Source organism: Eriocheir sinensis, chromosome 62 (genome assembly GCF_024679095.1).
Source record: "Eriocheir sinensis breed Jianghai 21 chromosome 62, ASM2467909v1, whole genome shotgun sequence".
In the NCBI taxonomy this organism is placed as follows: Eukaryota; Metazoa; Arthropoda; class Malacostraca; order Decapoda; family Varunidae; genus Eriocheir; species Eriocheir sinensis.
Window position 1 is genome coordinate 10176218 of NC_066570.1, and position 144179 is coordinate 10320396.

The following is a 144179-nucleotide window of genomic DNA, read 5'->3' on the forward strand; positions in this document are numbered from 1 at the left end:
ATTGTGGAGCAAATGAAAGCACATCGATAATGAGGAGCAGATGAAAGCACCTCGATATTGAGGAGCGGATGAAAGCATATCGATATTGAGGAGCAGATGATAGCACCTCGATACTGATGAGCAGATGAGAGCACCTCGATATTGAGGAGCAGATGAAAGCACCTCGATATTGATAAGCAGATGAAAGCACATCGATATTTGGGAGCAGATGATAGCACCTCGATATTGATAAGCAGATGAAAGCACATCGATATTGAGGAGCAGATGAAAACACATCGATATTGAGGAGCAGATGAAAGCACCTCGATATTGAGGAGCAGGTGAAAGCACATCGATATTGGGGAGCAGTTGAAACCACCTCGATATTGAGGAGCAGATGAAATCACCTCGATATTGAGGAGGAGATGATAGAACCTCGATATTGACGAGCAGATGAAAGCACTTCGATATTGAGGAGCAGGTGATGGCTCCTCCATACTGAGGAGCAGATGAAAGCACCTTGATATTGAGAAGCATATGAAAGCACATAGATATTGAGGAGCAGATGAAAGCACCTTGATATTGAGGGGAGCAGATGAAAGCACCTCGATATTGAGGAGCAGATGAAAACACATCGATATTGAGGAGCAGATGAAAGCACATCGATATTGAGGAGCAGATGAAATCACCTCGATATTGAGGAGCAGTTGAAAGCACATTGATATTGAGGAGCAGATAAAAGCACCTCGATATTGAGGAGCAGATGAAATCACCTCGATGTTGAGGAACAGATGAAAGCAACTCGATATTGAGGAGCAGGTGAAAGCACATCGATATTGGGGAGCAGGTGAAAGCACATCGATATAGAGGAGCAGGTGAAAGCACCTTGATATTGAGGAGCAGGTGAAAGCACCTTGATATTGAGGAGCAGGTGAAAGCACCTCGATATTGAGGAGCAGATGAAAGCACCTCGATATTAAGGAGCAGATGAAAGCATATCGATAATGAGGAGCAGATGAAAGCATATCGATATTGAGGAGCAGATGATAGCACCTCGATATTGATGAGCAGATGAAAGCACATCGATAATGAGGAGCAGATGAAACCATATGACACCCTGCTGGATGCTGATGGGGTGGTGGGGAAGGGCGAAAAGGAGGCCACTGGCAGGAGGCGTCAGACTCTCATCATCACAATCCACTTGGTGAAGAGAGAGAAGGTCCACAAGCCAGTGGATGATACAACAGTCGCACAAAAAGACTGCACGCAGTTGGAGAGCCATGGCAAGAGGGTTCACACTCTCGTAATTACTCTGCACATGGTCAAGAGAGAGAAAATAAAGGAGGTATACGATGAGCTCCCCTCCGGGCACTAAGGCACGGCTGGGGACGCTCCTTCCAGCAGGAGCAAGGCCGTTACCGGCCCACCGGAAAAGATGCCCCTTATCAGCAGCTTCAAACAGCGGGATGCATCTCAAACCCCGGTCAAGAAAACTATCAGGTTCAACTTCCAAAACCTGAACACTTTCGTCAAAATTCGTGAGCTGTACTGTGCCTACGACTACTGCAAGTATGGCTTCCCTCTCTCCAGCATTCGTCCTGAGCTGAAAAGCCTAAAGGAGAGAGCAGTGGAGCCACAGGAAGAGCCACCAAAGGAAGCAGTAAACAAACTGCCAGAGGCTCAGAAAACAGTAACAGAGGAAGCAACAGATTCAGCCAACAAAATCAATGAGCCACAACACCTCACAGGGATCCTCAAGAAAGGAAAGACGGCCAGCACCGCTCATAAATGTGTGCGCTTTAACTTCCAGAACCTGAACACTTTCGTCAAGGATCGTGAACTGTACTGTGGCTACGACTACTTCAGGTATGGCTTCCGTCTCTCCAGCATTCGTCCTGAGCTGGAAAGGCGAAAGGAGAGAACAGTGAAGCCACAGAATGGGTCAGCAAAGGACGCGGTAAAGAAACACAACACACTACACCAGCAAACAGTTGGAGCAGCTCGCTGTGCACAAATGAATACCACTACTGAAGGGAAGTCTCCTAAAGGTATCCTGAAGAAAGAAAAGATGCCACGGTCCACCTGTCCAAGACATGTGCCCTTCAACCTTGGTAACCTCCGCGCCCCCGTCAAGGAACGTGAGCTGTACCGTGGCCACGACACCTTCAGATACGCCGCGCCGCTCCAAGTCACTCAGCCTCCCAACTTTACCTCGAGGCCTCACCAGCAGCCCGTTAGATCCGCCTCTAACTCGCTGCGTGGCGCACCTCGGCACCTCGAGAGGCCGACACAGCGGAGCAACGACTCCTTCCAGCAAAACAGTGGCTGGTATGCTGCACACAACTACACCAACAGCCGCCACTCACAGCACCGCCAGCACAACGCCAGCAGCCACGTCCCGCCAAGATACGAAACAAGGCATTTCTACGGAAGGCAGACACATCGGGGCACCAACTCCCGCAGCAGAAGTCGTGCCAAGAGAGGCGCAAAGCCGAGTGGTGGCGAGTTTCTGTGAGCACCGGGCGAGTACACAGCGTCGTGATCAAACTCAAATGTTCAGCGACGTACAGGTGACGTACACTCCGGGTGCATTTCTCAACACCCGCTGAACAGTAACTGTCGCTGACTGGTGATAACAGAGACTGAGGAGTGCCAGGAAGCACCACAAACACACTGAGAGGAACGGCTCGCCAGCTGACTAAAATCACCATGCAGAGGAACGCATCCCATGGAACGGTGCCACTTCTACGGAACAAATTGTTCAAGAGTGTCGCATCTGTGGGGAGTGTTTGGACGCATGTGTGTGCTTACATTTCTTATCTTATATTTCAAATGAAAAAATAGAAAATATTTTCTTACAAAAAACCTTAGGCAGGGATAGCGGGGTCGTGTTGCACCTCAGAACAAGAAACGTTATGTAAGGAGTTGTCTGAACGACCACCTGTTTTAAAACTATATTTAAATGAAAGGTATTAGAATGCTCTTGCCATTATGCTTCAGCTCAGTGTGATGACCTGAGTTTTATTTTCGTTCTCTTTCTCTGCGGAATGATTATAGCTTCCAGGTCTGAGACGCGTGCCCAGAGCGTGACGGAGGTGAGATCGGGATGGAGCCACACATTCCGCGGTATTCTTGTATCATGGCAAATCTCCGTGGTTCAGTCACGCTTGTTCGCGTGCTCGCGACGATTGAGGGAGCTCACCGACGGTGCCGGAGCCTGAGAACTTGTGCTAATAATGGTCGTCACATTTATGCCAAGAATCGTGCCAAATCTGTTCTCCGACTTGCCAATAACTCCTTCATCAATAAATCAAAATATTGAAATTTTGCTAACAAAATTGTTTCCATAAACCTGAAAATCGCTCCCACAAAACTCTCTCTCTCTCTCTCTCTCTCTCTCTCTCATCTTTTTGTCTAGTCTGCTTTTATTCCGCTCAACCATCTTCTAATATACTCCTGCTTATGATCATTCTCTCCCAGTTTTAATTCAACGTGTTCATCTTTTTTTTTTTAAAGTTTCATCTTCCACTCTTTTCTATTCATCGTTTTTTTTTTCTCCAATTTTTCCCTTTTTTCCTCTTTCCTTTTTTATTATGTTTTTTTTCATTTTTTTTCTGACGGTCTTTGCAATACATTCTGCTCAAATTAAACTGTTTCCCATTGATTTTCCTTTTTTGATTCTCCTTTTTCCTTCTTCCTTTTCCTCTTCTACTTTTTTCCAGTCCTCACTCTGTTCTACTTCCTCATTACCCTACTCCAAATTTTCCTTTTAATCTTGTTCTTTTTTTCTTCCTTTCATTTCTTTTTTTATTTTCCTTTAACACTTTTTCTCTCCCACGTCAACCTTCTCAATCTCCTCTTTCAATCACTTCCTCTTCCTCTTCTACTTCCTTGTAATCCTGACTCTCCTCTTCTTCCTCATTATCCTACTCCAACTTTGCTTTTTATCTCATATCTTTTTTTCCTTCCATCTCAATCTCCTCTTTCTCCTCATCTTTCAATCACTTCCTCTTTCTCGTCTACTTCCAGACCTCACGCTCTTCCTTCTCATTATCGTACTCCAAATTTTGCTTTGAATCTTTTTTTTCATCCCTTTAATTTTTTTTTATGTTTCCTTTACACATTTTTTTCTCGCACGTCAATCTTCTCAATCTCCTCTTTCTCCTCCTCTTTCAATCACTTCCTCTTCCTCTTTTTCTTCTACTTTCTTCCAGTCGTCACGCTCTTCTGCTACCTCATTATCTTACTTCAAATTTTTCTTCTAATCTTTTTTTTTTCCTGCCTACCCTCTCATTATTAATTTGGATCACATCTTTTCTCCTGCGCGGCCATTCTCCAACCCTCTTTTAGTTCCTCATTATCTCAATATAAGTTTTTTCATCCATTTTGTTTTCTTTCCTTTCATCTCTTCCTCTTCTCCTCCCCATCCGTGTTTTTACTTATCCTTCCTTTTATTTTGTTTTTTCAGCCTTATTCGTATATTTTTTTATCCTTCTTCTTTTCTGTTTGTATCGTCTGTTTTGTCTTTTTTGTCTTTCCATTTTATTGTTCTTGCCTTTCATCTTCCTCCTTCCTCCTATTTCAATTTTGTATGTTATTTTTGTTTTTACTAGTACTTCCTCGTTTTGCTTTTCTGCGTTTTACATTCTCATAATATTAATCTTCCCAATTTCTACTCTTCCCATCCGTGTTTAGTTTCTCCTTTTATTGTTTTCTTCCAACTTTTCTATTTCTTTTCATATCCTCTTACTTTTCATATATTCTAAGTCTTATTTCGACTCATATCCATTCTCCCTACACTGCCTTGCTTAAATTCTTACATCGCCTTCCTCTTAACTTCCTTTTGTATCCTCTACGTTCTTTGAGTTCTAATTCCTTGACATTTTTTCTTCCGCGTCCTTCTCCCGTTTTCTTGTTCATCTTCTTGTTTCGTGGTTGCATATTTTGTTTTCACCTCATCTAATATTTTTTCCTTTACTTTTCTTCTCCGTTCCTCTTCTTTTCCTTCTTTTCTTCCTCTTATTCCTTCAAAACTCTCACTTACTCATACTTATTATTTCCATATTTCTCCTTCTCTTCTTTTTTTCTACTCAAAAACTTTCCTTCGATATTTGGGTTCCCCTGTTATCATTTTCCTCCTATTCTCTTCCTCTTTGCAGTGGTGGTGATGGACTGGTGGGGGGCGGCTGTATGGTAGTTCTGGCGGTTGAAGAGCCTGCCATGATGGTATTAATGGTAGTTATCCAAGTGGTGGGTGATTAGTAGTGGTGGTAGCGGCGGTGTTCGTTATAATGTTGTTGGTAGGTATGCCTATTTTGAATTTGAATCTGCGGGTTTGATGTACCATGTTTCACTGACTATTCTTCCAGTGTGTGTGTGTGTGTGTGTGTGTGTGTGTGTGTGATCGCGTATTCCCGTTCTGTGTCACATTTTTGCACAGCTCTCCTCCGCCCCGCCCTTCTCGTGGCCTGACAGCCAATCACACAGCAGAGCCGCGTGTGGGATTTGGATGGGGCAGTGTCAAAGTTGCGTCCCGCAAGGGTCGGTGCTGGGTCCTCTGCTTTATATTATTTTCATCAATGACTTGGACAGAGGAATTAGTAGTGATGTCAGTAAGTTCGCAGATGATACCAAGATCGGTAGAGTAATCCAATCAGACAGGGCCGCTAGGGTTCTCCAGGATGAGCTAGACAGACTATATGATTGGGCGGGGAAGTGGCAGATGGAATTCAATGTCGGGAAGTGTAGCATTTTGAGTGTAGGTAGGAATAACTCCTCACACAATTACTCCTTAAATGACACTCCCCTAAACAGGTCCGGGCGTGAGAGAGACTTAAGCTACGGTCACACTTGCTATTGTTAACGCAAGCCTGGCTTTTGTTTTCGCTGGCTTGCCAGCGATACGCGCGGCAGTCTGGTCACACCACATGCAAAGTCCGCTAGCTAGCTAGCTAGCGGATCATATCATAACAACACTAGCCGCTATGGAGGAAGCACTTCTTGGATTCGCTCTGTCCACAATTACTCTTGCCACTTGTTTTGTAGCCAGTGAGGACTTAAAGAAAAAAACAAAGTGAAACGAAAGTGGATAAGACCATGGCTGGCAAGTGTGTTCGCTCTTGCTCTTGCTGTACAGGTGACCCGTTAGAAAGTCACCGAGGTCAAATAAGAAATGAATATTATATTTCCATAAAAGAAAAAAAAATACATTTGGAAATTTTCTTGTATTGTCGTTTAGCTTTTATATTACGCATTTAAAGTCCCTCCCCAAAAAAGAAATGGAATATTTTTTGATTGCATGTATGCTGAATAAACGATAGTTTCTTATTCCCTTCCATTCGGCTACCGCTGCCGCCAGCAGTACGGCCAGTGAAAACGGTCCGTATCGATAGCTCAAAGCAGCCGATATCATTAGCTCGTGCAGCGCAAATGGCTGGCCGATCAAGCCGTACCGCTGGATCCAGCGATATCAGTAGCTAGTGTGACCGCACCTTTAGGAGTCCTAGTGAGCGATGACCTCCGTCCTAGGGCTCAAGGCATTCAGGCTAAAAATCGGGCCATCAGAGTACTTGGTTTCATCTCAAGGAGCGTAAGCAATAGGAGCGCTGAAGTCATCCTCAAACTTTACTTAGCACTAGTTAGACCTCATCTCGATTATGCAGTTCAGTTCTGGTCCCCCACTATAGAATGGATATCAAGATGTTAGAATCTGTACAGAGGAGGATGACAAAGATGATTCAGGGGGTGAGAAACTTGCCTTATGAAGACAGGCTGAAGCACTTAAATCTACACTTTCTAGAAAGGCGAAAGTTGCTAGGAGACTTGATCGAAGTCTACAAATGGATGAAGGGCTTTAATAGAGGGGATGTCAATAAGATTTTGATAGTAAAAGAGCCAGGCAGGACGCGTAGCAATGGTTTTAAGTTAGACAAATTCAGATTCAACAAAGACATAGGCAAGAATTGGTTCACCAATAGAGTGGTGGACGAATGGAACAGGCTTGGGAGCCATGTTGTGGGTGTCAAAAATTTATTTGACAGGGAATAAGAAAAAATAAAACTACAAAAAAATGGGGGGAGTAATTATAAGAAAAATGCTACTCCTACTTAGAGGAGAGGACTAGATTACACAGCTAACGGCAACAACAAAAATGCTACTCCTACTTACGAGGAGAGGACTAGATTGCACAGCTAACAACAACAACAAAAATGCTACTCCTACTTACGAGGAGAGGACTATATTACACAAGTAACAAATAAAAAATAAGTTAACCAGCAAACTAACTTAAATAAAACGATGCTTCAAAGAGCTGCTTCGAATAGCGCTTCAGAGTGCGAGGGAAGGCAGCGAGAGAGGAAGCGAGCCTGTCAGAGGCAGCAGCTTATAGCTATTGAAAGAAGACGGGTCGGCGCTGGTTGTGATCCACCGTCGGGCTCGATATTTACTTAGACACGGCAAGCAGTCGACGCCCTGGATTTCTACTACTTACTGCCGGGATACGTCAAACTACAATACTGCTCCCGCATCACCAGCCTTACCAGATACGGCGAGCAGACACGACGCCCGGACTACTATACTACTAACAACTAGGATTTGTCGATCAACAATACTGCTGCCTGTCATTAACACCCTGATGGTTACAGCTAAGTACCTTTCTAGCATTAATCCTAATTTGGCCAAATAGGGGAGGTGTTAGGAGGGGAAAGAAATACGCACGACTCAAGAGAATCGGAGACGTTGCGTATGAAGCAGTACTGTACGTGTGGTGCGTCATAACGTCCACGCGACAGAAGGGCAGTAAAGTGTTCGGCACCACGAATAAGCGGTGTCGTTACGGAGCATGAAAACAACAAACCTCAGGTAAATTATATTAATAGTTCAGAATCACCTGAGGTTGTCATGCTAAAATAAATTAACTTTCACAACAATTCACTAAATCATTACGTTTCGCCCTTTTCAGTGGTTTGTTCAGTGTACGAGGACAACATTCAAATAACTGGAATCCATCTCCCTTTTATGTGAGTAGAAACCTGAACACCTTTTTATAAACCCAGCATTTAACTGTGAGCCACACCTACGAAGGTGAGGGGATTTCAGAGGGTTTACCCCAATAAGTGGCTACATATTTTCCACAGCTAAAATTAATGGTCCTTCGAACCGGATTTCCAGTTGTTTGAATTGTAATGAGTTACAGGGTTGTTATTGGAGATCATTCGCAGGTTCCTAACTTTATACCAGCCCTACAAGATACAGAAATTGAAATCTGTAAAGTAAATGGCGGAAAACTAAAGATTTTTGGGAGCATTCACGATTCCATGTAATGCGGGAAGATGAACACGACTTAGCCATTCTGTTCTTGGGCGGCAATGACGTTTATGATGGCTGCAGTCCTCGGGAACTAGTTAATGAGATACTTCGAATCACTGACCACCTTCAACAACTTAATAAACGAGTGGCTGTCACATTACTGGAGCCTCGACATTACAGTAATGGTAATAGATTTGGAGTTAGTCCTACAACTTATAATAAGGTTTCAAAAGCAATTAATAAAGGTTTGTGGAAAAGTTTAAAGAACAAGAACATTCGAACCATCAACTTGGGAGCGAAACCCTTTGCAGCAGGACACACAGCTGATGGTGTGCACTTTGAGCCACTAACAAAATTCTACATTGCTTCAAAATACAGGAATTGTGTTGAGCACCACCTTAATAAAGCAACTTAGATTTAATATAACAACAATGACTTATATCGAACAGTGTAAAAGATCCTTGCAAGCCTTTAAAGGCCACATAACAAGAGCCATCAACAACTGCAATTCGATTATCTCAAGTGAAACTATAGATATAGATAAATTGGAAACATCAATTTCTTTCCTCGAGAGAAAGTGGCCTGGGTATGAAGAAGCTTACATGAGTTTAGAAGCAACAATGATAGCTTCTGATGTGGGATCTGACACGAGTTCGGAGCAAGAAGAATACTATACAGTTTGGGAGAACTATCAAGACAATTTGGCGAAATTTAAATCTCGCTTACGAAACCTTGGTGAGAACCCAAAGAATGAAGCTCCCAGAGTAGGCACTATGGCAATAGCAAAGCTGCCCATAATTAAATTGCCAACGTTTTCAGGCGACTACACTGAATGTGAATCCTTTTTTGATCAGTTTCAGGCCCAAATCGGGAAACGAAGTGACTTAGAGCCAGTAACCAAATTACAGTATTTAAAGTCTCAATTAAAAGGCAGTGCACTAGACTTAATTAAGAATATTCCATCTCTTGATGTTAACTACCAGCACGCTGTTGATGCTTTAAAGGAAGTTTATGGAGATGGGGAAAGGATTAAAAGAGGCATCTTGAGTAAAATTCTAGATCTTGCATCTCCTACAGTAACTAACAGTAGGAATGATCTTGAGTCCTTTAGAATATCTTTAATAAACTTAACAAGGGCACTGAAAGACAAAACAGACTACTCGGACTGCGAGTGGATAATAGCCTTCATGTTCCAACGTAAGCTTCCTAAAGCAGCTATTCATCAACTCTACCTAAAATATGGTAAGAACTATTTTTCTATAGAGGAGATGACAGATGGCCTAAAGCATCTAGTATCTCACATGGACATAGAAGATGGACAGGTGAGCAAGAAGTCAAAGGATAATAATACTTCAACGAATGGGAAACAAAATGCAAAAATTGATATTGGAACGTATTCCTATCACAAAGGAACTGATCAAGCTAAACCTAAATCAAAAGTAAACCTTCAGAACAAAGGAAAATTTGTATGTATGTACTGCAGCGGTCAACACTATACAAGTGAATGTGAAAATTATGCTACAGTGGCAACGAGACAATCTCGCTTGATGGAATTAAACCGATGCAGTAGATGTGTTAGTACACAACACAATGCAGACAATTGCAACATGGTGTTACTAGACTACAAAAGATGTCATAAAGGTAAACATCATACCGCACTGTGTGTTTCCAAGGTTAAAGGCAGGAGTAGTAGTGTTCAAGAAGAACGTCCACAAACCACACAGCAAGCTGTCATGTCAGTTAAAGGCAAAGTGAAGTCTAGATCAACAGCACTTCCCACAGCAACCATAGAAGTTCGCAATGAACATAGCAAACAAAAACTATATACCAGAGCGTTCTTTGACCAAGGATCTCAGTGTACTTTTATCAAAGAAGACTTGGTTAAGAAGCTACAGTTGAAGATAAGTGGGAAAGTTAGATTGGCTATGTCTGGGTTTTTGCATTCAAAGGATTATGAAGAGTATAACTTGGTACGCCCGGTTGTTCGTCTTGGTAACAGGCTTAAAAGAATAACTGCCTTAGTAGTTGAGCGGCTCCCAGGAAAAATCAGTGTGCCAGGACTAACCAGAGTTGCAAAGATGTTGAAGGAGGCTGGGCTAGAACTTGCGGACAAACATTTGACTAGTGATGTAATAGATGGAATAGAACTTGTCATAGGTGGAGACTTCTACGGAGAATTTATCACAGGTCTCGCAACTTACTCTCAAACTCGACTGAGTGGAAGCCCTGGAGGGTATTTAATATATGGACAGATTCCTAATAACGAAACTGAATCTTCAGAAAATTCACAGAATGCACTGGTGGCCAGATTGTGTATCCAACCAGATCCTACGGAGATCAAACAGCTGATGGAAGAAACTGAGGTGGAAATCCATAAACTGTGGGATTTAGACACCATAGGAATTGATACCCAGAAACCTCCACCAGATGACTGTTTGGCATACCAAGATTATCTAGATTCTGTACAGTTCAAAGGAAATAAGTACTTCGTCAGGCTGCCATGGAAATTGAATTGCCCTAAACTTCCCAGCAATTTTTCTATGGCGTTAGGACAGCTGAAGAGTTTAGCAAATACCTGGCGGCACGAAATGAAGTTGAAGTTTATCATGATCTGATTCAGACTCAATTAGAGAATGATTTCATTGAGATAGTTCCAGCAGCATCTCCGACAGATCAGTGCCACTATCTCCTCATCACGGGATTAAGAAAGATAGTGCTACAACTCCCTTGCGTATTGTATTCAACTGCAGTGCCAAGAGGAGCGGCCAACCGTCTCTAAACGACTGCCTAATGAAAGGACCCTCCTTAACTGAAAAACTAGGCGACGTATTGCTAAGATTCAGAACTAACAAGTACGCATTCAGTGCAGATATAAGTAAAGCCTTTCTGAGAGTAGGATTACAAGAGTGTGATAGAGATTTCACAAGATTTCTGTGGTATGAAAATCCGCAGAATCTTAGTTTTCCTCCAGTTACATATCGGTTCAAGTCGGTGTTATTTGGAGCAACCTGTAGTCCATTCCTCTTGCAAGCTACCATAGATTACCATCTAAGGAACTCTGACAATATTTACAAAACTCTAATAAGCCAGAACCTCTACGTGGACAACTTTCAAGGGACAGTTGATTGCCAACAACAACTATTTTATGTCTACGAAAATGCAAACATGGAATTAGCCAGGGCTAATCTTCCCCTGAGGGTGTGGGTCTCTAATAATGCGGCCCTTAATAGTAGAATTGCGGAGGATTTTGAAGATTATACAGTTCCTTCTTCTACTAGCGTATTGGGTCTGTACTGGGATGTTCAGAATGACGAGCTAAGTATCAAACCACCTGCTCTTGTGGACCACAGTTCCCTTAGCAAGAGGAAATTATTGTCTCTGATATCTTCAGTATTTGACCCGCTTGGGTTACTAGCACCAATTACCATCAGGGAAAATTACTAAAAGAAGCCTGGCAAATGAAGCGTGGTTGGGACGAGCCTTTGCCTCCCTCCTTTACAGAGGAATGGCTGAAATTAAAAGCTGATTTCTTGAAAGCAGATACCATCCTTTTCCCCCGAAATATAGGGCAAGATAATAAGTCATGTACGCTTCACGTATTTTGTGATGCCTCAGCGAAGGCGTATGGAGCAGTAGCCTACCTTGTGTCAGACGACAAGAGCAACATATTAACTGCCAAAGCTAGAGTAACACCAATGAAAGTTCGCTCACTCCCACAATTGGAACTAACAGCTATACAAGTGGGAACGCAACTAGCAAAGTATGTTACAAACACTCTTAAGACTTTGAACATAGAAAATGTCTTCATATGGTCGGATAATGAAGCTGATCTTCAATGGATAAAAAACAATAACAGCAATATAGTTTATGTCAAAAACAGAGTAGCAAGTATAAGAGAACTCGCTTCTAACTTCAACTTTAACTACGTACCATCCAGCAGCAACCCGGCGGATCTTCTGTCAAAAGGAAACGCTCTGGATGCATGGGCCCTTTTGGATAGACCGTCCAGACAAGTGGCCAGCACAGAAAGAAAACGTGGTTAGCGTAAACACCGTAGTAGAGGCAGTTACTTGTGACCCCATATTCAAGGCTTCAGATATGTCTTCTCTTACAAAGATTATTAATGTAACCAATAATGTCTTCAAATTCATCAAGGCAGTTAAGCCTTCGGTGCAACTACCGAGTGCAATGACATACTGGTTGCAAGGCATACAACAGTATCATTATCAAGAAGAATACGAATATCTCACTTCTAAGAATTACTTCACTAAAGGAAAACTAAGTTTAGTAAGACTATCAAACAGTGATATAGGAATTCCGGCAAAATTTCCCATAGTACTTCCTCGTCGATCTTGGCTTACCTCACTTATTGTGAGAAGAGCGCATGAACAAACATTGCATGGAGGGGTAGCCGAGAATCTGAGTTTAGTGCGGGAACAGTACTGGATACCAAAAGGAAGACAGATAGTAAAAATGAGGTCAGCAAATGCCTTGTGTCGAATCATGAACGGAAGAAAGATGACGCTGCCAGGTCCCCTGCATTACCTAAAGAAAGGGTAATTCATGCAGAACCTTTTCATACGGTTGGGATAGACTACACGGGAAGCATAACTATCAGTAACCCTACCAACAATGGGTTTGATAAGTATTACATTTGCTTGTTCACGTGTGCCACTACACGTGCTGTTCACTTGGAATTAGCAAAGGACTTAACAGCGCAAACATTTATCAATTTGTTAAGAAGGTTCATCGCGCGGCGATCCTCTCCTAAAGTAATAATATCCGACAACGCCAGTAACTTCAAAGGCAGAAAAATTCCTACAAAATTTACATGAAGAGCCACTTGTTAAAGCTCACCTGAATAAACATCTGATTGAATGGAGGTTCATACCCCCGAGCCCCATGGATGGGAGGATTTTGAACGGCTAATTGGTGTAGTAAAGAGCTGCATTAGGAAAGTTCTTTTCAAAAGGAAAATTTCTGAGGATGAATTACGAACCATCTTGACAGAAGTAGAAATGCGGATAAACAACCGCCCATTAACCTACATAGATGATGACGTCAGTCATCCGCAACCCTTGACCCCTGCACATTTGATATATGGGAGACGTTTACAGCCCATGCCTGTTGATATAGAAGATAAATCCACGGACCCAGACTACCTCAGCGTGGATGAATTGCATAACAGATACACATTTATTTGTGAGAGAATTAAACACTGGGAAAGGGTGGAAGAAAGAATACCTAATGTCATTACGCGAAAGGTTCTATGGAGCCCAACCACCGAGTGATAAAGACACCTTAAACGTGGGCGATATAGTGATCGTTGAAACTGAAGGAAACTGAGATTCTTGGCCTCTAGGAAGAATTACAGCCAAGCATCCTGACAAGTCTGGCACCACAAGTGTAGTGGAGGTGGTTTCTAAAGGAACAAAAGGTTTAAAGACCATTAACAAACTCATTCCCTTAGAGTTACACTGTGATCCTGAAGCGACTAAGACACAAAGGAACACAAAGGAAGAACAAACAACAGCAGACCTGCTGGTCCTTACGAGGCTGTTTGTGACAAGCTACACTAACTATCTAATCAAAGGTGGAAGATGAAGGACAGCAAAGGCGAAGGCTCCTCGCCACCCATCCCTCCAGCCAAAGCTGGCAGGAAAAAGAACCATGCAGCATGGAAAAACTGCATGGAATTTATGTAGGAAAGACGAAAGAACTACCATTACTGCTACCACTAACCGGGCAATAAAAGCGGACAAGGACACCAGTATTCGAAAGAACTTAACGTTATTACGACAATGAGTAATATCTTAGTTGCTGGTTGGATTCAAAACACTTGTCTAATCTATTCTTGAAGGCCGTAACTGTTGTACTATCAACGACATCACAAGGTAGAGAGTTCCAAACATTAACAACTCGATTGAAGAAGAAGTGTTTAGCTTCGTGCGACGAGAATCTTTTACCACTTATCTTCAAATTGTGATTTCTTCTTCTTCTATTTGATCGATCAATTGTAAAGTAATCTTCCGCATTAATATCACTGAATCCTTTAAACATTTTAAACACTTCTATTAGATCGCCTCGCATTCTTCGTTTTGATAGGCTGAATAAATTTACTTCTTTAAGCCTTTGTTCATATGACAAATTTCTCAACCTAGGAATCATCTTTGTTATTCTTCGTTGGACCCGTTCCAACTTTTCTATGTCTTTTCTGTAGTAGGGAGACCAAAACTGTACACAGTACTCTAGACGGGGTCGAACCAACGAATTATACAGTTTTAATATTACTTTTTCCGATTTATTATTAAAGACTCGTCCGATGAAGCCAACCAATTTGTTTGCAGTTTTAACTACCTCTGAACAATGCTGACCGGGCTTTAAATCGCTTGATATAGTGATTCCAAGATCCTTTTCTTTACTTACTGCAGAAAGTTGTTGGCCATTCATTACGTACCGAACGCGATTGTTATTTTTTCCGATGTGCAACACTTTACATTTCTCAACGTTAAATTTCATTTGCCATTGATTGGCCCAACGTGCAAGTCGATCTATATCTGATTGTAAAGCTTCTTCGTCGAGTATCGCAGTTACTTTACTAGCAATTTTTGTGTCATCAGCAAATTTTGATACTTTGCAAATGAGCCCATCATCGATATCATTAACATAAATTAAGAAGAGCATGGGGCCAGGCACTGATCCTTGAGGTACGCCGCTTTTGACATCGAGCCAGTTAGATGTAACACCGTTTAGAACTACTCTCTGTTTCCGCTCAGAGAGCCAGTCCACAAGCCAATTGTGAATGTTACCCGAGATACCGTGCGCCAGTAGTTTGCTGAGCAATCGTTGGTGGGGGACCTTATCAAATGCCTTTTGAAATTCCAGATATATGATATCTACTGATCTGCTTTCATCGAACACCTCAAAAATATAGTGAAAAAAATCAAGTAAGTTAGTCAAACACGAACGTTTACTACGGAAGCCATGTTGCGAATTATTGTCAATGAAATTCAAGCCAGGGCTCCAACAGGAATGAAGTTCAACATCCTTTTGGTAGAGAAGGAAAAGGAAACAACTTTGGAAGAAATTCTGCACCGTAGGGGAAGAGTTGGAACGACACAACCTACAAGAAGAAAAATTAGTATCATAACTCAGGAGGAATGTAGAAAGGAAACTACAGGGCAGGAGGGGACACAGAAAAAAGAGAAGTGTAACAAAGTTCCAGGAAAGAAAAGGAAGGAACCTGAACCACTTTCTGATACCACAACTGAAGATGAGATGGAAGTAATAGAAAGTGATTCTGCTGATGAGGTCAGTTTCACTTTAAACCAAGATGAAAGTGAAACTGAATGTGAGGAAGAAATACAGGCACCAAAGGCAACCCCAGCAGACACTCCAGTAATAACAGATGATTCTGTTGGAAAGTACTACGCAGTGTATTATACTGAGCCACGTATGATTTACTTCTGGGGGAAAATAGTTAAAACATTTGCTGATGATGATGATGGCGGTACTGTGAACAAAGTAGAAATTGATTGCCTTCAGAAAAAAAACATTTCGAGTGACCCAAAGGAGTGGACATGGACTGAGCGGAACACAAACAAAGACATTGGCATAGTAGACCAAGAATACATATGCTATGGACCAGAGGTTCCCATGATAAAGAAAAACATTTTTAGATTCCCAGATGAAATGGCATGTGCTTCTCTGAAGGTTATTGAAAAGAAATTGAAGGCAAATACATAAATATTTCATAATTCTAGTGAAGAAATTGTGACATATTCCCAGGAAAGAAAAACTTTGTGAAACTTATTTATTTTATAAGGAACCAATTATATATTTACATGAATTTATGTAACAATGAAGAATATGTGTTTGAATTTAAGTTGGTGATATACCACTTAGAAATATAAAGATTTTTCATGATACAACAGTACCAGGATTCATTGGTTAACATTATTATTGCAAGGATAAAAATTAAGAGGCATTTTATGTAATGTATAATGAAGAGTATATATACAATTCCCAGATGATGCACAAATATGAAATATCAATCATTTTTCATGAAAGAAATGTATGGGTATTCATTGTAAAACTTTTTTTTTAGCAAAATATAGCTGATTTTTTCTTGCCCCATCATGATTTTTTTTTACCCCTTTTCCGGGGAAGAAAAAATTACCCAAAAATATTCATAATAAAAAAGCTATGGGACCCTGGCGCAAGATCAGCTGAAATATGATGTAATAATGACAAATGAATAAAACAGACCAGGTATTGTGAAAATGCTGAACCATATTTCTGCGAAAAACAAAGTTCTCCATTTTGAGTTTTTCTTACCCCATTTTACTAGTAAAGTGGGGGAAGAAAAAATCCAGGGGTTAGTGGGGTAAAAAAAAATCATTCCATTTATTGTACTCTGTCAAAGCATTTGATGTGTTTATGTCCTGTATTTATAGTGCACTCTTGTGCAATTGATTTCATATATGCGTTAGCAATATTGTATTATAAATGTATTTTCTGAACATATTTTAAGAAAAAAGCATGAAAAAAGTTTCGCAAAACTTTTTGTGGTATGTGAAAACTTTGGTTTTATCTTCCCCAAGAACTGTGACGATCTTAGTTTGGGGTAAGAAATAATCAGGAGGGCCATACTATACTCCAGATAGGGTCCCCTGCTCCTACCCTCCCCCAAGAGAAGGGGGTGATTTTTACCCCATAGGGTAGTTTACATGGGGTAAGAAAAGATCACATAAACTGATTTTTTCTTACCCCATACATGATTTTTTACCCAAAGCTGATTTTTTTTACCCTGTCTTGGTTTTATATTACCCCATGTTTAAACATGTTCGTGATGTGTGGTGTGTGATTGACAGTCGGTCTGTCTTGTTGAAACCTGTTACTCATATGACTCGGTCCACTGTTCACAGGAGTGTGCATGATCATTAGCCAGTAAGAAGCAGCAGGGTTAAGTGCCACAATGCCGAGGACATATAAAAGGTTGAAAGGCCATATACGAAAGCCACAATTCAACTTGCTGTGCAGGAAGTTAAAGATGGTTCCTCCATTAGAGCAGCCAGTGCCAAGCATCACATGTCATATTCTCTTTTGAGAAAGCATGTCAAGAGAAGTGAAAGTGAAGAATCTTTCAAGGATGATATGAGGGTGAGTTATTGTTTTTTTTTTATGCGTGTATGTACCATATAATAATGATCCTCTTACATATTATATACTCGTACATACTATATGTAATAAAACCTGTTCTGATATATACATATTCTGTTTGCATTACAGGGAAAGAGGACGGTACTTGCAACTGAAGTGGAAGAGAAGATTGCAGATACAATCAAGAGAATGGAGAAAATGGGACTAAGGCCAACACTGTTAGAGTTTCGTGAGATTGTCAAAGATTTCTTGCTTGCCAATGGACTAGAGACAGTGTTTAAAGATGGCATGCCTGGTTATGAATGGGCAACTGCCTTCATGCACAGGCACAACATGACTCTGAAGACCGGTGGTATGATGCAACTGGCAAGGAAGAGTGTAACTAGTGATCCATTCGTCATTCATGGCTTCTATGAGCTTCTGAGACAAGAAATGGCACGACTTGAGATCATGGAACGCCCAGAGTGTATCTGGAATCTCGACGAAACTGGTTTCCCACTAGACCCATCAAAAGCAAAAACTATAGGCACAAAAGGAGCTAAGACAGTGAGAATAACTAGTGGCTCAAACCGTGAAAACATCAGTGTTTTGGCAACATGCTGTGCAGATGGCACATCACTGGATCCTTTAATCATATTTAAAGGTAAGAACATGCAGTCTTCATGTGTTGGAACTGATGCACTACCTGAAACTCAGTATGCTGTATCCGAGTCAGGGTGGATGACCCGTGTAATTTTTGAGGATTTTTTCAAAAGTTTTGTAGAAAAAACTAAAGATATTCGTCCTATCCTCCTGATATTGGATGGCCATCTTAGTCATACATCACTAGCAACAGTAGAACTAGCAAAATAAGAAAATATCTCCATAATTAAGCTACCTGCTCATTGCACAGATCTGTTACAACCTTTAGATGTTGCTTGTTTTGCCCCTCTAAAATCTTACTATGATTCAGCATTGATGAGGTATGTGCATCAAACAGGAGCACGAGCACCATTGCAAAAGAGAGGTTTCGTGAATATGTTGTGTCAGGTCTGGAAGGAAGGACTTTCCCCGGAGAATATAAAGGCCGGGTTTTATGCAACAGGAATACATCCACTAAACCCAGAAAAGTACAAGAGTGATCGCCTTTGTCCTTTGAAAATGAAAACATACAAGGCTTGGATTGAGAGAGGAAGCCCCAGGGATGATAAAAATAATCATGTACTGCATGATGCTACAACTGATAACACAGACAACAGAGATTCACAATCATCACCGCAAAATCCACAGAACCCTTCACAACCTTCTGATGCCAATACCACAAATGTTCCCACTTCTCCAATACCTGAACCACGAATAGAAAAAGATCTCTCAGATACAACCCTTACACTTGTTCAGGAACAAGTATTACCTGGTTGTAGTCACTGGCATGAAACTCCCTCTAACAACAAAGCTGAACTTCAAGATGAGATCAAGAAAGATATAGAAAAGCGAAGTGCTTTATATGCCAAACAGTTAAGCTGGAGGACTCTTGTCAATGAAATTCAAGCCAGGGCTCCTACAGGAATGAAGTTCAACATCCTTTTGGTAGAGAAGGAAAAGGAAACAACTTTGGAAGAAATTCTGCACCGTAGGGGAAGAGTTGGAACGACACAACCTACAAGAAGAAAATTAGTATGCACAGTCAAATCATAACTCAGGAGGAATGTAGAAAGGAAACTACAGGGCAGGAGGGACACAGAAAAAGAGAAGTGTAACAAAGTTCCAGGAAAGAAAAGGAAGGAACCTGAACCACTTTCTGATACCACAACTGAAGATGAGATGGAAGTAATGGAAAGTGATTCTGTTGATGAGGTCAGTTTCACTTTAAACCAAGATGAAAGTGAAACTGAATGTGAGGAAGAAATACAGGCACCAAAGGCAACCCCAGCAGACACTCCAGTAATAACAGATGATTCTGTTGGAAAGTACTACGCAGTGTATTATACTGAGCCACGTATGATTTACTTCTTGGGGAAAATAGTTAAAACATTTGCTGATGATGATGATGGCGGTACTGTGAACAAAGTAGAAATTGATTGCCTTCAGAAAAAAAACATTTCGAGTGACCCAAAGGAGTGGACATGGACTGAGCGGAACACAAACAAAGACATTGGCATAGTAGACCAAGAATACATATTCTATGGACCAGAGGTTCCCATGATAAAGAAAAACATTTTTAGATTCCCAGATGAAATGGCATGTGCTTCTCTGAAGGTTATTGAAAAGAAATTGAAGGCAAATACATAAATATTTCATAATTCTAGTGAAGAAATTGTGACATATTCCCAGGAAAGAAAAACTTTGTGAAACTTATTTATTTTATAAGGAACCAATTATATATTTACATGAATTTATGTAACAATGAAGAATATGTGTTTGAATTTAAGTTGGTGATATACCACTTAGAAATATAAAGATTTTTTCATGATACAACAGTACCAGGATTCATTGGTTAACATTATTATTGCAAGGATAAAAATTAAGAGGCATTTTATGTAATGTATAATGAAAAGTATATATACAATTCCCAGATGATGCACAAATATGAAATATCAATCATTTTTCATGAAAGAAATGTTTGGGTATTCATTGTAAAACTTTTTTTTTAGCAAAATATAGCTGATTTTTTCTTGCCCCATCATGATTTTTTACCCCTTTCCGGGGAAGAAAAATTACCCAAAAATATTCATAATAAAAAAGCTATGGGACCCTGGCTCAAGATCAGCTGAAATATGATGTAATAATGACAAATGAATAAAACAGACCAGGTATTGTGAAAATGCTGAACCATATTTCTGCGAAAAACAAAGTTCTCCATTTTGAGTTTTTCTTACCCCATTTTACTAGTAAAGTGGGGGAAGAAAAAATCCAGGGGTTAGTGGGGTAAAAAAAAATCATTCCATTTATTGTACTCTGTCAAAGCATTTGATGTGTTTATGTCCTGTATTTATAGTGCACTCTTGTGCAATTGATTTCATATATGCGTTAGCAATATTGTATTATAAATGTATTTTCTGAACATATTTTAAGAAAAAAGCATTAAAAAAGTTTCGCAAAACTTTTTTGTGGTATGTGAAAACTTTGGTTTTATCTTTCCCCAAGAACTGTGACGAGCTTAGTTTGGGGTAAGAAATAATCAGGAGGGCCATACTATCCTCCCGATAGGGTCCCCCTGCTCCTACCCCCCTCCCCCAAGAGAAGGGGGGTGATTTTTTTTTACCCCATAGGGGTAAGCCTACATGGGGTAAGAAAAGATCACATAACCTGATTTTTTCTTACCCCATACATGATTTTTTTTTACCCCGTCTTGGTTTTATATTACCCCATGTTTAAACATGTTCGTGATGTGTGGTGTGTGATTGACAGTCGGTCTGTCTTGTTGAAACCTGTTACTCATATGACTCGGTCCACTGTTCACAGGAGTGTGCATGATCATTAGCCAGTAAGAAGCAGCAGGGTTAAGTGCCACAATGCCGAGGACATATAAAAAGGTTGAAAGGCCATATACGAAAGCCACAATTCAACTTGCTGTGCAGGAAGTTAAAGATGGTTCCTCCATTAGAGCAGCCAGTGCCAAGCATCACATGTCATATTCTCTTTTGAGAAAGCATGTCAAGAGAAGTGAAAGTGAAGAATCTTTCAAGGATGATATGAGGGTGAGTTATTGTTTTTTTTTTATGCGTGTATGTACCATATAATAATGATCCTCTTACATATTATATACTCGTACATACTATATGTAATAAAACCTGTTCTGATATATACATATTCTGTTTGCATTACAGGGAAAGAAGACGGTACTTGCAACTGAAGTGGAAGAGAAGATTGCAGATACAATCAAGAGAATGGAGAAAATGGGACTAGGGCCAACACTGTTAGAGTTTCGTGAGATTGTCAAAGATTTCTTGCTTGCCAATGGACTAGAGACAGTGTTTAAAGATGGCATGCCTGGTTATGAATGGGCAACTGCCTTCATGCACAGGCACAACATGACTCTGAAGACCGGTGGTATGATGCAACTGGCAAGGAAGAGTGTAACTAGTGATCCATTCGTCATTCATGGCTTCTATGAGCTTCTGAGACAAGAAATGGCACGACTTGAGATCATGGAACGCCCAGAGTGTATCTGGAATCTCGACGAAACTGGTTTCCCACTAGACCAATCAAAAGCAAAAACTATAGGCACAAAAGGAGCTAAGACAGTGAGAATAACTAGTGGCTCAAACCGTGAAAACATCAGTGTTTTGGCAACATGCTGTGCAGATGGCACATCACTGGATCCTTTAATCATATTTAAAGGTAAGAACATGCAGTCTTCATGTGTTGGAACTGATGCACTACCTGAAACTCAGTATGCTGTATCCGAGTCAGGGTGGATGACCCGTGTAATTTTTGAGGATTTTTTCAAAAGTTTTGTAGAAAAAACTAAAGATATTCGTCCTATCCTCCTGATATTGGATGGCCATCCTAGTCATACATCACTAGCAACAGTAGAACTAGCAAAACAAGAAAATATCTCCATAATTAAGCTACCTGCTCATTGCACAGATCTTTTACAACCTTTAGATGTTGCTTGTTTTGCCCCTCTAAAATCTTACTATGATTCAGCATTGATGAGGTATGTGCATCAAACAGGAGCACGAGCACCATTGCAAAAGAGAGGTTTCGTGAATATGTTGTGTCAGGTCTGGAAGGAAGGACTTTCCCCGGAGAATATAAAGGCCGGGTTTTATGCAACAGGAATACATCCACTAAACCCAGAAAAGTACAAGAGTGATCGCCTTTGTCCTTTGAAAATGAAAACATACAAGGCTTGGATTGAGAGAGGAAGCCCCAGGGATGATGAAAATAATCATGTACTGCATGATGCTACAACTGATAACACAGACAACAGAGATTCACAATCATCACCGCAAAATCCACAGAACCCTTCACAACCTTCTGATGCCAATACCACAAATGTTCCCACTTCTTAAATACCTGAACCAGGAATATAAAAAGATCTCTCAGATACAACCCTTACACTTGTTCAGGAACAAGTATTACCTGGTTGTAGTCACTGGCATGAAACTCCCTCTAACAACAAAGCTGAACTTCAAGATGAGATCAAGAAAGATATAGAAAAGCGAAGTGCTTTATATGCCAAACAGTTAAGCTGGAGGACTCTTGTCAATGAAATTCAAGCCAGGGCTCCTACAGGAATGAAGTTCAACATCCTTTTGGTAGAGAAGGAAAAGGAAACAACTTTGGAAGAAATTCTGCACCGTAGGGGAAGAGTTGGAACGACACAACCTACAAGAAGAAAAATTAGTATGCACAGTCAAATCATAACTCAGGAGGAATGTAGAAAGGAAACTACAGGGCAGGAGGGACACAGAAAAAGAAGTGTAACAAAGTTCCAGGAAAGAAAAGGAAGGAACCTGAACCACTTTCTGATACCACAACTGAAGATGAGATGGAAGTAATGGAAAGTGATTCTGTTGATGAGGTCAGTTTCACTTTAAACCAAGATGAAAGTGAAACTGAATGTGAGGAAGAAATACAGGCACCAAAGGCAACCCCAGCAGACACTCCAGTAATAACAGATGATTCTGTTGGAAAGTACTACGCAGTGTATTATACTGAGCCACGTATGATTTACTTCTGGGGGAAAATAGTTAAAACATTTGCTGATGATGATGATGGCGGTACTGTGAACAAAGTAGAAATTGATTGCCTTCAGAAAAAAACATTTCGAGTGACCCAAAGGAGTGGACATGGACTGAGCGGAACACAAACAAAGACATTGGCATAGTAGACCAAGAATACATATTCTATGGACCAGAGGTTCCCATGATAAAGAAAAACATTTTTAGATTCCCAGATGAAATGGCATGTGCTTCTCTGAAGGTTATTGAAAAGAAATTGAAGGCAAATACATAAATATTTCATAATTCTAGTGAAGAAATTGTGACATATTCCCAGGAAAGAAAAACTTTGTGAAACTTATTTATTTTATAAGGAACCAATTATATATTTACATGAATTTATGTAACAATGAAGAATATGTGTTTGAATTTAAGTTGGTGATATACCACTTAGAAATATAAAGATTTTTTCATGATACAACAGTACCAGGATTCATTGGTTAACATTATTATTGCAAGGATAAAAATTAAGAGACATTTTATGTAATGTATAATGAAGAGTATATATACAATTCCCAGATGATGCACAAATATGAAATATCAATCATTTTTCATGAAAGAAATGTATGGGTATTCATTATAAAACTTTTTTTTTTAGCAAAATATAGCTGATTTTTTCTTGCCCCATCATGATTTTTTTTTACCCCTTTTCCGGGGAAGAAAAAATTACCCAAAAATATTCATAATAAAAAAGCTATGGGACCCTGGCTCAAGATCAGCTGAAATATGATGTAATAATGACAAATGAATAAAACAGACCAGGTATTGTGAAAATGCTGAACCATATTTCTGCGAAAAACAAAGTTCTCCATTTTGAGTTTTTCTTACCCCATTTTACTAGTAAAGTGGGGGAAGAAAAAATCCAGGGGTTAGTGGGGTAAAAAAAAAATCATTCCATTTATTGTACTCTGTCAAAGCATTTGATGTGTTTATGTCCTGTATTTATAGTGCACTCTTGTGCAATTGATTTCATATATGCGTTAGCAATATTGTATTATAAATGTATTTTCTGAACATATTTTAAGAAAAAAGCATGAAAAAAGTTTCGCAAAACTTTTTTGTGGTATGTGAAAACTTTGGTTTTATCTTCCCCCAAGAACTGTGACGAGCTTAGTTTGGGGTAAGAAATAATCAGGAGGGCCATACTATCCTCCTGATAGGGTCCCTGTTCTACCCCTCCCCCAAGAGAAGGGGGTGATTTTTACCCCATAGGGTAGCCTACATGGGGTAAGAAAAGATCACATAACCTGATTTTTTCTTACCCCATACATGATTTTTTTTTACCCAAAGCTGATTTTTTTTTACCCCGTCTTGGTTTTATATTACCCCATGTTTAAACATGTTCGTGATGTGTAGTGTGTGATTGACAGTCGGTCTGTCTTGTTGAAACCTGTTACTCATATGACTCGGTCCACTGTTCACAGGAGTGTGCATGATCATTAGCCAGTAAGAAGCAGCAGGGTTATGCCACAATGCCGAGGACATAAAAAGTTTGAAAGGCCATATACGAAAGCCACAATTCAACTTGCTGTGCAGGAAGTTAAAGATGGTTCCTCCATTAGAGCAGCCAGCGCCAAGCATCACATGTCATATTTTCTTTTGAGAAAGCATGTCAAGAGAAGTGAAAGTGAAGAATCTTTCAAGGATGATATGAGGGTGAGTTATTGTTTTTTTTTTATGCGTGTATGTACCATATAATAATGATCCTCTTACATATTATATACTCGTACATACTATATGTAATAAAACCTGTTCTGATATATACATATTCTGTTTGCATTACAGGGAAAGAAGACGGTACTTGCAACTGAAGTGGAAGAGAAGATTGCAGATACAATCAAGAGAATGGAGAAAATGGGACTAGGGCCTACACTGTTAGAGTTTCGTGAGATTGTCAAAGATTTCTTGCTTGCCAATGGACTAGAGACAGTGTTTAAAGATGGCATGCCTGGTTATGAATGGGCAACTGCCTTCATGCACAGGCACAACATGACTCTGAAGACCGGTGGTATGATGCAACTGGCAAGGAAGAGTGTAACTAGTGATCCATTCGTCATTTATGGCTTCTATGAGCTTCTGAGACAAGAAATGGCACGACTTGAGATCATGGAACGCCCAGAGTGTATCTGGAATCTCGACGAAACTGGTTTCCCACTAGACCCATCAAAAGCAAAAACTATAGGCACAAAAGGAGCTAAGACAGTGAGAATAACTAGTGGCTCAAACCGTGAAAACATCAGTGTTTTGGCAACATGCTGTGCAGATGGCACATCACTGGATCCTTTAATCATATTTAAAGGTAAGAACATGCAGTCTTCATGGGTTGGAACTGATGCACTACCTGAAACTCAGTATGCTGTATCCGAGTCAGGGTGGATGACCCGTGTAATTTTTGAGGATTTTTTCAAAAGTTTTGTAGAAAAAACTAAAGATATTCGTCCTATCCTCCTGATATTGGATGGCCATCTTAGTCATACATCACTAGCAACAGTAGAACTAGCAAAACAAGAAAATATCTCCATAATTAAGCTACCTGCTCATTGCACAGATCTGTTACAACCTTTAGATGTTGCTTGTTTTGCCCCTCTAAAATCTTACTATGATTCAGCATTGATGAGGTATGTGCATCAAACAGGAGCACGAGCACCATTGCAAAAGAGAGGTTTCGTGAATATGTTGTGTCAGGTCTGGAAGGAAGGACTTTCCCCGGAGAATATAAAGGCCGGGTTTTATGCAACAGGAATACATCCACTAAACCCAGAAAAGTACAAGAGTGATCGCCTTTGTCCTTTGAAAATGAAAACATACAAGGCTTGGATTGAGAGAGGAAGCCCCAGGGATGATGAAAATAATCCTGTACTGCATGATGCTACAACTGATAACACAGACAACAGAGATTCACAATCATCACCGCAAAATCCACAGAACCCTTCACAACCTTCTGATGCCAATACCACAAATGTTCCCACTTCTCCAATACCTGAACCAGGAATAGAAAAAGATCTCTCAGATACAACCCTTACACTTGTTCAGGAACAAGTATTACCTGGTTGTAGTCACTGGCATGAAACTCCTCTAACAACAAAGCTGAACTTCAAGATGAGATCAAGAAAGATATAGAAAAGCGAAGTGCTTTATATGCCAAACAGTTAAGCTGGAGGACTCTTGTCAATGAAATTCAAGCCAGGGCTCCTACAGGAATGAAGTTCAACATCCTTTTGGTAGAGAAGGAAAAGGAAACAACTTTGGAAGAAATTCTGCACCGTAGGGGAAGAGTTGGAACGACACAACCTACAAGAAGAAAAATTAGTATGCACAGTCAAATCATAACTCAGGAGGAATGTAGAAAGGAAACTACAGGGCAGGAGGACACAGAAAAAGAGAAGTGTAACAAAGTTCCAGGAAAGAAAAGGAAGGAACCTGAACCACTTTCTGATACCACAACTGAAGATGAGATGGAAGTAATGGAAAGTGATTCTGTTGATGAGGTCAGTTTCACTTTAAACCAAGATGAAAGTGAAACTGAATGTGAGGAAGAAATACAGGCACCAAAGGCAACCCCAGCAGACACTCCAGTAATAACAGATGATTCTGTTGGAAAGTACTACGCAGTGTATTATACTGAGCCACGTATGATTTACTTCTGGGGGAAAATAGTTAAAACATTTGCTGATGATGATGATGGCGGTACTGTGAACAAAGTAGAAATTGATTGCCTTCAGAAAAAAACATTTCGAGTGACCCAAAGGAGTGGACATGGACTGAGCGGAACACAAACAAAGACATTGGCATAGTAGACCAAGAATACATATTCTATGGACCAGAGGTTCCCATGATAAAGAAAACATTTTTAGATTCCCAGATGAAATGGCATGTGCTTCTCTGAAGGTTATTGAAAAGAAATTGAAGGCAAATACATAAATATTTCATAATTCTAGTGAAGAAATTGTGACATATTCCCAGGAAAGAAAAACTTTGTGAAACTTATTTATTTTATAAGGAACCAATTATATATTTACATGAATTTATGTAACAATGAAGAATATGTGTTTGAATTTAAGTTGGTGATATACCACTTAGAAATATAAAGATTTTTTCATGATACAACAGTACCAGGATTCATTGGTTAACATTATTATTGCAAGGATAAAAATTAAGAGGCATTTTATGTAATGTATAATGAAGAGTATATATACAATTCCCAGATGATGCACAAATATGAAATATCAATCATTTTTCATGAAAGAAATGTATGGGTATTCATTGTAAAACTTTTTTTTTGCAAAATATAGCTGATTTTTTCTTGCCCCATCATTATATTTTTTTACCCCTTTTACGGGGAAGAAAAATTACCCAAAATATTCATAATACAAAAGCTATGGGACCCTGGCTCAAGATCAGCTGAAATATGATGTAATAATGACAAATGAATAAAACAGACCAGGTATTGTGAAAATGCTGAACCATATTTCTGCGAAAAACAAAGTTCTCCATTTTGAGTTTTTCTTACCCCATTTTACAGTAGGTTAGCCTTGGTAGGGGTAGGACGTGTGTGTGGGTCGCTCCGTGTTTATATGCTGTTTTTTCCTGGTGCAAACACCTTGAGGCTGTAAAAATAGACTTGGTGATTAAGGAAGTGAATATCGGTGCAGCAAGGAAAGCAGCAAGGAAAGCTCGATGGACGTGTAGGTTCGTGTCTAGTGTTGTGTGATTTAGAAATATCGTAAACACACGGGTTGGGCATCTTAAGATAGAACGGCGGGAGGCGACCGTCGATGCCCCGCCCTGACCTCTGACCGAGCAGTTAATGGGCTGGGACGGAGGGTTGCCAGCGACAAGAGAGGCTCGCCTCACACCTCCCAAACTGGCGGTTCTGTAGCAACGTATATTTAATCTATTACTTGTATTTAGTTCAATTTTGCCTTGAAAGAGAGTGAAAAACCGGTGTTGGCAGTCGACCCGCAGACAACTGCGTGTTGTTGGTTATGGTCGAATCGATGTTATCAATATTTTCATTTATATTTCATGTCCACCAGAAAAAAGCAAATATATACTTAGCGTAATGAAATGATTGATATGGAAACATATGTTAACGTAAAGGAAAGAAACGGAGCCAGCCACAGCGCCTTTGCAGCTTAAATTTTATTATATAAATCAATTAATCATTTCATACACCTTGATATAGGCTACAACGTTTATTTAGTGACACTATTATTATTATTATAATTATTATTATTATTTTTTGTCATTGTTACTATTATTAGCGTTGCCATTGTTGTTATTGCTATTATAATTAGTATCAGTATAATATTCTTGTCATTATTATTATTCATATTACTTGTGTTCATACTTTCAAAACTACTGCTTACATTATTATGGACGTTAGTGTCATTAATATAATTTTAATACTTTGTTTACTTCTGTTCTGATGCAATTACAATTACTCTCTCTCTCTCTCTCCTTCACCCCGACCTCTCCTGTCTCTTCCCCACTCACCCTCTCTTCACACTATACGCCCATACCCCCGGCCCCCTCGCTCCCCACACCGCACCAACCGCCCCTTGGTTACGCTAACCTCTGTAACCTCGATGCCATGCTGACACTAACAAATCTCTCCACATCGCACTGATAATATCTCCAGCCCAACACTCTCTCTCTCCTTCATCCTTTGAAAACAATGTGTCAGCCTATTATATTGATTATAATCCTATCTATATATCTGTCAATGTCGCTAAACTAATAGGAATATTAATATTAGTGTCATTCCACAGTAGATATCACTACTACTTTCAATTATAATCAATAATCAGTCATTATTACTACATGTACTACCAATATTCCTGTTGTCATTAATATCAATATCTATAATTTTATAAATGCTTGACCCTCCAAGCCAAAGAAGATGCTGCGTTTGTACAAAAGAAGATCACAGATGTATAAACTGTGCATGTGTTAAGGAGAAAAGACGCTGTACGAACTGTAAAAGAGCGACAGGTGCCAAAATCCCTGGGCAGGGATCAGAGCAGGAGGATCACGATGAAGCGCGACACCGCGGGGACAATGAGGGCCGCCGGGGAAGGAGTGAGCGGGGGGAGGGGGTGTCAGAGGGAGCTGCTGCACAACCGCCACCTCTATATCCCCCTCAACCGGTACCACCCCTTCCATTGGCACCTCCAATGTTGCCACTACCAACACCACTACAACCACCCCTCATCACTCTTAATCTTCGACTGGACAGGGCGCGGCGGAGGTCGGTGCAAGCTTTGCTTGGAAGGGGCTAGCGGAGGGGGAAGCAACGAGGTGGGTGGATGACACATACCTTGAAGTTGTTGGGTGGTCTGCAAGAAATCTTTTTGAACCACCCAGATGTGCAGCCACGACATTTATCATCAAAGAAATTGTCACCCTGTTAAATAACTACATCCAGAACACACCACTGGCGCCCCTATCCTTGAAAATTGTATTCACTCTCCCCCATCTCTTCCTCCAAAAAGCACACCCAAAGACCAAACAAGCCGAAAATATCGAGGCATTAAGAAGACGAGTTGCCTTGTGGCAAACTAACGAGTTAGATGCCCTCCTTGGAGAAGCCAGAGCCATACAGGAGAGGCTCCTGGACCCCAACAAAACAACACCTCCACAGAAGACAGGGCCCGGAAGTTTGCAGACAAAATGCGACAAGGCAACGTTGCGTCTGCAACACGAGCCTTGTCAGAAAATTCCACACGGGGTGTGCTTCCACTCACCAGGGACACGATCAATCAACTCACGGAACCAACTCCTCCACCGAGTGACCGGACGGGCCTGAGACTGGCAGGATGTCACCAACTACCGAATCCAGTTATATACGAAAGGATAACAGGAGAGATGGTGTGGAAGGCCCTCCAGACTCGTGGCAGCGCGGGGCCCTCAGGACTTGATGCACGGGATGGCGAAGCTTGCTGAGCAGCGCCAACTTTGGCAATGCAGCTGGCGACTTGCGCAACACCATTGCAGCACTGGCAAGAAAACTCGCCTCCTCCAGCTGCCACTATGTGGACGCCCTGACGGCGTGCCGCCTCATTCCCCTGGACAAGAGGCCGGGATGCAGGCCTATAGGAGTCGGAGAAGTCCTGCGGCGCATCGTAGGCAAATGCATCATGGCTGTCGTCAAAGAAGATGTGAGAATGGCAGCAGGGAACCTCCAAGTTTGTGCGGGGCAGCAGGCAGGAGGAGAAGCAGCAGTCCATGCCATGCGGGAGATATTCGACCACGTGGAGTGCGAAGTGCTTCTTGTTGACGCCAAAAATGCCTTCAACACAATAAATAGAAAGACTATGATACATAACATTAAAACCAAGTGCCCTAGCTTAGCTATGTATGTCGAAAATACCTATACATACCCGACTGACTTATACATAAATAGCCACAGTGGAAAAGTGAAAGTGTTAAAATCATCTGAGGGAACAACACAAGGTGACCCAATAGCCATGGCTATGTACGCCCTGGGCCTATCAGTCCTCCAAAATGAAATCGCGTTCGCAGAAACACGGGTGAAACAGGTGGCTTATGCGGATGACCTCTCAGGTGCTGGTAAAATCTCAGACTTAAAAGGGTGGTGGGACACTGTGAACACCGCCGGCCCTGAGATAGGATACATCCCTAACGCCACCAAGTCTGTCCTTATTGTCAAACCTGAACATTATGACCATGCCGCAGAACCTTTTAGAGGAAGTGGCGTCATTGTGACACAAGACGGACAACGACACTTAGGTGCAGTGATCGGGACAGAGGTATATAAGAAGGAGTACGTGGGAGACAAAGTAGCTGAATGGGTGAAGGAAATAGAAGCTTTGTCTGCCATTGCCAAGACTGAGCCACACGCTGCCTATTCAGCGTACACCCACGGCATCCAACATCGGTGGACGTTCCTGATGCGCACCATCCCGGCATCAGTCCACTCCTCCGACCACTGGAAAATGCCGTCAAGAATGTATTCTTGCCGGCGCTGGTGAAATTTCATGCTTTGGGGGAGGAGGAGAGGGATATGCTAGCACTCCCCCCAAGACTGGGTGGGATGGGGATCACCAACGCTGAGAAGCTGGCAGATAAGGAGAACCAAAACTCCATCAGCCTTACCAGGTCACTCATCAACAGGATCATCGCTCAGGAGGCAGAGGGCGAGATAGACCAAACAGAAATAAGAGATATTAAAAGAAAAATCTCAGAAGAAAGGCAACAGGACCAAAAAGACGAGCTGGACCGTCTTACACACCACCTGTCCACAGAAATGGGTAGAAAAATACACACAGCACAGGAGGCAGGCGCCTCTAACTGGCTAACGTCATTACCAATCAGAGCAAAGGGCTTCAGCCTCAACAAACAAGAATTTGTCGACGCCATTGCTCTGAGATATGGCTGGCCGATTGAGGGACTGCCTGATCTCTGTGCATGTGGATCACCAAATGATGTCACCCACACCATGACATGTAAAAAAGGAGGCTTCGTCTGTATTCGACACGATGAAGTGAGGGATCTGACAGCCAGCATGCTCGGGGAGGTATGCCAAGACGTCACTACCGAGCCGGCACTGCTTCCCCTGGACGGCGAACACCTTCGGTACAGGACAGCCAATACCTCACAGGAGGCACGGGTTGATGTAAGTGCCCGCGGATTCTGGGTGCGCGGACAGCGGGCGTTCATGGACATCCGCATATTCGACCCGATGGCTGCCTGTCACCGTGAGCTGCCCCTGCAGGCCGCCCACCACAGGAACGAGCAGGAGAAGACAAGGGCATACGGTGAAAGAATCCAACATGTGGATCAGGGCGGTTTCACCCCCCTCGTCTTCACCACATCCGGCGGGATGGGTCCCAGGGCCCAATGCTTCTACGCACGCCTCGCGGAACTAATCTCAGAAAAGAAGCATCAGCCAAGGAACCACGTTGTCGCCTGGATGAGGTGTCGCCTCGTTCTCCCTGCTCAGGTCGGCCATACTATGTCTCAGGGGCACCAGACACTCTGGCCCAAAAGCCACCACCATCTCCAATATGGACTATGAAGCCACAGTGGTGGAGAGTGACATTAGGGTGGGTCGGGAGTGACTTGAGTAGGGAAGGAAAGGGGGATCTAGACGTAATAGACGATAGGTGATTTAGTGTCAGGTAGTATTAGCGATATGGTTGGATGTCACAGTCATTAGCGAACATAGTTGGGGCTAATGACCTCCAAACTATGGAGCCCTCCATGATTATGTGTCGGGAAAATAAACATGGGTGGAGGTATCATTTATGTTGTAGAAAAAAAGTAGTAGTAGTAGTAGTAGTAGTAGTAGTAGTAGTAGTAGTAGTAGTAGTAGTAGTAGTAGTAGTAGTAGTAGTAGTAGTAGTAGTAGTAGTAAGGTAGCAGAAGTAGTAGGAGTAAGGTAGTAGTAGTAGTAGTAGTAGTAGTAGTATTGTAGTAGTAATAGTAGTAAGGTAGTAGTAGTAGTAGTAGCAGTAGTAGTAGTAGTAGTAGCAGTAGTAGTAGTAGTAGTAGTAGTAGTAGTAGTAGTAGTAGTAGCAGCAGAAGCAGCAGAAGTAGTAGTAGTAATAATAGTGGTAGTAGTAGTAGTAGCTGCAGCAGTAGTAGTAGTAGTAGTAGTAGTAGTAGTAATAGAAGTAATAGTAGTAGTAGTAGGAGGAGTAGCAGCAGAAGTAGTAGTAGTAGTAGTAGTAGTAGTAGCAGTAGTAGTAGAGATAGTAACAATAGTAATACAGATGAAGATAGTAATAATAATGCTTATAATAATAATTACAATAATAATAACATAATAATCTTTGGCTTTTTTAACACACTCAATCTTCATAATTTCTCATCATTCCACACTCCTCATGTCTTTCTTATTCTTCACTTTCCTCTCCTTTTATCTTTTTCTTTTCTCTTCTCTCTTCTTATTCTTTATCTTTCGTCACCATCTTCTCTCTTTCTTCTCTCTCTTCTTATTCCTCACCTGGTCATCCTCATATCCTCTATACAAAGACTTCCATCGTATATACTCCATTGCAAGATCTCTTTTTTCATCATGACACGCAACACCTACACGAGGAATGACTCAGACAACACACACACACACACACACACACACACACACACACACACACACACACACACACACACACACACACACACACACAGACACACACACATACACACAGCACACTGCAACTTTTTTTCTCTTCCTTCCTTTCTTCCTTCATCCTTCTTCCATCGCTAACTCTTTCCTTCCATCCTCAACTATTTCTTACCTTCCTTTCTTCCTGCAACACTCAGCACTCAAATATACACACGCACAACACACTGCAACCCTTTCTTACTTTCTTTTCCTACCCGCAACACTCAAGACTCATACAACACACATACATTCCCTCCACAACACTTCCAGTCCTCACATATATTCCCCCACAACATTTCCCCTTTCCTTCCTTCATTCCTGCAACACTCAAGACAGGAATCGCCTTGTATTGAAGTAGATTAAGGTCTCCGAGATGACAAATAGTAAACAGCTTTAACAACAACAACAACCATCTCGAGTAAGGGGGTTCGAAGTCAATTATATACAATTCAAAGAGGTTCCAAGGCTCTTATACATGTCACTCGGAGCTTATGTCTTAAAGGTCAGGGAAACAGCGACGTTGTTTGGCCCCTTACACACGGGGACACTTAGAGCGCTGCAGCAGCGCTACTCACGCGTGACTCAGTTTTAGCAGCGCTGCGGTGAAGCGCAGCTTATCTTTTAGAAAGTGTTGTGTGGTGAGTGTCGAATTAGCGGCGCTTCTCAGCATCGCTACTAAAATTGAGTAGGGCGTTAGCAGCGCTACAATCGCCACGCACGCGCTGCTAAAAAGTGACGCTGCTGCAGCTACGTGAAAACTCCCATTGAATGCCATGTATCGTGACGAGCAGCGCTACTTTTGTGGTCGCCACCGGCAGCGAAGCCAACCACGCAAATCTGTTTGTAGCGCTACTTTTTGTGGTCGTGAGTGCGTGTGAAAGCATCCATTCATCTCCATTATTCATCAGCGGCAAATATGCTGAGCAGCGCTGCAAAGAGTCCGCGTGTGAAAGGGGCGTTAGGCTCGTATTCCCAGACGCTATCGGCCCCACAGCAACGATTTCCAAAGTCCGTAGAGGAGATTAGGTTCTCAGGAGTGCTTTTTCACTTTCATGGTGCAGCAGCCTTGTCAAACTATCAATAGGCTCTTAAAACTACTCATGGAAGAACCCACAACAACCTCTATGAATCCCCTGTCAGGTGTGGCAGGGTGGGCGAGCCCCGAAATGTTTCAGAATATGGCCCTTAGTTTTTTTTTCTTTTTAGAGACGCCTCCTCACCCTCTTTTTCCTTCTTTTCTCCAATGATAAAAATATTTCGTCAGTTTCTTTATTTTTCCTCCCTTCAAAGGCCTCCCGTTTACCTATCCTAGCTTTTACTACTTATTTTAGTCGGTATAAGTTATCTATACCGTGTTATCTATTTCTTATCGTGTTCTCCAAGTTTTCATTCCGTTTGAGCTTTTGTTATACTTTTATTTTCGTGTGTGTATGTATCACCTCTAAATTTACCCCCGTTTTTATCGATTCTTTCTATTATATATTTTATCTTTCTATATTATTTTCCTTCAATATGTCGTATTATCTATTTCTTATCGCATTCCTTAAGTTTTCATTCTGTCTGAGCTTGTATTATACCTCCATTCTCGTTTTATCCATTTATATTATCCTTCTGTTCGTCCCATCACTCCCCTAAAAATACTTCTTAAATTCCTGTCCTCTATTCTGTTCCATATAAAATCTTCATATTCTCTATTAAAAGACTTCCATCGTTTATATATTCCAGTCATCTTTTTATTTTCCTTTTGTTTATCGACACAAAATTCCCTTACAAATGCTTCCTATATCCTTATCCAATATTTTGTTCCATTAAAAATCTGCATATTCTCTGTACAAAGCCTTCCATCGTTTATATATTTCACATATCTTCTTATTTTTCTTCTATTTCTCGTCCTATCATTTCCCCTACAAATACTTCTTAAAGTCCTATTCTGTATTTTGTTCCATATAAAATCTTCATATTCTCTATACAATGCCCTCCATCATTTATATATTCCACCTTCCTTTTTTTTTTTTTCCTCTAGTTTCTCGTCTAAATACTCCCTTACAAATGCTTCTTGAACGCTTATCCTATATTTGGTTCCATTAAAAATCGTCATGTCCTCTATTCAAAGACTTCCATCGTTTATATATTACACTTACATCTTTACAGAGTGGAGTCTAAGGCTCTTTGTCTCATCAGCTCTCCTCATCCTACTGATAGTCTTCTACCTCTTAAAATTCCGCCGCGATGTTGCCTCTCTTTCTATTTTTTATCGATATTTCCACGCTGACTGCTCTTCTGAACTTGCTAACTGCATGCCTCCCCCACTCCCACGGCCCCGCTACACACGACTTTCTACTCATGCTCATCCCTATACTGTCCAAACCCCTTATGCAAGAGAAACCAGCATCTTCACTCTTTCATCCCTCACGCTGGTCAACTGTGGTAAAATCTTCCTTCATCTGTATTTCCTCCTGCCTACGACTTGAACTCTTTCAAAAGGAGGGTATCGGGACACCTCTCCTCCCGAAATTGACCTTTCTTTCGACCACCTCTTTTGATTCTTTTTTGGGAGCAGCGAGTAGCGGGCCTTTTTTATTGTTTTCTTTTTGTGTGTGCCCTTGAGCTGTCTCCTTTGTTGTAAAAAAAAAAAAATCCTTTTGTTTTTCGTCCAAATATTCCATTACACATAATTATTTGCTATACGCTTATCCTATCTTTGGTTCCATTAAAAATCATCATTATCCTCTATACAAAGACTTGTATCGTTTATATATTCCAGTCATCTTTTTATTTTCCTTATGTTTGTTGTCCTAAAATTCCCCTACAAATGCTTCTTATATGCTTCTTAAATGCTTCTTCTATTTTGTTCCATTAAAAATCATCATTATCCTCTATACAAAGACTTCAAACGTTTATATATTCCTCTGTAACATCTCTTTATTTCCTCTCTGCCGCTTATAAAGGTCTGCCTACCTACTGTTATCACCTGCTGTACAAAGGTTCTTACTATACTGTATAATACGATATTTTACAGTACAAAGATCCGGGTTGGGTACTGCCTGTTCTGTCTACAAAGAGTTATCTGTGGGCTAGGCTGTACAAAGGTCTTTATAGTTTATCTCTTACTAGGAAGAGATACGCATTGTTTCTTTTGTTTCTCTTACCTTTGTCTTTAGAATCTATATTTTACTAGGAAGAGATAGCGATTATTTTGTTTATAGCTTACAGAGGCCTCGGGTTGTAGTTTTTTCTAGTTTTTCTTCCTCTCGTATAAACAGCACACTTCGTTTCACATAAGACATATCGCTTCTCTTGTTTTTCTTTACTTTCAGAGGACTCGGTATTAGTTTTTCTTCTCCTTGTATGTACAAAATCACTTCTTCGGCTTCACTGTTCCTCGTAGCTCCGTGAGGCCTTGGTTTTCTTGTTTTTAGTCCTACTGTAGAGAGCTCACTTCGTTATGCTGTTTGTCTAGCCTCGTTAGCCCTTGGTGTTTTGTTTTTAGTCCTGTTATAGAGAGCTCATTTCGTTATGCTGTCCCTCGTAGCTCCGTGAGGCAATGGTTTTCTTGTTTTTAGTCTTACTATAGAGAGCTCACTTCGTTATGCTGTTTGTCTAGCCTCGTAAGCCCTTGGTGTTTGGTTTTTAGTCCTGTTATAGAGAGCTCACTTCGTTATGCTGTTCCTCGTAGCTCCGTGAGGCAATGGTTTTCTTGTTTTTAGTCCTGTTGTAGAGAGCTCATTTCGTTTTGGTGTTTGCCTAGCTTCGTGAGGCCTTGGTCTTAGGTTTTCTTTCTCTTATAGAAACCTCACTTGCATGTCTTTCACTGTTCCTCGTATCTTATCTCTCCTGAGGCCTCGGGTCTAGGTTTCAGTCCTCTTGTGGAAACCTCGCCTTAATTTGTTTCATTGTTCTTCGTCCTTTATCTTTCCTCTTACAGAAGCCTCCCTTCCACTTGTTTCACCGTTCCTCTTAGCTGTCTCACGTGCTTGTGGAGATTTCTTCGGTTAAGTTTTCCTGCAGCCTTAGGAGTGTCACCTCTATTCCTCGCCTTAATTTGTTTCATTGTTCTTCGTCCCTTATCTTTCTTCCCTTCCACGTGTTTCACCGTTCCTCTTAGCTGTCTCACGTGCTTGTGGAGATTTCTTCGGTTAAGTTTTCCTGCAGCCTTAGGAGTGTCACCTCTATTCCTCGCCTTAATTTGTTTCATTGTTCTTCGTCCCTTATCTTTCTTCCCTTCCACGTGTTTCACCGTTCCTCTTAGCTCTGTCTCACGTGCTTGCAGAGGTCTCGTCGGTTTAGTTTCCCAGCAGCCTCAGGAGTGTCACCTCTATTCCTCCTGCCGTACATAGAACTGCTTGGCGGCGGCTATCTCATATCGAGCATCTCACACCTGTTGGCTTCACCTGACACTTAGCGCTGCAGGTATATTGACAGGTAAATTGCCTCCTTGTGTTCTGCTAGAGAGTTTCGTTCGGGGTAGACATCGCCCTCGTTTTCGATTTCTTTCTATCGCGTACAAATTGGCGCACACAATACTGATCCTATACCTTCCTTATCGCGTACAAACTGGCGCACACAATACTGATCCTATACCTTCCTTATCGCGTACAAATTGGCGCACACAATACTGATCCTATACCTTCCTTATCGCGTACAAACTGGCGCACACAATACTGATCCTATACCTTCCTTATCGCGTACAAATTGGCGCACAAAATACTGATCATATACCTTCCTTACCGCGTACAAATTGGCACACAAAATACTGATCCTATACCTTCCTTATCGCGTACAAATTGGCACACAAAATACTGATCATATACCTTCCTTATCGCGTACAAATTGGCACACAAAATACTGATCTTATACCTTCCTTATCGCGTACAAATTGGCACACAAAATACTGATCCTATACCTTCCTTATCGCGTACAAATTGGCGCACAAAATACTGATCCTATACCTTCCTTATCGCGTACAAATTGGCGCACAAAATACTGATCCTATACCTTCCTTATCGCGTACAAATTGGCGCACAAAATACTGATCCTATACCTTCCTTATCGCGTACAAATTGGCGCACAAAATACTGATCCTATACCTTCCTTATCGCGTACAAATTGGCGCACACAATACTGATCCTATACCTTCCTTATCGCGTACAAATTGGCGCACACAAAATACTGATCCTATACCTTCCTTATCGCGTACAAATTGGCGCACACAATACTGATCCTATACCTTCCTTATCGCGTACAAATTGGCGCACACAATACTGATCCTATACCTTCCTTATCGCGTACAAATTGGCACACAAAATACTGATCCTATACCTTCCTTATCGCGTACAAATTGGCACACAATACTGATCCTATACCTTCCTTATCGCGTACAAATTGGCGCACAAAATACTGATCCTATACCTTCCTTATCGCGTACAAATTGGCGCACAAAATACTGATCCTATACCTTCCTTATCGCGTACAAATTGGCGCACAAAATACTGATCCTATACCTTCCTTATCGCGTACAAATTGGCACATAAAATACTGATCCTATACCTTCCTTATCGCGTACATATTGGCACATAAAATACTGATCCTCGTTTAACATTTTTCTGCCAGGCGGGAGACGTGGTGGGGTCAGCCGGGGAGGGTGAGCGGGGGACTGGCAGCGTGTCTGGGGTGATACCGGTGGCCGTGTCCCTCTGCAGCAGGAGGTAGAGGCGGTTGTTGAGGCCGCGGTGGGTGTCCGTCACCACTCCCACGGTCCCCTCGGAATCCGTAAGCGGCCCCTCGTCCTCCTCGCTGCTGCCGCCCACCGCCATCACCACGTCCTCGTCCGCTCCCTCACGCCTCCCACATGGGCCTGGTTTTGCTACGCCCTCGGGCAAGGAGAAACCCACGCACCAGCAAGGCCACGCCCACTGAAGAGGCCACAACGCCAGCGCCCACTACCGCCCAGTCGTTGACGTGGCCGCGGCTGAGACGACCGAGAGGCAGCGGCTGGCCGGGACTCAGGCCGTGGTTGCCAGCGCCGCGGAACACCCAGAGGTCCTTGGTGTGCTCCAGGATGTTGGAGGGCCGCGCGGAGGGTCTTGATGCGTGGCGCTTCTTCTCTGTGACTTTATTACGATTTATTCTGCGTGGCTTGTGTGCCTTGAGCGTCGCCTTCTCCCGGACCGTCTCACCGTGCAGTGCCACCCCCAGGCGAGGCTTTGCGCTCCTCCGTGGGGCCGCTGGGGGGTGCACGGTAGCATGGTGGTCAAAGGGCGGCATGCGGTTGTGTATGATCCAGTATGGCAGCGTGGTGGGCGTGGGGGCGTTCGTGGGAGTCGTTGTAGGCGTCGGTTGGCGTGGAGAGGGCGTGGGTGCCCTTTGGGAGGATGTCGCAGCCGTCGGGGTGGTGCTGTGTCCCTCTGGTGTTGTCTGTGGGTGGATGTCTGTCGTGGCCGCTGTCTCCTCGTCCACGTAACTCACTGAAGCGTTGACTGGCGGGGGTTCGTGACGTGGGGCGCTGGTCACGGCTGCATCATCCTCATCATCCATTATAGAATTACTCTCTTCCGTCATCCTCATCGTAGCGTTACTCTCCTCACTGCTGTTGTGTGTCCGTGATGATGTCCAGAGTCGCAGAGATGCTAGTGGTAGTGGTGGTGGTAGTGGTGGTTGTCGTAGTGGGGATCGTGGTGGTAAGGAGGGGGGAGGCGATGGTAGGTGTGGTCGGGAAGTCGCTGTCCTCAAGAAGCATGACTGGTTTGTAGCCGAGAGTGGTGGGAACGGCGCACCTGTGGAGTGAGAGAGAGAGAGAGAGAGAGAGAGAGAGAGAGAGAGAGAGAGAGAGAGAGAGAGAGAGAGAGAGAGAGAGAGAGAGAGAGAGAGAGAGAGAGAGAGAGAGAGAGAAAGAAAAGTTAGTGAAGGAACTGATTGTCCGTAGAGTAACATATGTGGCAAAATAAAACCAGATCACCTAATGGAAATGAAAGATATGTAAAGAAAGGTTAATTTAGTGAAAAGAAAGACAGGTAGAAAGCTATATTAGTGAGAACTGGAACCGACTATTCGTAGAGTAAACAAAATAGGCAAAATACAACCTGCGCAGAAGATATATAAGATAGATAAAGGAAAAAGGTTAGATTAGTGGAAAATGGAACCGATTATTAGAAGAAAATAATATAAAAGAAAGATACAGAAAATAAGGTAAGATTAGTGAGAAGTCTAACCGAATATCCAAAGTAACATAAATGGCAAAATACAACCTGTGCATTTAGATGTAAAAAAAAAAGTAGAGGTAGAAGAGATAGAAAAGAGATAGAAAAAGCTAAGTTTCTGAAAAGTAGAACCCGTAGAGTAAGCAGAATCGTCAAAATACAACCTGCGCATCAAAAGGAAAAGAAATGATGAAAAGGTTAGATTAGTGAAACGTGGAACCGAGAATCCGTAGAGTAACACAATAAGCAATATGCATCCTGCTCAGAAGATACAGAGGGAAGCTATGTAAGAAAGGTCAAAGTAGTGAAAAAACAGAACTGATTTAACTTAGAGTGACACAAATGGCAAAATAAAACCTGATCATCTAAAGGAAAAGAAAGATGTATATAAAAAAGTTAAGTTAGTGAAAAGAAAGATAGGTAGAAAGATACAATAGTGAAAAGTGAAACCGATTATCCGTAAAGTAACAGAATCGCCAAAATACAAACTGCGCAGAAGATATAAAATATCCATATAGAAATAAAAGGAAAAAGTAATGAACAGTGAAATCAATTATACAAAGAATAACACAATTGGTAAACTAAAAGTAAACTAAAACGTGGGAACCAAAGGGAAAAGAATGACATAGAGAAGAAAGGTCAGATTAGTGAAAGATAGAACCGGTTATTACGTAGTAGAAAGAGAAAGGGACGAATTCGTTACGCACAGAGATAGTAACGAAATAGCAACAAAACGACCACCAAAAACTGCGCATCTGAAGAAAAAAAGTAATAGTGGGATAGAAGAAAACAAGGTAAATATGAGTAAAAAAATCGAAGAGGCTTTTAGTAGAGCGAAAAAATGGAAATAATTAGGAATAAAACAACTGCGCATCTGAAAAAAAAGTGATAGTGGGACTGAAGAAAAAAAGGTAAATATGAGTAAAAAATCGAAGAGGCTTTTAGTGAAATGAAAATATAGAATTGATAACCTTTTGATCGAGTAACAAAATAGGAACAGAACAACAACCAAAATTACGCATCTGAAGAGAAAAAGAGATAGAAGGATAGAAAAAAGATAGAGTAGTAAAAATAGACGACGCTTTTAGTAGAATTAAAAAAAAAATGGAAATAATTATCCGACGGTCGAGTATCAAAATAGGAACAAAATAACAACTGCGCATCTGAAGGAAAAAAAGTGATAGTGGGCTAGAAGAAAAAAAGATAAATACGAATAAAAGATCGAAGAGGCTTTTAGTAGGATGAAAAAAAGGAAATAGTTAGGAATAAAACAACACCTACGCATCTGATGAAAAAGTGAGAGGGATAGAAAAAAGGTATATATGAGTAAAAAAACGAAGAGGCTTTTTAGTTGAATGGAAAAAAATGGATGTAATTAGCCGTGGATCGAATAACAAAATAAACGAAACAACAAAAAATACGAGACTGGAAGGAAAAGAGATAGAGGATATAAAAAAAGATAAATTAGTAAAACCTAGAAGAGGCTTTAGTAGAATGAAGAAATGGAAATAATTATCCGTTGATCAAGAATAAAACAACACAAAACTACGCATTTGAAGGGAAACACAGATAGAGAAATAGAAAAAGGAAATTAGAGTGAAAAGTAGAAAAGCTTAACAGTATAATGAAAAAATGGAACTCGCAAAAACACAAAAAACTGAAATGAAAAAACGATGGAGTAATAGAATAAAAAAAAAAAGAAGATAAATTAGAGTGAAATGTAGAACAGTTTATCAGCAGAAAGAGGAAGCAAAAAAATGAAAAAAGATAGAGATAGGAAAAATGGTGGAACTAATAAAAGACAAAACCGATTATACTTAGAGAGAAGGAATATTGGCGAGAGTGGATAAAGTGCAGTTACGGATTATAACAGAACACTTACGGACATATAAAAAATGGAAAGGGGGAGAGAGAGAGAGAGAGAGAGAGAGAGAGAGAGAGAGAGAGAGAGAGAGAGAGAGAGAGAGAGAGAGAGAGAGAGAGAGAGAGAGAGAGAGAGAGAGAGAGAGAGAGAGTGGACGAAATAGAGAGAAATGAAAACACTGAATAAACAAGACTTACACAAAGTAAGAGAATTGAAGTCTAGAGAACAATGAACAGTTGGAAGATGAAGGGAAAGGAAGGGAAAGAGAGAAAGAAAAACAAGACTAAAATCTGTCAAGAGAATACAGGAAGATAAGGAAAGGGAGGAAGGAGGAAGAGAAGAGGAAGGGAGATGAAAGAGAGATGGAGAAGAATTAGAAGAAGTAAGGTGTTGACATTTTCTATTGATAAAAGAAGTTTTGGTAAGTCGGAAAATAGATTTGGCACGATTCCGGGCTGAAATGTAAAGGTCATAGTTATCAGGAGTGCGAAGGCTCTGGTACCTTTTGTGACCTGCCTCCATCGTTAATAGCACGAGAACAAGCATGATTAAACCAAGGCTCTTTAGCATGAGGAGTAGAAAAAGAACGTGGAATGTATGCCTCCATTCCAGAGACAATCACTTCTGAGATGCGTTGGGCACACACACAGGGGTCTCTCTCCTGGAAGCAGTAATCATTCCACGGGAATGGAAAGTACATCCTCAGGTCGTCCCACCGAGCTGAAGCAAAATGCCAGAAGCATCGCCTCTTAGGTGGGTCCAGAGGATGTACAGGAGCGATAGGACAGGAAGCAGAAATACGGGTATGATCGGAGGAGCCCAACGGAGAGAACAGTTTGACGGAGTAAGCTGAAGGATTAGAGGTAAGGAAGAGGTCTAGAATGTTGGGCCTGTATCCAAGACGGTCGGGAATACGTGTAGGGTGCTGAACCAACTGCTCTTGGTCGTTGAGGAGAGCAAAGTTGTAGGCTTGTTCACCAGGCTGGTCAGTGAAAGAGGATGAAAGCCAAAGCTGGTGGTGAACATTGAAATCTCACAAGATGGGGGTTTCATCGAAGGGAGAGTGAGACAAGATGTGCTCCACTTTAGAATTCAAATAGTCAAAGAATTTTACATAGTTAGTAGAGTTAGGTGAGAGATAAACAGCAGATATGTATTTAGTAATAGAATGACAATGAAGTCTTAGCCAGATGGTGGAAAATTCAGAAGAGTCAAGGTCGTGGGCACAAGAGCAAGTGATGTCGTTGCACACGTAGGCGCAACATCCAGCTTTGAATTGAATTTTAGGATAGAGATAGTAGGAGGGAACAGAGTAGAGGCTGCTGTCAGTAGCCTCAGCCACCTGTGTTTCGGTAAGGAAGAGAAGATGAGGTTTAGAGGAGGAAAGATGGTGTTCCACAGAATGAAAATTAGAACGAAGACCGTGAATGTTGCAGAAATTGATAAGGAGGAGGTTCGAGGATTTATCAGGACACCTCTCGGGTCGGCAGCCGGAAGAGGAGTCCTTCCTGGGGGTATTTATGGTCCCCCCCCACAGGCGGCAGCTGTATTATACCCTGTATTGCGATACTGTTCAAAGAATGCCATAGTAGTAGTCACCCCTGCCTGCAACACACCAATTGTTATGTCTGATGACTGAATAAGCTTGCTGGTCTTATTGATATGAAATAAAATGTCATACCATAAGCAAACTGCTGATAGAAATGGCCATTAGCTCAATATGTCCATGAGTGCACCTGCTCCTGTGGCCACGCCATCTTTTTTCTCGAGAGCATATTCTCTCAGCACTGATAAGGCATTGTTAATTTCCTTCATATGATATCGGAGCGGTTTAACAGCTTCAATTCGTGACTCCCACCTGTTACCTGATGGACCTTTAACTGTAATAGGCAAACATTCTTCAAGAATAGCCCATCGAGATGTAGATGAGCTAAATATCACATACATTCTGTTCATGATGCCCAAAATTCAATGGCATAATTTGAGGATTTCGCTGCATCTACAATCACCAAATTCCAGGTATGAGCCACGCAGTACACACAATAAAGCACGTTGATTCGGTTCTAGTACGTGCTTGTACTCCTTTATTCTTTCCACTCATGTTAGCACCATGATCGTAAGCTTGTCCTCTCATATCAGATATATCTATCCCAACCCCATTCACCTTGTCAAGGAATGAGTTCAGTAAACCGTCACCAGTTGTATCATGCACATTCAAGAAACCAAAAAAGGCCTCACGAATTTTAATCTCTCTCTTCAGGCAAAGGCAAAGCCTCCAAGAGAATTTGCACAAAATTTCAGCTTGGTCGGATAAATGGGAGATGCCCTTTAACGTAGACAAGTGCCAGGTCCTTCAAGTAGGAACAAAAATAAGAAGTTCGATTACGAAATGCGCGGCGTTAAACTCATAGGAGCTCAATGAGTTAAGGACCTGGCGTCAAAATCGCGTCAAACCCCAAATTATCAGCAATACATTGACGCAGCAAATGAAACGAATATAATTCTGGGCTCCATTAAGACAAACTTCTTATTCAAGAATAAAGATGTAATACTCTGCTCTACAATAGTTTAGTCAGACCCCACTTGGAATATGCGGTACAGTTTGGTCTCCCACCATGCAAAGGACATTGCTAAGCTAGAAGGTGTTCAGCGTCGAGCAAAAAAAATGATCCCTTCCTTGCGCAACAAATTCTACGAAGAAAGATTTTCGACCCTTAACATGTTCTCTTGAGAAACGTCGCCTCCGAGGAAAACTGATCTCTCTCTCTCTCTCTCTCCCTTCCCGTCACCTCCCTCCACAATGCATGGCTCTCAATGAAGACGATTAAACAGTTCCGAAGTTGCTGTTGTGTTTGCAAAGGTAACGATCCCCTCTCGGCCTTCGGGAATAATTGATGTGAGAGTCGAAAGCGCCTGAAAACACCCACGTTAGAGCACTGGGGTCCGTCTGCAGGAGCCACCAACTACACGGTCAAGTCTCTGACATCCCCGGTGGCACCTGGCAGACCTGTGTGTCGCTGCGCCGCGGGTGATTTTAATTATCGAAAAAGAGAACTCGTGTCTCCTGCATTGTTCTTTTTCTTATTTCTAAGCAGGAGCGTGTGGCCGGCAGGCAGGCACGCATGACATACACACACACACACACACACGGCCCGGTAGCTCAGTTGATAGAAAGTCGGCCTTACAACCAGAAGGACCGGGGTTCGATTCCCCAGCCGGGTGAAGATAAATTGGGTTAATCTTCTTTCACGTGTAGCCCCTGTTCACCTAGCAGTGAGTAGGTACGCGACGTCAGGCAAGGAGTTGTGACCTCGTTGTCGCGGTGTGTTGTGTATGAGTGGTCTCAGCCCTACCCAAAGATCGGTACTACGAGCTCTGTGCTCCTCCGTAGGGAAACGGCTGTCTGTCTCGAGCATAGCTGGGCGTTATCGCGATACTTTATCGCTGATAACAAAATCGGGTTATCGGCCATCCGCTACTTATTTAAATATATATCGGTATCTTCGTTACTTTTGTAACCAAACTAGCGATAAACGCTACATTTTCCGCCTCTTAGAAAGAAAACGTCTCCTCCCTACTGCGCATGCGTGGCCGGGCGCCCGGTGTTGTATGAAAAACTTCGGGTATGAAATATCTTCGTGAAGAGATTTCATACTTAGATCATCAACATTAAAAAACTAAGTTATGTTTTATATTAGACTCAAAAGTCAATATATCAAAGAGAAAATCATTTAACTTTGCCCCAAAATGGTTATTCACTGCCTCAAATTTGATATTCCGTATTCGTTTGTGAGCATGCCCTGGTATTGAAGGCACCCGGTGTTGTGTTATTTGGTGTCCCATCGTCAAAAGCTGGCGCTTTTGTTTACAAACACTAGTCTCTCGTGAACTGCGCATGTTCAGACCAGTAGTGAAATTTCAGAAGAAATTCACAAAGCTTTTAATAGTTGTTGAGCTGAATCAGACATACAGTACCTCGCTGTTTCAGAACGACACTCTGTACATATAAATACAACTCGTACAGAGTGTCGTTCTAGAAACAGCGGGGATGGTGGTAGTGGTACTGTATGTCTGATTCAGCCTTCCAGCAACTCTTAATTACGGTTAAAAAGCTTTGTGAGACTGTACAGGTCTACGCTTGCTGGTCTGAGCATGCGCAGTTCACGAGAGACCAGTGTTTGTTGACGGTGGGGACGCCAAATAACACAACACCGGCTCAGGCGTTTCTAGTATTACCGTCCATAGGTACGTGTCAACGTGTGGTTTTCGGGTTTTGTAAGTTTTCTAAAATACAGATAATGAAAATTTTAATTCATCTATGTTTTTCTATTTGAAATATGAATATAGTATCGTTTTCACCTATCGGACTTATCGCTAGCTAGTATCAGAATTGTGGATTTATATCGGGTATCGGTTATCGGTTATTGGCTATATTTGTGTCTCCAGTTAACGAATATCGGTTATCACCGATAAGGTTTTTCATTATCAGTTATCGGTTATCGGGAATAAGGTTTTCTGTTATAGTGCCCAGCTATGGTCTCGAGAGAGACCCGCAGCAGACCAAGAGGTGAATTACACACACACACACACACACACACACACACACCTCCACCACATTCCAAAGTCTGTCCTTCAATACTTTCATTTTCTATGGGAATTCTGCGTGCTAGAAGGGCGTGTGTGGAGCATCTCAAGGTCGCAGAGAGCGGAGGGATGAATGTGCCTCTGAGCGGTGCGGCGGGCAGCGCGGTGTGTGTGTGTGTACGGTCACTCGGTGTGTCCAGGCAGCCCGTCACTGAGGAATGCGAGGAATGCGGCGCGGGTGGACTTTAAACCGGGGTACGCGAGGGTCCGTGGGAACGCTTTTGAATGACGCGGCGCCGGCTATTTATAGATTTGAGGCCATTACTCGCGTGCTCTCAGGAGGGCTGCTGCCCCTGATGGTCCATGACGCAGCCTATTAGCGACATCAGCACGGCACAGGGAGTCTTCTTGCTGCTATACAGGCTAATCAGCAAAGTGTAATACCCGGGCCTGTCTTCCTAGACATATCGGTGTCTCGGTTCGCCTGTTTGAAAAGCCTCTCGTTGACGTTGCTGGGATTGTCGTGGACTGTTTCGTTATTTCGGCGTTCCTTCTCCTCCTCCTTTTCCTTCTCATTTTTCTATTTCTCATTCATCACAGTCTTCCTTATTCTGTCTTCCTCCTCCTCCTCATCATCATCATCATCATCATCATCATCATCCCCTTCCTCCGTCCACCTTCTCATTTATCTTTCTACTTCTTTTTCATAGTCTTCTTTCTCCTCCTCCTCCTCCTCCTCCTCCTCCTCCTCCTCTTCCTCTTCTCGTTCCTCCGTCCACCTTCTCATTTATCTTTCTACTTCTTTTTCACTCAGGAAGGCTTTACCATGACTCATCTCCTCTCTCCGAAAATAAGATGACTCAAAAGGAATATAGCGTGACTCACCTCTTCTCTGCAAGCATTATATGACTCAGAAAGACTTGTGTGACACACCTTCCCTGCATACACAAGCCGACTCAGGAGGGACCTCGTGTGACTCACCTCTCTGCATGCTGGAAGTAATGACTTAGCCCCGTAGACTAAAGGAGAATGCATGCATATTTGTGAGTCATTGAAATATAGACTTTGGGAGAATTAGAGTCAGTGAAGGGAGGAAGAAATGGAGAGGGGGAGGAGGAAAGGGATGAGTCATGAGTCAGCTGTATAAGGTGGATGATGAGAGAGAGAGAGAGAGAGAGAGAGAGAGAGAGAGAGAGAGAGAGAGAGAGAGAGAGAGAGAGAGAGAGAGAGAGAGAGAGAGAGAGAGAGAGAGAGAGAGAGAGAGAGAGAGAGAGAGAGAGAGAGAGAGAGAGAGAGAGAGAGAGAGAGATGCCTTTAGCGTAGTGTATTAGCCCTAGAAAGGAGGAGGAGGAGGAGGAGGAGGAGGATAAGAAGAGAATAAAAAACATTAGGAGGAAGGACAAAAGGGCCGTGGGGGAGTAAATAAAGAGAAAGAGAAGGAATAAGAGGATTGGGAAGAGGAGAAGGAGGAGGAGGAGGAATACATAGGAATACATAGAAAGAACAGACACCAGAAGACCTATCGGTCTATGGCGAGGGTGTCTGTTTACTACCGCTACTACTTGTAATCGACGTGTGGTAGGATAGGACATAAAAGATGAAGGCTCCTCCCCACCCACCTCTCCCTCCGGCAACGTGCCGGCAGGAAATAGTTAGAAGAGAACACCATGTACCTTTAAGGAGGAATGGGACATGGAAATTTTACAGTAAAGAGAGAAATAAGAGGAAATTACTACTCTTAACTTACACTACTGGTAACCTAAGCTGTGGGGGAAAATGACTTCATTATATAAGAACATAAGAACATAGAAACACAGGGAGACTGGAAGAGGACGAGTGGCCTACACAGGGCAGCCCCAGAATCCCCACTAAGACCCACGATGGGTGAGGTGTAGTTTCAGGGGCACAGGTGGAGGCTTGATCCTCGTTTTACCGGCGGTACGAGGCACGCACCAGTAACCTGTCACCTTACTGCACCCACACCTCACTCCACCTGCCATGCGGACATTAACTGTTGCTTTACTCTATTTTTGACTTTCGCTACTTGCAATCTAGGTTGTGGGGGAGAATTATATGAATATAGGTTGAGTTCGTGCTGCAATCTGTCTAAAATCATGCGAAAAGGGTCAGTATAATCTTATATCCATGAAGTACTTATCCAAAGAAGACTTAAAGCTATTGATACTCTGTGCGCTAACTACTGACGGTGGGAGTCTATTCCAATAATCGACGACTCTGTTATTGAAAATAACTTCTGTGCACCAATGTGTTACATCGATTTCCTTTTAACTGCATACCGTTGCTGCGTGTTCTTGTGTTGGTGTCTCTCTGAAATATACTATCTGGGTTAATGTTGTCGAATCCATTAAGGATTTTGAACACTTCAATTAAGTCCCCTCTTATCCTTCGCTTTTTTAGGGAAAACATATCTAAAAGCTTTAAACGCTCGTCATATGGCAAGTTTCGGAGCACAGGAATTTGTTTGGTTGCTCGTCGCTGTATCTTTTCTAGCAAAACTTGATCTTCGATATAGTTCGGTGACCAGAACTGAACGGCGTGTTCTAGGTGTGTTCTTACTAATGCTAAATATAATCTCTTCATAAGTTCGGGTGATTTATAATCAAAGTTTTTTTAGATTAATCCCAACATCATATTGGCTTTTTTACTCGCTGCAGAACATTGATCACTCATTTTAAGAGTGTTACTGATAATGACACCAAGATCTTTTTCGTGTTTTAATTCGCTGAGCTCATGTCCTTGAATCTGATATTTAAAGTTAGGATTTTTTTCACCTATGTGCATTAAATAAGGAGGTGAATGAAAAAGGAGAGAAGGAGGAATAAGCAAACGAGAATGATATATATATATATATATATATATATATATATATATATATATATATATATATATATATATATATATATATATATATATAGAGAGAGAGAGAGAGAGAGAGAGAGAGAGAGAGAGAGAGAGAGAGAGAGAGAGAGAGAGAGAGAGAGAGAGAGAGAGAGAGAGAGAGAGAGAGAGAGATTTACATAGATAGATTTACATAGAAAATCAGACGACACAGACCCCATGGTCCAGACTAGGTGGTCTGTCCTTAAACCTAAGTGATTTTACATTAATCAGAAGTCTCAAACGTTGCATTTCTACTCTAATTGATATTAAGTTGAAGGAAGTGACGGTCGAGCTTATTTTTGAAGGAGTCAATCGTGTCACATTGGACCACTGACGGTGGAAGCTTATTCCATTCTCGCACTACAACGTTGGTGAAGAAAAATTTGGTGCAGTCTGAATTTACTTGTCTACATTTGAGTTTTACGCCATTGTTCCTCTTGCGCAAAGTGTCATCGATCATAAACAATGTTGATCTGTCTACATTCGTGAAACCATTAAGTATTTTAAGACATTCGATCAGTTTTCCTCGGAGGCGACGTTTCTCAAGAGAGAACATATTAAGGGTAGAAAGCCTTTCTTCGTAGGATTTGTTGCGCAAGGAAGGGATCATTTTCGTTGCCCGACGCTGAACACCTTCTAATTTAGCAATATCCTTTGCATGGTGGGGAGACCAAAACTGTACCGCATATTCCAAGTGGGGTCTGACTAACTTATTGTAGAGCGGGAGTATTACATCTTTATTCTTGAATAAAAAGTTTCTTTTAATGAAGCCCAACATTCTGTTCGCTTTATTTGCTGCATCAATGCATTGCTGTGAGAATTTGAGGTTTGACGCGATTTTGATCCCCAAGTCCTTGACGCATTGAACGCTGTTGAGTTTAACGCCGAGCATTTCGTAATTGAACTTTTTATTCCTCGTTCCAACTTGAAGAACCTGGCACTTGCTTACGTTAAAGGGCATCTCCCATCTATCCGACCAAACTGAAATTTTGTGCAAATCCTCAAGAGACAAAGAAAGACAAAAAAACTAGATATTAGATTCCATAGAGTACAGACGAAGGGAAGAAAGAGAGAGGAGAGAGAGAAAGAAGGAAAGAGAGGAGGGAGAGGAGAAAGAGTGATTGTACTATGTGTCGAAAATTATATAAGTGGATGAGTCTTTGGTGAGGGAGAGAAAGTGAGAGAAAGGGGAGAGGGTGAAGGAAAGCGAAAGGAGAGGAAAGTAAATGAAGGAGGAAGGGATGAGGCTAAGACAGTGAGGGAAGGAGAGGAAGGGAGAGGGTGACGGAAAGCGAAGGAAAGGGAAGGTAAGTGTGGGGCAGGAAGGAGAGAGAAAGGAAGGGAGGAAGAGGAGAAGTGGGGAGGAGAAGAAGACCAGAGAGAGAGAGAGAGAGAGAGAGAGAGAGAGAGAGAGAGAGAGAGAGAGAGAGAGAGAGAGAGAGAGAGAGAGAGAGAGAACTAAAGAGCAAGGTAGGAGGTGTTATGTACAAATGATGATGATCGTGAAAGAAACAAGATTCATCGATTTTAACGGGGCACTTTAGGTCTGACGTATGTTGTTGATTTTACCTTTAGCTTTTTTGGGGGTATATAGATCTTACTACTTAGCACACACATATATATATATATATATATATATATATATATATATATATATATATATATATATATATATATATATATATATATATATATATATATATATATATATATATATATATATATATATATATATATACATACATACTAAGTGGATATTTTCATATATTTTAGACTGTTTTGGGGAGATTATTTTATTATTTTCTACCTGGCTGTCATACATACGTACATACATACATACATATACATACATACGGATGGTTGAATTCATGCACTTCTAGATATCGTTTTGGGAGTTTTTTGTATTTTGGAGAGTTTAAAAAAGTTCGTCACACACACACACACACACACACACACACACACACACACACACACGCCCATCGATCACCAGCCATTCGACCAACCAACCTACAAGCCAGCATCACCTCCCCTTCCCCCTCCTTCCCCTCCCTCCCTTTGTTAGCTTCTAAAGACCCCGTACGTAAAGTTCTCTCCCATATTCCTTCTTCCGTTCTTTCATTGTTCTCTTACCTCCATTCCTCCTATCCCTCCCTCTTCTCTTTATTTATCTAACTTTACCGTACCTTACCTAACCTAACATTACCTGACCTAACCTAGCTTAACCCAATCTAACCTGACTCTTCCTTATCTTACCTAACCTTACCTAGCCTAACCAATCCATACCTCCCCTTACCTAGTCTTACCTTACCTAAGTTAACCTAACCTTAGCTAACCTAGCCTTTCCTAACCTTATCTAATCTTATCTAACCTTACCTTACCCAGCCTAACGTAGCCTAACCTAACCTCCTACATCTGTTTTTGGTGTCCCTGTTATCCTTTCTCCTTCATTTTAAGGGTGACCTCCTCCTCCTCCTCCTCCTCGTCCCCTACACACCGACCAATATTCTGTCCCTTCCTTCACACGTCTTCCTTTCCTTTAGTGTGTATTTTCTCTCTCTCTCTCTCTCTCACACCCGACCTCTGCTGAGAGAAGGTCGTGACCTTACCCCGCTGCGCTCCACAACATCGCTTGCCCTGTGTTTTCGTTGTGCTCTTGGGATTGCGTTTGTGTGTTCTCGCTAGTGGACCTTGTGTGTTGCCTGTGATTTCCCGACACGTGTTTGGTGTGTGTCGCTTGTGGTTTCTGCCTGTGGTTGCCTCTGTGATTTGTGTTTCCGGTGTTTTTGCGTGTGATCTGGCTGTTTCCGGGTGTTCTGCGTGGGTTTCAGAGTGATTCAAGTGTGTTGTGTTTCCGGTGTTTTTGCGTGTGTTTTGGCTGTTTCTAAGTGTACTGCGTGTGTTTCAGTGTTTTGAGTGTGCTGTTTTGTTTCCGGTGTTTTTGCGTGTGATTTGGCTGTTTTTCGAGTGTTCTGCGTTTCGAGAGTGTTGTGTCTCCAGTGCTTTTGCGTGTGATTTGGCTGTTTATAGTGCTGCCTGTGGTTGCCTCTGTGATTTGTGTTTCCGGTGTTTTTGCGTGTGATCTGGCTGTTTCCGGTGTTCTGCGTGGGTTTCAGAGTGATTCAAGTGTGTTGTGTTTCCGGTGTTTTTGCGTGATTTGGCTGCTTCTAAGTGTACTGCGTGTGTTTCAGTGTTTTGAGTGTGCTGTTTGTTTCCGGTGTTTTTGCGTGTGATCTGGCTGTTTCCGGGTGTTCTGCGTTTCGAGTGTGTTGTGTCTCCAGTGCTTTTGCGTGTGATTTGGCTGTTTATAGTGCTGCCTGTGGTTGCCTCTGTGATTTGTGTTTCCGGTGTTTTTGCGTGTGATCTGGCTGTTTCCGGGTGTTCTACGTGGGTTTCAGAGTGACTCAAGTGTGTTGTGTTTCCGGTGTTTTTGCGTGTGATTTGGCTGCTTCTAAGTGTACTGCGTGTGTTTCAGTGTTTTGAGTGTGCTGTTTTGTGTCCGGTGTTTCTGCGTGTGATTTGGCTGTTTTTCGAGTGTTCTGCGTTTCGAGTGTGTTGTGTTTCCAGTGCTTTTGCGTGTGATTTGGCTGTTTATAGTGCTCTGCGTGGGTTTCAGAGTGTTTTGAGTGTGCTGTTGTATTTCAGGTGTTTTTGCGAGTGACTTGAGGGTGTTTAGTCGTGCTTGTGCTTGGGTTTCTGTGTGTTTCGTGTGTCCCGAGTGTGACTTTGTGTTCCCGAGTGTCTCACGCGTGATTTGGGTGTGTCGACAACCCACCCTTTGAATTCCCTGAGGATTCAATCTGCTCCTCCTCACTACATCCTCTTTAAATCCGCTAGAGGATTAACACTTCCTACACCCCTTTCCCTCACCTCACCTAAGCCCCCCCCACCCTCGCTCACCTCACATCCCTTTTGCTCCTCCTCATCCCCTAGAGGATTAGCCCTTCCTACTCCTCCCTCACCACATATTTCTAAGCCCTCCCCCCCTCACTCACCTTACCTCACATCCTATTTACCCATCCCTTCACCCACCTTACCTCGCCTCTTTCTTAACCTTTCTTGTTCACACAAACCTCACTCACCACACATCCTTCCTACTCCTCCTCTCTCCCACTTACCTCCTTTCCCAAACTCCCTCTCACTCATCTCACCTATTTCCTAATCCTCCTTGATCTCACACCTCACTCACCGCCTCCCTTTCCCCTCTTACTCACCTCACATCCCTTCCTACTCCTCCTCTCTCCCACCTCACCTATTTCCTAACCCTCCTTGATCTCACACACCTCACTCACCCCCTCTTTCCCCCTCTTACTCACCTCACATCCCTTCCTACTCCTCCTCTCTCCCACCTCACCTATTTCCTAACCTCCTTGATCTCACACACCTCACTCACCGCCTCTCTTTCCCCCTCTTTACTCACCTCACATCTCTTCCTACTCCTCCTCTCTCCCACCTCACCTATTTCCTAACCCTCCTTGATCTCACACACCTCACTCACGCCTCTCTCCCCCCTCTTTACTCACCTCACATCCCTTCCTACTCCTCCTCTCTCCCACCTCACCTATTTCCTAACCCTCCTTGATCTCACACACCTCCCTTTCCCCCTCTTTACTCACCTCACATCCCTTCCTACTCCTCCTCTCTCTCACTTTTCCTCCATTACTAAACTACCTCTCACACACCTCACCCCCTTTCCTAATCCCTTCACTTTGTGTTTTTATCTCTTTCATTTCAGCTAAGATGGCGCCTAAGAAGTGCAGTACTTGTAACGGTAGCTTCTCAGCTCACTTTTTTACAGGGCGTTCTGCTGTCTGTCGACTGTGTCTGTCCAGGCAGCATCTCGAGACAAGACTGCAGGAGCAGGAAGAGAAGATGGAAGAAGGCCAGAATAAAATAATGGAGCTTTCTCTCACCAGGCAGCATCTCGAGACAAGACTGCAGGAGCAAGAAGAGAAGATGGAAGCAGGTCAGAATAAAATAATAGAGCTTTCTCGCACTGTTGCCTCCTTGCAGTAATTCATCCAGGCTAACGTTGCTGTGGTGCCAAACCCTTCTCCAACCGCCCCCTTGCCCTCAGCGGTACCGTCGACACCAGCGGACAACACCACGCAACGGGAAGATGCTAGTGGCACCGACCATGATGGCTTCACCGTCGTGAATGGAGGAGCCAAACCAGCCAGACAAGCGATTTATCCTGTTCATTGCTTCAACAGGTTTGCCATTCTGGAGGAGGAGGACGAGCAGGAGAGCACCTTCCTGGTGGGTGACTCCATGATTCGCCAGCAGGTCGTTGAGTTCTGCGGCAGAGTTCCTCGTCGAAGACGGAACTATTGCTATCCTGGTGCTGGGATCGACGACATAACTGCTGCTCTTGAGGAGATCTCCCCCCAGGCTACTAATGATTCACTGTTTGTTATCCACACAGGTACGAACGACGTCACCACGACCCGGTCTGAGGAACTCCTGGAGAAGTACCGTAGGCTCATCCAGCAGTATAAGACTAAATCCCTAACATTTTGATTTCAGGAGTTCTACCACGGACTTGGGCGGAGAGCGACTTTTTCAGTAAGGCCTTCAGCCTAAACAACCGCTTACAGACTCTTTGCAGGGAGCTTGACGTGGAGTTCCTAAACGCATGGGACAATTTCTATGGACAAAATGAACTTTTCCACAGGGACGGATTGCACCTTTCTCCCATCGGGGCAGCCAGACTCGGAAGGCTCCTCAACGAAGCAGTGCGTGTCATCCGAGCAAAAAACGAGTCACGGCCACGTCCTCCACCCCGCCCGTGTAAATAGACGCCGTGCATCGCAACAAACCTGTAACCGTGATCCCGCAAGTACCACCACCTGTATTACCAAGCCTCTAGATAACTTAAAATCCTGAGGGTCAATGAGCGTAGCCTAAGAAACAAATTTGATGAACTGAGATGTCTTGCTTTAACATAAAATTTTGACATAATTGCTATAAACGAAACATTTATCGACACCACAAATATTTATTTAAGTTACGAATACAACATATATGGCTACAGACTCTTCAACAAAGATCGTAAACCGTAGAGGCGGTGGCGTCGCCCTTTATGTCAAAAGCTATTTGCAACCCACCGACAAAACACCGGGAAACAGTAACGTTGAACATTTGTGCGTGCGAGTAAACATTGCAAAGTCAATTTAAATATATCTGTCACCTACAGACCTCCTGGGCAATCACTCGATGACGACCTTGAAATGTACAGCGTCTTAAGGCAGTCACTTAATAACAACGACTCACTGATATTAGGAGACTTTAACCTCCCCATATCGACAAGGGCGACACTGTCAGGCACAGAAGGCGAGTCACATATAATGATCGAATTTCTAGAAGAAAATTATCTAAGCCAAATGGTTTCTGAGACAACTCGACAAAATAATATACTAGACCTTGTTATAACGACCCAAGATAACCTTGTCATTAGTGTCACGGTAGGAGAACACCTCGGTTCTTGCGATCATAAATTAGTGCGCGTGGACATTAAAGCTCAATCATCAGTGACTGAAAATAAAGTAAAGGTGCCCAATTTCAAAAGAGCTAACTTCGTAGAAATCCGACAAACACTAACAGAAATACAACTATCAGATGACGGCAACGTAGAGGAAGCCTGGCTAAGCCTTAAAAATCACTTACTCACTCAGCAGAACACATTCGTCCCCTTGTGCGAGAAGCGAATTAACACTAATAAAAGCCCACCGTGGTTTAATAGCGAAATTAAACAATCAGTCAATGAGATAATTGTTTTACAGGTTAAAGAAAGAACAAAGCACGCCTGAGAACATTAGACTCTATAATGATGCCAGGCGACGAGTAAAAAGACTAGTAGGTCAGGCAAAGCGTTGTCATGAAGTAAATATTGCAGCCTACTGTTAAAATAACCCGAAATCTTTCTTCAGTTACATAAACAACAGAAAGGCGATCAAAAGTGGTATTGGACCTTTAACAAACAGCGACGGTGCACTAGTGACTGACAGCCAACACATTGCAAACCTCTTAAACAATTACTTTTCCTCGGTGTTTAATACTAACAGTCTTCCTCTCGCTACCACCAACACCAGTACTATTGTAAATCTCGAGCATGCATTGCCTAATTTTGAAATAACAACCGATGAAGTCCTTAAAGCTCTCCATTCACTTAAAACAAATAAAAGTCCTGGACCTGACAAAGTATATCCAACTCTGCTGAAAGAAACGAAGAGCGAAATACTCTCCTCCCTCACAACCGTATTCAATATGTCCTTGCGACAAGGCATCGTCCCTTCAGATTGGAAAAAGGCTAACGTGACACCGATTTTCAAGAAAGGAGACAAAAAAGTACCAGGTAATTACAGGCCCATTAGTCTAACTTCGGTTGTAGGTAAGCTACTTGAGGGCATAATTAGAGACAAAATTGTGAGTTACCTTGAAAGCCACTCATTGATTGAGGACTCACAACATGGCTTCCGAAACAAAAGATCCTGCCTATCAAACCTATTAACCTTTTATAACGACCTCTTCACTGTTTATGACGTAACCAAATCACTGGACGTAGTCTATCTTGATTTACAGAAAGCGTTTGATAAAGTCCCGCATCATAAATTACTTTACAAATTAAAGCAAATAGGTATTGACGGTCAAGTAAACCAATGGATCGCGAATTGGTTGAGCAACAGACAACAAAGAGTAGTGATTGACGGATTTAACTCAGAGTGGGCGCCTGTCACTAGTGGCGTCCCTCAGGGCTCGGTCCTTGGCCCAGTGCTCTTCATTATTTACATCAACGACGTGGATGTTGGACTCAATAACCGCATTAGTAAATTTGCAGACGACACAAAGATTGGTAACTCGGTTCTCACTGACGAAGACAGGCAAAGCCTCCAAGAGGATTTGCACAAAATTTCAGCTTGGTCGGATAGATGGGAGATGCCCTTTAACGTAGACAAGTGCCAGGTCCTTCAAGTTGGAACGAGGAATAAGAAGTTCGAATACGAAATGCGCGGCGTTAAACTCAAAAGCGTTCAATGCGTCAAAGACTTGGGGTCAAAATCGCGTCAAACCTCAAATTCTCACAGCAATGCATCGATGCAGCAAATAAAGCGAACAGAATGTTGGGCTTCATTAAAGAAACTTTGTATTCAAGAATAAAGATGTAATACTCCGCTCTACAACAGTTTAGTCAGACCCCACTTGGAATATGCGGTACAGTTTTGGTCCCATCACCATGCAAAGGATATTGCTAAATTAGAAGGTGTTCAGCGTCGGGCAACGAAAATGATCCCTTCCTTGCGCAACAAATCCTACGAAGAAAGGCTTTCTATCCTTAACATGTTCTCTCTTGAAACGTCGCCTCCGAGGAAAATTGATCGAATGTTTTAAAATACTTAACGGTTTCACGAATGTAGACAGATCAACATTGTTTATGATCGATGACAGTCTGCGCACGAGGAACAATAGCGTAAAACTCAGATGTAGACAAGTAAATTCAGATTGCACCAAATTTTTCTTCACCAACGTTGTAGTGCGAGAATGGAATAAGCTTCCACCATCAGTGGTCCAGTGTAACACGATTGACTCCTTCAAAAATAAGCTCGACCGTCACTTCCTTCAACTTAATATCAACTAGAGCAGAAATGCAACGTTTTGGAGTCTTCTGATTAATGTAAAATCACTTAGGTTTAAGGACAGACCACCAAGTCTGGACCATGGGGTCTGTGTGGTCTGATTTTCTATGTAAATCTATGTAAATCTCTCTCTCTCTCTCTCTCTCTCTCTCTCTCTCTCTCTCTCTCTCTCTCTCTCTCTCTCTCTCTCTCTCTCTCTCTCTCTCTCTCTCTCTCTCTCTCTCTCTCTCTCTCTCTCTCTCTCTCTTCTTCTTCATTTTCTCGTGTTTTCCCTCTTTCTAACTTTATCACTCTCTTCTTTTCACCTCAAAATATCTATCTATCTCTTTTACATCGACTTTTCTTTTCCTCTTTTTTCCTTCACATTTTCCTCTTTTCCTTCGCACTATCCTGTTCTTTCTATCTCAAAACATCTATATTTTATCCTCTCTCTTTCCTCTTCCTCTTTTTTCCTTCGCTTGTCCTCTTTTTATCAATATTAACATCTGCATTTTTTTCCACATGTTCTACTTCATTTATTTATCTTCCTCTTTTCTCTTCCTAATTTCCTCTTTTCTCATCTTTATCACTCGTCTTTCTACCTCAAAACCACTATATTTTCTCCTTTATCTTTTCCTCTTCCTCTTTTTGCTGCACTTTTCATCTTTTATCAATCTTAACATCTGCCTTTTTTTTTTTTTCTTCTATTTCATTCTTTTCCTCCTCTTTTCTCTTCACTTTCTCCTCTCTTACAATCTTCTTCACTCTTCTTTCTACCTCAAAATAATGAATAATCTTTCTCTACTGATTCATCTTTTCTTAGTCCTCTTCTTCTGCATCTCATTTTAATTTTTACTAGTATCTCAACAACACCTTTCCTTCACTTCTTTTCACCTTCAAAATCGTCTACCTCCTCCTCCTCCTCCTCCTTCTCCTCCTCGCCTCTTCTCTCCTCATCCTCTCTCTCTCTCTCTCTCTCTCCAAGATTAGCTCTCTCTCTCTCTCTCTCTCTCTCTCTCTCTCTCTCTCTCTCTCTCTCTCTCTCTCTCTCTCTCTCTCTCTCTCTCTCTCTCTCTCTCTCTCTCTCTCTCTCTCTCTCTCTCTCTCTCTCTCTCTCTCTCTCTCTCTCTCTCTCTCTCTCTCTCTCTCTCTCTCTCTCTCTCTCTCTCTCTTTATTTAAACATCAAGATATATGATATGATAAAAGGGGCAGGGAAATTATCTCCATGCTAAAGACGACCTCTGTCTTGAGGTCGCCTATCTTAAAGCATTGCCACTAATGTTGTGGTGTGCTTGTACTCAGGCGGATGTGACTAGGGCGGGTAGGTGCGACACCAGGCATGAGCCGCCACCTTCACCTATTGGGTGTTCATTGCACCTGGCTCTGCGGCTTCTCGGGATTTCAAGGAGGAGTTCGTTAGCCACCGCCGCTCTCGTGGTGTGCTGGTTTCTCCTCCAAGGGACCCGTAGTGCCGCCAGGTGAGGTGTATGTTGGACCTGGGCCTTGTGCAGGACTGTGATGGCACCGACCCTTCTCCGGTGCCAGACGCTGTCGAGCATACAGCGGGGGGCGTCCTGCTGGTGATGATCTGCCGGTGCCGCCACTGGTGTCCATGTGGTCGCTCCTGCTGAGGGCTGCTGGCATCGCGGATGAGTCGCTCTGCCCTCCTCTGCACTCTGCCCAGCAGCGAGAGGTAACATTGGGCACTGCTCATCCAGGAGAGAGGGGAGTATTCCATGACGGACCTTACCTGGGCTTTGTACAGCCTCAGGAGGTCGTCTGCGTCGAGCAGGTGCCGAACGCGACGCAGGAGTGTCACCCTCAGGGAGGCTCCGCGCCACACACTCCAGGTGGCGATCGAAACTGAGTCTGGAGTCGACCTCCACCCCCAAGATGTTGATGGAGTCCTTGATGACCAGGGTGTCGTCCCCAAACTTCAGCCGTCCCTGCAGGAGTCTGGCGTCCTCCTCCGAACGCGATATGACCATGGCCTGGGTCTTCTCGGCAGCAAACTTGACTTGCCAACGTCGTCCCCAGGCCATGATGTCACCAAGATGGCGGTTGGTGGCTTCGATCATGTTCGAGGTTTCCTCCCTGGTGTAGCTGTGGGACAGGGTGCAGTCGTCAGTGTAGGCTGAGGCGACTAGTAGGCCACGGAGCAGCTCGTCGAAGTATGCGTTCCAAAGGATCGGGCCCGGTACTGATCCTTGTGGAACGCTGGCAGTGACTGGGTAACTGCCTGACTCGTTCACCACTACCCTCAGACTCCGGCCTTGCAGGTAGCTCGAAAATAGCTGCAGCAGTTGTCCTGTGATGCCGTGTTCGAGCTTGGCCAGGAGGCCCCTCTGCCACACAAAGTCGAATGCCCCAGTAATATCTAGGGCAACAACAAGTGAGGGCCGACCGGAGTCCAGGGCGTCATGCCAAGACTTGCTGAGAAGGAAGAGGAGGTCTGATGCCGAGCGATCTCTCCTGAACCCGTGCTGGCGAGGAGACAATAGATGGTTCTCCTCCAGGTGGCGCGTCATCTGCTCAGCAATAATCCGCTCCAGGATCTTGCTAACAACTGACAGGAGCGAGATTGGGCGGTAGTAAGTTGGGTCTGTCCTGTCCTTCTTCTTGAAAACCGGTGTGACACGAGCCTCTTTCCATAGGGTCGGCCAGGCCCCTGCGCTTAGGCACTGTCTGAATATACGTGTGAGGGGGTACGACAGCTCCCCTGTACAGTGCTTCAGCAGGAAAGGGCTGATGTCATCAGGGCCTAGGGCTTTCCTGTTGTTGGTGTCTCGTTGGTGCTTGGCCACTGTGCTCTCTCTCTCTCTCTCTCTCTCTCTCTCTCTCTCTCTCTCTCTCTCTCTCTCTCTCTCTCTCTCTCTCTCTCTCTCTCTCTCTCTCTCTCTCTCTCTCTCTCTCTCTCTCTCTCTCTCTCTCTCTCTCTCTCTCTCTCTCTCTCTCTCTCTCTCTCTCTCTCTCTCTCTCTCTCTCTTTCACAAGGTTCTATCTGTCTCTCTCTGTCTCTATATCTCTGTCTCTTTGTGTATTCTTTTCTCTCTCTCTGTATGTCTGTTTGTCTGTCTGTTTCTGTATCTGACTGTCTATCTTTTTCTCTGTTCTTATAGTTTCTTCTTCTTAATTTTCTTGTTCTTTTTTTCTTGTTTTCTTTCTCCTTTGTCGTCATTATCAGGAGACTTATATATCTCTATCTGTCTATCTGTTTATTGCCCGTTGTCCCTCTGTGTTCTTTCTGTCTGTCTGTTTTTTCTGTCTCTCTTTCTCTTGTTGCTGTTGATATTATAGTTTTCTTCTTTATCATCTTGTTCTTCTTATTCTTCTTTCGCTCTCTTCAGCGTCATATAACTTGTCACCTCCTCCTCCTCCTTCTTCTTCCTCTTTCTCCTTCTCGTCTTCCTTTATTATATTTTTCTCTATCATCTTATTCATCTCGTTCTTCTTCCTCCTCTTTCTGTTTCAGCATCATAAGACTCGTCATCTCTTTCTCTTCCTCCTCCTTCTTCTCCTGTTCCTTCCTTCCTTTATTTCCCGTACAAAGACTTTCGTTTCTTTATTCCGACACACACACACACACACACACACACACACACACACACACACACACACACACACACACACACATGCACTCACACACTCACTCAGTAATTCAAGCGATGGATTCCTGCACGCCGGTCTCCCCTCACCCCTCGCTCCTTTGTTTTCCCCGTAAGTTTTCAAGCAGCACACCCTCACCCTAGGTATATAACACGACCAGGGGATATTACTGGAACAGCGATACGGCGTATAACTCACTCTCTCCTGCAGCTTTCCTTCCCTATATCTCCTTCCTCTTCTGCCAGGGGACCCAGACCAGAGACCGCTTTGATGTGCTTTCTTCTTCTCCTTCCCAAACTTGTCACACGAGACGTCTTCTTCTTCCTGCGCCAGGGTCGTATCACCCGGTTTAGTCTTGATCTAGAGAAACGGCGGATACGTGGTCAAATCTGATAGAGTTAATAGATGCTGCGTGAGATGGAGAGGTAAGATGGAAGGAAGCATCATGGGTTAGGGAACAGAATAAGGCTGGATATATTACGATTAAGACTAAGGAGTGGGCTTGGGCACGTCGTGTTATGGGTAGAAATGATGACAGACGGACAACCAAAGATGCTGCGTGAGATGGAGAGGTACGATGGAAGGAAGCATCATGGGTTAGGAGAACAGTATAAGGTTGGCGATGTTAAGATTAAGCTAAAAAGATGACTTACGGTGGTCGTTTCATGGGTAGAAATGATGACAGACGGACAACCAAAGATGCTGCGTGGGATGGAGTGGTAATGGAAGGAAGCGAGCGAGCGTCACGGGTTTTGAGACAGAATAAGGTTGGAGATGTTAAGATCGAGCGTAAGAAGTGGACTTGTGGAGGTCGTATTATGTGTAGAAATGATGACAGACGAATAACCGAGGATGCTGGGTAAGACGAAGAGATAGAAAAGAAGGAACAAATAAAGAAAAGAAAGAAGAACAGGAGGAAAGGAGGAGATAGAGAGAGGAAACAAGAGACAAAGACAGAGAGAAAGCAACAGAGAAAGGAAAAAAAAAAAGAAGAAGAAGTAGTAGATGAAAGTCAAGTCATAGATAATTTGCCAGGACAGAATGGAGTACACTGAGAGGCGAAAGACAGGTAGATAATGTGAGTTAGTTAAATACATATAAAACTGAATCTGTATATCTTAGCTTGGGAGTGTTAGCGTAGCAGCCACACACTATTACATTTGTTCACGATCTTAGGCAAGGGAAAGTTTAATATATATAAGACTTACTGACACTCGTATGTTTTAAGCCCCAAATATTACCTAGAGAAAAGTTAGAAATGATGTTAATCGATAGTGTTGTGTTTGGAATAGTTAATCAGTGACCCATCGAACTTTACTCTCCTGAACTAAAGAAAGTGAGAGTATGATGTAACTAATATTATAATAAGCTTAACGCCTCATTGAAATATTGCCAAAATAGGAAAAAGTGATGACTTATATCAGTGGTGCTCAACATTATTGGGTGGCAGGGCCACATTAGATGGGCAATGTGTGATAAGGGCCTCATATTTCCTGCAATGTGAATATGCATAGTAATTAATATACGTATTCTGCAGACTAATAATACTGATTATGTTGTGTATATATTGTAACCTTCCGGAAAGAGTCGTAATCAAAACACTTTTCACATAAATTGCAGGTCATGGGAAATGGGCAATTATAAAGTACAATAAAGTGAAGACCTATATACGAGCGACACCATTTAGCCTTTGGGCAGGGAGAGGGGAAACGTGGAGCGGCTGCTGTGTGCCGGGAGGGTGGGGAACTCAATTGGGTAGGGGTACAGGGGAGGTGGCGTGGAAGACGATGGGTAAGGGGAGAGGGCTAGGAGTGGATGGGCAACGGTGGGGAAGTCCCGGAAGGGAGCGGTTGGGTAGGAGAGGGGTAGGGAGCCAGAGACCAGGACTGATTGAGAGGATGAGTGGGGGGATGAGAGGGCAGGGACATGAGCGAAGGGAATAGCCAAGCAGGAGGGAGTTTCCCCCCAAAAAAAAGCCTAGATTAGCCTGTTTTCAAGGGAAAATAGCCAAGGCGCCAAGGTCCCAGCTCAAAAGCCAAGATCTAGTAAAAAATGCCAAGGAGTGGCAACACGGGACTCACGTCAACAAAATCAGTGAGGCTAGCCAGCTTTCAGGCTGCCAGATGAGGAATAGCATTTTTATCATTATAATACTATAACGTCATAAAGTTCACTTATAATAAGATATTCAGTAATATCAATCATAATATAATTTATATTGCTACATGTCATTAAAATTAAATGTGAACTAATATTATACGTATTATGATAGGGATAAGTAGGTTATTTTTTTGGTTACTTGCCGAGGGCCGCATTAAACTTTATTGAGGGCCACATGCAGCCCTCAAACAGTGGGTTGAGCACCCCTGACCTATATTATTGTGTATGCATTCCTTCACCACTCAACCATTAATAAAAGCAAACAGCATTATATGACTGACCTATATATCATGAAAGCCACACGAAATATTGTTAAAGAGAAGATGAAATTGTGACTGATCTTCAAAGTCTCGTCTAAATTTCCACCTTCCTATGACTTGTACTCTTTCTTACACGGGGGGAGGATCAAGACACCTGAACATAATCTTTTGGAATTCATTAATACTTCATTTTGGGAGTATTAGTTTCGTTTTTTTCCCGATTTTTTTTATTTCTTTTCCTCTACTGCTTCTGATATATGAAAAAAACAAAAAACAATTTCTTAGTCAACCATTAAACAAGTCCTTTGTTCAGGTAGTAAGGAGGAGTAGTTTTGCATTTTCTCTACGTGTTTTATTTTTTTTGTTTTTTCTTGACTGCTTCTTCTGATATATAAACAAACACCCATTGGTGCTACTTTGGTTTGTCATGAATCTACTTTGGTATGTGATCTACACTTTATATTGCGGTCTACGTGTCATGAATCTACTTTGGTATGCCATCTAAATGGTTGATGCATGGTCTAGATGGTCTAGACTCCGACTATAGAGGGTAATAGCGGTGGTAGAGAGGTAGTTGAGTCCCGGCTCAACAAGGTACAAGAACAAGAAAAACACGTGTCGTGATTACGAGAGAATGTCTGGTTAGAGTGTCGAAGCGCCGGTCCCGAACAAGGAAAACACTCGTCGTGGTTTCGAGAGAATGTCTGCTTAGAGTGTCGAAGCTCCGGTCCCGACTCAACAAGGTACATGTGGCAACAGCACACTTCATTCCGCCATAGACATCAATCTCGACAGCTTTGGTATGTTACCTGCAAGCTAGTTTGTTACATCATGGACTTCTTTGATAACTTCAATGGAGGTGTACTGCACATAACAGTTTTGCAGTTCTACGCAAGAAAAGAAATCCCCACACTCGAAAAAATTCATGAAGAAGTGAAGAACAACCTCTCATATCCTGGCAGCCGTGAAACACTGAGAAAAGTTCTGAAGAAAATCGGATTTCACCATGCAAAGGTTGATGGGCGAAAATTCCTCTTTGAAAATAATGATGTGCAATATGCACGAAGCAAGTTTTTAAGAGAAATAAGGAAACACTTAAGCTCAGACAAGAACATCGTATATTTGGACGAGTCGTGGGTTAACCAAAACTACACGGTTTCCAAATGTTGGGTGCACGAAGAAAATGCAGGACAGGCTATAGGAGTGAGGGTGCCGACTGGGAAGGGGGCCGCTTGATCATTCTGCACGCTGGATCATAAGAACATAAGAACTCAGGAGTCTACAAGAGGCCGGTAGGCCTGTACTAGGCAGCTCCTTTGACCCTAAGCTCCCGTGTATCTAACCCCACCTAATATCGCTGTCCATGAATTTATCTAGTCTATTTTGAATGTGACAATTGTATTGGCACTCACCACATGACTGCTAAGCCCATTCCACTCATCCACCACCCTGTTAGTAAACCAATTTTTGCCTATGTCCCTGTTGAATCTGAACTTATCCAGTTTAAACCCATTACTTCGTGTCCTACCCGGTTCTCTTACCAACAAAACCTTATGAATGTCTCCCTTATTAAAGCCCTTCATCCATTTATAAACCTCGATCATGTCTCCACGCACCCTTCGCCTTTCTAGAGAATGCAAGTTTAACTGTTTGAGTCTTTCCTCGTATGGCAAGTTTCTCAACCCCTGAATCATCTTAGTCATCCTCCTCTGCACCGATTCTAACATTTTGATATCCATTATATAGTAAGGTAACCAGAACTGAACCGCATAGTCAAGATGAGGTCTAACTAATGCTAAATATAGTTTGAGGAAGACTGGGGCTTCTGTTGCTTACGCTCCTTGAAATAAATCCCAGTACCCTATTAGCTCGATGATTTGTTCCCGGGGGCCGCCCTTGTTTTCCAGGCAAAAAATGTCGGGGATTACCATGATCAGATGAATGCAGAAACATTTGAAAAGTGGTTCACACATCAACTCTTACCAAACATTCCTTCAGCGTTAGTAATTGTGATGGATAATGCATCTTATCACTCAAGAAAATTCACAAGCCACCAACATCTGCAAACAACAAAGCTACGATACGAGAATGGCTGGAGAAGAAGGGCGTAGCAGTGCCAGAAGTTATCCTCAAGACAGACCTTCTGCATCTTGTAAGTCAACACGTCTCTTCTGCCGACACAAACTACGTTGTCGACAAGATGGCTTCAGATCACGGACATAAGAGTAGTGCGCCTGCCACCATACCACTGTCACTACAACCCCAATGAGCTGGTTTGGGCTCAAGTTAAAGGCTACATCTAGAAAAAAAAACATTCAAGACTGCCGACCTAAAACCACTCATAGAAGAATCAATACAAAATGTTACCAAGGAAATCTGGAAGAATGCTGTCCGGCACGCGGAAAACTGCAGTCATAGGATGCAGAGAGAGATGTCGTGATTGACAACTTCATTGATTCTTTCATCATCACTCTCACATCTTCTGATGAGCATTCATCCTAAGTCATCCAAGATGCAGTGAAGAGAGGAATAGGCCTATCGGGGATATATACCTCTTAAAAAAAACGCGCCATGACTTTTACCTCTCGGGTGGTGTGGAAATAAAGTCGGTTATATAATCTGTACAATACAATGGTAAGGACTAAAACCAAATTTATCGTATAAACCCACAATTTCTGTATTATAACCTAATAAATCAGGTTGAATAAACGAGAGAGAGAGAGAGAGAGAGAGAGAGAGAGAGAGAGAGAGAGAGAGAGAGAGAGAGAGAGAGAGAGAGAGAGAGAGAGAGAGAGAGAGAGAGAGAGAGAGAGAGAGAGAGAGAGGTAACCAAGGTGGGGATAAAACGTGGCACCGCTGTACTGCTGCTTACTCCCTAGAGGCCTACGTCACAGCCGCACGTTTGAGCTAGCCGGAGTATAACCTCACTAAATATTCATTTATATTTCAGTCATTGACGCAGCCCTAAAGCGTGCACAATAATTCTACAACGAAATCAGCGACGAAACTAAAGCACAGGCATTTTTAAGAAGACATGGACTTTGGATGAAAACAAAGTGTTTCACCGTGTCATCGATGTGGCGGAGAGGTGAAGGACGCTCGGAAAAGAAGACGAAATGGCGAATTTATTCCCGTTCTTCGTTGCAGAAACCGTGGATGTCAAACTTTTCGTTCCGTTCGCAGAGGTAATGTATTCATCCACTTCACAGATTTAAATAACAAACTAAATTGCAAGCTCTCTCTTTGTCAAATTTTAGAATTGATCTTTTATTTTATACAAGACCTCTTATGATCTGGTTCAAAGATTAACTGGTAGAGGTACCGAAGCAATATGCGACTGGTTCAACATGTGCAGAGAAGTTTGTACAGCGAATGTTTCAGTCCAACATCGTGGTCAAATGGCAGGGACTGAAGAAGAGCCTGTGCAAATTGATGAAGCACGCTTTGTAGGACAGCGAAAGCACAACAGAGTCCGAATGTTGCAAGGAGACCGGGCTCCAAATTCAACAGACGGTGAAGCTGAAGTGGACAGTAACCGTAACCATGGGAGACGTATTGATGGTGTTTGGTTTGAAGAGAGGCTCAGAGTGCCGATATTTTTACGTTCAAAGAAGAGACCGTGAGACACTTCAACCAATTATTCAGAGAGAAGTCGCTGAAGGCTCAATAATCCATTCCGACGACTGGCCAGCTTACTCTAATTTAAACCAAATCAATTTTCGTCATTTTTCCGTAAATCATCAGCAGTATTACGTCGATCCTAACCCTGGGGCACATACACAAGGAACTGAAAGATCCTGGCTTGATGCGAAGACTCGGGTATTGAAAAACATGAGAGGCAGCAATCAAAGAACTTTTCAGTCGCACCTAGACTACTTCTGTTGGCGGATGATGAGAAAAGAAGCTCCTGACATACATTTAGCATTTTTAGCTGATATATGTGATGTTTACCGATATAATATTTTTAATAAAAAAAATGTTTTTATTATGTTTTACCATGTAGATATCATTACAAAGTAAAATATCAACGGTGTAGATACTTTTCCTTGTAGATAACAAGCCAAAGTACGGTGTAGATATTTTTTTCTTATAGATAACAAGCCAAAGTAGCACCCACCCATTTTTTTCAGTCATCCATTTAGTACCTTTTTTTTTAAAGTAGTGAGAGGAAATTCAAGTTAAAGAAAATGGAATGAGGTTAGTCTGTAGGAGGTGCTTGATACGGGGTCTAAAATTTGCCTTGAAGGGGGGCTGGATTTTTTTTTTACAACAAGGAGACAGATCAAGGGCACACACAAAAAGTAAACAATAATAAAATAAAAGCCCGCTACTCGCTGCTCATAAAAAGAATCCAAAGAGGTGGCCGAAAGCTAGGTCAATTTCGGGAGGAGAGGTGTCCAGATACCCTTCTCTTGAAAGAGTTCAAGTCGTAGGCAGGAGGAAATACAGAAGAAGGAAGATTGTTCCAGAGTTTACCAGCGTGAGGGATGAAAGCGTGAAGATCCTGGTTAACTCTTGCATAAGGGGTTTGGACAGTATAGGGATGAGCATGAGTAGAAAGTCGCGTGCAGCGGGGCCGCGGGAGGGGGGGTGGCATGCAGTTAGCAAGTTCAAAAGAGCCGTCAGCGTGAAAATATCGATAGAAGATAGAAAGAGAGGCAACATGGCGCATAAATTAAGAGGTAGAAGACTATCAGTAAGAGGAGGAGAGCTGATGAGACGAAGAGACTTAGACTTCACTCTGTCCAAGAGAGCTGTGTGAGTGGAGCCCCCCACACGTGAGATGCATACTCCATATGAGGGCGGACAATGCCCCTGTATATGGATAGCAACTGCGCGGGGGAGAAGAAGTGGCGGAGACGATACAAAACCCCCAGCCTCGAGGAAGCTGATTTAGTGAGAGACGAGATGTGAAGTTTCCAGTTAAGATTTAGAGTTAAGGATAGACCGAGGATGTTTAGTGTTGAAGATGGTTACAGCTGAGTGTTGTCGAAGAATAGGGGATAGGTGTTTGGAAGATTGTGTCGAGTTGATAGGTGGAGAAATTGAGTTTTTGAGGCATTGAAGGACACGAGGTTCCTTTTACCCCAATCGGAAATGATAGTAAGGTCTGAGGTTAAGCGTTCTGCAGCTACCAGCTTGGAGTCATGTAATTCCTGTTGAGAGGGTCTTCTGTTGAAAGAAGCTGAATAATGCAGAGGGAGTCATCAGCGTATGCGTGGATAGGACAGTTTGTTATGGAAAGAAGATCATTGATGAATAACAGGAAGAGAGTGGGTGATAGGACAGAGCCCTGTGGAACACCACTGTTAATAGGTTTAGGAGAAGAACAGTGACCGTCTACCACGGCAGAGATAGAACGGCCGGAAATGAAACTGGAGATAAAGGAACAGAGAGAAGGAGAGAATCAGAAAGAGGGCAGTTTGGAAAGCAAAGACTTGTGCCAGACTCTATCGAAGGCCTTCGATATGTCTAGCGCAACTGAGAAGGTTTCACCGAAACGGCTAAGAGAGGATGACCAAGAATCAATTAGCAGAACAAGAAGATCGCCAGTAGAACGCCCCTTGCGGAACCCATACTGGCGATCAGATGGAAGGTTATAGGTGGAAAGGTGCTTTTGAATCTTCCGGTTAAGGATTGATTCTAAAGCTTTATATAGACAGGAAAGTAAAGCTATAGGGCGGTAGTTTGGGAATTGGAACGGTCACCCTTCTTAGGCACAGGCTGTACGAAGGCGTACTTCCAGCAGAAAGGAAAGGTAGATGTTGATAGGCAGAGGCGAAAGAGTTTGACCAGGCAGGGTGTCAGCACGGAAGCACAGTTTTTAAGGACAATAGGAGGCGCTATATCAAGTCCATAAGCCTGCTGAGAGTTGAGGCCAGAGAGGGCATAGAAAACATCATTAGGAAGAATCTTAATAACATGCAGGCATAAAGGAGTCGGAAAGGGGGTGAGTAAGAGGAATATGCCCATAATCGTCCAGAGTGGAGTTGTTACAGAAAGTTTGAGCGAAGAGTTTAACCTCAGAGATAGAAGAAACGGCAGTGCTGCCGTCTGGGTTAAGAAGAGGCGGGAAAGAGGAAGAAGTGAAATTGGAGGAGATAGTTTGGCTAAGTGCCAGAAGTCTCTGGAAGAATTAGAGAAAGCAAGGTGTTCACATTTGCTATGGATAAAGGAGTTTTTGGTAAGTCGAAGAATAGATTTGGCAAGATTCCGGGCTGAAATGTAAAGGTCAAAGTTAGCGGGAGTTTGAAGGCTCTGGTACCTTTTGTAAGCTGCCTCTCTATCTTTGACAGCACGAGAACAAGCGTGATTAAACCAAGGCTTTTTATCATGGGGAGTAGAGAAAGTACGTGGAATGTATGCCTCCATTCCTTAGACAATCACCTCTGTGATGCGCTGAGCATACACAGAGGGGTCTCTCTCCTGGAAGCAGTAATCATTCCACGGGAAATCGGAAAAGTACATCCTCAGGTCATCCCACCGAGCTGAAGCAAAATGCCAGAAGCATCGCCTCTTAGGTGGGTCCAGAGGGTGTACAGGAGCGATAGGACAGAATACAGAAATAAGATTGTGATCGGAGGAGCCCAACGGAGAGAACAGTTTGACAGAGTAAGCCGAAGGGTTAGAGGTAAGGAAGAGGTCTAGTATGTTGGGCCGGTCTCCAAGACGGTCGGGAATACGTGTAGGGTGCTGAACCAACTGCTCTAGGTCATTGAGGAGAGCAAAGTTGTATGCTTGTTCACCAGGCTGGTCAGTGAAAGAGGATGAAAGCCAAAGCTGGTGGTGAGCATTGAAATCTCCTAGGATGGAGATTTCAGGGAAGGGACAGTGAGTCAAGATGTGCTCCACTTTAGAGTTCAGGTAGTCAAAGAATTTTACATAGTTGGTAGAATTAGGTGAAAGATAAACAGCACAGTTGTATTTAGCAATATAATGACAATGAAGTCTTAGCCAGATGGTGGAAAATTCAGGAGAGTCAAGGTCGTGGGCACGAGCAAGTGATGTCATTGCGTACGTAGACGCAACATCCAGCTTTTATTGAAATTTAGGATAGAGATAGTAGGAGGAACAGAGTAGAGATCGATGTCAGTAGCCTCAGAAACCTGTGTTTCGGTGAAGAAGAGAAGGTGAGGTTTAGAGGAGGAGAGATGATGTTCCACAGAATGAATATTAGTACGAAGACCGCGAATATTGCAGAAATTGATAAGAAAAAGGTTTGAGGAGTTATCAAAACACCTCTCAGGTCGGCAGCCAGAAAGGGAGTCATCCATGAGGGAATTTATGGCCACCCCCAGGCAGGGACTCTGAGGCATTGTTGTTCAACGCCATTTTGAATTTTGGGAAAAGGTGTGTGTGTTGTGTGAATGTAGTGTGGTGTAGATAGAGAGAGTATCTGTCTTTTGAGAGCATGCTGAACTACTCTCTGGTGTAGATGAGACAATAGTGAAACGGTTAGTGAGGTAATGGGAAGGGTCTTTGGAGGCTTAAGCACCCATCTCACTTCCCATATATACCTCACCGGGAGTGGCTTGCGCCCGTTCGGTAGGTGTCTTCCTACCTAATTCCTACCTACTCCGAGACGGCAGCACTGCTGTCTCGTCTGTCTCTAAGGCTGAAATCCTCGCTCAAACTTTCTGTAAGAACTCCACCCTGGACGATTCTGGGCATATTCCTCCTACTCATCCGCCCTCTGACTCCTTTATGCCTGTTATTAAGATTTTTCCAAATGATGTTTTCTATGCCCTCTCTGGCCTCAACTCTCAGAAGGCTTATGGACCTGATGGAGTGATTCATATTGTCCTAAAAACTGTGCTTCCGTGCTGACACCCTGCCTGGTCAAACTCTTTCGCCTCTGCCTATCAATATCTACCTTTCCTTCCTGCTGGAAGTATGCCTTTGTACAGCCTGTGCCTAAGAAGGGTGACCGTTCCAATCCCTGAAACTACCGCCCTATAGCTTTACTTTCCTGTATATCTAAAGCTTTTGAATCAATCCTTAACCGGAAGATTCAAAAGCACCTTTCCACATCTAACCTTCTATCTGATCGCCAGTATGGGTTCCGCAAGGGGCGTTCTGCTGGCGATCTTCTTGCTCTCTTAACTGACTCTTGGTCATTCTCTCTTAGCCGTTTCGGTGGAACTTTCTCTGTTGCGCTAGACATATCGAAAGCCTTCGATAGAGTCTGGCACCAGTCTTTGCTTTCTAAACTGCCCTCTTTCGGATTCTATCCCTCTCTCTGTTCCTTTATCTCCAGTTTCCTTTCCGGCCGTTCTATCTTTGCGGTGGTAGACAGTCACTGCTCTTCCCCTAAACCTATCAAAAGTGGCGTTCCACAGGGCTCTGTCCTATCACCCACTCTCTTCCTGTTATTCATCAACGATCTTCTTTCCATAACAAACTGTCCTGTCCACTCATACGCCGACGACTCCACTCTGCATTATTCAACTTCTTTCAATAGAAGACCCTCTCAACAGGAAGTACACGACTCCAGACTGGAGGCTGCAGGAGGCTTAACTTCAGACCTTGCTATCATTTCCGATTGGGGCAGAAGGAACCTTGTGTCCTTCAATGCCTCAATAACTCAATTTATCCACCTATCAACTCGACACAATCTTCGAAACACCTATCCCCTATTCTTCGACAACACTCAGCTGTCACCGTCTTCAGCAGTAAACATCCTCGGTCTATCCTTAACTCAAAATCTCAACTGGAAACTTCATATCTCCTCTCTCGCTAAATCAGCTTCCTCGAGGTCGGGCGTTCTGTATCGTCTCCGCCAGTTTTTCTCCCCCGCGCAGTTGCTATCCATATACAGGGGCCTTGTCCGCCCTCGTATGGAGTATGCGTCTCACGTGTGGGGAGGCTCCACTCACACAGCTCTTCTGGACAGAGTGGAGTCTAAGGCTCTTCGTCTCATCAGCTCTCCTCCTCCTACTGATAGTCTTTTACCTCTTAAATTCCGCCACGATGTTGCCTCTCTTTCTATCTTCTATCGATATTTCCATGCTGACTGCCCCGTCGAAAGGGAGTCACCTTATCGTGGTGACGGGGCTTGAAGCGAGGTCGGCGGCACCACCTTCCGTGGTGGCTTGCCCACCCCGATAGGGCTCGATGTCCGTTGGCCTCGTGGACTAAGTGCTCCCCCCTCATCACCGGTAGAGGAGGCCTACTGGTGATGTTGCCTTCGCCCCTGCCCTGCCCTCTTACCACCTAGGTCAGGGCTACTCTCTCCCCACGTGTTTGCCGTGCGTGGCGTCCCGTATACTCCCCGTGCCCTCTCATCTGGCGGTTGAGTCCACCGCGGGGCAGGATGTAGTTCCCCTCGGTGGGCAACACGCTAATTTGGTGGGAGGGCTGGGGTAAGACGGGCGGTTCAGTGTGGCCCCATTGAATCAATCGGCTGGTCATGCGATGGCTTGGGTCAAGTAGTCACTGCCGGGTGGGCGGTCGCAAAGGTCCCGCGGCCGCCGTCAAACACCTGGCAGTGGATGCGTATACTTCCCCATTATCCCTGGGGCTGTTGGGTGCGGTCTGGCCCCAACATTCAGCCTCCCCTTGTTGGGCTCCGTGGTGGGTGGGGTTGTGGGGGAGTGAAACACCTCCCTGTGTATGGGTAAGTTTCTGCCTCGGCCTGCCTCTCTCCCTGACGTCCGCCTGTCCCCGATTACCCCTACACGGTCCTCTCTCGTCGCCACCTTGGAGCCTTTCACGGCTCCTGGTGGTGCCGCTGAAAAGTCCCTACCTCCTAGAGGGGTTGACCAAGATAAGTCCGTGCGACACAAAAGTCCACGTGTGTCTGACAAGGCTGCCTCCCATTCCGGGGGTAACTCTGATGTGCGTCCCTCTACCAAGCTGGACGCACTTCAGATGGTGAATATCGATCCATCGTTTTCCTACCGTGCCTTGCGCTCCTTATTCAAGCCATTTGGCACAGTCCTTCGTATCCGTCTCATTTATGATGGAGACTTCAAGTCAAACAGATGCTATGTGACCTTTTCCTCCAGCGCTGAAGCCCAGTCGGCGTGTGATGCTGTTGCGACTCTGCCTATCGCAGGTGCTGGATTTCAAGCGAAACTTCTTCGCTTCGGACAGTGACATGGACTATGTCCCGAACCTATTTGAAGACGCTTTGTTAGAGCCAACTCCCAGGGACAGCCAGGTCCCTCCCCCTCGTTGGTTTGTTGCATACTATAGGAATGGGCGTGGCAACTTCATTCATGCTGCTAGGTACCTCGCCAAAGAAATTGGCACGATCCCTGAGGGGAATCTGAAAAAGTATGAAAAGGGAGTGTTAGTCAGGGCTAAAGATATTACTCAAGCTAAAATGGTGCAACATCTACCATGCCCTGCTGACAACATGTTTGAAACGGTCAAAGCACATCATACCTTCAATTATAGTAAAGGCAGTATATATAACCATGACCTCTATGAGCTCTCTGAGGAGGAAATATTTGGGATGTGCCCTAGTTCTGTTCATAAGGTGTCCAAGTTAAAGGGTTCAGCTAACATGATACTTCTCACCTTTTTTGGTTCTACCCTCCCTGACCGTGTCAATACTGGCCCCCTCCATCTAGATAAAGCAGACTGGCAGCGATTTACGGAACTTAGCTCCTCTCTTCGTCCGTTGGCTGACTTTGGAACTTCCGACGAGGTTGCATCCTATTTCACTGATGCCCTACATTCTGCAGCCCTTCAATCCGTCCCCAGGACGTCTGGCCAGTTCCCTAAACGTCCTGTTCCCTGGTGGAACGCCGCTTGCACAACTGCTGTGCAAGAGAAGCGTGCTGCATTCTCTCGACTTCGTCGTCACCGTGGGGACCCCCAGTGTTTGGATGCTTTTCGGGGAGCGCGTGCTCGAGCACGACGTACTTTCAAGGAGGCTCGACGAATTTCTTGGAAGGCTTATCTTTCTTCCATCACTACCAGAACTACACTCACAGAAGTCTTTAACAGAGTTCGTAAGATCTCTGGGAAGTTTTCCCCCCCTCCCCCCCCAGTGCTATCGCATGCAGGGGAGACGGTGGCGGACCCTAAGATTGTTGCTGACCTAATCGCCAAGCACTTTGCCAGTGCCTCTAGGAAAGATCCTACTGCACCAGGGGCTCGTCATCGCCGGGATTTGGAATCACTCGGCGTTAACTTCGCTTCCACCGGAGGGAATCTTATAATATCCCATTTTCTCTTTCCGAGCTGAAGACGGCTTTATCCCAGTGTCATGATTCCTCGCCAGGTCCAGACGACATCCCTTATGCTTTCTTACGCCACATGTCTGACTGTGGTTTTACATTTTTATTGGATCTTTACAATTTCATTTGGCGTACCGGTGATTTTCCATCTCTGTGGAGTGTGGCTGTAATTCTCCCCATTCTGAAGCCTGGGAAAGATCATCTCCAAGCAACTAACTATCGTCCTATTTCTTTAACATCCTGCATTTGTAAAGTGATGGAGAAGATGGTGAATGTCAGGCTTATGTGGTACTTGGAGAGCCGGAATTTATTGACCCCGGTGCAATATGGTTTCCGAAAGGTGCGCTCCACCTCGGATGTTCTTTTATCCTTGGAATCCTCAGTTTGTGAGGCGTTTGCCAATAATCACCACCAGGTGACCGTGTTTTTTGATCTGGAGAAGGCCTATGACGCCGCTTGGTGTCATGGAATTTTACTTAACCTGTTTGAGTTTGGTCTTCGTGGCCGTCTCCCTGTTTTTATTCAGGAGTTTTTATCTCGTCGTCTTTTACGGGTTAGAGTAGGGAGTACTCTTTCCGAGGTTTGTCCACTTGAGGATGGAGTACCACAGGGAAGTATTATCAGTGTTACGCTATTTGCTGTGGCTATTAATGGAGTCGTTGGTGTCCTGCCTGATGGAGTTCATAGCTCCTTATATGTAGACGATTTATCCATTTCGTTCTCTGCGGCAAGGATGTCGCTGATTGAACAAAAACTGCAATTGATAATTAATAGAGTCGCCAATTGGGCAAATACGCGCGGCTTTCGATTTTCGTCCTCAAAGACAGTAGCTATGTATTCTGTCGTCTTCGAGACGCTCATCCGGACCCTGACTTATATCTTGGTAATAGGCGACTGTCCTGTGTAGAGACGACTCGTTACCTCGGTTTTATTTGATAGCCGCCTAACCTGGGTGCCTCATTTACGTTACGTTAAGGCGGCTTGTCAGAAAGCCCTAAGATTACTCAATGCTAGCAAAGCTATGGTATTAACGTGCAATGGTCATCATACCAAAATATGTAGTAATTAATTATACATGTCAACCTACTTATTTTCATGAGATCATGGTATGACCACTGAAAAACATAGCTTTTTTTATCTTGGTTCCATTACAAAATCTTAGGTCACTTGGTAAAGTGTTCACCTAAGTCCGACCCAAGCTGACAACATAAACTTTTTTTTTTTTTTTTTACAGCAAAGGAGACAGTTCAAGGGCACAAAAAAAGCAAACATTAATAAAAAAAAGCCCGCTACTCACTGCTCCTAAAAAGAATCCAAAGAGGTGGCCGAGAGATAGGTCAGTTTCGGGAGGAGAGGTGTCCTGATACCCTCCTCTTGAAAAAGTTCAAGTCGAAGGCAGGAGAATATACAGATGAAGGAAGATTGTTCCAGAGTTTACCAGCGTGAGGGATGAAAGAGTGAAGATGCTGGTTAACTCTTGCATAAGGGGTTTGGACAGTATAGGGATGAGCATGAGTAGAAAGTCGAGTGCAGCGGGGCCGCGGGAGGGGGGGAGGCATGCAGTTAGCAAGTTCAGAAGAGCAGTCAGCGTGGAAATATCGATAGAAGATAGAAAGAGAGGCAACATTGCGGCGGAATTTAAGAGGTAGAAGACTATCAGTATGAGGAGGAGAGCTGATGAGACGAAGAGCCTTAGCCTCCACTCTGTCCAGAAGAGCTGTGTGAGTGGAGCCCCCCCCCACATGAGATGCATACTCCATACGAGGGCGGACAAGGCCCCTGTATATGGACAGCATCTGTGCAGGGGAGAAGAACTGGCGGAGACGGTACAGAACGCCCAGCCTCGAGGAAGCTGATTTAGTAAGAGATGAGATATGAAGTTTCCAGTTGAGATTTTGAGTTAAGGATAGACCGAGGATGTTTAGTGTTGAGGAAGGTGATAGCTGGGTGTTGTCAAAGGATAGGGATAGTTGTTTGGAAGATTGTGTCGAGTGGATAGGTGGAGAAACTGTGTTTTAGAGGCGTTGAAGGACACCAGGTTCTTCTTGCCCCAATCGGAAATAATAGTAAGGTCTGAGGCTAAGCGTTCTGCAGCCTCCAGCCTTGAGTCGTTAAGTTCCTGAAGGGTGGGTCTTCTATTAAAAGAAGTTGAATAATGCAGAGTGGAATCATCGGCGTAGGAATGGATAGGACAGTTCGTTTTGGAAAGAAGATCATCAATGAACAACAGAAAAAGAGTGGGAGATAGGACAGAACCCTGTGGGACACCACTGTTAATAGATTTAGGGGAAGAACAGTGACCGTCTACCACGGCAGAAATAGAACGGTCAGAAAGGAAACTGGAGATAAAGGTACAGAGAGAAGGATAGAAACCGTAGGAGGGTAGTTTAGAAAGCAAAGATTTGTGCCAGACCCTATCAAAAGCTTTTGATATGTCCAGCGCAATAGCAAAAGTTTCACCGAAACGGCTAAGAGAGGATGACCAAGAGTCAGTTAAGAAGGCTAGGAGATCACCAGTAGAACGCCCCTTGCGGAACCCATACTGGCGATCAGATAGAAGGTCAGAAGTGGAAAGGTGCTTTTGAATCTTTCGGTTAAGGATTGATTCAAAAGCTTTAGATAGACAAGAAAGTAAAGCAATAGGACGGTAGTTTGAGGGATTGGAGCGGTCACCCTTCTTAGGTACAGGCTGTATGAAGGCATACTTCCAGCAAGAAGGAAAGGTAGATGTTGACAGGCAGAGGCGAAAGAGTTTGACCAGGCAAAGCGTGTTTGCAAGCTGAGTGCTTAGAATATTGGCATAATAATAAAAGATGCTGAAAACTGGATTCCACTACTTTATTTAATATATGAGTAATTATATACTGAATTTGTAATGGAGCCAAGATAAAAATCTATGTTTTCAGTGGTCATACCATGATCTCATGAAAATAAATAGGTTGACATATATAATTAATTACTACGTATTTTGTTATGACGACTATTGCACATTAATACCATAGCTTTGAACCCAATGATGAATATCTTCAAGCAAGACACAAATAGCAACAGATTGGTCACCAATTCACTCAGTAAACAAATTCATATATTCAATAAAGTAGTGGAATCCAGTTTTCAGCATCTTTTATTATTATGCCAATATTCTAAGCACTCAGCTTGCAAACACGCTTAGGTTTATGTTGTCAGCTTGGGTCGGACTTAGGTGAACACTTTACCAAGTGACCTAAGATTACTCAATGCTACCATAGAGGTACACAACATCTTTGATTGTGAGTGCATCAGAGAGCACTGGAGAGCAGCATGAGTCTAATTAGGTGCTAATGAATATCTTGCCTGCATCACAGACTACATAAAATGCAAATATGATCGGTGCCTAAAGGTGTTATAAGCTAATGATGGTAAATATATATATATATATATATATATATATATATATATATATATATATATATATATATATATATATATATATATATATATATATATATATATATATATATATATATATATATATATATATATATATATATATATATATATATATATATATATATATATGCCTAGTGTCCCTCCCACTTTTGAGGTCCAAATGACGCCCCTGATTGTAACAACGTATCTTGTAACATCCATGACTGGGTGCCGGTGCAAATCTCCTCATTGAACACCGAGAAATTAATCTAGGCTCTAGGGAACTCGGAAAAATCCAAGTTAGAGAGTGCTGGCTGTGGTGATTGAGCCAGTGACCTTCGACATACAATGTCTGTCAGTGGAGCCAATAAAGGTAAAGGTAAAGTTGGGGCATACGCTGTAGCAGCGCGTGGCCTTGGTGCTCATCTCTGTAACATTGGCCCTTGAGCCTGTGGTGGGAGGGAGCCCATTACCCCGGGACACAGGGCCAGTGTGACATCCGGGTTACCACAGTTTCCCCAGGTAGTCATTTATCGACCAGCCCGAGAGGGAGAATGATCAGCTGGGTGAGCTGCACGCCGACTGCCCAGGCCGGGATTCGAACCCGGGCCCGCGTAGAAGCCAGGCATGCTGACCACTAGACCACGGAGGCGTATTGGAGCCCAATCTCAAGTGAACCCACTCACAATGGCACACAATTTTTTTTCTGGAAAATTTTGTGCTTTGAATGAATTTGCTAACCATTTCTGTCGAAAAACAGCACAGATTATTTTTCACCCCTTCCACCCCAACCTCCTCAGTAATAAAAAAAAAGTGACAAAATCATAGCCTTGAGGCAGTAATATTCAGCCCCAGCATCAAAAAATTATACTGCTGCCCTATGAAAGGCATCTCTTAACTCCGATGAAGTAGGTGGTGACTGTGGTGGAGCAGCTTCATTGTCATCCCTGGCAGTGGCAGGTGTCATTGGGCCAGCAGATGATGAAGCAGTGGCTGGTGTCATTGGGCCAGCAGATGATGAAGCAGTGGCAGGTGTCATTGGGCCAGCAGATGATGAAGCAGTGGCTGGTGTCATTGGGCCAGCAGATGATGAAGCAGTGGCAGGTGTCATTGGGCCAGCAGATGATGAAGCAGTGGCTGGTGTCATTGGGCCAGCAGATGATGAAGCAGTGGCAGGTGTCATTGGGCCAGCAGATGATGAAGCAGTGGCAGGTGTCATTGGGCCAGCAGATGATGAAGCAGTGGCTGGTGTCATTGGGCCAGCAGATGATGAAGCAGTGGCTGGTGTCATTGGGCCAGCAGATGATGAAGCAGTGGCAGGTGTCATTGGGCCAGCAGATGATGAAGCAGTGGCAGGTGTCATTGGGCCAGCAGATGATGAAGCAGTGGCTGGTGTCATTGGGCCAGCAGATGATGAAGCAGTGGCTGGTGTCATTGGGCCAGCAGATGATGAAGCAGTGGCTGGTGTCATTGGGCCAGCAGATGATGAAGCAGTGGCAGGTGTCATTGGGCCAGCAGATGATGAAGCAGTGGCTGGTGTCATTGGGCCAGCAGATGATGAAGCAGTGGCTGGTGTCATTGGGCCAGCAGATGATGAAGCAGTGGCAGGTGTCATTGGGCCAGCAGATGATGAAGCAGTGGCTGGTGTCATTGGGCCAGCAGATGATGAAGCAGTGGCTGGTGTCATTGGGCCAGCAGATGATGAAGCAGTGGCTGGTGTCATTGGGCCAGCAGATGATGAAGCAGTGGCTGGTGTCATTGGGCCAGCAGATGATGAAGCAGTGGCTGGTGTCATTGGGCCAGCAGATGATGAAGCAGTGGCTGGTGTCATTGGGCCAGCAGATGATGAAGCAGTGGCTGGTGTCATTGGGCCAGCAGATGATGAAGCAGTGGCAGGTGTCATTGGGCCAGCAGATGATGAAGCAGTGGCAGGTGTCATTGGGCCAGCAGATGATGAAGCAGTGGCTGGTGTCATTGGGCCAGCAGATGATGAAGCAGTGGCAGGTGTCATTGGGCCAGCAGATGATGAAGCAGTGGCTGGTGTCATTGGGCCAGCAGATGATGAAGCAGTGGCTGGTGTCATTGGGCCAGCAGATGATGAAGCAGTGGCTGGTGTCATTGGGCCAGCAGATGATGAAGCAGTGGCTGGTGTCATTGGGCCAGCAGATGATGAAGCAGTGGCTGGTGTCATTGGGCCAGCAGATGATGAAGCAGTGGCAGGTGTCATTGGGCCAGCAGATGATGAAGCAGTGGCTGGTGTCATTGGGCCAGCAGATGATGAAGCAGTGGCAGGTGTCATTGGGCCAGCAGATGATGAAGCAGTGGCTGGTGTCATTGGGCCAGCAGATGATGAAGCAGTGGCTGGTGTCATTGGGCCAGCAGATGATGAAGCAGTGGCTGGTGTCATTGGGCCAGCAGATGATGAAGCAGTGGCTGGTGTCATTGGGCCAGCAGATGATGAAGCAGTGGCTGGTGTCATTGGGCCAGCAGATGATGAAGCAGTGGCTGGTGTCATTGGGCCAGCAGATGATGAAGCAGTGGCTGGTGTCATAGGGCCAGCAGATGATGAAGCAGTGGCTGTTGCCGGAGCAGCTGATGGTATATTTTCCACAAGTAATGAACAATGTGCTGGGATGGTCTCTAGCAATACAGCAGCGGGGCTGAAAAAAAGCGTCATATATTAGTCATGATTAATGCATGTAACTTAACCCCTTAACTGCGGATTTCCTGCAAGAAAACGTCACCAAACCACAGAAATGGAACAAATAGTGGTTGCTACAATTCAGTGAAGAAAATGTAGTCCTACACCTTGGGAGGGGATATCCAGCATACCAATACCACATGGGAAACACTCCACTATCCACCGCAGAGGCAGAGAAAGACCTGGGACTATTATTTTACCAGGCTAGCAGTGGAAGCCAAATCCATGCCAATCGTAGCGGATGGGTTAAATAGGTACGTAGTTGAAGAAAAAGGATCTTAAAGGTGAAATATTACTTATTAACAGAAATATTCCACTATTTGTTATTGGTTGTAAAATAATTGACTGATAAAGTGTGTATCTACAAAGAATATGAATTTAAGAGTGATTAATAAATTGTTTTAATGAGAATATAAAAGTTTTTCCCCCATAACATACAGGCCAGTCAATATTTCACTGCTGCTTGACTGTTGCTGCTGTCCTATCCCTAACACATCATCAGCTGTGTCAATGCTGAGTGGCTCTGGTACCCCTTCAAATACATGAGACGAGCAGCCTATGATGTCATCCACCAGTTTATCTACCACAGTTAATGTCTGCGTATCTGTGGTGCCACACGTGTGGGGCACTCAGGTGCTGGGGGAAATGTCATTGTTATGAAGGGGCAGGGGTAAACCAGTGTATGCTGTGAGGCCTTGGTGTGGAAGTTCCCTGTCTGAACTGTGCAGCTAATCCCCCATGCAGTGAGGGCCTTTTTTACTCCCTCAGGGGCTGTGCAGCTGAGAGAGTGGTGTACATGAGTGTGAGTGTGTGAGTGAGTGTGTGCCTGTCTTGGCTAAAACCCTTCATTGGGGGAAGATAGCCAAGGTATTTCGATAGATTGATAGTCATTGACAGATGAACATCAAAAAAATTTATATATAAAATATACAGTTCACTGCTATGAACTTATTAACTTTAAGCTGAAATAAAGGCATTGTGGCCAGTATAGCTGCATTCTGTGAGCACATAAAAAACTAACTAATATAAGTTTTACATTTAAAGACATAACAACTAAAAAAAATACCAGTCTGCCGCTGCTCATTCTTGCACTTGGTAATGCGAGGCTTTGATTTTTGTTGTACGTTGTACCAACGCCTCTCACAGTCATCCTGCGTACTGGGTCCACTCCCAATGAAGGCACTGTCAAGGTATAAATGTAAAGCGAGTATCTTAATCGTTTCACTATGGCATGCTATTTATTTCCCATACCTTCTCCAATAACATTTAATACATGCTGTGATGGAAATCTAAATCAGTACCGGTATTTTATTTACATGCATCATAAGATATTAACTTTTCAGTTGTTATGAACATGGCCTTAAATACTACTTTTCATTACCTACTTTTCTAAAATGCTTTTCTCTAAGTAGGATGATATTACACAATACAGCTATACAAAAAAATTAAAGTATTAATCTTAATTCCATTCTTTTTATTATTTCTACTAGTAACCTAACATTATATCACCAGAAACTGTTTGACCAATGCTATCAAAATAATATTTTACTCTTGCTTTACCATTCTCATCAAATCTACCTATTCCGATATAGTCTTAACATAAAATACTTGTAAAAGTGTTGAGAGTCTGGCATGCCCAACCCACCCACCCCCAAAAAAATATATAAATAAGGAATAAATAAAATAACAGGTAAATATGACTTGACTCTCTTATACTAACCCCCTTTCCACCCTAACAAACTTGGGGACCTACCATGTTAGGTTAGGACGTGCTAGGTAGGACAGGTTTAGCAGGAGTTGGTTTAGTTATGTTAGATGGCGCAATAGGCAACAACGTAAAAAAAATAATGAAAAAAAAAAAGATTGTTGAGGGAGTGGGGGTTGCAGCAGAAATGGTCATGATAATGCTATTCACATGGAGCAGTAGGAAAAAGTATGTTCTGTTTGGAAACTCTGTGGTTGTGTTTGTATACAAAAATACCCATTTGACGAGGTTAGGTTAGTTTGCAAGTTACTTGAATCATGAACGTGTGAATATGTAACAAACAAAATAAAAGCGTTAACCTTAATCTCATTATCTTGAGTACATTCCAATCTAACATTATATCACCATAATCTGTTTGACCAATGCTATAAATATACTATTTTAATCTTACTTTACCATTCTCACGAAACTTACCTATTCCCATATAGTCTTGACATAAAGTATTTGTAAAAGTGTCCATAGTCTGGCATGCCTAGCATCACCCCCCCCGCCCCCAATAAAAAAAAATAATAAACAAATTAAAAATAATAAATAATAAAAAAAGGTCAAATATGCCTTAACTATCTATACCAACCCCCTCTTACCCCCCAACAAACTTGGCATGTTAAGTTAGGATGTGTTCGGTAGGACGGGGCAGGTTTGGCATGGTTAGGTTTAGCTATGTTAGGTTGTTGAGGAGAGGGGTTGTGGCAGAAAAGGTCAAAATGAAACTATTCAGAAACAGAATGAAAAGGTATGTTCTGGTTGGAAGGTCAGTGGTTGTGTTATTATGCAAAAAATACCCACTTGATTAGGTTAGGTTAGTTTGTAAGCTAACTGAAGCATGACTATGTGATTACCAACCTTGTTACAGCTTCTGCCACTTCAGTCCACGCTCTCTTCTTATCCTCAGGGGTGATGCTCTTCCCATAACACCCTCTGATTGTACGTATTTTTTCATGAATTTGACGTAAGAAGACCGTTTCATCTGGCGACCAATTAAACTTACTCCTTTTCTGCGCTGGTTCTCCGGCCCGTAGATCATTGGGGCAGATGACGTGGTTATGGTGCGGTAATTTCAGCAGAGCAAGTCGTGACGCAGGAGGGGAGATAAGGGTATTGACGAGTGACGGAGTAAAAGCAGCCTTTGAGGCTGCTTCTATCTGCCACAAAACTCAGTATTTTCTTGTGTTTGCCATTTATTATGTTTCTGTTGTACATTTATACATCTTTTCTTTATTATTCTTTTGAAATATATACTTAATTCATGTCGGATGTTTACGTTTTGCACGGAGGCGTCCTTAGCAACGAGCCCGCCATAAAGAAGAAGAAGAAGAAGATAATAGTAGCCAGGATTTGCTAATACTTACACTCAAAGTTGACGAGGATAGCTGTTACTCTTAATAAATTGAAACTATTAACTTTGATAGTAACTTTAAGAGTAAAAGTTAATAGCTCTCGAGGATACGGGCCCAGGTGATCTATTTTGAGAAACATTCATTGACGACGTAGGCTCACGTGGCCGTAGCCTATTCATGTTATCCGTATAATATTTTCTGACCACAAATTCCAAATTTCTAAAAATTATGATTGATAGACTTCATTTTCTGTTTATGTAATACTTTTTTTCTACAGCGTGTGTCATTTCTTGAATTCACGCAGGCTTGGGATTTGTGTCTTTCCATTCTTTACATATTTCCTCCCTGGTCACAAAACGCCAGAAAACGCTTCACGTACGTACTTTATGTAATGTAGGAAAGTCACCACTGACTCGGCTGATGCCCGGATAATTCAGTTAATCAGGTAGGTAAATAATGAAATAATGATTAAGAATAATTACTGCAAAACACGTTAGGTGAAGAATCATCAGCCAAGCCTAATCTATAGCAATAAGTGACCCAGGTTTTCTCATGAGTTTGGAAGTGCTCACCTTAGTTCTAAGTTTCACTAAACCCTTGCCAGAAAAGCTGCAGGGGTCACAACAAGAACTGATGGGTGCTCTTGGAAGTGTAGCTACACAGAGCTGCATAGATGCATTTCAGTCCTATCGTGATGGAAATAAGTTCAACCAACTTTTTGCCCAAGCTGAGGAAAGGTACGGAGATATCATCCAGAAGCCTTGAACAATCAGTGGTCATCATAAACATAATTAAGGCTAACCCTTCAACAGCAACTCCATAGGAGTACTATCGAAGAGCTATTTTTCTCCCATTTTCGGACACTGCTATAGCACAACTTAGGGAAAGGTTTGCATCTAAACACATTAGGAGTTTTTGTTGGGAAATCTTGTTCCTCTTTTCAGTTGATAATGGCTTTGGTAAACTGAAGGAGTCAGTTGAATTTTATGGAAATTTCTTGATGGAGATGCCGATCTCGTTGAAGATGACTATCTACGGGGGCAGAGTTATTGGGAGCGTCGTGAATCTCATGAGAGGTCAAAGCAAGTTCTTGAGACATTAGCATGTGCCAAAAAATTGGGCACACGTCCAAAATTTTCCACCCTATTGCAAATTTTTCAACCCTACCTGTTAGCACTTTCACCAATGAGCGATTATTAAGTGCCCTTAAATTGCTTAAAACATACCTTAGGAACGCAGTGAGTGACAGTCGTTTAAATGGACTGGCCTTACTCTGTCCATTGTGACACAAATCTTGATCATGAAGTCCTTGATGAATTTGCACGTAAGAACAGACGCATAAATTTGAGGTAAACCAGTTACAATGTATTGTTGTTGACAGTAACGAATCTAATTCATCTAGTTAATTTTATTTTATATTAATAAAATACCTGACCCAGTTTCCATGTATCTTGTAAAAATATGTATTACAGCAGCAGCTTGTATAAACGAAGATTATACATGTTATATGAATATAACATTTTTTTCCTTGCCAGTATATTACTTTTTTATCAGAACATTTAGTTCTAGAGTAAGTAGTGTTGTTTCGAGGAAAATTTTGCAGTCCAAATTACAGAAATGAACAAGATTTCTCCCCTCTCCACACCCACCATACTTCCCTTCCCTTCTGCCGCCGCTGACTCTCATTCATCACCCCCCTCTCCCCTTTCCTCCACCTCTTCCCTCCCTTCCGTCTCTTCCTGCTCTTCCTCGCATTCTCTCTCCTTGTCCTCCCCCACATCACCTCCCCCTTCTTCTGCTACCACTACCTCCCCCGCCTCCTCCTCCTCCCCCGCCTCCCTCCCTCTCCCCTCCTCCCCTGCCTCCCCCACCACCTCCGCCACCACCTCAGCCACCTCCTCCTCCCCCCCTCCCCCTTCGACGTCATCCTCTTCCTCTCTCTCCTTCTTCCACTCATCGTCCTCCTCCTCCTCCTCCTCCTCCTCCTCCCCCTCCTCCCCTGCCTCCCCCACCACCTCCGCCACCACCTCAGCCACCTCCTCCTCCCCCCCTCCCCCTTCGACGTCATCTCCTTCCTCTCTCTCCTTCTTCCACTCATCGTCCTCCTCCTCCTCTTCCTCCTCCTCCTCCTCCTCCTCCCCCTCCTCCTCCTCCTCCTTCCTCCTCCCCCTCCCCTGTTGCCGCCCCACCCTCTCCTCCTGTAGCGGCTTCCCTTCCGTCTACTGACAAAGTTTATAAGAGGAAAGTCCTGGTGGATGGGGACTCTCAAGTCAGGTTCACTGACAGGTACTTTTGTTCAAGGGATAAGGAAAATAGGCTTCGAGTGTGCTTTCCCAGGGCAGGCATCCAGCACGTATCTAACAGCATGGAGGAACTGTTAGCAGGGAGGGACACAGCCAATCGTCTTCTGCAGTTACGGTGGTAATGACATCAGTAAGGTGGGTAGCGAAGAGATATTTCGGCGCTTCAGGGAATCGTTTGCTAAGGTGAGGGACTTCGGGGGGGTGCCGGCTGTTTGTGGGGTTTTGCCGAGGAGGGGGGTGGGAGAGGGATGGCTTTCCAGAGCCTTAGCAGTAAACAGCAGGCTGGCGGCCCACTGTAAGCGAAATGGTTGGCTTTTCCTTGACAATTGGGACCTCTTCTACAATAAAGCCACCTTGTATGCCAAGGATGGCGTGCATCTGTCACTCCAGGGGGTGGAGGTTCTCGCAGACTCCCTCGAGCGATCACTTAGCACCCTACATAATTTTTTAGAGTAGGCGAGGGGGGAGGGCCTGTCAATGCATAGCAGACTGGGACCAGGGGGCGCAGGAGAAATCGAAAGGATATAAGAAAGGATGGGCTAACGGCTTATTACACCAACAGTAGGAGTCTCAGGAACAAGATAGATCTACTGAGGGGGAAAGCATGTGTCGAGAAATTCGACATTATAGCTATCACGGAAACATGGGTGGATACTGCCAACAAAAACTTTGTGTCTGAGTATGAAATAGATGGTTACCAGATGTTTCACAAAGATAGAAAGGGAAGAAGGGGAGGGGGGGTGGCACTTTGTGTTAAAGACACATTTAAATGTTCCGCTAACAACTCTATTCAAACAAATAGCGACTCAGAATCAGTTTGGGTGGACGTCCACAAAGGGAAAGACAAACTAATTCTAGGGGTTCTTTACAGGCCACCCAACCTCAGCAGGCAGGACACTGATATATTACTACAAGAGGTAGGCAGGGCGAGCAGGAGCAAAAATGTCTGCATAATGGGGGATTTTAACTATAGGAATATAGATTGGGAAGGCGTGGTGGGTGATCTAGAGTCTGAGGATTTTCTGAAAGTAATACAAGATAATTTTCTCAAGCAGACAGTAACAGAGCCCACCAGGGGTAACAACATTCTGGACTTGGCCTTAACTAACACCGAGTATATGATCAGCGAGCTAGATGTTGAGGGAGAATTAGGTGGCAGTGATCACAAGGAAATTAGGTTTAAATTAGACTGGGCGGTGACCCATGAACTCAACCCTGTGTTGGTGCCCGACTTTAGAAGAGCTGATTATGAGGGGCTCAGAAGACACCTTGAGGAGGTAAATTGGGAAACCTTAGGGCTGGATGAGGGCCAGATCTCAGGGCTGGAACCGGAAAGACAGGGGAACCATGTAGAAATGACCTACAATAATTTAGTTAGAGAAATTGCAGAGGGTCAGAGACAGCATATCCCTTACCAAGCACGTAGGAAGGAAAATAACGACCCCAAATGGATGACCCGCAGACTCAAGCATGAAATAGGCTTGAAGAGAGGAATTTATAGGAAAATAAAGAACGGAGAGATCCATCTCAGGGGTAGGTATGTTGAGCTCGTCAGGTCGGTGAAGAAGAACACCCGCCTAGCAAAAAGAAATTATGAGATTAGGGTAGCCAACGAGGCCAAGAGCGATCCCAAGGGCTTCTTCAAATTGTACAGGACGAAAACAAGGGACAGAATTGGACCGTTGAAAACAAACACGGGCGAGCTCGTTGAGAATGGAGAAGATATGAGTCAAATGATGAATGACTATTTCCTCTCAGTTTTCACGCAGGAAAATCTAACAACCATTCCGGAGAGAGTTCAGATATATGAGGGTGACGAGAACGACAAGTTGAGGGATGTGATCATCACTAGGCAAGTAGTCCAGGATGAGATTGGTAGGTTGAGGAAAAACAAATCGCCGGGCCCAGACGAAGTATTCCCAAGGGTTCTGAAAGAGTGCAAGGAAGTCCTTAGTGGCCCTCTTGCCGATATCTTTAAGATGTCGGTAAATTCTGGGTATGTGCCCAATCAATGGAAAGTAGCTAATGTGACGCCGATTTTCAAAAAGGGAGACAAGTCAGCCACCTCAAACTATCGCCCAATTAGCTTAACATCAGTTGTAGGAAAGATTTTTGAGTCAATTATAGCCCGGAGCATTCGGGACCATCTAGAAAAGCATAATTTAATTCATGATTCACAACATGGGGTCACAAAGGGTAGGTCTTGCCTTACTAACCTGTTGTCCTTCTACACTAAAGTAATCGAGGCGGTTGACAGAGATGAAAACTATGACATATTATATCTAGATTTCAGTAAAGCGTTCGACAAAGTCCCTCATCACCGGCTATTACTAAAATTACAGGCTCACGGCGTAGATGGGAAAGTTTTGAACTGGATCAGGGCGTGGCTTAGTGGTAGGAAGCTGAGAGTGCAAATCAATGGTAGGAAATCTGAGTGGGGCAGTGTTACGAGTGGAGTCCCACAGGGTCGGTGCTGGGTCCTCTGCTTTTATTATTTACATCAATGACTTGGACACAGGAATTAGTAGCGATGTCAGTAAGTTCGCAGATGATACCAAGATCGGTAGAGTAATCCAATCAGACAGCGACGCTACCGTTCTCCAGGATGAGCTTGACAGACTATATAATTGGGCGAGGAAGTGGCAGATGGAATTCAATGTCAGGAAGTGTAGCATTTTGAGTGTAGGTAGAATAACCCTTACACAATTACTCCTTAAATGACACTCCTCTAAGCAGGTCTGGGCGTGAGAGAGACTTAGGAGTCCTAGTGAGCGCTGACCTCCGTCCTAGGGCTCAATGCATTCAGGCTAAAAATCGGGCAAACAGAGTACTAGGTTTCATCTCAAGGAGCGTGAGCAATAGGAGCGCTGAAGTCATCCTCAAACTTTACTTAGCACTAGTTCGACCTCATCTCGATTATGCAGTTCAGTTCTGGTCCCCCTATTATAGAATGGATATCAAGATGTTAGAATCTGTACAGAGGAGGATGACAAAGATGATTCAGGGGGTGAGAAACTTGCTTTATGAAGACAGGCTGAAGCAGTTAAATCTACACTCTCTAGAAAGGCGAAGGTTGCGAGGAGACTTGATCGAAGTTTATAAATGGATGAAGGGATTTAATAAAGGGGATGTCAATAAAATTTTGAGAGTGAAAGAGCCAGGTAGGACGCGTGGCAATGGTTTTAAGTTAGACAAATTCAGATTCAACAAAGACATAGGCAAGAATTGGTTCACCAATAGAGTGGTGGACGAATGGAACAGGCTTGGGAGCCATGTTGTGGGTGCCAATACCATAGATACATTCAAGAAGAGGTTAGATAAAGCCATGGATGGTGAGGTAAGGTGGGGTTGAGTGTACAGGAGCTGCCTTGTATAGGCCAACCGGCCTCTTGCAGACTCCTTACGTTCTTATGTTCTTATATATATATATATATATATATATATATATATATATATATATATATATATATATATATATATATATATATATATATATATATATATATATATATATATATATATATATATATATATATATATATATATATATATATATATATATATATATATATATATATATATATATATATATATATATATATATATATATATATATATATATATATATATATATATATATATATATATATATATATATATATATATATATATATATATATATATATATATATATATATATATATCAGAGCTGGGCACGTTACTGGATATCGGGTAGTCGGTACGCTCCTCCGCACCTCAGAAACACATATAGTCCCGTACCTGTACTTCCCACGCGCCTAAAATTTTTCACTCGTTCCGGTACCGCACCTCCCGCACCTCCGGTACGTACCCAAAACCTTTAAGCGCGCCTGAAAATCTAGTCCGTACCTTAAAAAAAGAAATACAAGGAGGCAATACTGCAGCAGCATTATTATTATCATTATTATTATTATTATTATTATTACCATTATTTTTGTTATCATTATTGTCATTTTAACGCATGATCCACCACCTGAAGTAAAGTAACTACTTTTACACTCATGTCATAATTATCTGCCTCCCAGTACCATGCAACACAGAAATTCAGTTAATATCATTCAAAAGAGGAAAAAGAAGATATGGGAATAAGAAGGAATATGTTGCTGATTCAGTTTACTATATGTATCTTTCTAAATGACTGGAGTATAAAATGATTCTGAAGTTTAAGTTGTTATTATTTTACAAGTCTTGCTCCTCCTCCATGTGCTGCTGCCCACTCCCTTGTAGTCCAGGAGGTGCATGACCGGAAATATTACTGCAGAGCGCGGACTGTTTGTCGTTTTCATTTTTTATCCTTGAAAAACCTCAGAGGTGAGTACGGACTTAAAATACTGCCGTTCCGCACCTATTTACTTACTTACGAAAACTTTCCCGCACTTCGGACCTCCGCACCTCGTTTAAAGGTCCACCAGGTCCGGAGAACGGAGAATGCGGACAGGTAAAGTGCCCAACTCTGATATATATATATATATATATATATATATATATATATATATATATATATATATATATATATATATATATATATATTACATTAATTGAGCACCGCTGGCGAAAGTTAAGCTTCGTAACGGTAATCCACTAACTAAAAAGCTAGCTTCTCTTACGCTAAAGCACTTAACTGACAAAGAAATTAGTGCAAGCTAATGCTAATCGTAACCGCTAACTTTTTTATATGGTTGCTTCGTTTTAGTATTTTGACTCTAAAACCATTAAACAGACACTTGTGATCTAAATTTTCAATATGTTGTAGCGTAGACATAGAAACTTTCCAGAAATTATTATATAGCATATGATTCAGATGATAAAGGTGTACACAAATAAACAAAACCTGTCTGAATTTTCTAGTGGTTAAATTATCAGAGGAGGAACACGATACCGGAAGCTAATTGGTCCATGACTGTTTCAAAAATTTAGCGAATCCGTTAGTCAGTTAACGAAAAGTTAGCGTCACTAATTGGCAGTTGGATTAAGCGGAACAAGTACCCACCACTGCATATATATATATATATATATATATATATATATATATATATATATATATATATATATATATATATATATATATATATATATACCGGTATATATATATATATATATATATATATATATATATATATATATATATATATATATATATATATATATATATATATATATATATATATATATATATATATATATATATATATATATATATATATATATATATATATCAGGGTTGGTGATTTTACACGATTTTTAAAATCAAAAATCAAAAATCGATAAATTTATTTGATTTATTTTATTTTTTTGTTTTTTTTATTAAAAATATATATATATATATATATATATATATATATATATATATATATATATATATATATATATATATATATATATATATATATATATATATATATCCTGCACAGAGTGATTTGAAAATCTCTCCATAGGTTACTTTAAGTTTTGAGTTTAGGGCATTAACAAGTGTGAGCTTTGATCAAGGATCCTGATACATACGTGTTCAATACTTGTTTTGTAGTTGGTACAGGATTCAGGTTTAGGACAGATAGGGGAGTTGCCTGAGTTATTTTCACTTTGACAGCATTTTATATTATTGCCACACAGAAGAATATCTACTTTTATTCTGTTGCATTTAGTTTACTGACTTAGTTGTGTTATGATACATTGAATCCCAAGTTAGTAAAGACTAAAAGGAGAGCTGAGATTTTACCTAGTAAAAAACATATGTAAGTTAACAACATTGAGCAAAGAACTCTAAGAAAGCTCCAGTACAGTACATGTATTTTTCCTGGTGGTCAGTCACAGTCAGTGCTAGCAAAAGATTTAGAAATTGGTAACATTAAAAAAGAACATATTGTGAAGATTATTTAAACACTTTCGAACAACCACACAGCCTCAGCAGCTTTAAAAGCCACGGAGGTTCAGCCTCATCGTGCCTCCAAGACGTGATGGAATACACTGTCGGGGTGCTTAGAAGGTTACCTAAACAACTGGCAATATTAGTATCTGTGTGTGGCAATGGTGAAAAAAAGAAACCAACTGGATCCAGTTATAAGGAAGGTGATGGACACATACATAAAAAGATCTGCAGAAGATATGCTGAAAATTCTGGCTCATTGCCATAGCACTTGATAAAGTTCAGAGGATAAGATGCTTGGCATAGGAGAAGCTACTGAGGTGTGGAAAGATTTACAGAATAAGCTTGCAGAATCCAGTTCAGTCAGGTGATAGTGCTGTCATTGAAGATCATTTCATGAAACAGATAAACCCCAGCCTCACCTGTTCACTATTTAGCAAATACTACATCCAGCTTACAGGGAAAAAAAACCCCTAACTGTGGAGGAGGAAAGGCTTGTAGGAATGGGTGGATCAATGAAATTGCCTTCAGCACTCTCTTATAATGATATAAGGCAGGGAACTTCCTCCATTTCAGCCATACATGTTTTCCTGTGCTCATTCATAATGCTGGACCACTTGCATGGTGGCTTTCTTTGGGCAAAGATTATTTGAAGACAAAAATTATTTTTCTGATTTATATATATATATATATATATATATATATATATATATATATATATATATATATATATATATATATATATATATATATATATATATATATATATATTACATTGGTAGGCATAACTGAAAGTTAGCTTGCTAACTGGTAATCCACTAACTAAAAGTTAGCTTCTTACGCTAAAGCACTTAACTGACAAAGAAATTAGTGCAAGCTAATGCTAATCGATAACTAACTTTTTATATGGATTTAGCTTCGGTTTAGTATTTTGGCTCTAAAACCATTAAAACAGACCTTGTGATCTAAATTTCAATATGTTGTAGCGTAGACATAGAGCTTTCCAGAAGTGTATAGCATGCCAAATTCAGATGATGATAAAGGTGTACACAAATAAACAAAACCTGTCTGAATTTTCTAGTGGATTTAAAATTATCAGAGGAGAACTACATTCACTGGAAGCTAATTGGTCATGACTGTTTCCAAAGTTAGCGAATCCGTTAGTCAGTTAACGAAAAGTTAGCGTCGCTAATTGGCAGTTAATTAGCGGAACCGTATATATATATATATATATATATATATATATATATATATATATATATATATATATATATATATATATATATATATATATATATATATATATATATATATATATATATATATATATATATATATATATATATATATATATATATATATATATATATATATATATATATATATATATATATATATATATATATATATATATATATATATATATATATATATATATATATATATATATATATATATATATATATATATATATATATATATATATATATATATATATATATATATATATATATATATATATATATATATATATATACGTGGAAAAAAGTTGCTATGTGTATTGCACCATTAGCATTCTGACAAAGGATCTGATGTTGTGGACTGGGACAGAGATCAATCCTATTTATGTTAGGAAAGGAGTAGATGCCGAGAGCATCATTTAACTATTATTCTGAAAAGAGACACTTCTTTTTGCGAACCCATACAGGCTTTATCTCTTATTGTTATTAAAAAAAAAAAAACATAATCTTCTCTTTTTAATACAAACATGGATTCCTTATTATAACATTCTAGATTTCATCCCTTTATACCTTATTTTTTGTTACTTAATATTATGGACATACATTGAAGTGAAAGATGTGTTCCTGTGTTTTGTGTTTGTAAGTGAAAGACGTGCAGTTACCCCCAAAAAATTGTCGGCCACCTACTGTACACAAGAGAATGAGCGAAAGAAAAGAGGAGTTGGTATACGATGCTAACTGTAAATGTCATACAATGGTTGAGGTCGGTTTCCTACAGTTTCGACAGTTCTCATGTTACTTCAGGTTGGGGGATATGATTGACTTTCATGGCTGAATATACACAGGAAGCCTTGCCCTTCCGTTCTGCTGTTTCCATGCATCACTAATCTCAGCTCTTCCTTCCCACGCTGCCGCAGCTCGCCTCGTCTCAGGTATGAATAATTAAGTCATGCCGTGCGTTGCTGGATTAATAAATGCAACGCGGTGCATATTTTTTATTTTTTTTTTTTTGTGTGTGTGTGTGTGTGTGTGTGTAAAGGAGAATATTTGAAAGAACTTACACTAAAATTGGAAAGGGTTTGTCTGATACAGTTCAGGCCACGGGCGAGAAAGGTTATTAATTGAAGTTTCCTGACGGAATTATTTTTAAAAGCCGAGGTTGAAGAATGTTACGTGAAGAGATTTTTAATGTTGTCTTTCGCTTAAGGTGAGGAAATAAAGTTTTAGAGGCCCGGGTCTGCGTAGTTAATGGACAAATTAGTTTTCGAGACACTGATGGCCACTAAACTTTATAGATCACATTATGAGCCGCAGTAAGTGCTGAAAGTTGAGAAATTTGGAGTTGCTTAACGAGATACTAAGTTTATGCATGAAATGGCTTGAGCTTAAACAAATCATTTTAGAGGGATGATGTTGGAATGTTTCAATATTAACAACTACATTTCTGAGTCATGTTCGACACCGCTGGCAGCATTACAAATAACAACGATAACAATAATGGTAAAAAAATGGTAATAATATACCCCCCTCCCCCCCCCTCTCCACCACCCAGACGACAACGCCCACCGCCCCGTGTTCCCCGGCTGCCAGTCCTACGACGACATCCACGTGACGGAGAACGTGACGGCTGGCAGCCCCGTCCTCCTGGTAAAATAGATAGATAGATAAATATATATATATATATATATATATATATATATATATATATATATATAGAGAGAGAGAGAGAGAGAGTGAGTGAGAGAGGGAGAGAGAGAGAGAGAGTGAGGTAGAGAGAGAGAGAGAGAGAGAGAGAGAGAGAGAGAGAGAGAGAGAGAGAGAGAGAGAGAGAGAGAGAGAGAGAGAGAGAGAGAGAGAGAGAGAGAGAGAGAGAGAGAGAGAGAGAAGGTGAATATCCTTTGCAATATGTCATCATTCTTGGAGTTTCATATTTTCCCTTCTCCTCACCTTCATCTTCCTTTACCTCTTGCCCGCCAGCGCCTGGACCGTGACGGCGAGGACAAAGAGTTCTTCCTGACGGTCATCGCGAAGGACAGTGGCTTGCAGCCCCGCCAGACGTCGTGTTCCTTCAGGGTCGTGGTGGAGGACGTTAACGACAACCCGCCCGTGTTTGACCTGCCGGTGAGTTGACGGCTTCCTGGGGCGGCTGCGGGAGGAGCTTGAAGGACGGTGCCTGTAGGGGTAGGCTTCTGTTTGCTGAGAGTAAAGGGTATGAAGACGAAAGGGTAAAACTATAATCTACAACAAACTTACAAAAAGGATAAATATATAGCAACGGGAGGACCTTAAAAAGCACACTCGCAGGGATAGACGACTTTTTGTTGAAGAGTAATAGGTACTAAGTCGATAAACTAACACTGAAAACTGCAACAACCCGACGAAAAGGACCAAAATAAAGGAACGGGAGGACATTAAAGTACACGTGCATAGGTAGGCTTCTGTTTGTTGAGAGTAAAAGTTATCAATTAAGACAAAAGGATAAAACTGAAAACTACAACGATCCTGCGTAGAAGACAAAAATATAGTAAGGGGAGGATCTTGAATGACACTGCCGACGCCGATTAGTTTATGTTTGTTGAGAGTAAAAGATAGAAAGGCGAGAATAAATCTTCGAAAACTGCAACGACCAAACAAAGAGGACAAAAATACAGTAATAATAATTGGGAACTTGCATGAGTCTTTGAACACAGATGAGACATAAAACATGGAAGGATTAATTTATGGTTTAGTAAATACGAGACAATTCATTTATAGCAGAGGATGAAAAGTTGGCCACCAGGAAAATTACGAGCAAGAGGAAAGGTGGGCCGTCGTGAAGGCATCGCCCAGACACGTCGCATTTGATCGAGGGAAATGGATGGCCCACATATCTTAGTGCGACTTCGCGAAAGTTGGTTAGACGGGCCTTCTTGCGGGGTCGTTAAGATGAAGTTTTGGGCCCCGGGAACACGTGCTGCTTTTGTCCGAGCTGCATAACTTATAATGGGGGAATGGGCGTAGTTTGAAGTGCCTTATAGTTTAGTTATATCTTGATTGTCTCTGGAGATTAACACAGAGGTGAGATTTAATTAAGACTTGAAGGATGCACTGACTCAGAATTTGTAAGTATTTCGAAAAGGGCTAAAACACACACACACACACACACACACACACACACACACACACACACACGATGGATTGTAAAATTAAACCCTCGCTGAAGTATTGGATCGGGAATAATTTAGTTGAATGCTGTTTTTATGGAGTGGGAGTCAAAGGTGGTAGGAGGGTCGCAATCTCTTAAAGAAGAAGTACTATATATGTATAGCCCCAGAGGGATATTGTGCCTGATTGATTTAGATAGTGATTTATTGCTACTGAGTCTGAAGGTCACCAGGTCATCTCGATCCGACTCAAATACTAGCGAGGTCGTCCAGAGGAAGTACCTGTGGAGGTGAGGGAGAACTATTCGTTTTTTTTTTTTTTTTTTTTTTTTTTTTTAACGTTCTTTAGTCCTCTTGCTAATAATGTTTTTTGCGACTAAAAGTTTACTGAATCACCTTTATTTTTGGTTGGGTTGAGGCTGATATTCTGTGTATTATGTGGACAAAACCGCATTATACAGATATATCCATCAACACAGAACAGCTGGAGGAATACTGAGAAAAAGAACGCTGATGAAAGGGTGCATAAATAATTTTGCTGTGATCAAACACACACACACACACACATACCGGCGTGCGATATGTGTGTGTGTGTGTGTGTGTGTTTGTGTTTGTGTGATTTTGGCAGTAGCCTACCCAGAGATCTTGTGACCTCCATGCTCATTCGTGGAGGGTATAGGCTGGCGATCGCGGGTTTATCGCGTGATCAGATAATGGTGAATTACACACAACTCTCGCGTGGTGCAGTGATTTAAGCGCTCGGCTTGCCTGGGTCACCCCCTTCACAACATGTTCCTTCCCACAACAGCGGTACGAGCAGACGCTGGCCACAGACCACAACCCGGCCACCCCGGTGCTCAGGGTCTCCGCCTCTGACCGGGACACAGGTGAGAATGCAAGAATCAATTACCACCTTGAGGGGCACCCGAACCACCTGGAGTTCTTCTACCTAGAGCCTCTGACAGGCGTTCTCACCCTAAAGCGACCTCTTCAACCGACTATGGTGAGTACTGCAAGGGCGGCGGACGAAGAGGGAGGAGGGAGATAAGGGTGACGGTTCATGGGAGGCGGCCTGAGAACGGAGGTGAAGAGAAGGAGAGGATGATGGATGGAAGAAGGGAGAGGTCAGAGGGCAGAGGAAAGGGTGAAAAGGAGGGAAGAAGAGGAGTGTTATGGAAGGAAGTGTTGTGTATAGGGCTTGTGGTTTTATATCAAGTCACATTGGTATGGTACTTGTTTTTAATAGATAATGTGACGAGTAGAGATACAGAATAATGCATAACTAGTTACATGCAGAGAATGTATTGGCAGTTGGCAGACACATTGATAGAATGAAAGTAACATGATAGGGAAAAAGATAGATATTTAGTTTCGTTGTAATGATTGGCAAGCAATAAATATTGATAAATTGATAGACAGATACGAATACATAGATAGAAAAAGAAAGAGAAAGACAGATACAGAGAGAGAGAGAGAGAGAGAGAGAGAGAGAGAGAGAGAGATGAACGGAATCAATGAGAATTTCAGGCAAAGGTCGTGAAAAGAGCGACTCTTAGTGTGCTAATAATCATATTGGAATTTCGAAGGTTACGGAGTGGCATCTGGACCGACTCAAAGGTCACGCACATTAAATTTTCTGATGCATATTTTGATTTTTTTTTTTTAATATTTCTCTATTTTTGTGTTCATTCTCTTCGTCTGGTTCCTTGATTCCTTGATTCTTGTTTTCTCTTTTCTCGGCTCCTTGATTTCTTCCTCTTCGTCTGGTTCCTTGATTCCTTGATTCTTGTTTTCTTTCTTCTCGGCTCCTTGATTTCTTCCTCTTCGTCTGGTTCCTTGATTGCTTGCTTCTCTTTTCCTGTTTTCTTTCTTCTCGGCTCCTTGATTTCTTCCTCTTCGTCTGGTTCCTTGATTGCTTGCTTCTCTTTTCCTGTTTTCTTTCTTCTCGGCTCCTTGATTTCTTCCTCTTCGTCTGGTTCCTTGATTGCTTGCTTCTCTTTTCCTGTTTTCTTTCTTCTCGGCTCCTTGATTTCTTCCTCTTCGTCTGGTACCTTGATTGCTTGCTTCTCTTTTCCTGTTTTCATCCTCCTCGTCTCTTTCCTTGATTCCTAGCTTTTCTATTTTTGTTTTCTTTCTCTTCGTCTACTTCCTTGTTTCCTGTTTTTTTCTTTTCCTTCCTTTCTTCTCTGCCTCTTTATTTCTTCTTTTTTTCCGCCCGATCTCCTGTCTTGCTTCCTAACTTTTTTTCTTCTTTTTTTCTTTTTACTTTCTTGCTTCTCTGCTTTATTTGTTTGTTTCTTCGTCTTTCTTTTTCTGTCTTATCCCTCTCCTTCCTTCGTCCCTTCCTCTCTGCTTTCCTCTCATTCTTCCATCTTCCATTCATCCTTCAGCTTTTCCTTTATTTCCTTTGTGTCTTCTTTCACATTTCCTTCATTCCATCCTTTCTATGTTTTATTCTTTCCATCCCATCCTTCCCATTTTCCCTTTCTTCGTTCATCACCCCCCCCCCCCCCAGGCAAACTCCCAGACCTTCCTCGTTTGTTTGTTTCTCTTCTTCCTTCGCCCCATCCTCTCTGCTTTCCTTTCATTCTTCCATCTTTTTTCCTTCAACTTGTGTTTTATTTTCTTTCTTTCCCCTTTCATATTTCCTTCATTCCATCCTTCCCATTTTCCTTCATTCCATCCTTCCCATTTTTCTTCTTTCCATCCTTCCCATTTTCCTTCATTCCATCCTTCCCATTTTCCTTCATTCCATCCTTCCCATTTTTCTTCTTTCCATCCTTCCCATTTTCCTTCATTCCAGCCTTCCCATTTGCCTTCATTACATCCTTCCCAATTTTCTTCTCTCCATCCTTCCCATTTTCCTTCATTCCATCCTTCCCATTTTCCTTCATTCCATCCTTCCCATTTTTCTTCTTTCCATCCTTCCCATTTTCCTTCATTCCATCCTTCCCATTTTCCTTCATTCCATCCTTCCCATTTTTCTTCTCTCCATCCTTCCCATTTTCCTTCATTCCATCCTTCCCATTTTCCTTCATTCCATCCTTCCCATTTTTCTTCTATACATCCTTACCATTTTCTTCATTCCATCCTTCCCATTTTCCTTCAGTCCATCCTTCCCATTTTTCTTCATTCCATCCTTCCCATTTTTCTTCTGTCCATCCTTCCCATTTTCCTTCATTCCATCCTTCCCATTTTCCTTCATTCCATCCTTCCCATTTTCCTTCATTCCATCCTTCCCATTTTTCTTCTCTCCATCCTTCCTATTTTTCTTCATTCCATCCTTCCCATTTTCCTTCATTCCATCCTTCCCATTTTCCTTCATTCCATCCTTCCCATTTTCTTCTTTCCATCCTTCCCATTTACTTCTTTCCATCCTTCCCATTTTCCTTCATTCCATCCTTCCCATTTTCCTTCATTCCATCCTTCCCATTTTCCTTCATTCCATCCTTCCCATTTTCCTTCATTCCATCCTTCCCATTTTCCTTCATTCCATCCTTCCCATTTTCCTTCATTCCATCCTTCCCATTTTCCTTCATTCCATCCTTCCCATTTTTCTTCATTCCATCCTTCCAGTTTCCCTTTCTTCCTTCCCCCCCCCCCCTTAGGCCAACACCCAGATCTTCCACGTGCGGGTGCAGGCGGTGGAGGCACGCCGTCCCTGTGGTCCACGGCGCCAGTCACGATCAGGTGGTGTCCTCGGGGAGCTGCCACTACTGTGGTCGGCCAACACCCTGGCAGCCTGCCATCCCGGAGAACACCACAGAGAACACGGAGGTGGTGGTGCTGTGAGGTGAGGGCAGGGGAGGGAGGAAGGGAGATGAGAGGGAGAAAATGCGGGTGGTGGTACTGTGTGAGAGGTGAGGGGAATGGAAGGGAAGAGGTACGTAGGGTACGGGAGGAGAGGGGAAAAAAGGAAAAGGGAGGGAAGGACTGAAAATATGGGTGGTGGCGTTGCGTGCGAGATGAGAGGTAGGGGAGGGGAGAGAAAGGGAAGGGAGAGGAGGGAAGGAGAGGGGAGGAAAGGGGAGGGGGGAACACATAGGTGGTGGTGGTGTGTTTGTGAGTGAGGGGTGCAGTAACAGAGCCCTCAAAATAAATTATGTCTTTGAATGTAGTAAGGGACATGCATTGCAGACGAATAGGGGGTCAAAGTCGTAGCTGAAGTGAGGGCAAAGTGAGAAGAAAAAAAACCCTCAATGGGACAATGCCGGAGCTACAATAAAGGGACTCCGTTGTGATTACAAAAGCAAAACAAGAACCAAAACAAACATCACCTACTACTACAGTGCCTCTTAAGATCGCAGACGTGAAGGAACGCCAATAGGTTGAAATCTCACAGACTCACAGTGAAGAAACAAAACTCTCAGGCGTTTTGACAGATGCTGTAACTCCAAAACTGATATGGCGAGGATAGTGGGAGTGTAGAGGCGAGTGTCAACCCGTACCATTGGGGGCCGGGGCGTTATGATTCCCATTAAGAGAGTGAATGTGTCATCAGCTGGCGGGTCGTGGCAGATTGGTTCCTGTCACGTGGGGATGGTGGCGGCGGAGGCTGGCAGGGTGGTTATTTTCCCGCCATCCCCAGAACCATTTCCTGGCCTCGCTGCTCGTGGCGTTTAAAAAGAAAAGAGGAAGAGCTGGCGCCGGGAAGGCAGAGGGGAATGACGGGCTGGTGGTGACGTCTGACGTTTGTCTGACAAAGGAACACTGGAATAGATGCTGTGATGGATGCTGGAAACATTATTATTGGTGTGTAATCTTACACACACACACACACACACACACACACACACACACACACAACAACAACAACAACAACAACAACAACACACACACACACACACACACACACACACACACACACACACACACACACACACACTCTCTCTCTCTCTCTCTCTCTCTCTCTCTCTCTCTCTCTCTCTCTCTCTCTCTCTCTCTCTCTCTCTCTCTCTCTCTCTCTCTCTCTCTCTTCATCCTTACACAGCACTTATCCCCGCCTCTGTTCTTTCTATTATTTTTTTTCTGTTCTAGATCGAACCTCGCGGACTCTCCCAGTGTTTACTTCACTCTCGTGAACGGCGACACGCCGGACACCAACTCCGAGGGCACATTTGCCATCAGGTGAGTACTCGCCAGCGTAATGGGTTTTCACTGTGTTATTGCAGTTTCTGTAATGGATTTTTTTTTTTAAGTTGGCTTATTTTTATTTACCTATTCACCCTACGATATAGTTATTTTAATATTTTTGTGGTATCCCAACTACGTTGCATGTGATCTCTCCTATTATCAGAGTATAATTTACTAATCCTACCTTTTGTGCTTCAAATATTAAAGTCTATTCATTTAATGAATGTGCCCCATTTTATCTCTTGTGTATTTTCCCCTCATACTCTATATCAAAATACTTTTCAGTTAAATTTCCCTATATTTCAATCGTTTTATGTTTTTTTTCTACCCGTGCTCCGTTTTTATCTGTCCCTCCACGTCACCGCTCTTCTCCCTCCCTCAGAAGACGGCTGCCTGACCAGCAAAGCTCTGTCTGCGGGGAGAGCGCCGGCGTCACCGTCTTCGTGGCCACGCGAACCCTCGACTACGAGTTCGTCCAGCTTTACAAACTCAACCTGCAGATTGTGGTGAGTGGCCGGCCGAGAGTTGGCGTAGCAGTTGCCTTAATATGAAGTAACAAGTATACTCCCACCACTGCGAGTTTGTCCAGACCTACAGACTTTACCTGCAAGTAGTGAATGGCACCGATGTAGTGTAGTAACTCTAGCTGTCCAAGCTCAAGCTGTGGCTAGTGATGAGTGGACGGCGGAGACGCGGCGCAGTTGTCGTTGGTAGCAATATGACAAGACTAGTCGATGAGGTTACTTTTCCTCCTGTCTTTGTATGTCTATCTAGATTCATGTATGTATAATATTTATGGATGTATGCGTGTACGTTACAGGGACACAACACATTGGCAATCAAACTAAAAGAAAAGCAACTCCATGAATCACGTATAATCACTAAATCACTCTTTAACGATATTTTTTTTGTGTGTGTGACTTCCAAGTTTTTTCGTTGTATCATATTCGCCCATAATCACAGAACTCCTAACCCCTGCGTTGCCGCAGAACGAGCGCAACGCCCGCCTGGAGCAGCAGGTCTTGGTCACCATTGTGGACGTGAACGACAACGCGCCGCTGCTGCAGCCCTTCGACGGCGCGGTGCTGGAGAACACGGACAGCACGCTCATCACCACCATCCAGGCCGTGGACAAGGACGCCTCCCCAGAGTACAGGAAGGTGTGTGAATCCCTCCACACTCTGCCTCCTCCAACCCTTCCACCCCCGCCCCCCCTGCGTCCTCCTGGCTCTCCCCCCGGCCTCGTCCAGGCTCTCCACCCCTGCCTCCTCCAGTCTCCACCCCCTTCCTCCCTCTTCCCCTCATCGCCGTGAACACCTCCCCGAAGTACAGACTAACTTGTGACTCCCAAATGGCCTGTCTCCCCTTCTTCCGGCTCCGAATCCCCTCTGCTTTCCTCCTCTTCTCTCCTTAAACCCCTACTTCTACCCCTCATTCCCTCGACGCCCCTTCTTCACCCCCTCCCTCGTCCTCTTCCTCCTCCTCCCTCCAGGTTCTGCTTAACCCCAGGTCCTTCCCCTTCGTGTCTCTATCATCTTTCTAATATTGATATGTCCATCACCTCCTCCCATCCTGGCTCAGACAGGATGATCAATTCCCCCTGCCATCTAGCCATGGCTCTGCTGCTATGCCTTTTACCTTCACCTCGCCTTACCTGCCACTACTTTTCTCCCTTCACCTCACCTTTCTTCCTACTACTCCTTCCCCTGCCACCTCACCTGCTCCTTCCTCCTTATACCATACTCCTCTTTCCGTGTCTACTTTACCCGATACTTCTCACCTTACCTGCTGTTACTTCTTCCTTCTCCACCTCGCCATACCTACTACTGCTCCTTCCCCCTACACCATACCTGCTACCACTACTTCCACATCCACCTTACCTGCTATTTCCCTTTTCACCTTCCCTGCTACTACGTCTTCCTTCTTCACCTTACCTTACCTGCTGATGCCCGTCCCCTCTCCACCTCACCTTCTACCGTCCTCCGCCCTTCTACCCTATTTGCCACTACTCCTTCCCCTTCCACCTTACCATCTCCTACCCCTTCCTTCCCTCCACCTTAAATCTTTCATATTTAGTGTCATTTCCATGGCAGGAGTGAGGGAAGGGTGTGGGTATGTGCATGTCGTCTTGGTGAATTGCTGGGTCTGCCGCCGCGATGGATGGCAGGATTAAACACATTTGCCACAACAGGGAATCGATGCGAGGACGGATGGAAGGGTGGACGGACAGGGAAGGGAAGTCAAAGGTAGGAAAGGTAAGGTAAGGGGAGGTATACGTGTCCATGGGGTGGGGTTCGTCGTGGCGAAACTAATGACACAGCTGCGGTCTCCCACTAGTCAATGGCTTGTATAATGGGCCATTCACTGACCACCTTCCTCCACCCTGATACAATATGGTGAAATTCTTCGAAGAAAATAATATAATAAATAATTCGCAACATGGCTTCCGTAGTAAACGTTCGTGTTTGACTAACTTACTTGATTTTTTTCACTATATTTTTGAGGTGTTCGATGAAAGCAGATCAGTAGATATCATATATCTGGATTTTCAAAAGGCATTTGATAAGGTCCCCCACCAACGATTGCTCAGCAAACTACTGGCGCACGGTATCTCGGGTAACATTCACAATTGGCTTGCGGACTGGCTCTCTGAGCGGAAACAGAGAGTAGTTCTAAACGGTGTTACATCTAACTGGCTCGATGTCAAAAGTGGCGTACCTCAAGGATCAGTGCTTGGCCCCATGCTCTTCTTAATTTATGTTAATGATATCGATGATGGGCTCATTTGCAAAGTATCAAAATTTGCTGATGACACAAAAATTGCTAGTAAAGTAACTGCGATACTCGACGAAGAAGCTTTACAATCAGATATAGATCGACTTGCACGTTGGGCCAATCAATGGCAAATGAAATTTAACGTTGAGAAATGTAAAGTGTTGCACATCGGAAAAAATAACAATCGCGTTCGGTACGTAATGAATGGCCAACAACTTTCTGCAGTAAGTAAAGAAAAGGATCTTGGAATCACTATATCAAGCGATTTAAAGCCCGGTCAGCATTGTTCAGAGGTAGTTAAAACTGCAAACAAATTGGTTGGCTTCATCGGACGAGTCTTTAATAATAAATCGGAAAAAGTAATATTAGAACTGTATAATTCGTTGGTTCGACCCCGTCTAGAGTACTGTGTACAGTTTTGGTCTCCCTACTACAGAAAAGACATAGAAAAGTTGGAACGGGTCCAACGAAGAGTAACAAAGATGATTCCTAGGTTGAGAAATTTGTCATATGAACAAAGGCTTAAAGAAGTAAATTTATTCAGCCTATCAAAACGAAGAATGCGAGGCGATCTAATAGAAGTGTTTAAAATGTTTAAAGGATTCAGTGATATTAATGCGGAAGATTACAATTGATCGATCAAATAGAACAAGAAGAAATCACAATTTGAAGATAAGTGGTAAAAGATTATCGTCGCACGAAGCTAAACACTTCTTCTTCAATCGAGTTGTTAATGTTTGGAACTCTCTACCTTGTGATGTCGTTGATAGTACAACAGTTACGGCCTTCAAGAATAGATTAGACAAGTGTTTTGAATCCAACCAGCAACTAAGATATTACTCATTGTCGTAATAACGTTAAGTTCTTTCGAATACTGGTGTCCTTGTCCGCTTTTATGGCCTGGTTAGTGGTAGCAGTAATGGTAGTTCTTTCCTCTTTCCTACATAAATTCCATGCAGTTTTTCCATGCTGCATGGTTCTTTTTCCTTTCCTGCCAGCTTTGGCTGGAGGGATGGGGGGGTGGGGAGGAGCCTTCGCCTTTGCTGTCCTTCATCTTCCACCTTTGATTAGATAGTTAGTGTAGCTTGTCACAAACAACCTCGTAAGGACCAGCAGGTCTGCTGTTGTTTGTTCTTCCTTTGTGTTCCTTTGTGTTCCTGATGATGGGAACGATTTGTCAGTGCGTGGTGGAAATGTTTCATCCTTCCAGCCTTGACGTAGCAGGGTTTTTTTTCGTTATTCTTTTACCGTAGAGGAAACAACTCAAGGGCAAAAAACAAAAAAAGACAAGAAAAATAGCCCGCAGAAAAAAGAAATTAAAAAGCCTGACCGGTGGCTGTTTTAGATTTTTTCTCAGTGTTTTTGCTCAGTTGAAGCGTGAGTGTGTGCCCTGATTTTAAACCGTTTTGAAGTTTTACTCGTTTTTCACTGGTTGCGTACTTTTTGTGTGGTTTATCACTGACGCACATCATCTAGCTCTTCAATCTAACTGTTCTAATGACGAGTGTATCTTTGCCTTTCAATGGAAATACTTAGAAAAGACAATAAAAAGCCCCAATCTCAAAGTTCTCAAAAGTCAGCGCCTGAATGTGATTTCCTTTTTCTCTGGTTTACAAGTTTAAACTTTATGTGGTGATTTGTAATGATGAAATTGCAAAAGTTGTAATACACTTACAAAAGAATATAAAAAAAGTCTGCCTCGTGCCGTCTTTTCCTCCCTGTGACTTTGCACTGTCAGTATCACATTTCATTGTAATAATTATCATGTACAAAAGTCAACAAAGAAAATAAGAAGCGTTGAGTGTTAAGATATTCGTATTTTTTTCTTATAATCCTGCTTCGTTACAAAATAAATAAATAAAAAGTCGGCACGTGATTTTGTGAATTCCATTACTTCACTTTTCTTTTTCTTTCTCTTTCTCTGTTGTCGTCGGCAGCTCACGTACTCGTTCGACGCCACGGCCTCCCACGACGTGATCACCAAGTTCACCCTCAAGACCAACGGGGAGCTGTGGACGACGGGACCGCTGGACCGGGAGGAGGTGAGCCAGTACCGCATGCCCATCCAGGTGACCGACGGCGTGCCAGGTGAGTCAGTGATCAGTAAGAGGCTTCCATTCCAAAAGTAGGAGATACACACTAGACACTCAAGGATCAGCCCTTCTTAGGCGTCTTTCCTAAACTTTTTAATAATAAATATCAGGCGAAAGTTTCTTCCAACGAAAATTAATTAGATAAGTTTCCGTGCTCATCCTCGGCGCCAAGATTCAGGGACACTTTTATTCATATATATTTTGCCTTTTTTTTTAATGTCTCAATTTGCTTTCCTTATTATTATGTGTGTGGTCCTGTAGCATCGAACTTCCTAATCTACCCAGTAAGTTATAACTAGGTCTATATCCGCGGCACGTTTGATTATAATGCCGATCTTTTTTTCTTTTTTCTTTTTTTTCTCTATTTAAAATTGGTCCTTGTTTTCCTTGGACCGCAAACACATGTGCCTCCTTGCGTGTTGCTCTGTAGCACCGAAGCATTCTGTATGCGTCATAAATATCTGTAAGGGTTTTTAAACCCTTTGAACGCGCTAGTGCCCGACAGACGCTCGCTGTAGTAACATAACGTAACCGTTCGGATCGATACTCTCTACCGATTTGCATTGATCGACATGTTTTTCTCCTTCAGGTAATAGCGATAATAAATTTCATGGCTCTAAATTATCCCGGTTTTTATACATATTTGTGAACGTTTTAGAATTCTGAGAAAAAAAATAATAGTATGAGCTTCCACCTTAAAAAAAAAAAAAACTTAATTGTGATTGCAACTCATTGGGAAATCTTACATAAAAACAGCGTAGACTTTTGTTCCAAAATATTCCATAGTGGATCAGCATCATGCAGCGAGCAAGCTGATAGAGAGGCAGATATGACCTGTACGACTCAGTAATCTTTAGTATACGCGTCACCGTGCGTCATTCACCAGTAAGTGCGGCTACAGGCTTCACAGCACACCTACGCTCATACAGGATGCATGCAGCCGTTATTATTCTTTGATTTTTTCTTATTTCCTGGAATCGTGTCTGGGTGGTGAAACAGTTTTCTCCATCGGTAGCATAAAAATATTCACCGTCACCAACAACACCATCACCAACACACACACACACACACACACACACACACACACACACACACACACACACACACACACACACGCAGGCCGGATTCTTTCCGTTGACTAGGAGTGGTTACTGTCCCCCCTTGAGCAAGGGGGATGGGGTGTGTAATGTGTGAGGTCCTGGCAGTACCCGGAGATCGACGAAATGAGCATTCACTTGCTCGTGTCGGGAGGGTACCTGCTGGCGAAAGCGAGTCCAACTCGTGATCAGGCCGTGGTGAATTACAACGCATCGCTCCCCGCGCCGCGCCGCCTCGCCACACGCCGCCCACGCCCGCCTCACATTAATTTATTACCATCTCTTCCCATAATTTAGGTTCTTTTTTTTTTTACCCGGAGAAGGAAGAAAAATTGAAGAGTGATGCCTATGTAATTAAAACATAAGTGTTGTATTAATTATTGGAAAGTTTTGGGGCGTTGTGAATAAGTAATTTATTCGGGGCTTTAAGTTTTAGAATTACTCCGAGAGGCAGACAATGAGCGAGAAAGGAAAGGAGCTTGAGCTTTTTTTCACTATATATATATATATATATATATATATATATATATATATATATATATATATATATATATATATATATATATATATATATATATATATATATATATATATATCACACTTCCGCTTTCTTTCCCTTGACTCCTCTTTCTCATCAAGATCCCCTTCAAATGATAAGTCCATAATATTAAGTCATCAACGCTTTAACTTTAGGACGACAAGTGTGAGAGAAAAGAGAATCAAGAGGACGCAAGAGAAGGGAGTAGTCGGGTGGGAAGAGAAGGTAAACATGAGGGACAGTCTGAGCACTCTGTCATGTACTGATGAGAGGGAAGGGTTGAGAAGGCAAGGAGGAAGGGCCAGCCATGGAGTCTACTAGCATCAAGGAGCTGATTCAAGGTACGTCTCAAACTTCCTTTCCTAAGATCTATGAGGCAGACCCTTCCGCCCCTCACGTCAGCTACTTGCAAAGGTCAATAAGGAGATCAATCAAGTTCTCACGTAAACAGCATTTTTGTTACGAACGTTAGACTCGAGTGTTGAGTAAAGAAGGCTTACCCGCTCAGTCGGGGCGTGTTATATAGATTATAATAACCGCTGTGAGGCAAGTGTGGAGGAGGCACCGGAGCCGACAGACCCTACGGGGGTCATCATCCCCGTCGGCCTTGTGGCTGGAGAGGAGTTAACACACTTGTTTGCAACAATAGTAGAGGATTGCATGAAGCTGTGGGTAAGGGATGAACGTGATCATCAACCTCGACGAGATATGGCACGTGACAACAGTCATGGGGCCGCAAATGAGGAAACACGTTATGAGCGCGAGGAAAACACTTCACGGCTTTCCGTCAGGGTGGACCACACTGGCCCAATACGCCATGAGGCAGACGGAGAAGACACAGGGTCCTTGATTGGCGAGGAAATACATATTGGACGTGATCTTGGGCGCGTTGCGCAAACACAAATATCAAGGACTCGGCCTTAAATGAGGAGACACGTAGTGGGCGCGCAAGGAAAGGGCCTCTTCCCGTCGGGGCGGGCCATGATGGCTCGAGACACCTCCTTGAGGCAGACGGGGAAGAGACTGAATCGATGAATCCACAGATGAAGACGTAAGTACGGGGCGCGCAAAAAACAAGGTTGGGTCTTCTCACCAGGACAGACCGTTGGGGTCTACGGGCCTGCTGGGCAACAAGTGGAGAGGATACTGGGACCTCAAGCAATGAGGCAGAACACATCAGGCGTGCTAAGAAAAAGAAAAATGATAAGGGCCCGAAGACCGGCCATGCGACCGGCAGGGTAGAAACTGGGTCCTCAAGTGATGCGGAAGTACACGATGGGCACGTGGACGTGGATGTATGGGGATGATATTTACGACTCAAGAAAGGAAGAAAGCGATATGCATACCTGGCGTACGAGGAAAAGGGAGATGAGGCACACGCGTGGGAAGTGTCTGGACAGGAAAGATATATATAAAAACAAAAATAAAATAATAATCTAGTCAGTAATGTTGTGGTAGAGGAGAGCTCATAATGGTGTAACTTGCCAAAGGGGAAAATTGCGCTGAGATTCGACGTAAATGAACAAAATGCGATTATCAGAGGATCCAACGTAGATGAAGCTTGGCTAGATTTCATGAGGTGTGTATTAGTATTTCTATTATGAACTAGCAAAGCCTCCCTTCAGGGTGCAGATACAACAAGTTGAACTACAAACAATACCAAAAGGTACTGGAGAAAAGTGAAGGCAACGAATAGTCCAAACTGGCCAGTCAAAGCCAAAAGGAGGAAAAATAGTTTCAAAAAGACATTCGCACGAGACTTAAATGTAGAAATGTCTGCAGAAAGGACAATCTCACTGGGTAACTGATTCCATAAACTTGTCAACGACGGAAGAAAACATCGTGAGAAATGTGTCGTACTCTCTTCTTTCACGACCGGTCACAACCAGATTCATTATGCCCTTTCGTCAAGATTGGAAAATGTGTTAAGAAAGGAGAACCAGGTAATTACAGGCCCATCAATCTAACTTCAGTTGTAGGGAGGCCACTCGAGAGCATAATTAGAGGCACCTTGTAAATTACCATGAAAGTCACGCGGTAATAAAGGATTTTCAACATGGCTTGCGTAACAAGAGTTTCTGCTTATCGAACCTAGTGACCTTTTAAAATGACCTCGTCACTGTTTATGACGTAATCACTGGACGTAGTCTATCTCGATGTTCAGAATATTGAGAGTAAACTACACCAATGACCGCACGTTGGTTAAGTAACTAACAGCAAAGAGTGGTGAGCAATGGATTTGATTCAAGAATGGACGCTTGGCCGTAGTGGTGTCCCTCAAGGCTTAGTTTTTTGGCCCAGTGCTGGGTTATACCTGATACCAATGATCAATGATGTTGACGGTGGACTCCATAATCTCATTAGTAAATTTACTGACAATACAGCGAATGGTAACTCATTCCTTTCCTCAATGCCGACGACGACGACAGACAAAGCCAGCTCGTCCGATAGATGGGAGATGGCATTTTAACATAGATAGAGCCAGGCTCTTCAAATTGGTAAAGTATGGTAACATATAAATAAATAAATGAATAAAATACCAATAATAGTAATACGAGGTTCGATCATGAAAGGTGTGGCGTTCAATCCAATAAACTCAACAGCGTGCAGGGTGCCAAGGACCTGGATGTCGATTCGCGTCAAACTTCAAAGAAACATCAGAAGGCTATTCACGAAAGCAATCAAGACTCACTCATTCACTACGACTTTTGAAAAAGTGTATCGAGGATTCTTATCGAGCTTTGATCGTAATTGTTGACGCCCCATGCGGAGCGCTGCACTAGCAGTCCAGCGGGACCTGAAACCAGATATCTCCGGCCAGAGTGGCGAGACAGCGGTAAGGGGATGCGACGACGTAGGCGTGATGATTGAAATGCTGGCCCCTCAGTTGCTGACAACCGGACTTCAAAGGCACATCATTTAAATTGCGAGGGTGTGCTTCTACGGCACGTCGGGAGAGACCATTGGGGGGCGTGCTACTGCCGCACGAATTCCGGGGCCCCGCGTGCTACTGACGCAGGATCTAAATGTATCAAATGTATCGTATGCGGAGCGTGCTACGGTGGCGCGTGTGAACGACCCGCTTTTATTCATTATCTACATCAATGACATAGACAATGGGATAACTAGTGACATAGGTAGATTTGCAGATGGGATGCACTATTAGGACAGGGGAGGATGCTAGAGCACTGTAGGAGGATCTCAACAAACTGTCAGCTTGGTCAGAGAAATGGCAGATGAATTTTAACATCACCAAGTGTAACGTACTTAGTTTAGGAACACGCAACCCATTACATGGGTATAGTTTAGACTCCATAGGTAGAGCAGAGTGTGAAAGGGATTTAGGACTGTTAGTGAACTCTGACCTACAACTAAGGAAGCAATGTATTAGTGCGAAGAATAGGGCTAACAGGGTATTATTAGGCTTTATTAACAGGACGGTAACCAACAGTGCAGAGTGCAGAGGTCATCCTCAGACTCTATTTAGCGTTAGTTAGGCCACACTTAGATTATGCTGTCCAGTTTTGGTGCCCACACTACAGAATGGACATCAACTTGCTAGAATCAGTTCAGAGGAGGATGACCAAGATGATTCAGGGGCTGAGGAACCACCCATATCAAAATAGGCTGAAACATCTAAACTTACATTTATTCACTAGAAAGACGAAGAGTGCGGGGAGATCTGATAGAAGTATTCAAATGGGTCAAGGGTTACAACAAAGGCGATATAAGTAAAGTACTGAGAATTAGCCAGCAGGATAGAACTCGCAGTAATGGATTTAAATGAGAAAAGTATAGATTTAGGAGAGATATAGGCAAGCATTGGTTTAGTAGTAGGGTGGTGGGGGAATGGAATAGACTCAGCAATCACATAGTTAGTGCAGGGACGATAGCTTGTTTTAAGAGTAGACTGGATAGCTACATGGACGAGGACGACAGGTGGTAGTGGGAGAGAATCTGGAGCTGCCCTGTGTAAGCCATAAGGCCTCTTGCAGGCTCCCTATGTTCTTTCCTCCCCAGTCAAAATACATCTTCCTTCCCTCCCTCCCTCCCCCCCAATCATGTTCTCCATTCTTTCATTTACTCCCAAGTCAAAATACATCTTCCTTCATTCCTCCCTCCCCAATCATGCTCCCTTCCTTCCTTTCCTCCCCAGTCAAAATACATCTTCCTAGCCTCCCTCCTTCCCCCAATCATGCTCTTCCTTCCTTCCTTTCCTCCCCAGTCAAAATACATCTTCCTTCCCTTCCTCCTCCTCCTCCCCATTCTGTCCTCCCTTCCTTCCTTTCCTCCCCAGTCAAAATACATCTTCCTTCGCTCTCTCCTCCCCCGAATCATGCTCTCCCTTCCCTCATTTCCTCCCCAGTCAAAATACATCTTCCTTCCCTCCCTCCTCCCCCCAATCATGCTCTCCCTTCCTTCCTTTCCTCCCCAGTCAAAATACATCTTCCTTCCCTCCTCCCCCGAATCATGCTCTCCCTTCCTTCCTTTCCTCCCCAGTCAAAATACATCTTCCCTTCCCTCCCTCCTCCTCCCCATTCTGTCCTCCCTGCCTTCCTTTCCTCCCCAGTCAAAATACATCTTCCTTCCCTCCCTCCTCCTCCCCATTCTGTCCTCCCTGCCTTCCTTTCCTCCCCAGTCAAAATACATCTTCCTTCCCTCCCTCTCCCCTTTGCTGTCCCCCCTCGAAAAATTTTCTCCCCAGTTCCCATCTCTCCCTCCCCAGCCCTGCCGCTTTTCTCCCCCTATTTTCTCCTCTTCCACAGCCTCCACATGTTTCATCCACCATTCATACAACACGAGAAAAAAATGAAAAAACAAGAAATAAATTAAATGGCGGGGTTTGTTTTGGCCTCTCTCTTGCTCTTGCTCTTGCTGTACAGGTGACCCGTTGGAGAGTCAGGCCTTCGCATCGGCACAACCTGTAAAAATAAAACAACACAAGCAGTATCCATTACAAATATAATGTTCTTTCAGCTGTGCTTAGTGAGTATCCTGCATTTGCCTCTAGATTGTAGTCCATATGTACAGTCCCTCAAGCATAGCTGGGCGTTATCGCGATAAGTTATCGCGATACTTTATCGCTGATAACAAAATCGGATTATCGACCATCCGCTACTTATTTAAATATATATCGGTATCTTCGTTACTTTTGTAACCAAACTAGCGATAATCGCTACTTTTTTTCCGCCTCACAGGAAATTTTTTTTGTCTCCTTACTGCGCATGCGTGGCCCAGTGTTGTATGAAAAAACTTCGGGGTATGAAATAGCTTCGGTGATGAGATTTCATGCTTAGGTCATGAAAATTAAAACACTAGGTTATTATTTTTTATGCTACTCAAAAATCAATACATCATTGAGCAAAATCATTTAACTTTGCCCCAAAAATGATTATTCACTGCCTCAAATTTGATATTCCATATTCGTTGGTGAGCATGTCATGGTATTGAAGGCACCCGGTGTTGTGTTATTTGGTGTCCCATCGTCAAAAGCTGGCGCTTTTGTGTACAAACACTGGTCTCTCGTGAACTGCGCATGCTCAAACCATTAAGTGTAGCCCTGTACAGTCTCACAATGCTTTTTTAACACATTAAGAGTTGCTGGAAAGCTGAATCAAACATACAGTACCACCATCCTCGCTGTTTCTAGAACGACGTACACTTTGCACATATAAATACAACTCGTACAGAGTGTCGTCCTAGAAACAGCGAGGATGGTGGTAGTTGTACTATATGTCTGATTCAGCCTTCCAACAACCCTTACTTACGGTTTAAAAGCTTTGTGAGACTGTACAGGTCTATGCTTGCTGGTCTGAGCATGCACCGTTCACGAGAGACCAGTGTTTGTAAACAATTTTTGACGGTGGGGACGCCAAATAACACAACACCGGTTCAGGCATTTCTAGTATTAACGTCCATATGTACGTGTCAACGTGTGGTTTTAAGGTTTTGTAAGTTTCCTAAAATACAGATAATGAAAATTTGAATTCATCAATGTTGTTCTATCTGAAATATCAATATAATATCGTTTTCGCCATTTTACTTTAAGGACTAGTATTTACTCTATCTCTGTATTCATTCCCATCTAGTGCTTGGGCAATGTTCTCCGTCCCCACATTTTATTGTCTTATTGTCCAGGGGGAGGTACCGCCCCTCCTTGTTGTGCTTTCCTTCCTACCATTGTATCTTTTAGTTTCATGGTGCTACCTACACATGTATTAATAGTTGTATAATCACACTCTGTCCTGCCTGGGGGTTGGGATGGCATGTTCCTCCCTTCTCCCTTGTTGTTTACCTGCAACAATAAACTATCAATCAATCAATCAATCTATCGGACTTATCGCTAGCTAGTATCGGAATTGTGGATTTATATCGGGTATCGGTTATCGCCTATATTTGTGTCTCTAGTTAACGAATATCAGTTATCGCCATTAAGGTTTTTCATTATCAGTTAACGGTTATCGGGAATAAGGTTTTCTGTTATCATGCCCAGCTATGCCCTCAAGTCTATAAAGCAAAAATGATGCCCAACAAGACCATGTCATTACCCCACTATATTCTTGTTGATCGTCCCCATACAACTTTTGACTGAGGAATAACATAGCCCCTTGACAAACAGCCTCCATGTAAAAGTTGTCCCTCTAGCCTTGGCCTCAGCAGAATCTATAGAGCAAAAATGATGCCCAACAAGACCATGTTATTGTGACTACCCCACTGTATTCTTGTCCAAGTTGATCGTCCCCATAAAACTTTTGACTGAGGAATAACATAGCCCCTTGACAAAAAGCCTCCATGTAAAAGTTGTCCCTCCAGCCTTGGCCTCAGCAGAATCTATAGAGCAAGAATGACACCCACGGTTACATCACACCAGCCTCACCTTGCCCCCTCAGTGTCCTTGGCCTTGGTGAGCAGGTCCACGTAGACACTCCAGATGTCCAGCCTCTTCCAGTAGGTGCTGAGGAGGGACTCAAACGTGGTCCGACCGCACTCGGTCTCCCCAAAGCGAAACTCAAGCTGGCCAAACCGGTTGATGAGCTCCACATCTGCAATGTGAGAAATGAGGCCCTTAGATAAAGCCTCAGTCAGGAGTTTTAATGTTTTTTACGATAAAGGAAGCAGCTCAAGGGGGAAAAAAAAAAAGCCTGCTAATCACTGCTCCTATAAAACAGAGCTTAGAAGAGTGGCCAAAAGAAAGCTAAGTTTCAGGAAGGGTGTCTTGATGGTACATAAAGTCTAGTGTAGAAGACAACAAAGTATTCCTAGGAGCTGTAGCCTTGGTGTGAAGAAGGCTGATGACAAGGCCCCAAGGAGTGCACTACATGGGGCTTTGAGGTGACAAAATGCACTGGAAGGCTGGATAAACTAAGTGACAGCTTTGAGTGAGGAAGAGTGACTCACGGTCCTTCTTGTCGAGAGAGCGCAGCGCCCGCTCAAAGAAGCGACGTCCCTCCCCAGCCATGATGTGACTGAAGAAGAAGAGTCCCGCCTTCACCCACACACTCAGCTCCTGACTGAACTTCTTGGACATGTTGAAGTACACCCTCTCGGCCTCCTGGAGGGACACAACGCCATTAGCACCAGAAGCTTATTGAAGGCTATTGCTAAGGACATAAGATAGAGTTAACCCCTTGACTGCAGATTTTCTACAACATCACCAAGCTACAGGAATGGAACAAAAAGTGGCAGCCACAATTCAATGAAGAAAAATGTAAAGTCATGCACCTTGGGAGGGGATATCCAGCACACCAATACCACATGGGAAACACTCCACTATCCACCACAGAGGCAGAGAAAGACCTGGGAGTGTATGTTACCAGGCTACCAGTGAAGGGATATCCAGCACACCAATACCACATGGGAAACACTCCACTATCCACCACAGAGGCAGAGAAAGACCTGGGAGTGTATGTTACCAGGCTACCAGTGAAGGGATATCCAGCACACCAATACCACATGGGAAACACTGCACTATCCACCACAGAGGCAGAGAAAGACCTGGGAGTGTATGTTACCAGGGATTCTCGCTCTCAGCATATACCATGGCCATGGCCAGGTGGACCTTGAGCTGGTCGTTAGTGGCCAGTGCCTCCCGGTACGCCTCGGCCACAGACTCTGGTCCGCCGTAGAGCACCTCCAGCCTCAGCAGCACTGTCCACACGTTGAGGCGCTCCTCCTCCTCCTGTGCGTCCATCACCTGCAGGCTCGCCGTGCCACTGCCTTGGCCTTGTCCACCTCGGCACTCTGGGGACATGCCAACACAGCTTCACTATGCTGCCCAATAATCCAGGGCAAATTTTTCCTATTCATTTTATTGGTAACTCTTTCTTTCACAACTTGCTGTCCAAATAAAAAGCAGCGATCCACTGATGGAAGGAAAGGGAAGGGAGGAAAAAGGGAAGAATGAAGGGAAAGGAAGGGGAGAAGAAAATGAAGAATGAAGGGAAGGGAAGGGAAGAAAGAAGTGAAAAATGAAGGAAAGGGAAGAATGAAAGGAAGAATAAAGGAAGGGAAAGGAAAGAAGAAAATGAAGAATGAAGGGAAGGGAAGGGAAGAAAGAAGTGAAAAATGAAGGAAAGGGAAGAATGAAAGGAAGAATTAAGGAAGGGAAAGGAAAGAAGAAAATGAAGAATGTACTTTAATGTGAGAGCTGTGTTGAGGGTCTCCTCCTGAAAGAGATCAAGTTATAGATAGGGAGACACACACACAGAGGAAAGTGCTTCTAGAATTTACTTACAAAAGGAAAGAAAGAATGGAGGCACTGCTTAACTCTTGCATTGGGAAGCTGTACCTCAAGGTGGAAACTGGAAACTGATGAGCTGTAGCAAATTCTAATTTTTTTACTCATGAAAGGAAAGACAGTGCCGGCTAACTCTTGCATTAGTACCTCAAGGTGGAAACTGATGAACTGTATCCACACGGCTGATGAGTTTGGACTACCCTGGAGCATGGCCTCAAAGTCCATGGCTGACTGTGGCGAGTGCCCCTCCTCCAGCCGCGACAACTGTTGCTCCTCCTCCTTGGACTGGGCTATCATTTCTGACTTCCGCATTCTCTTCTCTTTCTTCTGTTAGTCATAGAGAAAGGTGCCTCAGGATAACATAGGGAGTGAGCTATGGGGCAGTATGAACCTAAATGCACATAGTTATAAGGTAGTAAACAGACCCTTCATCTCTTATCCTCTTTCTGTTAGTGTTAGGAGGAAGGGACATGCCTCAGGATAACAACTAGGATGGAGGTACAGGGCAGCATGAACCTAAAGGAACATATCTACAAGGGAGACTCATCTTGGTAGTAAACAGACCCCTGGAAAAACAACACACATCAACAGGAGATCAATTTCACTTTATAGGACAGAATCAATCAGTACAAACCTTTGGCACGTCTTGGTCCTCACCGTCTGAGGAGTCCATGAACTTCGGCGTGTCGGGAACTTCCCACACAAAGCCTGTTCCCAGTGTGAGGCAAGGCTTGGCACCGCTCACCTCACCTTCCACCTCATCACCCTCACTGGCCTTCATCTCCTGGGAGGGGAAGACAACACTGTTTGAACTTTGAATCAAGATATATTCAGGGCCGGATTATCCTATACGCCAAGTACACCATGGCGTATGGGTGATAATGCGTGAAAGTCGGGATGGTAAGAATTTAGGACTAACCGCGAAACTCGGATAGCGTGAAACTCGAGAGGGCACTGTATATTCTATGCTCTTATGCTGCTGGTGCTGAGTGCTGAGAGGGAACATCAGGTTATATGAGGAGCATGTCAGACCTGGGTATTGGTGCATTAAAAAATTGTGCAAGGCAAGCCACTGATCTCAGGGAGTTGTGTGGGCTTCAGGATTTTGTGAGTAGGGTCGTGAGTGGAAGAATGTTGGGAACCACTGCTTTAGATACCTATGTGTAACAGTGTGTGTGTGTGTGTGTGTGTGTGTGTGTGTGTGTGTGTGTAATTGTATGTCCATAAATCTCCATCAAGAAAACCTACGAGCGCCATGAGCTGAAACGTAAAAAAAAATAATGATAATAATAAAATAAAATCACCTAAAAAATCAAATAAAGGTTGTGTATGTGGAACAATAGTACATGGCATCACCCACCTCGCGGCTGTCCTCGCTGGGAGAGCTGTCGGCCCCTTGCTCCACCCCCTCTTTGGCCTTATCCTGAGAGGCATCCTTCTCAATTTTTGAGAGTGAGGGTGACGGGTGAGCCGGGCACCTTGCTGAACACCACGGCATTCATGATCTCGTCCCCTTCCTTCAGCACCTCCCTCAGCAGCTGGCACTTGCTCGGGTCATCCGAGAGGTGGTGGACAGGTATGGAAGCCTCGACGTTGTGGGGCAGGACAGTGACTGTGATAGCGTGCGTCCTCACCTCGTCCACCACACACCTGACTCTTGCTCGCACCTCAACCTTCCTCGCTGACTTGGGCGCCCTACTCAATGGCTGAACGTCCTCGTCAACCAGGAGACTGAGGGTGATGTTCTGCTTCTCGGGGGACACCTTGAGGACCCTGCAGCGAACGACTCGTCCCTCGTGGAATGCCGAGGCTAGACTCATGCCCGACTCAATGCCGACCTGCGACCTGGGGACGAAGCCTTTCATGTCATTTTCACGTCGTTTCACGAGGAGGCCCTGCGGCAGCACCTTGATGACGTAGCTGATGGTGAGTGTGTTCTCCGCCTCTTGCGAGTACTCGGTAAGAATGGGCTCCTTGGCTGTAACCAGCTGGGACTTGAGGGTCAGGAGAAGGTGCTGTCTCTTGGAGTTGACCTTGAGCACTCTGGCGGTGACCTGGTCCCCCACGATGTGCTTTCGCTCGGGGTGCTTCATGGGGCCGTCCGTGAGGTGCAGTGAGGGCACGTGGCCGCTCATCAGCTTGCTCACCGCCAGCCGTGCGCCGTTGCTGTCGTAGCTGTTGACGGTGGCCTGCACAACCTGCCCGGGCTGCAGCTCACTGTAGGCAATGAACTGAACAAGAGGAGTGTCACTTATAGAATGCAGATACTATTATTATTATTACTGAAATACAGAAGAGGACATTTAGGGAATATATATTGAAAAAAAAAGATATGCCTTGAATTCACAAAGCAATGAGCTTAATGAGAATGATATGTCAGTCATGGTATAGTGTGATATTACTATTACTGAGACCCATAATATGACATCATGCAAAAAATAAATAAATAAAACAAATGATATCCCTTCAATTCACTGCAATAAATTCCAAAGTACATTTAAGACCAAGTAACATACTGAACAAGTGGTTAGTGGTTCCACTCCCCCTAAACCCAATACCTTAACTATAAATGAAAGAAATTCCTTGCGTCCGGACTGTCTGTCTTTTATTATCAGTAAAGGAAGCAGATCATGTGTGTGTGTGTGTGTGTGTGTGTGAGAGAGAGAGAGAGAGAGAGAGAGAGAGAGAGAAATAAAAAAGCCTGCTAATCAAAGAAAGGCAAAGGCACTGAATAATGGCAGTCTAAGTCCCACTAGTAATCCACTCACCTGCCGCTCGAAGACAGACTTCTGCAGTGTGACAATGAAGAGTTGGTCCATGTGGTTGTACTTGAGGAGGCGACACGGGACCTTCTTGCCCACCCGGAAGTCTCGGTTGATGTGCATGAGGACCTTGGTGTTGTCGCTAATGTGGTTGGCCGAGCAAAACCCTCGAGCCTTGCCGCCTAAACTCAGGAATATGCCACTGGGCGAGGACTTGTAGATCTCCGCCTCTTGAACGATGTCTCCAATCTCATGTCCATCCCTGGGGTCCTTGGCAAGGCTAAAAACACAAAAACATAACCATTATAGATTCCAGTCATGGTGGTGGCATTATGTACAACTGACATGCATGCATTTGGTGAAGCATCTCAGCTATTAACCCCTTGGCTGCAGATTTCCTACATAAGACATCACCAAGCTAAAGGAATGAAACAAAAAGTGGCTGCTACAATTCAATGAAGAACAATGTAGTCAAGCACCTTGGGAGGGGATATCCAGCACACCAATACCACATGGAAAACACTCCACTACCCACCACAGAGGCAGAGAAAGACCTGGGACTATTATGTTACCAGGCTACCAGTGAAGGGATATCCAGCACACCAATACCACATGGGAAACACTCCACTACCCACCACAGAGGCAGAGAAAGACCTGGGACTATTATGTTACCAGGCTACCAGTGAAGGGATATCCAGCACACCAATACCACATGGGAAACACTGCACTATCCACCACAGAGGCAGAGAAAGACCTGGGAGTGTATGTTACCAGGCTACCAGTGAAGGGATATCCAGCACACCAATACCACATGGGAAACACTCCACTATCCACCACAGAGGCAGAGAAAGACCTGGGAGTGTATGTTACCAGGCTACCAGTGAAGGGATATCCAGCACACCAATACCACATGGGAAACACTCCACTATCCACCACAGAGGCAGAGAAAGACCTGGGAGTGTATGTTACCAGGCTACCAGTGAAGGGATATCCAGCACACCAATACCACATGGGAAACACTCCACTATCCACCACAGAGGCAGAGAAAGACCTGGGAGTGTATGTTACCAGGCTACCAGTGAAGGGATATCCAGCACACCAATACCACATGGGAAACACTCCACTATCCACCACAGAGGCAGAGAAAGACCTGGGAGTGTATGTTACCAGGCTACCAGTGAAGGGATATCCAGCACACCAATACCACATGGGAAACACTCCACTATCCACCACAGAGGCAGAGAAAGACCTGGGAGTGTATGTTACCAGGCTACCAGTGAAGGGATATCCAGCACACCAATACCACATGGGAAACACTCCACTATCCACCACAGAGGTAGAGAAAGACCTGGGAGTGTATGTTACCAGGCTACCAGTGAAGGGATATCCAGCACACCAATACCACATGGGAAACACTCCACTATCCACCACAGAGCCAGAGAAAGACCTGGGAGTGTATGTTACCAGGCTACCAGTGAAGGGATATCCAGCACACCAATACCACATGGGAAACACTCCACTATCCACCACAGAGGTAGAGAAAGACCTGGGACTATTATGTTACCAGGCTACCAGTGAAGGGATATCCAGCACACCAATACCACATGGGAAACACTCCACTACCCACCACAGAGGCAGAGAAAGACCTGGGAGTGTATGTTACCAGGCTACCAGTGAAGGGATATCCAGCACACCAATACCACATGGGAAACACTCCACTATCCACCACAGAGGCAGAGAAAGACCTGGGACTATTATGTTACCAGGATACCAGTGAAGGGATATCCAGCACACCAATACCACATGGGAAACACTCCACTACCCACCACAGAGGCAGAGAAAGACCTGGGACTATTATGTTACCAGGATACCAGTGAAAGCCAAATCCATGCCAATTGCAGCGGACAGGTTAAGTCAGGATATGAAAACTGATCTATGCTACACTCAACTAACAATATAGTTATTTAAGCCTCATACATAAGGCAGTACATCAATAAGCTTTGACACCAGCGACAGCATTCCGTACTCACCCCGTGGTGCAGACATTCTTCTGGAGGGTGAGATGAACCACCTTGCTGAGGGGCATGACGTACAGCACCCTGCCCCTCACGCTGCCTCCGAGGCCGTACTGCTGCAGCCGGTCAAAGGGCTGGGCCAGGTGCGGGGGGCTCACCACACCATCCAGCCCCGCCTACATGAGGGTGAGCGCGTCGCCTCGTATCTGGGGAATGGTTGGAATCCAGTAGACCCTCTATAAGTACGCAAGACATGTACCAAAAAAATTCATACAAAATGGAGGTGTTATTTCAATGAGATTTATTGTGTGTGTGTGTGTGTGTGTGTGTGTGTGTGTGTGTGTGTGTGTGTGTGTGTGTGTGTGTGTGTGTGTGTGGAGTCAGCTCAAGGGAGTACTATACTAAAATCCTTGAAAATAAATGCATTAAATTTAATTAGATCTTGATTCTCTCAATGCAGTATCAGAATAACTGCAACTCACCTGTTTTGGTGGGACAGGCTAACAATGTTTTAATATCAGGCTGTTTTTGACATGGAAGTTCATATGTAACTTGAATAATAATAATAATAATAATAATAATAATAATAATAATGATAATAATAATAATATCAGCCTTGGTAGTGCAGCAGCTGTCTGGCCCTGAAGGGGAAGAAAATAGATACATTGCTGATTAGGGAGTTAGACAAGAGTGCCTACCTTTGAGATGGTAGTGTTGACGGCAGTGCCCGGGAGCAGGAGTGCCAAATTGGTGGTGTGGCTTAGGTCCAGGGTTGCTGAGCCTTGGGGTTGGCACTGAGGGTCAGGCGCAGGTTGTCTTTGGTGTCCCTCCCAAAGATGTTTGTTAGGACGCAGCGTAACACACTGCACACCCAAGTGTCTGCAACGGTGCGTGTCAGTCAGGCAGAGAGTACATGACTGTTAAGAGTGGGATAGACACATAGCCCATCCAACCTCATGAGGAAAATAAGGACAGTAAATGAAAAGTAGAAGAAGAAAAATAGAAAGCAAAAGAAGAAGTAAAGAAAGAAAAAGCAGCTAAAAAAGAAGATGAGCAAGAGACATAACAAAGGATTAAAACATAAAAGTTTGGGGACACAAACTGATGAAAGAAGAGTTGTAAAATATTTTTGTTCATTGTACTAGAAACTATAATGTACAAAGTATGAAACAGTAATAGTATGACAAAATGCTTACTCTAATGAAGCCACAGTCCTTGTAAATGATTCAAAGCTGCTCTTTATATGCCAACAACACCAAGAGAGAGAGAGAAAAAATAAACGTAAAACAATCTATGGCACCTACGAGCCTTATCCGTCTCCTCCCTCTTGAGGAACGCTGCCTTGATCTTGGGAATGCCTGTGTCCATGACATAGCCCTTGTCCTCCAGGCTGGCCACAGCACAGGGCAGCACCAGACCCTTCTCCAGGCACGATGCAGAGATGCCAAAGTTCACCTCATTGGGCATTAGTGTGAGACTCACTGTGGACAGGGAGGGAGAGGAGGGATGAAGGTTACTGGTTGGTGCAGGAGGCAGTATGTTGAAGTCTGGCAGCATTGGGCATTGGAGAGGCTGAGGCAATGGACAGAAATAATTGGAAGTGTATCATTGACCGTCAAACCTCAGAAAGATTATGGGAAAGTATGTTGTTAAACAGAAGATGATGAAGGAGAATGATGATGACAGGTCTAATGCCATGTGTGTGTGTGTGTGTGTGTGTGCAGGCCAGCTCACCCCGGGTCATGTTGTTGACCTTCTCAATGGACACCACACTGCACACCACATGCTGGCCTGGCTGATACAGCTCCTGCAGGGCCTGGATTTCCTCCTCCCCCTCCTCATCATCCTTCAGCTAGAAAATACAAATAAATAGAAAAATTAATTGTCAAATCACTGTGGTGGAGTGTAAAGAAAGACTCCAGTGACACACAAATGTTTATAGACATATCAAAGGGGGGAAAAACTGTGCTGGTGTATTTTAGCCTTGAACTTCAGTACATTCAAGGTGTCACACAAGAATGAGCAAGAAATAAGTAACAAAATGAAACATAAAATAATTTGGAAGGCAATACAAGAAAATTCAATGAGTATACACAGTCACACAACTCATGACCATTCTCAGCAATACTAAGGTAAAACTGTCCTTGGCAACCCTCACCTTGGACAGAAGAGCCGTGTAGGGCCGAGAGATGTGTGCCAGGCTGATGCTGCCCACCAGCTTATGGGGCAGACTCACCACCAGCTCATAGTCCCTCACCTCCGACACACAGCCCAGCAGCACCTGGCCAACTGTCAGGCTCTGCAGGGGAACACACACACTCACAACCACACCAGAAAATGATACTCCATAGGATATAATGATGATTTACAACTGACATTAACCTCTTGACTGGAGATTTCCTACAAGAAGACATCACAAAGATAGAGGAATGGAACAAAAAGTGGCTGCTAAAATTCAATGAAGAAAAATGTAACTCATGCACCTTGGGAGGGGATATCCTGTATACCAATACCACATGGGAAACACTCCACTATCCACCACAGAGCCAGAGAGACCTGGGAGCATACGTTACTAAGCTACCACTGAAAGCCACATCTGTGCCAATCGCAGCGGATGGGTTAAAATATGTTACATTCATGCTAATTTTTCTTTTATTAATCAGGGCTTAGAGCAGGGGTTCCCAACCTGGGGTACATGTACCCCGAGTGGTACATTTGCACTTTTCAGGGGGTACATTGCGTCCAAGAGAATAACCACTACTGTACAATACATGGTGTTGTAATCTGCATTCATATTGCACAATGTCGTGTTTTTTTCAATTTCCTTATTTTAGTAAGCAAAAGTGTTATCTAACTTAAATTGTATCATCAGTTTACACATACAGATTTCATTATAAAATATCAAAACATTATAGTTTCATCGTTTTTTCCCGAAATTTCCCAAGGGATACAGAGGAACAAAAAGGTTGGGAACCCCTGGCTTAGAGGGATACAGCTACATCTCATTATTTTGCTACTCTGTCCTCCATCTCTCACTAAACATTTTAATCTGTCATTTCCAGGGTTAGCCATCTGCATTACTGTGGTCTCTTCAACACTGATCCATTGCCACAACCTTACTATTCCCAATGCTGTAACGGCAAAGGAAGACAGCCATCCCCCATCCACAGACTATTATTATTATTATTAATGAGATTCATGAAACTGCATCACGGGAAAAAGAGAAAACTGATATACACACAAACAAAGTCTATTCAATATGCAGACACTGATATGAAAAATTAAAAATGAGACAGTGACAGAAGAGTAAGGAAAAGAATGATAAAAAAAGTACCAACAGAGCATTAGCCTGTACCTTGTAAGTTAACGGCTGGACATCAAGGGCAGACAAGTGGTCAGCCTTGGGTGTTTTCTTCACATGGACCTCTCTGTCTCCCTCCTGCTGCTTCTTCTTCTTGCCTTTACTGCCTTTCTTTTCCTTCTTTACCTTGACCTGAAATAAACAGAAATATGTTTGGAATATTCCTCGTCAAACTTAACCAGTAATAATGGTGATCAAATTACAAGGCTAGGTATATATAAAAAAATATCCAGATGGAGACGGAAACAAGAGAAGTGAATGACTAACTAAAACAGCAGAAACTTGGTATTTGTCTCACTCACCGAAAACAAGTCGCCTTTCTGCTTCAACTGTGTCATGGCTCCCCTGCAAGACAAGGTAATATGATGTAGTAATAATGACAGCACAACAAAATGGTACATTAATATCATGCACACGACCCTTCCAGCAATGTTATGGCTACTACAGTCATCCTTATCTCTGCGACACACAGTCCACCCTATTCCGTAACCACACCCACCATTGGTCGGAGGGTGAGTGGGCGACATCATCGACCATCTAGAAAAGAAGAATGCCTTAAACGAGGGACAGCACGGATTTAGGAGAGGTTGTTCCTGTCTCTCACAGCTACTGAAGCACTACCGAGGAATACTTGAGGCAGTGAAGGATCGTAGGAACGCAGACGTCATCTACCTAGACTTCGCCAAGGCCTTCGATAAGGTGTACCATGGGCTACTGGTACACAAACTCAGGGCTCATGGTATCAGCGGTAACCTAGGAAGATGGAGCCACAGTTTCCTCACAGGCCGAACTCAACAGGTGTCAGTCCAGGGCAGTTTATCTCGACCCAGCCCAGTCAAAAGTGGCGTTCCTCAAGGCTCGGTGCTGGGACCACTACTGTTCCTGGTCATGATACAATACATCGACCAAGACCTCCAGCATGCGCAAGCCACATCCTTCGCAGACAACATGAGGATCCTTAAACATGTACAAGCCCACGGTAACACTGCCCTGCTACAAGCTGACCTAGACCGAGTGATAGCTTGGGCAGAAGAGAACAACATGCTGCTAAACATAAGAACATAAGAACATAAGAACGCAGGAGTCTACAAGAGGCCGGTAGGCCTGTACGAGGCAGCTCCTTTGACCCTAAGCTCCCGTGTATCTAACCCCACCTAATATCGCTGTCCATGAATTTATCTAGTCTATTTTTGAATGTGACAATTGTATTGGCACTCACCACATGACTGCTAAGCCTATTCCACTCATCCACCACCCTGTTAGTAAACCAATTTTTGCCTATGTCCCTGTTGAATCTGAATTTATCCAGTGACAAATTTGAAGCACTTAGATATGGCCCACTACAGGAGCTGAAGACCACAACAAGTTACATCTGCAACCAGCAAACCATCGAAATCAAACACCACGTCAAGGATCTTGGAGTGTATGTGAGTGATGACGCCACCTTCACATTGCACTACGACAAGATCACAGCGACAGCCCCAAGACTCACTGGTTGGATACTACGCACCTTCAGAACCAGAAAACAGGACTGTATGCTGACACTGTGGAAATCCTTGGTGCTCCCTAGGCTGGATAATTATGAATAAAGCCTCCCTTACACTTCCTGAAAAGCAGTGAACCTCTCCGCCACCCACACCCGAACACGACGAACACCGTTCATTCACAGCAACACTTGAGTAGTACTACTGCAACGTTGCCGGCTGGAGGGAAGGTACACCACAGTGGGTGCAGGAACTCATTTCCGCAACTGTACCACCTGGACAAGCGACTGTCAACAGTACCTGACCAGCCACCAACGCCAGGTGGCAACGGAAATGGTCTCCAAGGCACAAGAGGAGAGGAGCCAGTGGGAAGCAGCGGAGATTCAACAAAGTAAGTAAGTCACTGCGGCACCCACACCTAACAGTCCCTCCCCTCTCTGCGGCACACAGTCCACTCGGGCATACATCCACACCCACCAGTGGTGTGAGGAGGACTGGGTGTGGGTGACTGGTGGACCACCAGTCATTGCGGCACCCACACCTGCCAATCCCCAGCACACAGTCCACCCCACACCCACACCTGCCAATCCCCAGCACACAGTCCACCCGTCACCCACACCTGCCAATCCCCATCACACAGTCCACCCCACACCCACACCTGCCAATCCCCAGCACACAGTCCACCCCACACCCACACCTGCCAATCCCCAGCACACAGTCCACCCCACACCCACACCTGCCAATCCCCAGCACACAGTCCACCCCACACCCACACCTGCAAGTCCCTTCTCTGAAGCATACCGTCCACCCACACTCCCAGGCAGCAGTCACCTTTCCCTGCGGCTTCACACCGGCACCCTGAAGCAGTTCCTTGTGTGTTATGGGTCTTGGCAGGCCATGGAAACACGGCTCGTACAGGAACACACGGCAGGTCAGGTGTCGTTCGGGAAGCTTGGCCTTTGTATCGGCAGTGTTTATGTCCCCCAGGTGTTTACTTGATCTTGATGTCACAGGTGGCGCGGGATTTCTCCCCAGCCAGGCCTTTGTATCGGCAGCTCCCGTGAAAAGAAAAGAAAACATGCGGAAAGTCTATGTTCTCGGGGCAAGATATCATTCCCTACATCTTGCACGCCACATGCCCTCCAAGAACTCTTTCACTGCCTCAATCACTCGTCCACTCGTCTCTCCACTGAGCCCCAGCAGCACCATCCATTCCCTTCCAGTCCTCCCGTTCACTCCACGTCCCATCTCACTCAGAAACACATGCATCATCTTCGTTCTCTCCCTGTCATACTTCTTGCATTCCAGCACTACCTCATCACTGCCCTCGTCCCGGCCCGTCACCCCCCGGCGGCTCTGGCCTCGTCTTCTTCTTCTCTGCTGAAATCGGCCACTCTTGTATGTTGTCGCCAAAATCTCCTGTCCTCTGCATCCACTTCGTCCAGAGCCAGCTGCCTCATGCTCACAGATACTCACAGATGATGCTCTGGAAGAGGCCTAATTAAGCCTGTGGCTCCAGTTCAAAAGCCAGTGAATCTGTTTTCCTCTGGCCTCGGCTTCAATAAACGGCGGTTGTTAGTGATATTTGCATGTAAGATCTTCATTTTTACATCTATGGGTCGTTCACATGTTCCACTGTACCTATAATGTGTGAAAGAATTTAGATGAATGATTTATTCTCGCATGGGATGGGATCAAAAGCAATATTAACGAGGAAACACATCATGCAAACCTAGATACTTCATTCCAATGTGCTCACAGGTCTTATAATTACTGAAATAAGAACAAAACAATGCAATCAACTCTCCAAGGACCAACACTAGGGAAATGATTATTATTCCTCCCTTAAATCTCCCTTATTGTTGTTTACCTGTAAATTATCTATCAATCAATCAATCAATCGTTATTGCTCCGTGTTGTGAGCAACCAACTGGTCTTATACGTATAGGCCACACACACACACACACACACACACGAGTGTTTGGATGAGTGAATTAGGAAGGGAGGGAAAGATGCTGGGATGGAGTGTGTGTGTGTGTGTGTGTGTGAGTTAGAACGATTTACATAGATTTACATAGAAAATCAGACCACACAGACCCCATGGTTCAGACTAGGTGGTCTGTCCTTAAACCTAAGTGATTTTACATTAATCAGAAGGCTCCTAAACGTTGCATTTCTACTCTAGTTGATATTAAGTTGAAGGAAGTGACGGTCGAGAAGAAAGAAGAGAAAAGAAGGAAGAGAAGGAAGAAAGGGAAGGAAAGAAAGAAAATAACAGAATAAAAGAAAATACGAAGACGAAGGAAAAAGAAAGAAAACAAAACCTAAATAAATGAAAATCGTAAGAAAAAACCCTGCATCCCTTCCCTCCTCCTCCTCCTCCTCCTCGTGACTCGACAAGAGGAAGAAGAGGAGGAAAAAAGAAGAGGAGGAAGATAAGGAGGAGGAGGAGGAGGAGGAGGTTACAAATGGGATCAATTGAAGAATTTCCCCCCCAGACCGCTCTGGTGGGGCGATTCTTCAGTTGGGCAGAGTTGGGGGGCAATTCTTCAGTTGGGCAGAGTTGGGGGGCAATTCTTCAGTTGGGCAGAGTTGAGGGGCAATTCTTCAGTTGGGCAGAGTTGAGGGGCAATTCTTCAGTTGGGCAGAGTTGAGGGGCAATTCTTCAGTTGGGCAGAGTTGGGGGCAATTCTTCAGTTGGGCAGAGTTGGGGGGCAATTCTTCAGTTGGGCAGAGTTGAGGGCAATTCTTCAGTTGGGCAGAGTTGAGGGCAATTCTTCAGTTGGGCAGAGTTGAGGGCAATTCTTCAGTTGGGCAGAGTTGGGGGCAATTCTTCAGTTGGGCAGAGTTGGGGCAATTCTTCAGTTGGGCAGAGTTGAGGGCAATTCTTCAGTTGGGCAGAGTTGAGGGCAATTCTTCAGTTGGGCAGAGTTGGGGGCAATTCTTCAGTTGGGCAGAGTTAAGGGGCAATTCTTCAGTTGGGCAGAGTTGAGGAGCAATTCTTCAGTTGGGCAGAGTTGAGGGGCAATTCTTCAGTTGGGCAGAGTTGAGGGGCAATTCTTCAGTTGGGCAGAGTTGCGGGCAATTCTTCAGTTGGGCAGAGTTGAGGGGCAATTCTTCAGTTGGGCAGAGTTGAGGGCCAATTATTCAGTTGGGCCGAGTTGAGGGCAATTCTTCAGTTGGGCAGAGTTGAGGGGCAATTCTTCAGTTGGGCAGAGTTGAGGGACAATTCTTCAGTTGGGCAGAGTTGAGGGACAATTCTTCAGTTGGGCAGAGTTGAGGGACAATTCTTCAGTTGGGCAGAGTTGAGGGACAATTCTTCAGTTGGGCAGAGTTGAGGGGCAATTCTTCAGTTGGGCAGAGTTGAGGGGCAATTCTTCAGTTGGGCAGAGTTGAGGGACAATTCTTCAGTTGGGCAGAGTTGAGGGACAATTCTTCAGTTGGGCAGAGTTGAGGGACAATTCTTCAGTTGGGCAGAGTTGGGGGACAATTCTTCAGTTGGGCAGAGTTGGGGGGCAATTCTTCAGTTGGGCAGAGTTGAGGGACAATTCTTCAGTTGGGCAGAGTTGGTGGCAATTCTTCAGTTGGGCAGAGTTGAGGGGCAATTCTTAATTTGGGCAGAGGTGAGGGCAATTCTTCAGTTGGGCAGAGTTGAGGGCAATTCTTCAGTTGGGCAGAGTTGGGGGCAATTCTTCAGTTGGGCAGAGTTGAGGGCAATTCTTCAGTTGGGCAGAGTTGAGGGCAATTCTTCAGTTGGGCAGAGTTGAGGGCAATTCTTCAGTTGGGCAGAGTTGAGGGGGGGATTCTTCAGTTGGGCAGAGTTGAGGGGGCAATTCTTCAGTTGGGCAGAGTTGTGGGGCAATTCTTCATTTGGGCAGAGTTGAGGGCAATTCTTCAGTTGGGCAGAGTTGGGGGCAATTCTTCAGTTGGGCAGAGTTGAGGCAATTCTTCAGTTGGGCAGAGTTGGGGGCGATTCTTCAGTTGGGCAGAGTTGAGGGCAATTCTTCAGTTGGGCAGAGTTGGGGGCCATTCTTCAGTTGGGCAGAGTTGGGGGCAATTCTTCAGTTGGGCAGAGTTGAGGCAATTCTTCAGTTGGGCAGTGTTGGGGGCAATTCTTCAGTTGGGCAGAGTTGAGGGGCAATTCTTCAGTTGGGCAGAGTTGGGGGCAATTCTTCAGTTGGGCATAGTTGGGGCAATTCTTCAGTTGGCCAGAGCTGGGAGTGCAATTCTTCTGTTGGGCAGAGTTGGGGGCAATTCTTCATTTGGGCAGAGTTGGGGCAATTCTTCAGTTGGGCAGAGTTGGGGGCAATTCTTCAGTTGGGCAGAGTTGAGGGCAATTCTTCAGTTGGGCAGAGTTGAGGGCAATTCTTCAGTTGGGCAGAGTTGAGGCAATTCTTCAGTTGGGCAGAGTTGGGGGCAATTCTTCAGTTGGGCAGAGTTGAGGGCAATTCTTCAGTTGGGCAGAGTTGAGGGGGCAATTCTTCAGTTGGGCATAGTTGGGGGCAGTTCTTCAGTTGGGCAGAGTTGGGGGCAATTCTTCAGTTGGGCAGAGTTGGGGGCAATTCTTCAGTTGGGCAGAGTTGGGGGGCGATTCTTCAGTTGGGCAGAGTTGAGGGGCAATTCTTCAGTTGGGCAGAGTTGGGGGCCAATCTTCAGGTGGGCAGAGTTGAGGGCAATTCTTCAGTTGGGCAGAGTTGGGGGCAATTCTTCAGTTGGGCAGAGTTGGGGGCAATTCTTCAGTTGGGCAGAGTTGGGGCGATTCTTCAGTTGGGCAAAGTTGGGGGCAATTCTTCAGTTGGGCAGAGTTGGGGGCAATTCTTCAGTTGGGCAGAGTTGGGGGTAATTCTTCAGTTGGGCAGAGTTGGGAGCAATTCTTCAGTTGGGCAGAGTTGGGGGCGATTCTTCAGTTGGGCAGAGTTGAGGGCAATTCTTCAGTTGGGCAGAGTTGAGGCATTCTTCAGTTGGGCAGAGTTGGGGCGATTCTTCTGTTGGGCAGAGTTGAGGGACAATTCTTCAGTTGGGCAGAGTTGAGGGACAATTCTTCAGTTGGGCAGAGTTGAGGGGCAATTCTTCAGTTGGGCAGAGTTGGGGGGCAATTCTTCAGTTGGGCAGAGTTGAGGCAATTCTTCAGTTGGGCAGAGTTGAGGCAATTCTTCAGTTGGGCAGAGTTGGGGCGATTCTTCAGTTGGGCAGAGTTGGGGGCAATTCTTCAGTTGGGCAGAGTTGAGGGCAATTCTTCAGTTGGGCAGAGTTGAGGGCAATTCTTCAGTTGGGCAGAGTTGAGGGGCAATTCTTCAGTTGGGCAGAGTTGAGGGGCAATTCTTCAGTTGGGCAGAGTTGGGGGCAATTCTTCAGTTGGGCAGAGTTGAGGGGCAATTCTTCAGTTGGGCAGAGTTGAGGGGCAATTCTTCAGTTGGGCAGAGTTGGGGGGCAATTCTTCAGTTGGGCAGAGTTGAGGGGCAATTCTTCAGTTGGGCAGAGTTGAGGGGCAATTCTTCAGTTGGGCAGAGTTGAGGTGCAATTCTTCAGTTGGGCAGAGTTGAGGCGCAATTCTTCAGTTGGGCAGAGTTGAGGGGCAATTCTTCAGTTGGGCAGAGTTGGGGGGCAATTCTTCAGTTGGGCAGAGTTGAGGGACAATTCTTCAGTTGGGCAGAGTTGAGGGGCAATTCTTCAGTTGGGCAGAGTTGAGGGACAATTCTTCAGTTGGGCAGAGTTGGGGGACAATTCTTCAGTTGGGCAGAGTTGAGGGGCAATTCTTCAGTTGGGCAGAGTTGAGGGGCAATTCTTCAGTTGGGCAGAGTTGGGGGGCAATTCTTCAGTTGGGCAGAGTTGGTGGTGGGGCGAATCTTCAATTGTGAACTCTGGGGGGGCGATTCTTCAATTGATCCGGTATATATAGTAGTAGGAAGAGGAGGATAAGGAGTAGGAAGAGGAGAAAAGGGAGAAGTGTAGTAGTAGTAGTAGTAGTAGTAGTAGTAGTAGTAGTAGGTGCTCCCGAGGTTTTGCCTGATGATGACAAGGCGCTGGTGTACTATCGCCGAGCCGTTATCCCCACAAGGCTGTTTTCTCGTCAAGGTGCACGGGCTGTTTGCTCCGTCACAATGACAATGTAAACCTTTTAGCGTCACTGCAGTAACAGCAGTGACTAGTGGTGACGTTGTCGCCTTCACTGTGAGGACATGACAAGCTGCCGCGTCCACCTTCAGGGCAGGACAAGTGAGCCTGGCAACGCCCCCGTCCCTGGTTGTGTCACCGGCCAACGAGGAGTTCCTGCCTCTGTGGGCGGCGGCGATAATGCTACGTACATTAATGCCGCTCCGGCGGTGGCCAGCCGTGCGCCTGGAGTTGCTCGAGTCCCCCCTGCCGTTCTCTTTGGTGGCGTCACGCGTGACGTCACGTCGCCGCCACAACAGGATTCTCCTCCATGGTGAGGCTCTGGGGGCCGGGCCCTCGGGTGTGTGGGTGCAGGCCGTGTGTACACGCAGGGGAGTGTGCCAGACGAGACCCCGGGGCTGCCAGGCCCTGCCACGGCCTGCTGGAGGCCCTGGTGCAGGCCGTGACGTCACGCCAGGGGAGGAGCCACGGCCGGGCAAGGGTGAGTCACGGCCTGGCCGCCCCGGTAGGTGCTGCCCTCTGTCCCAAAACACGCGGCGCCAGGTAGGGGCAGCAGCACGCCTGGAGAAGAAGAGGAGGAAGAAGAAGAGGAAGCCAGACCGCCACAGGCTGCCGCACGCCGCCAGCAGGGCGACTTTGTCCTGCCTTCACGGGGCGGCGGGGCTGGCTGTGGGTCACGGGGCGGCGTGCGTTAGCCAGGTCATTCTTCCAGACACAAGGAGGGCTGCTCACAGCGTGCGGGGGCGCGGGGTGCCCCGTCTGCTGCCTCCGCTGGGTCACGCGATGTCGTGAGCCGAGGTTTACTTGCCCCGTACCCGTGAGTCCGTGGCTGCCTGGGTGCCTCGCGGGGCGGCCAGCTTTTGCTGTACGCGTAATGTAGAGGCGGCAGCGTGTGTTGGGGGGCTGTGGTGCCCTGCCAGCACCGGGGCGGGGGAGGGCAAGGCGTCTCAGGGCACAGAGGGGCGGCCAGCAGGCCGTCGGCTGCTGGTGGGGGCGCGGCGCCGCATCAACACCCACGTGAGCCACTCACGACGGTGTGTGAGTGTGTGTGTGTGTGTGACACTTTATTTACAGCTATTTTTAAGCCATTCAAAGATAAACAACAATAATAGATAAAAAACCAAGAACTTCCCCTCCTCCTCCTCCTGCCCCCACCCACCTCCTCCTCCTCCTCCATCTCCCTCCGTGTTTTTCTCTCCCTTCCTCGGGCTGAGAATTTATGTGCGCGTCGCGCCTCGGAATTATCTCGGAAAATAAACACGACCACAGAATTCCGGCCAATATTTCCCGCCAGGACAAATAAATACACGGCCTACAAGACTCCGAGGAAGGGAGGAGGAGGAGCAGGAGGATGAGGAAGGAGGAGGAGGGATAGCTAGAGGAAGAGGTTTGGGCAAGAGGATGACACCGGGATAGGAATAAGAGGAGGAGGAAGAGAAGGATGCTAAAGTATAGGGATTAGGAAGACGGAAGAAGGAGGAGGAGGAGGAGGAGGAGGAAGAGGAGGCTTTCATAAACTTCCTAACCCTTCCTTCCCTTCCCTTCCCTTCCCACAAATGAATGGGGTTGGACCACATGACAAATAGTAACTTGCTAACCTTCGCCTCATTTCTGACGCCTCAAGAAACACAGATTTGTCACGAAACCACAGAGATGGGGAGGGGAAGGGAGGGGAGGGGAGGGGAGGGAAAGGTAGGGAAGGGAAGGGAAGGGAAGGGAGCGTAACCTGACCCCACAAGTGATCACTTACACACACACGCACACACACTATTACAAGAGCTCACAAAGGATCCTATTCTCAAACATTTCGGGGTGTTGTCGTTCTGGTGTCGGGGTGTCGGGAAAGTGCCAGGGTTTCGGGATGTTGTCGGTGCTTGTGTCGGGGTGGTGTGAGTCTGTTGGGGGTAGTGTTATGGTGTCGGGAGGGTGTCAGGTCGTCGGTGTGTCGGCGCCCCTGGCCGCACCATCTGGCGGCATAAATCTCCGCTCCATCGCCAGCCGCCTCGTCCTCGTCCTCGTCCTGTGTTTTGACTAACGCGTCTGCTTCGTGTTCGGCGGCGGGAGTCATCTCAGGCCGGGTTATCTGGGGTCACGGCTGGCGAGGAGGAGGAGGAGGAGGAGGAGGAGCTGGGGCATGCCTGCGGTGGATGTGGGGGAGTGGGAGGGAAGGGACATGCCTAGGGGGGGAGGGAGGGAGTAACATGCTTGGGGGGGGGGTCGGGTCACGAAGGGGTGACAGAGGAGTGGGATATCTTAAGCAAATACCAGCCACCGTCAGGGTCGTGTCCGCCCACTGGCTGGGCGCTGAGCGCAGGCCAGGAACGGCGCGGACACCAGCAGGTCGGCGCGGCACCACTTGGCACTATCTGGCACTGACAAGCAGCTGATCGCTGACTAATGGCGGCACCACTTCACACGTCGCCGCCGCCGCCGCCCGGGGTGGTGTGGTATTTGTTGTTGCTGTAAAATTAGTGGTAGTGGGGAGGCGCTGGCTGAGTGGTTAGCATGCCGGCGCTGCGTCAGGCGGAAGCGGGTTCGCCTCCCGTCCGCCGAGACAAACCGTGAATTTTCCGTCCCCGCCGAGTGTCCGCAGACTGCCCGCGTCGGGACAACCCGGACTCTGGGGACCTCTCTATAAACACTTGCCTGCGCCACAACGAGCTGGGCCGATCATCATCAGGCAGACACAGAAACGTAAGACAAAAAAAAGGAAGTGTTAGCAGTAGCTGTAGTAGTTCTAGTAATACAGGCAGCATCGCTAGGGATATAGGACAAAATTACTACTACTACTACTACTAGTACACACACACACACACACGCACACACGTAGGTGACGACTTGTGAAAGACCTAAAGATACCTCTCTCTCTCTCTCTCTCTCTCTCTCTCTCTCTCTCTCTCTCTCTCTCTCTCTCTCTCTCTCTCTCTCTCACACAGCCTACGTAAATTTTTTCCTTCCAAGCCGAGAAAAATAATGAGAGAGAGAGAGAGAGAGAGAGAGAGAGAGAGAGAGAGAGAGAGAGAGAGAGAGAGAGAGAGAGAGAGGAGGCGTGCCCTGTGTAAACATTAAGAAGTTCTCCTGCCGCTTGTAACTCCTCCTCCTCCTCTTCTTCCTTTCCTTCCTCCTTTTCCTTCTCTGTTCCTTATTCCTTCTTTTTTATCTTATTTATCTTCGTCTTCCACCCTCCTCCTCCTCCTTCATTTTCTTCCATATATTAACTTTGTCCTTTATTTCTCCTCCTCTTCCTCTCCTCTTCTTCTCCTCCTCCTCCTCCTCATAGTGGGCGCCTTGTCCCCTTCGTCTGGTCAACCTCACACGCTTACTTCCGCCCACGACACGGCAGTAATGATCTCTCTCTCTCTCTCTCTCTCTCTCTCTCTCTCTCTCTCTCTCTCTCTCTCTCTCTCTCTCTCTCTCTCTCTCTCTCTCTCTCTCTCTCTCTCTCTCTCTCTCTCTCTCTCTCTCTCCGCGGTCCGTATGAAGATTAAAAATGAGGAGGAGGTTTGAGAGAGATATTTCCTCCTCCTCCTCCTCCTCCTCTTCTGTAGTGGGCGTGTTGAGGGCGTAAGTGCTTTGTGTGTGTGTGTGAGTGTGTATGTGTGTGTGTGTGTGTGTGTGTGTGTGTGTGAAAGGGGGAAGGCAGGCAGCGACTCTCCCAAGGAAACACACACACACACACACACACACACACACACACACACACACACAGCATTACAATCTCGCTCTATATCTAAGTAGTAGTAGGATTAGGAGAAGGAAGAGGAGGAGTTTTGTAGTAGTAGTAGTAGTAGTAAGAGGGAGAGGAGGAGGAGTTTTGTAGTAGTAGTAGTAGTAGTAGTAGAAGTAGTACGAGGGAGAGGAGGAGGAGTTTTGTAGTAGTAGTAGTAGTAGTAGTAGTAGTAGTGGTAGTAGTCACCCACTTGGAAGCGCCTTATGTCCCTGGGCGTTCTTGAGGCAGTTCTGGTTACACTTGAGAAAGAACTTGAGGAAGAACCTGCAACGAGAAGACGAAGAAGATTAATGAACGAGAAGAAGAGAACGCCGAAGAGGAGGTGATAAACGAAGGGAGAGGAGAAGAAAAAGATGAAAGAAAGAAGAAGAATATGGAAAGACAGAGAAAGAAAGAAGGGAAAAAGGAAGAAAAGAGATAGCGAGATAAAAGAGATGAAACAAAGAAGATTATAAGAAGAAGAATATGAGAGAGAGAAAGAAGGAAGGAGAGGAAGGAAAGAGAGAAAACAATAAGAAAGGAAATAAGAAAAAATAACATCAATATCACCACCACCACCTCCATATAGACGGTGGTGGTGGTGGTGGTGATGAATGATGTTGACAAATTTATTAGGGAAATGACGTTCGGGATTAGATTAGTCTGAGATGAGAGAGAGAGAGAGAGAGAGAGAGAGAGAGAGAGAGAGAGAAATCAACCTCGTAATGACACAATGAATTTTCTGTTTCCTTCCTCTCAGCTTCCTCCTCCTCCTCCTCCTGTCAACATAATGTCATTTTCTTAACTTCATTTCAGAGATATTTAGCAAGACACAGAGAGGAGGAGGAGGAGGAGGAGGAGGATAGAGCAATGTAGAGGAAGAAAAAAGAAAGGAAGGAAGGAAAGAGGGAAGGAAGGATAGGAAAGAAGGAGGAGAAGGAGAAAGGAAGAAGAGGAGGAGGAAACATTAAAGATAGGAAAGAGGAAGAGAGGGAGAAAAGAAGAGAAAAAACAGAGGAAGAATAGATGGAAGAGGAAGAGGAGGAGGAGGTGGAGGGGGAGGAGGTAGGCCTAAAAAATAATGTAGGCGTTGACAATACGCGTGTGTCTTAAATGAACTGACTGACTGACTGACTGACTGACCATTTTGTAACAGTAGTCTCTCTCTCTCTCTCTCTCTCTCTCTCTCTCTCTCTCTCTCTCTCTCTCTCTCTCTCTCTCTCTCTCTCTCTCTCCGATGGTGGTATTTTTGTTTTATCTACTGAGAGAGAGAGAGAGAGAGAGAGAGAGAGAGAGAGAGAGAGAGAGAGAGAGAGAGAGAGAGAGAGAGAGAGAGAGAGAGAGAGAGAGAGAGAGAGAGAGAGAGAGAGAGAGAGAGAGAGAGAGAGAGAGAGAGAGAGAGAGAGAGAGAGAGAGAGAGAGAGAGAGAGAGAGAGCCTGACCCACAGCTTTGTCCTGAGGCACCGCGTGGACATAGCTGTGGTGACTGAAACGTGGCTCAACAGTGAGGTGGAGTTATCCTTCGGCAGGATTCCAGGCTACACCCACTGGATCAGGAGAGACCGGCAGGGAAGACAAGGCGGCGGTGTGGCAGTGTGCCTCAAGGAAGGAGTGCAGGCCCAGAGACTTGAAGTAGAGACACCACCCACGACAGAGGCGGTGTTTCTCAAAGTAATTCTGGCAGATGGCACTGCCCTGCTCCTGTGTGCCATGTACCGCCCCCCAAGGCAAGGGCCTGCCCCCCTGGATTTTCTGACTGAGCAAATGGACGACCTGCTGACTCGCCATCGCTGCAGGCATGTCCTAATCGTGGGCGACTTAAACCAGCACATGGAGGGAGCCGCCTACGAGAATCTCCTGACGGTGCAGGGTCTGACAGATCATGTCACCTTCCCGACCCATGAGCGAGGCGGGACGCTGGATCCCGTTATCTCGGACCTGGGAGAGGGCAGGGTCACGTGCCAACAGCTTGGGCCGGTAGGCAGCTCTGACCACCACGCCATCCTGACCCGAGCAGACGTGGGCGTGGCGCGGGATGAGGCCACTTCCCACACTATCTGGCTGTGGGACAGAGCTGACTGGCCCTCCCTTAAAAGAGACCTGCAGCAAACAGACTGGCACACCCTTCTGTCTGGGCGAGCAGAGCCCATGGCGAAGGCCTTTACTGAACGTCTCAAAGCTCTCCAACGAGAGCACATTCCACACCGCCAGTACACCTCCAAGCCCACCGATCAGCCCTGGTTTGGTTACCGCTGCCGCCTTGCTGCAGAAAGAAAATATTCTGCGTGGCTCCGCTACAAAAGGAGCCCAACCCGCCGCAACAAAGCCCTGCATCGAGCAGCGTGCAACAATATGGTGGCCACCAGTAAATGGGCGAAACGGAGGTGGGAAAGAGACCTCCGCGCCAAGCTGTGTGGGCCAGGGGTGGGCAGCAAGACCTGGTGGACCCTTGTTAAGGAAAAGCAAGGCAGCAGCCACCAAGAAACAATCCCTCCCCTCACCAAGCAGGACGGCACCACAGCCACCAGCAGCAGGGAGAAGGCAGAGCTCCTGGCTGACCTTTTCTCTGCCAAGATGTCCGTCGCCGACCCCACCAGACCTCCACCACAACTGCCACAGGAATGCAACCAGACCCTGACAGAGGTTGCGGTACACCGGGAGCAAGTGGAGCGCCTTCTAAGAGCGGTGGACGTCAGGAAGGCCACTGGTCCTGACAACGTTAGCCCACATGTGCTGCGTCACTGCTCCAGTGAGCTGGCAGGACCCTCTCGGAGGTGTTCGGGGCCTGTGTCCGGGAGAACACCTGGCCCTCTATATGGAAGGAGGCTCGCGTGGTGCCGGTTCACAAAAAGCGGGCCAGATCTGACCCTGCCAACTACAGGCCTATCTCCCTCCTGTCTGTAGTTGGAAAAATCTTCGAGAGAATAGTGGTGGAGGCCATCACCCGCCACCTCGAGAACAACGCCCTCATCACTGACCAGCAGTTTGGGTTCAGATCTGGCCGCTCCACTTCAGACCTCCTGCTGCTCCTCTCCAGGGATTGGCAGGACTCACTAGACACCGGCCTGGATACCATTGTCGTCGCTCTCGACATCGCGGGTGCTTTTGACCGGGTGTGGCACGCGGGCTTGCTGGAGAAGCTTCGTGCCAAAGGCATCCAAGGACACCTGCTGATGCTGATGAGCGACTACCTTCAAGGAAGAAGCCTCCACGTCGTCGTCGGCGGCCAGCAGTCCAAGGACCTCCCAGTGGGTGCCTCAGTCCCTCAAGGATCTGTGCTGGGACCTGTCCTCTGGAATCTGTACATCGACGACCTTCTCAGGAGTCTGCCAGCAGTCTCTGCATACGCTGACGACTGCACGCTCTCCCTCTCCTACCCTCGCCAAGAAAGCCAGCAAGCGGTTGCTGAGGTCAACCAGCAACTACGCTTGATACGGGAGTGGGGGGAGCGCTGGCAGGTGAACTTTGCTCCTGAGAAGACTCAGGCGATGGTGATCTCTCGGTCCCCGGCAACCACACAAGCTGACGAAGAAGGGTGTTGTTTGGCTCTGTCACCCTCCCGCTCCAGAATTAAGTCAGGATCCTCAGAGTGGACTTGGACCGAGAGCTGCGCTTCGACCGCCACCTGAAACACGTCGCCCACCAAGCCTCCCTACGTGTCTCTGCCCTTCGTAGAGTGGCTAATTTCCTCGACAAGCGAGGAATTATGCTCCTCTACAAGGCCCAGGTAAGATCCTACCTGGAGTACGGAGCTCTGACCTGGATGTCCAGCGCTGCCACACACCTGCAGAGACTGGACAAGGTGGAGCGACGGGTGCAGCGACTGTTACAGGAGAACAACCCCCAGCCGCCCCCTCAGGATATTATACATCTAGACACTCTGGAGCACCGCCGGGACGTCGCTGCGCTGGTGGTGTTCCACAAGGCCCAGGTACAAGGAGTACCACACCTGGCGAGACTGAGGCTCCCCCCGCGAGAGGCTGTGAGAGATACGAGAACGGTACTCTCCAGCCACGAGCAGGTCGGGGTGCCGAGGTCACGCGCCAGCCAGCACCAACGGACCTTCACCTCCAGGGTGTCCCGCCTGTGGAACACATTCACTGCAGCAGGGCCAACAGTGAGGGAAATGTCCACCCAGCAGGTAAAAGTGGCTGCTCACAGGTGGCGAAGAACATGCCCCACACCACTAGTGATGCTAAATACACAGTGAACAAGTGTAAAGGGCTTTTGAAATAATACACGAGAAAAAGTGACATTTTAAGTCCTAAAAAGTGCACAGAGAAACATATGCTACTCGAACGATCGCATAAAGTGTCGTCGGCGAAATACAAATCTGTTGTGTAACTATAGAATCGTCAGTTTAAATAAAAATAAAAATAAATAAAAAAAGAGAGAGAGAGAGAGAGAGTTACGTCTACGTTTCAAGTAACCATTTAGTGTCTATATCTCACAGCCATAGAGTAAGACAGGGAGCACAAGTGACTTGAAGATCCAGATCTTTGTCCTTCTGCACAAGTATCAGTGCCATACATTCGTGCTGAGTGAGTCCATAATACCGTGGGCCAAGCCAATTCACCATAAGACTTTCTGGTGAGACCAACCATTATTCTGAATTATGCAACCATTGTAGGTGAAATTTTCCAAGCACCACTGATGCCTAATTGTAAAAACGAGAGTAACACCACATGCACAACTAACTTTAAAGCTAAGCTAAAAGTTTTAAGTTTAGATGCTCATAACCTAAGAAATTTGACTGAAGAATTGAGATACCTTGTTTCAAAAGAAAGTTTTGATGAAATTGCTAAGTGGAATACTTACTTACACCTCATATACTGATTCAATTTCACTCTTCATCAAAGATTGCAGCAACTCTAGAGTGGAGGTGATGCTCTTTATGTTAAAAGCTATTTGAAACCCATTGATAGAACACAAAACCACAATAATGTGGAACATCTGTGCATGCAAGTAAATACTGAAAAGAATGAATAAAATATGTCACCTACAGCCCTCCAGGACAATCACCTGGTGATGATACTGAAATGTATAGTGTTTTGTGACAATTACAGGTAGTCCTCAAGTTATGACAGGGCTCAGAACAGACAGTTTGGTCGTAAGTCGAAATTTACATAAAAAATAAAATCAAATATTATTCAAATGTCTCGCTGTGGATAGGTCACCATTCCCGCGCCTCGTATACTCTCCCCCCTACTCCGCCAGAGTTCTTATTTGCTCACCTTACTCTAGGCTCTGTTTGGTTGACCCTCTAGCCCTGCAGTGTTGTGCATTGTTACAAAATTGAGCTACCAATTTTTGTTAAGATGATAGCAATTGCCAAATGCCCACCTGGTCTTTATGTGGGGGTTGTGTTGGATGGGGGAGGGGAGGGGGAATGTTTGTTAACAAAGGACACATCATAGTTATTTGAGTGGCCGGTGTAATCTCTGCTGCATCTTCTTACCTTCTGTGAGTGTTTCATTTTACTATGATTGTTGCATCCAGTAAATGGTCACCATTTTGATTGCGAACAGCTGATCAACTTTCTGATTTGTCTCACCTTCCCCCCAACTGAGGGAACTTTTGGGGACTAATAAGTAAACCAGATGCAGCTGATACTTGTAAACAGTGGAAATAACTGGGCAGACTCACTCCACCCTTGCTCAGCTCATGTACTAGCAAACTGGCAGTATGTTTTTATAGTAGACTGTAGGCCAATAAGTTGGTAGAGTAGCAACTACTGACTGTAGCGTGAGTAGTACTTACATCTTGAGGTCCAAGGACAACTGAGGGGGAAGGGTAGGTGGGCTGGTCCAGCACACCTACCCTTCCCCTCCTCCTGCCAGTGTGTGAAGACTTTAGTCTACTTTTTTATCAAGGTGAAAAAGAATTTGCCCACAAAGGTGCCCTTTTTCTGAGGAATGTTTCCTGACAGCTGATCAGTTGAATATATGATGTATGAATACACCATTTAATTTTTTTTAATAATTAATAGGTACTGTGAGCCAACACTTATTTCCTAACTCAGGTCTTTCCTTCTAACATAAGTTAAATCAATTAAAGAATGATATCAAATAAAGAGATTATGAAGTAATGTGTTGGTAAGTATTAACCCTTTCCTTGCTAAGCGCTCGCAACGAGGCTATCCCCCCAGGCGCGCTCAGGCACCCCAACGGGGAAAGAGGATCTCTTTTAACCGATGTAAAAACAATTCATCACAGCTACAAAACAAAAACACCACTGGAAAGAGGAGGCCAAGATCTATGAGATTCGGTTATGTAAGCCTCTCCTGCGAATGTACAGGCACGTTCAGGGTGTGTTTTTTGCTGTGAGTGCGACTGGTGCTCGCAGCGAGCTTTTAGCACCACCAGCAAGGGACGCTAGTGCTCGCTCTTTTAACCTCTGTGTCTCATAAACTATTCATCACAACTAAAAAACAAAAACAGAGAGAGAGAGAGAGAGAGAGAATTACATATTACATAGATAACCAGACCACACAAGCCCTAAGGCCCAAACTAGGTGGTCTGTCCTAAACCTAAGTGACAGTTATTATGCGGCCACCATGGCGTTGAAACTGACCTAGTGAACATTGCGATGGAGGAGATAACGGTCAAGATTATTCTTAAACGATGCAATAGAGTTACACTGCACCACTGATGGTGGTGATCTGTTCCAATCTCAAACGACAGCATTAGTGAAAAAGAATTTTGTGCAATCTGAATGAACTTGTCTACATTTGAGTTTAGCGCCATTATTTCTTGTTCGTGTCGAATCATCCATCACAAACAGCTTGATCGGATCCACGTTGGTAAAACCGTTAAGTATTTCAAAGCATTCGATCAGTCTTCCTCTGAGGCGGCGTTTTTCAAGAGAAAACAGGTTTAGATGTGACAGCCTTTCCTCGTAGGG

The 144179-nt window shown here is 44.1% G+C and overlaps 1 protein-coding gene, 1 long non-coding RNA gene and 2 pseudogenes across 5 annotated transcripts; 2 read left to right on the forward strand and 2 right to left on the reverse strand.

Moving 5' to 3' along the window:
• Nucleotides 1-37541: 37541 nt before the first annotated feature.
• On the reverse strand, nt 37542-38645 carry LOC126986539 (uncharacterized). Of its 4 annotated transcripts, none has more exons than XR_007739816.1 (3): nt 38470-38645; nt 38330-38421; nt 37542-37823 (listed from the first exon to the last, which is right to left on the reverse strand). It is a non-coding gene; the product is annotated as an uncharacterized LOC126986539 (long non-coding RNA). The 4 variants fall into 4 exon arrangements; XR_007739815.1 differs by having other exon boundaries at nt 38284-38421; XR_007739813.1 differs by having other exon boundaries at nt 38238-38421.
• A 905-nt stretch (nt 38646-39550) lies between these two features.
• On the forward strand, nt 39551-107990 carry LOC126986569 (neural-cadherin-like; annotated as a pseudogene).
• A 7326-nt stretch (nt 107991-115316) lies between these two features.
• LOC126986570 (protein RRP5 homolog) lies at nt 115317-128589 on the reverse strand (annotated as a pseudogene).
• LOC126986756 (uncharacterized) lies at nt 121263-122501 on the forward strand. Its single transcript, XM_050843136.1, has 2 exons — nt 121263-122127; nt 122228-122501. The coding sequence occupies exons 1-2, from the start codon at nt 121306-121308 to the stop codon at nt 122468-122470; spliced, it is 1065 nt and encodes a 354-aa protein (XP_050699093.1). The 5' UTR covers nt 121263-121305; the 3' UTR covers nt 122471-122501.
• Nucleotides 128590-144179: the final 15590 nt, after the last annotated feature.

What these genes read in the sequence shown, in the direction of transcription:
- LOC126986756 (XM_050843136.1), top strand. Translation starts at nt 121,306, where the DNA reads ATGGGAAACACTGCACTATCCACCACAGAGGCAGAGAAAGACCTGGGA. An exon ending in CTCCACTATCCACCACAGAG is followed by an intron (nt 122,128 to 122,227) that starts GTAGAGAAAGAC and finishes CCCACCACAGAG; the next exon opens with GCAGAGAAAGACCTGGGAGT.